A 144179-nucleotide genomic window follows, 5' to 3' on the forward strand; every position below is an offset into this window, starting at 1 on the left:
TCTTATAATTTTATCAAATTTTTACTAAATTTCTCACTTTTAATATTTAAAATTATTCCATATCTCAATTCCAACTTAAGTACCCTTATTTAGATTGAAAATAATATATCGAGAGTTTTCAGTAGAAAAAACACAACCGACCACAAGATCAAATTTATTTATTTATTTTAAAAAAAGAATTTAATCAACTATTTTTTTTATAAAAAAAAAAAGTCTCACAGAATTTAAACTAGATAAAGCTAGACATGGCAATGAAACCCGTACCCGTAGGTATCCGCTCAAATTCGTCCCAATTTTGACAGAGAATACCCGAGTTGATCGGGTACGGATTTGGGTTCGGGGAATACTCATTCCCGTACCCACCCTGATGATGAAATTATTAAAATTTTATTAATTACTTGTTAATTTTTACATAATTTAAGATTTTTTTCTTGATGATTTTTGTAGACAAATGCGCTCTAAATACAAGTAGTTAAAACTAAATTTGTAACAATCAATTTTTTTTAAAATCAGATTTTCAATATAATTTTTTTACAAATTTTTTTTTAAGGATCTAAGCCGGGGACGGGAATACCCGATACCCAATGGGTACGGGGACAAGGTAACAAATTTTAACTCGTCCGGTATCAAGGACAGGTACAAGTATATGTTGAAAGTCGGGGACTAAGGAGACAATACCTATCTCCGCCCCCTGCCCCGTTGTCATTAGGGGTGAAAATGAGCAAGTCAAGCCAAGCTTTACTAGGTTTGAGCTCGGCTTGAGTTGAATACGTAAGGCTTGAGCTTGGCTCATTACCTGTCATAGGCTTCTTTTAAAGGCTCGACTCGGCTTACAAAAAAAGTCTGACTTGGCCCACGAGCCTATTTAAAAGCTTGTTTAAAAACGACTTTAATTAATTAATTATTTTAAAACATAGTGAAATACTAACTAAAAAAAGAAACTTATAAAATTTCGTATAAGTAATGTACAAATCCAAAAATAATTGATAAGCAAAATCATATTGAATTCAAGTCGTTAAAACACAAAGTATATCAAAAGAAAATAAAAAGAGCATAATATTAAAAAATGTATGGATTAGAGATGATTTACACTAATATAGCCAAACAAAAATATTTAAATTGTGTGAAAATGTCTTTAAAAATGTGAAAACGAATATAGCCTCAAAAAGAGTTGTGCTTGATCCTCAAGAGAAAACAACGCTAGAGACTTAGCCGTCCATTAATCAGTAGAAAAAAAACTGTAGATTGAAGTCGAAACGAAATTGCAGAAAACGAATTTTATTCTACGAGAACAGTGTGCATGAACAGTAATAAAAACTGGAATTCTAAAATCCTAAAATTATTCTCCTCTCCGAAAAAAAACTCCCTAAACTAAAACCTTGGTGCTGTTATATAGGTCCTCAGCCCCAAAGCTTACAAATCTATTTTAAGTCCAAGCCCATAAACAAAATAAAATAAAACCTGGACAAGATAAGATAGGATTGGATGAAATAAAATCTGGACGAAATAAAATCTAGATGAAATAAAACTTGGATAAAATAAAATCTAGATGAAATAAAATCTGGATAAGATAAGATTTGATAAAATAAAATTATTATTGTTAGCCCGGCTTGTCAAGCTTAACAAGCTATTTTTATAGTTTGGACTTGGCCTTTTTTATCTAAAAAGACTTTTTAAAAAGTTTGAATTTGGCCTTTATAGTAAACAAGCTGAGTCGAGCCGTCTTACATAGGCCGAGCCAAAGGCTCTTGACAAGTTGCTCGGCTCATTTTCACCCCTAGTTGTCATGTCTAGATAAAGATAAAATGGAATTATAAGTATTTTTCTTAATCAATAAAATATATATATATATATATATATATATATATATATATATATATATCTTAAATATGAAAAAATCTATTGGATAAACCTTGCTTCCACTCGAGATAACACTTATTATACATAATATGAATAACATGAAAGTTACTAACAAATAAAGAACCCAAATAAATTTAAATAAAAACATATAATAATGTTCAAACTAATACAAAAGTTAACTTAAAAAAACAAAACTAACACAGAGATGTATTTTTTGCCTTTAGGACATAGGGTTGTATTGCTCACTGATTTAGGGATTGCAACGACCATACATTCCACTTGACATGCTGTGTCAGAGTACGTAATAAAGATTAATAATTAATTGAAGAAACAAAAAATTTTAAGAAATAAAATATTTTCATTTTTTTAAATGGTAACTCAATTTTTTTATATCATAAAACTAAAAAAATTTATTTTATTTTGAAAAATAAGTAGATGTATTGATTAATCAAAAAACTAATTAGCAATTTGATAAACGGATAAATAAATAAGTAATCAAAGTATAAGAATTTAAATCTTAAGATGTACTTTACTGTTTATTTAATCCATTTTTTCCTAGCTTCTCTCCTATATAATTCATTATTAACATCTGAATATATTTATCGCATTCTTTATATTTTCGGAGACTAAATTTTATATTTTTCATCTTTCAATGACACATTTGCCAGCAAAGTGAGAAGACGAAAAGTAAAAAAAAAAAAAACATTATGACAAATGTTACTGCCCACGTTGTTAATCATTTCAATGATAAATTTATCTCTTCGTGCCACGTAGGCTATTTTATTAACGGTAACGGACATAAGTTAAATGTCAGATATATTTATCACACTTTTTACACTTTCAGGAACTAAATTTTATATTTTTATCGGGTGATTATTTACACTTTTCTTTATTGTTTACTAGTGCAAAAAAGCATTGTGTGTGTTGGACTTGAAGTTACCTAGTTGAGTGATTGCAACTTAAAAAAAAATATAACTAGTTAGAAATTAAAATAAAATGTTACAGTGATTTATAATAATTAGATGATAAAAATGTTTAGAAAAAATATAACATATGATATTATTTTCTTTATAATAGTTACATACATAGATTCATAAATTGTTTTGTATAATTAAGATTAAGTGATTTACAAAGCCAATTAATAAAGCAAAACTATTTTTCATAAAATCATGAAACAGTTTTTAATTCTATTAATTTTTACGATAATTATTTTAAAAATATAATTTTTAATTAATTGATCATATAAAATTATAAACTCTTAAAATACATATTTAAATTAAGGTTTCAATACACTTTTTATATATGTAATATAGTATATTTTGATTTCCCTATCTAAAATTTAATTTTTTTTATTTTATTATTTGAAAAAAATTTATATTTGAATTTAATATTTAAGTAATGTAATACTTTATTAGTCTTTCATATCATCATTTCACAGACTAACTAAATTTAGGTACTAAATCAAACATAAAAAAAAGTAGTAAAATAAATAAAGTTTAATTAGTAAAATTAAAATAAATTATATTCTAAGTATGAAAATAGACGACGACTAGGATGGACCATTGGCAACTCCTATCAAGTAAATTTCCTTACCACCATTCACTGCCGTCAGAGACAATGTCTGGTGGTGGAGTTTCATTTTTTTTTCTTTTCTCACCACCTCCACCTACCAAGCCTTGAATCAAATTTGAAAAATAAAGCTAAGATCTAAAAACCAAAGCCTACAATTGAAAACTAAAGAGAAAAAAAAACAACAATGATGAGATTAAGGGAAGGGGATCATTGGTGTAAGGGTTGAGAGATGTGATTCTCTTTGACGAATCGTCTGTCACACAAATCTCCCATCGTCGACGGTGAGGCTCGCAGCTAAGTCATGCCTCTATAAGACCTTTTTCGGCGTCACCATCAACCACCATGGGTTTGAACAATGCTTTTCTTGGATATTGACCTACAGTGATTGCTCGTGTGGCTTGTGGACTAGATCTGGTGGTGCGATGGGTTTCTGGCATATCTTGAGGTGGCAATGCAGTGGTTTTGGTGGTCGCTAGTTGATGGTGATGGCTGGGTTTGGGTTGTGCGGTAGTCGATGATGGTCTTGCGCAGTGAAGTTGTGTGGGTGTGGGTGTTTGACGCAGTGCTTGTGGTTGGTGGTGTTGGGTGGCGGATCTGATGTAGGCTTGGCCGATGGTGGTGGTTGGTGGGTTGGTTGGGAGTGGCGGTATTTGGGGAAGGAAGTGGATGGGGGATAATCCAATATGGTAGATATAAGACACAACATAAAACTAAGATTGTGAATCTTAAGAAACTTTTTTTATTTTTTTTAAAATTTGTTTTATTTTTTTAATATAATTAGTTTTATTATTTGAAATATCTTTAAAAACGTATAGTTTCATAACTGATATATTTTAGTTTTTATAGTTTGAAAATAGTATTTATTTTAAAATAATTTAAACTTTTATTTAAATTTAATTTTTTATTTTAATTTTTTTTAGTCCTTATAATTTTATGAATTACAATTAACTATAAAAATATTAGCAACAAATTTGTAAGTAATTTATCGCAATATAGTTTGTAATAAAAAAAGTTGATATTTATAACTAATTTGTAGGTTATTATTTATTTATATTTTTTTAGCAAAAACTAAAAGGCAAGTTCTTAAAAGAGTTGATAATTTTTTTGGTAACTAATACTCAATGAGCATTTAAACATTTATAATATTTGTGTCAATATTATTAAGTTAACTACTTTATGGAAGTCAAAAAATAATTATATTGTGTCATATATTAGTTTATGTATGTCTAAATTTTAATATATATGGTTATGAATTTTAATGTATTATATTATTAAATACAATTAAAAATTAAAAAAATTGTGTCATAGTATATGTATGGTGTCGTTAGAGATCGCTGGTTTGTCATTGAATTTTTTTTCAATGTTTTGTTATATGGATGAAGATCAATGGATGTATAACAAAATAATGTCTGAAAAAGTTGATATGAATGAGGAAAATGAAGAGGAACCTGGTGAGAATGAAGAAAATGGAGAGGAATCCGGTGTGCATTAACATGTTGATTGTTCTGATGTCTTTAATATTTCTCAAGTGTTAATATGATTTTTTTGTTAAAGTAAGTAAATGAATGTCTCTTGAATACTAAACATGTATGGACTACAATATAAGTGTTTGTTACTCGTGATGATGTTTTGCATTATACTCGATCTATTGCATATGATATTGATTTTGTGGCGGTGATTATCAGGTCAGATACATACTAGAATTAGATGAAGGACCTCATTTTTTTAATTGGTTGTGAAAAGAGTGGAAAATATAGGGCTAGGAAGAAAGATTTAGTACGAACAGTTACTAGCAGTAGAAAATATGAGTGTCCTTTTAAGCTACAAGCGAAACCAATGGTGGAAGGTGAAGGATGGATGTTGAAGTTAATATGTGTGAGTCATAATCATGCATTAACTAAGTCATTAGTTAGACATCCATATATTGGTCGACTGACTAAGGATGAGAATATTATTATTGGTGATATGACGAAGTGAATGGTCAAACTAAGAAATATTCTCCTAACATTGAAGGAGCACAATGTCAACAATTATATAACAATCAAACAAGTATACAATGCAAGATATGTATATCGTTCTTTCATAAGAGACAGTAATACTGAAATGCAATAACTAATGAAACTTCTTGAACGGGATCAATATATTCATTGGCATAGATTGAAGGATGAAAATGTTGTACGTGATATATTTTGGAGTCATCCTGATATAGTCAAATTATCCAATGCTTGTAATTTGGTATTTCTCATAGATAGTACCTACAAAACAAACAAGTTTAGACTTTCGTTACTTGATATTGTTGGTGTGACACCAACATGGATGACATTTTCTACTGCTTTTGCCTATTTGGAGGGAGAACGTCTAAATAATGTTGTTTGAGCTCTTTCGAGGTATTTTTCTGAGACGTGATGCCCCCTAGAGTTATTGTTACCGATAAAGATCTAACATTGATGAATGCAGTGAAAATTGTTTTTCCCGAGTCTACCAATTTGTTGTGCCAGTTTCACATTGATAAGAATGTGAAGGCAAAATGTAAAACCCTTGTTTCTCACAAAAATGCATGGGATTATGTCATGAAAGTCTGGAAAAGTCTGGTGGATTGTCCTTCTGAGTAAGAGTTCGATGACTGCCTTATCAAGTTTGAAATTGTTTGCTCACCATGACTAATGTTTGTTGACTACGTGAAGTAAACATGGTTGATTCCCAAACAAGAAAGATTTGTTATAGCCTGGACGAATAAGGTGATGCATTTAGGAAACACAACAACTAATAGGTATGAAAATTGTAAATATATTTTGGTGTTAGGGTTTAGGGTCTAATGGATAAAAATAATTGTTTTTGTTTACTTTTTTGTGTATTTCAAATGCAGGGTTGAATCTACTGATTGGGTCTTAAAGAGACTACTGCAGAATAGTCTTGGAGGCCTATGTAGTGTTTGGGAAGTCATGAACAACATGATCACGCTACAACACACTGAAATTAAGACATCTTTTAAGATAAGTACACATGTGGTTGGACATGTTTTTAAAGTTACCTTATACAAGAAACTACTTGGCATGGTATCAAGGTATGCTTTAAACCAAATTGTTGCTGAGTTTGAGCGTGTAAGTTATGTTGGTATTGACAGTTCTCATTGTGGATGTGTAATGATAACTACTCATTGTTTTCCTTGTGCATATGAGTTAGATAGATCTGTTGTTGGTAGCATATCACTTGACGTAATCCATGTGTTTTGGCGAAGGCTAAGTTGTTCAGACCAAGGGTTATTTGAGCCCGAAGTCAGCATAAACGAAGAGATGGAAACCATATCCAAGCGGTTTAAAGAGCTTGATGTTTGTGGCAAAGTTACTCTAAAGAGTAAACTTCGGGAATTGCCTACCCTAATCTAAACTCTATGTGTGCTCTTCCAGAAAAGGTCAAAACAAAAGGTGCTAAAAAAAATGATGACCAAACATCAAAGATCAATAAAGCATGATCCGTCTTACTCGGAGTATGTTGATGCATTACATTCTGTGCAAAATAGCAATTCTTTAGTCAAATTTAATGCATCATCATCTGAATAACCAAAACCAAGAAGGAACATGCCAATGTTGGATCAATTTCATCCATGCATTCATGATTTCATTGAAAACATTGTCAATGTCAAACCTAATGGTAATTGTGGATATCGTGCAATTGTTGCCTTATTAAGTATGGGTGAAGATTCATGATCTTTAGTTTATGACCATTTGAGGAATTAAAGCGGTCGCTACTTGTTGATGGATTATCCATGGTATATAAGTTTTATGTTATGTTTTCATGGACTAATTTTTCCTTAAATAAATGTAATTAAAACTGTTACATGCATGTCACCATGGATAAATGGATGAATATAACCGACATGAGATATGTGATTGCATCAAGGTATAATGTCATCCTTGTTTCTCTTTCTCTCCAACAAAGCATAATGTTTTTTCCTCTTGGAAGTCAACCACCAAGAGATTGTTATGTACATCGCGTTATATGTATCGGTCATGTGTATGACAATCATTTTGTTCATATAAAATCATGATCATCCTGTTTGTGTAATTTATGTAATAAAATGTGTTTTGATAATTTGAATGTGTATGTCCCTATGTAATAGGTATTTCTAAGAGACGATTGTCTCTTACCGCCAACAACTTTGTTATGGTCTACACATTGTCATTACTAAGCAAAGCAGTGACCTACACCATATATTAATATAATGCAGTAGTATACAAATTTGATGAGGTTGACAACACACTTTGTTGATTTAGGGGAAGATTAAACATTTAGTTACTATTAAGCCAATATTTTTAATGTACATAGTTGTGGCATACTTATGGGGTTGTCATGTAATATGATAATTAACACATGTTTCATTGGACGTTCATATAATTATTTATTTTACTTAATTATCGATTGTGGAAATAATCGTATTAGGAAAAAAAAACAAAACATCAAATGGTATATTGTTTTTGTAACGTACAAGTTTACAAGGGTTTAGGGTATACGTATTATACAACTTATGTAGTATGCCAAATTTACAACTTATGGTATATGTACTACTTTGGGATCATGGTTTTATGTTTCAGTGTTTTTATTTAGGTTATTTGGTTAATTAAATTGGATTAGGGTTTAAGGTTTTAGTGTCGATGAATTATGTTTTTAGGGTTGAGGGATTAATTAATTTGGTTTAGGATTTAACATAATCTAGTTAGGTCAATAATTTAATATTCACATACTTATTAAGCAAAAATAAATATATGGCTTATCAAATAGCACTAAATAATAAACATTGTTCAATCATAGGGCATACATAATTCCTGTAAAACTTATAAAATCCTAACAATCTTCATGCGTTTGGAGTACGCCGCCTTCATCTCGACCAAACATATACATTCCCTTGAGCAGTCACACTCGTGGCGATCCTCAGGCACTCCTCGGTCATAGTGTATGCTTCAGTTTCAGTAGTAACTACCCTCATGTTGATCAAGCGTTCCTACCTTTTTGCTATTGCATGGTAAAGTCTCCTATGACACTGACAATAAGAAAAAAAGTAAACATTTAATGCATGACGCATAACATGACTAACAATGAGAATTCAAAATATATTATACCACTGCATGTTGAGGCATGTCTACATCAGTAGGTGCAGGTGGTTCTAGCATAGCCATTGTAGCGACCGACTACTGCGGAGCATCTGATTCAATAAGTGTATCATCGTGTACCATGGGTGGATGTTTAGGAGGATCCCCAGGCTGTGTTGGACTCATGAAGGGATGAGATAACATGTAGAATCATTCCATGTAGTATGTTGCACACTGCCTAGGAGCAACATAAATCTGACCCACTGATGCAAGGTATTCAGAGAAGTGTATCCATGCTAACTCATTGACAAGTGCACCAAATTGTCTTGTAGTAAAGTATTCTAAAGTCTGAGTGTCGAATCCAGAAGGACTTTGTTTGTACTTAGATTGATTCAAATCCAATTTACAAGCAAGAGATAAGGTATTTAAAATAGAAGATAAAGAGAAGTAAGAGATAAGATAAAGATTTAAAATAAAAGATAAGAGATCACAAGATAAAATAAATAAGAAATTTTAATGTAAAAGATAAGAAAAGTAAAAGATAAAAATGATGATACAAAGATAAATTTAGAATTTATGACATGTTGGGGCCTAACATGCCTAACTACCCTTGATGTAATATTAATGCGTTTCTCTATTTAATACTATTATAATTTCCACCAACATCTACTAAGATACTCAATCCTGATTCCTCACAATGAAGAACCTAATTTATCTATCCTCTCTCCCAAATCTCTTTGCAGAGATGATAAAATAGTAAATTGCATGAACTTTGAAGATGTATGCAGAGGCAAAACAAAGTTACTCTATCCCTAGCAATGAATTATTTAAATGTCATTTTCCAGTTCTTTAGAAATTATCATTTTCCAATGTATAACCCCTAAAACTAATGCATGGATGATCAGGCCATACAATAACAATAAAGCACAAGAAATAAATAATAAAAATTGGCATTGCATTAAATAGATAGTAAGGCAAAATTACATTCCAAGGGCATTTGACTGCTAAGCTCTCAATAATGGAGTTTTAGCCTCTCATTGTCATGAAAGTTTTACACTTTAGGGGCTAATGTGGATAAAAGAAGAGGGATGGATAGAGGAAGAGAAGGGGATAATGGATATAGATAGAGGGTTTCCCCTATTTGAGATACTCATGCTTAGGATGTATTCATTAGAGAGTTTTGAGTCTCGGTGTCTCGGTGTGTAGGGATTGATGTCTTTTTTCCTTTGCTCCCTTCTCCTTATAGGCCTAAGATAGCTTAATTTTCATGCAACCTCACACTTAGCGCGAGCTTTTACACTAAGCGTGCCTTTGGGCTTCTTCGTGGGTCATCTTTGCGCTAAGCCTGAACTGTCCGTTGAGCGAGGAGATGCGTTGGGCCTAGCTTGCGCGCTAAGTGAGCTGTATCAATCTTCAACTTTTTCTTCAAGTTTTTGCATCAATTTTACTCCAAAGCATTGAAATCTTATTCTTTTAACTTATGCTAATAAAAAACTACAAAGATATTAATTTCTTTATTATTTCATTAAAAACAACGGTAAAGTAAAGAAATTGCAATCATTCTTAGCCAAAATTAACTATCAAATTAACTCAAATTTCGGAGTTATCAATCCATCTATCGTCAATCTCTTCTATAGTTAAAAATGGGTCAGCAAAACATGGAGGAATGGTTTGCACATATCCAAATTGTCAAATAATTGTCTACAAAATAATGAAATCAACTCAAATTCTCTGAATGCACGGTGGTCACCATAAGAAATCCAACACACAACATCAGATGTCAATCTATCCAATTGCTTATAATACGTTGACACTGGTAATGCCTTCCCAGACTTCCAACAGCAAACACATGGTTTTCTCTCATGATAATCTTCATTAGCAATACAAAAAGCAACAGTAGGGAAATGATCGTAGATCCAACACTTCACATGTTTAAAAAACAAAAAAATCAAAACAATACTCAATATAAACTACAAAACTAATAATTAAATTTAAAATAAATTATAAATACATGTAAAAGTGTGATATATCTTGCAAGTTGTCTGACGGTTTCTTTGATGCGTCATTCAAATTCTCATACATATGGACCAACGCAGCCGCTCCCTATAAGTACCTTCCAGTTTAGCTGAGGTCACGAAATGTAAATCATGTAGATTTTGATGATGTCAAAAAGAATTTGCTTGATAATGAGTGTCATCATCAAAAAGGGGGAGAATGTGAATCATGCATGTTTTGATGATGTCGAAAAGAAATCACTTCATTGTCATCATCAAAAAGGGGGAGAATGTGAATGTATGTATACATGATTTTGATGATGCCAAAGAAGAATCAAACAAAGCTGCTACATTTGCTTCAAGATTAATACAAGATTACTTTAACAAACAAAGCCTTGATTCAAGATTTCTTCAAGATCAAGCCTTGCCTCAAAACAAAGGGTTGCAAAGTCATGTAAGGCTCTGGGAATCGATTACCAGGAAGTGTAATCGATTACCAGAAGAGAAGTTTGAGAAATAGCTGTTGAAAAGGGTTTTGAATTTGAATTTTGAACATGTAATCGATTACCAGCAATGAAACTCCTGAAATTCAAATTCAAAAGTCATGACCCTTCAAAATATAACTGTGTAATCGATTACCAGAAATCTGTAATCGATTACCAGTGAAGAAATTTAGAAAAAACTTTTTGAAAAGACACATCTTTTCAAACCATTTTGAAAAGGCACAAAGGGCCTATATATATGTGTGTGTCTGACTTCAAAAAAAAATGAGAGAGAGATTCCAAGAGAACTTCATTGCCAAATGTTCTCTCAACAACTCTTGGGCAAATACTTGCAAATCTATTAAGAGTTCATGGAACTTCATTGTATTATCTTTCTCTTAAAAGAGAGAATTATTCTTCTTCTTCTTCTCAATCAAAGAGATTGATTAAGGGACCGAGGGTCTCTTAAGTTGTAAGGATTCATGAATATAAGGGATGAGTTCTCCCTATGTGATTCAGACTTTGTAAAAGGCTTTTACAAAGAGATAGTGGAACTCCCAAGAGGGTTTCTTGGGGACTGGACATAGGCAACTAACTTTGCTAAACCAGTATAAAATTGTGTTTGCATTCTCTCTTCCCTTATCTCATTTATTTTATTGCAATCAATTTTTGTCTTGCATGTTTAAAGAGCATTATTAAATTTATTGTTGCTTCTTCTACATTCTGAGTCTATCTCATTTAGAAGGGGTTTAAAAGTTTGTTAGTGGGAAATTAATTCACCCATTCTTAAGATAACTGATGTCACATTTGTCTAACACGAAATGCATCCAAGAATACCACATGCACGTGTGTGACACTCTTGTTAGCAAAAAGTGTGCAACCTACTATATGCAAAAGATATGCTTGAGCTGCTACAATCCATTGCCATGCGTCACATTTGCTACGATAAATGTCTCGTAACCAAGATAATCGAACATATGCCTATGGCATTAAAATTTCTCATTTCTTTCTTCTTGTGAACTTACTTCAAGCAACTCAACTAACAAGTTCACGACTTGGTCTACATAAAGAGCATCAAAGGTATGAAAGACGCTTGTAATGGGAAGATGTAGCAACGATGCCACATCATCGAGGGTGATAATGACCTCTCCTACCAGAAGATGGAAACTACTAGTTTCCCTGTGCCACCTCTTTGCAAAAGTAGATATAAGTCCCGTGTCACTAGTGTCCAAGGAATATGCAATCAAAAGATTTAATCTTGCGGCAGGCACTATGCCTTCAATCTCTGGAGCAGACCTTCCAAATTTCTTTACCTTCCTTCCATGAGAGGACAACTTCAACTCAGAAGGTTCTTGAAAAAAATAATTTAAATCATTTCAACTTAAATAAAGAATAGTTATGAAAATATTATATAAATACTTCTCTATTCCAAACTGTGTTGTCATATGATAAACATATTTTGTCAAAACTGATGTATCGTGGGGCCGCCTGGATAACCTTGGGCTTTGGTAACTACATAATTAGTAATCGCCTCCTGATGCTACTCATGAACCTCACTAGCTGCATAATCCACATGCTCAACATCCCCAGCAACAGGTATAGTTGCCTATTGTCTATGCGTAAATATGGTCGTTGCTAAGGGGCTTCATTTGCATCACCACTAACTTTTGTTCGTAAGGCTCTTCCTATAACTCTACCTAAAGTCTGACGCAATCATCTGATTCTAATCATAATCTGCACATTTAAATAGTAATAACAATTAATGTTATCGTTCAAATAATAGTTGAGTTTCATAAACTAACTAATAAATTGACTAATAAATAAATTTAATTTAAAATATTGAATAAATCAGTATTTAATAATTCATAAATAAATATAACATATAATTAACTTTTTTTAATACTTTTATATATATTCATAAATCAATATAAATTTTTTTTTAAATATTAATAGACTTCACATCACTAATTCTAGTAAACTTAAATATATGATAAAAGTATAAGTATAATTTTGTTTTTTATTTCTAATAAATGAGTATTTCATTTTTTAACAAATTACTATTTGAATACTTTTAAATATTTATAAAAAAATGAAGAAATTTTAATTGTATACTTTCAAAGACTATTTATACAAATATTTAATACTATTAGTGTAATAATATTTATATGACTATATCAATAAAAAAACTATCATTTACAAATTTAGATTTTCTTGTTAAACTAATTTCTACAATATATACTTATAAAAATTTTGAATTAATGATATTTAAAAAAAATTATAAATAACTATTTCAAATATAATTAAATTTATTATATTTTAAAAATAAATAAATAACAAAAATATTTATACATTTATTTTTTAATAAACAAATTTCTTAAATTATTTGCGTATTAAATAAATAAATTATTAAAAACCAACTTCAAAAAACAAATATAATTAATTAAATAAAACTACATTAAAAATATACAATAATATTTATTTACAAATTAATAAATTTTAAAAAATAAATATATCAATTGAAAATTCATATAAATTATACGGATTTCGAATTCGTATAAACCAATACCAAATGTGTTCACTGTCAAAAGAAGAAGAGCGACGGAGACGATGGTGACGTTGACGAGAAGGACATTCACTGGCGACACTATGTGGATGGTGGGGCAAAGGATGACCTCTTGACGATGCAAGGAAGCACACCGCATAAACAAAGAAGAGGAATAGTAGCAGTAATGCGTGAGGGAGAGAAAGAGAGACTCCTTTTTAAACTTTCAAGTGAAAAACATTTTTGCCACTTCACTTGAAATATTAGATGCACTAATCATTTTGTTGAGTGCACAGACAAAATCCCATGAATACATCCCATGTATTCGTTAGGAAATTTTTTTTCACACCCTTTCTTTTTCTTTACTTTCATAAATTAAATATAGTTTTTTTTGTTAGTCTAATTGAAAAAAAAGGACGAAGATTCCGTGACCGTATGTCTTGATTAGAACATATTGTGATTAATAAACAAGTATAGTCAAGTACTTTTCCTCCAATGTTCAAGAGTGGCATACATATATTATAACGTCCAAAATAAGAAAAAGATTTGAGTGGAAAAAAAGAGTTTAATATATATACAATAAGGGTGTAAAATAGTTTTATAATATCATTTAATTATAAATTATTATTTTATTTTTAAAATTAATATATTTATTAAATATAATGAGTTATGATTAAATAAATGTGTAATTTTTTTTATAATATTAGTCGATAAATTTTTTTCTCAAGTAACAATGATAATAATAATATTAGTGGATAAATTAGATGGCCAACAAGCAGAATACAAGTGGAGGCATTGCCGTATTAGGTTTCTGATCAGTGTCGGTGTCAGGCAGGTGGTTGAATGGTTAATTGTTGGGTGGCCACGACCACCACATATGTGGCATCTTTTCTACTAACAACATATACAATTATGGTCCAACTCAATGCATCTTTCATTTTTCTTCCCATTATTGGCCCCCCATTCTCTTGTGTTGCATATTGACACGTACTGGGTTTTACATTCAATTCAACTCATTCATCATTGATGTTTGTTCTTAGAAGCCAAACTATCAAATTGGAAAATCCAAAATAAACCAAAAAGTTAAACACAGAACAACTGAGATTTTTAAATATTCTCAACTGAGGATGTATGGGAAAAAGACTTTGTTATGAAAAATAAAATACATTTCAATGATTTTTACGTCTTCAAAGTTAATCTCATATCTTTTGATTATAAAAATACCTTGTTTTAGAAAAAAAAATCCAAAATAAAATGCTACATAGATTAATTTGCTTTTTAACAACATTTTAAGATATTTTTTTAAAGAAAAGTAGTTATTCATCTAAAGGTAAACTGATACAAATAACAATTATTGAACACATTCAGGAAAAAAAAATTAACACAGCTTTTTGTTATTTATAAAAATACCAAATTCTAAGTATCACTTGTTAAATAAAAAGTAAAACCTACAAAATTTTATGCTTTTTAAATAAATTTTAGTTAATAACAAAGAATGAATGTTTTTAATAAATTTTGACCGATTACAGAAAAATATGTTCAAAGAATATTCTATTAGAATTTCTCAACGTGCAATAACACGCTATGTTTGCATAAATTTCTCAATTGACATTCAGACAATTCCCTTTCATTCAAAGAACAATCTCTTTATTCTACTCAATTTGATAAAAATTAACTCTCACAAAAGATACACATGATCTCGAATAAAAAAAAAAAAACTCTTTGCACATCATTTTCCTCCTTTCATTTCAATACATTTAAAGAAACAATTTAATTAAGTATTTCATCAATAAATTATAATAAATAAAAAATTACTTACAAAACTTTAAAAATAACTTATTTAGAATAAATCTCTTCATAAAGCTTATTAAAATGAACTTACAAACTTATAAAAATATTACAAACCGCTTTTATAAGTTAAAATAAACTCTACCAAGATTTTTATATATTTCAAGCCAAAAGAAAGTATAATTTGCAAAAGCATTTTCCCTTATTAAGGGGCCATGCTAAAGAGTCAATTTATATAATACTGGAAGCATAGAAGCAGTACCACATAAACAAACCCTATACAAGTTTGCTTTCATAATTGACTTAATCTGTCATGCGGCTGAGTGGTCGCCGTTTAGCATAAGATTTTGACAGAATCAACATCATCCAAACCTAATAAGGTAGGGTTAGTTACATAGATTCAATTCCATTTTGTGTTATACTCTTATATTCCAATTATATGTATGAAAAAGATTTACTTATGTGATTTTTACGCTTCAAACAAAAAAATAGTCTTCGAGTTAAAGAACATCCTTGGTGAAACCAAAAGAATATACTTAACAATCAAAATCAAATTTTAAAAAAGACCATTTTGACATAAAAAGAAGCAAAAAATAAATAAAAAAGCATCCCATTTTAATAATGTAAAATATAAATTAAACAAGACATACTCAGTGTATAGCAAAATAAAAAAGGGAAGACCGCCGGTTGACAAAAGAAATAAAATAAATAGAATAAAATCTAAAAAATGAAATTTAAAAATTTGAATATTTCAAACAAGTACAGCAGCTTGGGTCCCTTAATTAAGTGATCCAAAGTTCAAATCCGGATTGATCCTTGGAAATGAAATGAATCATGTTGGAAGAAAAAAATATTCACATTGTGTTGTGTAAGCTTAAGGTCTCCGATGAAAATTAGTCACATTTTTCAACTAATATAATGGTAAAAAAAATAAAATAAAAAAGGCTTAGAGGTTTGTATTGTTTAGTGATGACTGAATTTTATTGCCGACCACAGCTATTTACACACATACACTATATATACACATGGTGATGAGAGTTTGAAAGGCAAAACAAATGGATTCTACAATCCATGCTTCCAAATTAGGATCAAAATGCCCAAATATAGAATTTAAGGAGGTCTAAACCAGGTGGGCATTGTGAACAAACATAACATGCAAGCAAAAAGTATACCCCTCATGTGTGCTAAAGAGCACAGACAGAAAAAGGGAAAAACAAAATCCTCCACAAACTCAGACCATAAAAGGAAAAAGGTTAAAAACTTATAAAGGTGGCAGAACTCAGATGCATGAACATCAAAAACCCTCAAGAATATGTACACTACACTGTACATGAAACTCTCTCTTATTGCCATGCTCCCTTGTTTTTGCTTACTGAAAGCAAGGTGTGTCATCTTCAGGCATCAAGGGAGTCCTGCAAAGAGGGCATGTAATGTTCCAGTAGTCCAGCCACTTCTCTAAGCACACTTTGTGGAAGAGATGGCCGCACGATAAGCGGTTTATCTCCGATTCCGGTTCAAACTGAGTGAGGCATACAGAGCAGTCATGCTCAGGTTGTTTACAGCAGCACACACTGTCGAACCGAAGTGTTGGCGTCCGGCTTCTGAACTCTTCAATGTAACTCTCAGAGGGACTAAGATGGAATTCAAATGACTCAGGTGCGGTTAGCGAGGGATCCGGTGAAGAGGGTGAAGTGGAGGATGATGATGAAAGATGGATGCCAACAATGTGTAGGATTGTCCTAACAATGCCTTTGAATATTGAAATTGACAATACAGTGTTCACCAGAAGGACACATAATACTCCTTCAGATGGTGCTGGGAGACTTGAAAGGCCCATTTTGATCAATGCTGAGTCCTTTAGGATTACCAAAGTTACAGATAAAAATTTGTGTTGCAAGTTGTAACTTTTGAAGCTCAAAACTGAGCTAAGAAGACACAATGGATTGCCTTTGAATCAGGAAGAATCCACAAACATGGAAATGGGGAACCAAGAAAGCAGGATTGCTATGTCAAGTTGTCAACCTGATCAGAGAAGAGATACCGAGAATGGAAACTCTGTTGGTTTCTTCTTTAATATCTGACCTGTAAAGAAATTAAAGGAAAGATTAGAACATCAAAAACTCAACTAGAATTAAAGAGAATGATTGATGAATAAGATGGTGAACAATCAATAATAGTAGATTGAAAGAACAAACATACTAGGCTTAAATCTTGACTATATAGCTAATATAATATTTGATTTCACAAGTTTTTCATACCAAAAAAAAATCCATGTGAAACACACACACACACACACACATATAATTGTCTCTTTTCTCAAGGGAAAGACAAGCTACTCAGAAAAAATTGGGATAGATTCATCAACCCCATAATCATGATTTAGAAAAAAAAATCAAATCAATATGTGAACAGACAAGTTAAAATCCAAGGTAGCATGCGATTTGCTGCCAAAATTTCTCGATTGAAAGTTGAGGAAACATAATTAAATAACAAGCATTTGAGTGGTTTATTCATCATCATCAACGAGATCTAGCACATACCAAATCTTCAAGATGATATTTTTTTTTATCAAAATCAAAAAATATTTTTAACAAAAAAAAGGAAGAGGAAAAATAAAATTCAGAACTTTACATGTCCACAGAACACCACCCCAACCCCAACACACGATCTAGCAATTTTGAACATAAACACAAAATTCCTAGATGACCAAAAGAAGAAACCTGAAAACGAAGGCATTTTGATGAGACTTACGAAGTGGGGTTTGGAGATTACGGTTCTGGAATGATGGAAAATCGTAATTTGTTCTCTCTTTGCGTTATAGATAGGAGAAGAACCCCACCATCTCAGGGATTCATTATTGGCAACAATCCACAGTACCTTTAACCATGGTTACACCTTACCCTCTTTCCTCACAAGCATTCTTTAACCATGGTTAACATGTTTTTTGTTTTATCAAAATAAACTCATAATATAATGGTAAAATAGTTATGAAATAAATAAAAAAATGAGAAAGGGACATATAAGTCACAAGAACCGATTGATGCACTCATAATTTATGTTGGATAAATTAATCATCTTACCGGAGTTGAGGATAAAGTTCACTGAATATTAATTTTAAACCTGAAAGAATTGATAGTGTTCCATGCCATGTTTCCAATTTTGGATTTTTATACTTTATCCTTATTTACAGCCTGAATTTATGCTTACAGCACCATAATTTTTTATTGGTGACATTAACATACTGTACAATACATTATGAATCTTTTTATTTTTCTATCATCAAGCACATAAACTAGCTAGGAAAGAGTTTTTCTAGCTTAACTATGGTATCAAGCCTTAATATTGAATGCGTTGTTACATCAAATATTTGGATAAAAAAAATTATCGCTCATAAACCGAAATATTTTTAATAAGAAATGTGTTCTCTCTGTAAAAAAAAAAAAAAACTTTTTATTTTATTTTTTATAGATATTATTTTTTAGAGATATTTTTGTTTGAGATAACATCGAATATTAATGTAAATAAATACATTTTTAATAAAAAATTGAACCTTATTTATTATTTTTTTAAAATTAAACTTATTTTTAATTAATTTAGAACACTTTTAATTAATTCATGCGTTGAATGTTAACTTTAATCTTAATTTATTATATTAGGAGAGATTAGTCTTTTTTTAGACTTAATCCCATTTATCAATACATTATGAATGAATATATAATAAGAATTTTTTTTGGTTGTTTCTATGATTATGATAATCTTATAGCCATATGGTGACGTAGAATTACTTTTATTGAAATAATATTTTCGTGGCATTAAAGTTTCTCACATAACTTTTTATTTAAAAATTGAGTTTTAGCTTTTTCACTGGATATGTGAGTACAGTTTTTTTTTTAAAAAAAATATATTTTAAACTGGTACTTTAATATTAAAGAGTATTTAATATTCCTCGTTAAATATTTTATAATGTTACTCAGAAAATAATAAATATTTCTAAATTCCTAACGAGAGTATTTTACTCAGAAAATAATAAATATTCCTCCTTCATTTAATGTTTGTTACTTTTAATATACTTGTTTTTAATTTAGGACATTGCTTAGTAAAATAATGCTTTATAAAAAGAAAAACTTTCCTGTTTCCTTTTGTTTGTCCAAATATACTCTTTAGGTTAGTGTAATGCTGCATACAAAAATACCTATGAGAGAATTTGATGTCCCGTTTCACACAATGTATTGGATAGTTTTATAAAATAAGTTGTATTCCAACAAAAATTTCTAGCGTGATTAATCTATTTTCATGCAATAATTAAAATTGTTATTATTAAAAGTTAAAACATATTTTCGTATTTTTAAAATATATATGTAATTTCATTATTATTTAACATTTTCATATTTAAGAAATTACAATCTATTATTTATATTTAATTTTTCCTTCTGAAAATATTATTCACTCATTGAGATTTTTTCTATTTTATTTAATTTTAACTGCTCATTTAAATCCCTATAAAAAAATAGATATGTTTTTTCCTTATAATTTTAATTTATTAAAAATCATATTAAAATTAACTGTGTATATCTTATAACTTTAGTATTTTTAACTTGTATTTTAACATTTAATCTAATTTAAAAAGTATTTGTAAATCTAAACTGATATCAACTACAAAATACTTGCTGGTAATGCCAATGGATGTAGAGCCATAAAATAACACATAATGTTGTTAACTTTGAACCTAACACTATGGAAAAGTTAAAATAGGATCTACTTGATTTAATATATATATATATATATATTTCACAAATAATTATAAAGAATCCTATTTTCATTTCCTTCCCGGTTTTTAAATGTGTAAGAAAAAAAATACAACAAATCATGTTTTCATTAAAAGTGAAAAGTTAAAGTAACATTTTTTTAATATTTATAAATACAAAATTGGAAATGTCTTCTCAAATTAATCAGGCCCTAACAAATTGCATCAATGTAGTTTTAATGGTCGAGGAAGAAAAAAAGCTACCCAAACAAATCCATATATGGTTTGTGTATAACTTTTTTGATAAAAAAAAAATGAGGAGAAACATTTATCTCAGAATACGTTAGAGAAATAATACAGATTATAAAAATGATAACAAAAATTGAATGAAGTTGAAAAAAAAAACTCAAGAAACTTACACACAAAACATCTTTTACTCATCGATTTCTTATACACAATGCACAATGTTCTTCAGTAATAGGGTTTCTTTTTCTTAGAAGTGACTCACAATTACAATTGAAGTAAATATGCCATGCAATTGAAGTGTATCCATGGCAATCAAATCAAATAAAATACAAACAAAACTTTTATGGATACATGTCCAAAAATATAGAATGTTGTGTCATCAAAATAAATAGCAATAGCAGCATCCTATTCTATACATAAATAACCTTCAAATTTACAATTTGTCATACCTAAGGAACTGTTGGGTCATTACACCTCTAACTGCATTTATGTATATTCTGCACTATACATGGCAAAAGAGAGAGGGACAAAATATTCCTACAACAGTGTAGAAGATTGTCTAGAACTTATCAAATTGAGCCACTTATCATGCCATCATAGGCACACTTGTACATGTGACTCGGGATCAGTGAGGAGTTGACATAAAATATGACAAACTATGAGCAAGATCAAGGCCAAAGGGCTTAAAAAAGAATTTTGCATTAGATTAGTATTAAGAAGCAGGATTTTGCCAAGTTAAACAGAAGGGCAACCAAAATTCATGACACATTGCCTGAAGGGGGGCAGTTTGTGATGATGCTGTCATGTCGGCTGAAATTGCAACTGAGAATGTCCATTGCAGTGAAGGACACACAATCTTTGCTCCTGAGCTTTTACACTGTCAATTTCATTGGACAAGGGCCTGCTTACAACCTTCTTCCCCGTGAAGAAAATTTATGCCCCTGTCATAAAATCAGACAGCTTGTCATTGCATGGAGAAAGAATGCATCAAATTTCATCCATTTTTTCAGGTAAGAGTTACTTTTCTTTTGCAACTATAGAGTGATTCTTTCCTTTTTACAGAACATGGTTAAAAGTTGTACACTCAGTAGCTTCTGGTTTGGTTCAAAGGGTCATAGTCATAGACATCACCAGCTTTGACAAATCGGCCCTTCACACGCTTTCTGACATCAGCCCTAGCCTTGCGAGAGGCATATCTTACTTTCTTCTCGAACCTAATAAGATAACCACAATTGATGTTAAATCACAAACGGAGCAAATAAGTTTTAAAATTTAGAAATAAATCATATCCAATAAATAATTAGTAAGTAGTTATATTGCTCAGCAACAAAGATAGCAACCCAAACTAAAGAAACTTATGACAGGATATCCTTAATTGGAAGATCATATTGCGTTCAATGATAGCATATTATGCATTCATTCTATTCATTAATCTAACACCACATCAAGCGTGGCACATATATACACAAATGCACTAAAGTTGGAGCATGGAAACAACAACCGTTTGCATAACTAGTGGGATTTTATTGGTTGAAATCAGTTGGAAAGTCATCTTAATTATGGTCACCCCTAGCCCACCTTAGTTGCGGCCTATTTGCAAGCTTCCTTAATTGCAGCCTCAAGGGTGGTGGTTTAGTTCCACATCAACTATAGATATGGCTTAAAATAGTCACCTTACAAGCCGGTTTTGTGAGGTTGAATTAGGCCTCAACCTAAATTTTAAGATGGTATGAAAACTAATCCTAGATCCATTGTTGGGCCACCTACATTTGCATTGCTCCAGGCCAGTAGCCCTGGGCATGAGAAGGAGTGTTCAAAAGCCGCCTTAATTGTTTTTTTTAATCAGCAAATGTTACTTGGTAATTGTTAGTTTTTTGTTAGTGGGGGGAGTCGAAAGTCACCTTAATTGTGGTCACCCCTCGCCTGCCTTAGTTGCGACCTCTTTAAGAGCTGCCTTAATTGCAAATTTTCAACCTCAAGGGTGGTGGTTTAGTTCCACATCGACTAGAAATATGGCTTAAATAGAGCTTATAAAGCTTGGACAGTTCTCACCTCACAAGGCAGTTTTGTGGGGCTGAGTTAGGCTTATCAAGTTGGTCAATGAGATGATAAAATCAATGCTCTATGGTAATGAGTGTTAGGGGTATGAGGTGCCAACAAGAGCCAAAAAATAATGTGTACTACACAATGAGGATGTTCAGTTGGACGAGCGGAAATACAATAAAGGTTTAGGAACAAATGAAACTGAGAAAGTCAGACCATCACCTATTGAGGACAAGATGGTAAAACTTGGCTGAGGTAGTTTGGTCACCTGAGAGATGATCAATAGAGACAAGGACAGGTCCAGAAAACATCTAGGAGGGCAAAAGTGGATAAAACTTTATGCATAATTGTATTAGTGGCAGTGGGACACTGGGATACAAGGCCAAAGATTTTTTATAATCTATATAAAAAGCTACAATCTACATATACAACTTTAAAAAAATGAAAAATTGAGGATTCCCCTCCCTCTTTCAAGCTGTTCCTGTATAGAGGCTTCACCTAATAGGATAAGGCTTGGTTGCTATTATTGTTATAAGATTAATAGTCAAGTTAATAGTCCCTTGTTGAGACCAGAACAAAGATAGTGGATTGTGGCCGCCCACTATTTTCATGTCAACAAAGAAATAACATAATATGGAACCAACACCAATAGCTATATAAACAGAATCATCACAATTAACTTACTTCCGGGTCTTCTTTTTTTCCTTGTAGCGCATGACAGCATTGCTTCGGTTAGCAGAATGCAGAGAACTCTCAGGGCAAGGAGGACACCAGGGAGGTTCTCCCATGAGAAGCATTGAAGAAGCACCACAGTCTTGATAGTCACCAGCACTATCTTTGGTAACACCAGAAAAGGAAATGTTTGATTGAGATTGCCTTGCCGTAAAACAAACAATTGGTTCAGTTTTTGTACTCATCACTGAATCTGCAGATGCTGCATTGCTGCATGCTGGTTGGATAGGATTGACCAACCCAGCAGACGATCCCTAGAAAATAGAAAGAAAAGTTTAGATATGATGCAAAACCATTTAACTCAGATCCCACAAAAGAAAAGAAATTCCATTACTCAAACTTAAATGTATGTCCCATAAGTGGGAGAACAAAATATAAGTAAGCCTTCAAATAAATAGAAGAGATTTAAGGAATCGAAACACACTGATATATTCTACCCAAAAAAGAAGGACATTGGAGACAGTAAAGAGGAATCTCATGATAAATAATATCTCTGAAGATTTTATCTCTAACCGGGTCGAATGACATCATGTGATCCATGAAGCCGACCTCACCGTCTTCCTTCCACTTCAAATCATTAAGATAATAAAGCTTGGGCCTTCTCAACTAGGAAAGTATTAGATATAGCATTAAAAGAAATTTAGGTAGTGGGAAAATCCAGTTGGGATTGAGGTGTAGGCCATATATATAAACTGTTTCGTTCTATCATACAAATTAAGATATTCATTATCACCAGATCATCAGGGAGATAACAAGGGACACGAGGGAACAGGCTAAAAGATCATTGTAAAGTGGAAGATTTAATCACATTAAAATTCATAGATGCAAATCTCAACAACCAAAAACATGGCTCAGTTATATGAAATATAACAGATGATGCTCCAATAATAATAATAATAGAAAAATCAATCTTATCACAAGAAAGAATGGTGCAATTTGAGTACCTCAGCAGCAACAGCACCCTGACAATGGGAATCACCAGCACTAGCAGACATGTCCTTTGCCTCAAATAAGCTATTAATTCCACCATTTTCAAAAAGCTCTTCAGAGTGACTGAGAGCCATCCCAAAAAGTTCCTCATAGTTCTCAAGTTCTAGATCAACTTCATCCATGATGAAATCATCATATAGATCATCATCTTCACATATTCCAGAAGCTTTCTTCCCAGGACAGTACAACTGCAGATTCATCATGAGAGATTAACTTGGTAATTAGATGAAACAATAATATAGAAAGCTAATGATTGTGTAACTTATTTCACTAAAAAGATAAAAGTTGGCAGAATCATATATAATGGCCTTGTAGTTAACATGTAAGCTATAAGGATATTGTGTTTTTGCAAGCACATTGTTATGCCATTGCCATATACTGTCATCAAGTTGCATAGGTCAAAATGTTAAACTGATTAGGAGTAGTGAATAGAGAAAGTATACAAATACCCAACCCTTGTAGATAAGGTGCAATTATCCATGTAAATAAGCTACAAGGACAATATTCATATCCTTTGCAAACCACTCATCATTTCTTTTCACTTATCATCAAAACCCACGGACCAAAATTTGAGATAACAGTCAATACCTATGAAAGAGAGAACATCTTGGTACTTTGAAATGTGGAGCTGAATAAGACTGTAGATACAATTACAACAGTAGCCTAACCAAATTTATGTATCAGTTCCCCCAAGACCAAATAAAAACTTTTCCAACTAAATTGACTACTGTTACATGTGCTGAAGGTATCTAAAAGATAGAAAGTATTAAGCAAGGTTTTTTTGAGGAGTTCAAGCTACCAATAAACCATGAAAGGTGAAGGTTCTATGAAACCAAAATATAGTTTTGACCAAGAAACAACATACAGGCAGAATCAAAGCAAATCAATTTTGAATGCTGTAATAGTCATTTAGAAAATGAATTATAAATCAACCACAATATATAAAAATGAATTAGCCAAAAAAAAGCCAGTTGATGAGAAACTACTCAGGAATGGTTACCAGATAATTTTGCTATTAATGTCATGGCTTTTACAAATAAAGCATCTATATCAAAACCATATAATAATTGACAAAAAAAAACTCATTCCTTGCAAGCATGCAATTTCATAGACTGTTTCATTATTGTTAGAATGTCCATCTCCATCAAACCTAGTATGGTTATGATTGTCCAATAGTTTTGCCTGTGATGCATAGATAGGTTACATATAACAGATACGATACATATTTGTATCTGATATGGCCAGACTATTATTCTAAATATATATGATACAATATGTGTAAGATAAATTTCTAGACATGTATACAAATTCATAAAACATAATAAATATATAATTGCAATTCTGCAAATTCAAATTAGAACATAATTCTTGGACATTACAAAAAACAAAATAAAATTATAAATTATTGTTATCATAATAGGAATAGTATCAATCTCATTACTTTCTTAAAATTATCCATAAAGAGGACAATTTCTATTTTTGGTTTATCAAGGGACAATGCTTCTATTGTTTCATATGTAACTGTATTGGATTTTCACAACTTTTTTAAGGGTTTGATACTTCAAAGATACGTATCGGTAAAGTATCCAAGAGCATCGGATACGGATATGTGAAGCAAAACAAAGTACTCTGCTTCATAGGTTTTTGCTATTATTCTGCTGCTTCTATAAGGGGAAAAAACAAACCATCAAACAAATTTACACAGAATTCATTCCTTGCAACCTTGCAATTTTGTTCAGACTGCAGTTGCTAGAATGCCCATCAAACCCAGTATAGTTACAAATTTGGGACAAAAATGAAAACATGAGGCTATACCTTGGGCACACATTCATTGGCAGGTCCAGGCGGCTGGTCCAGAATACGAGGTTCTGAGCTTGACTCAGGTATTGAAGGTGTGCCAGCCCAAGATTTACCCTTGCTGGGTAGATCAGTCACTTCAGTTGAACCAGACACATTCTGCCCTTCTGGAGGAATGTTCTCATTAATGCTCATCAAACCTAGTTCCTGCTCACATGCTTCACCCAAAGAAGGGATGTCTAAGAAAAAGGACCATATTGAAGAAAATTCTGCCGCTGAAGGGCAGCCAGAGTAGCAATTGATTGATTGCCTCTTGTGCATCGAAGAAGACGGTGAGGTACCATGACCCAACCAATCACAGTTCTGACAAAGTGAAATTTTCTCTTCAACAGACCTCACAAATGCAGGTTGTGAATTGCATCTCTCGCATACAAGGGTTCTCGAATGACGCCTAGAAAGTGCATTGGCAGAATGAACATTTCGATCGCATGACAAACATAAGCACGCGGAATCAGAGCGGCAGTACACCAAGGACCTCTGGTCTCCACAAAAATCACATAAGTAACCCATCTTTAAACTGCCTCTTCTTTTATTCCTGAATCTAAATGAACAATTCCAAGTTATTAATTATGTCACCACAAACTACAAAAGAAGTTCCTTCTTATCTTAAGTTGTTGAAACTGAACCGAGCTTTGTCGTAGAACTTACAAGATGTTGGAGAATGTGATGAAGGAAGCTACAATTCAATTCAGTTCAGCAAACTCAGCTGAGGCAAAGAGATGATAAAAGTAAGCATTTTGATAAGAATTTATACCTACTTAGTAATATGAAGATTGAAGACCAGATAAAAGAGAAATGAAAAGGGAATTCTAATGCAAACTATGAACAATGTATAGATGTCATGCCATGAGCCCATGACTAGTAATTTATCGACATGGAATGAAACAGTATGAATTGAAAACATGCAGCCAAGATCAAACAGTGTAGATTAGAGAGCCAACTGAAAGAAGAAGAAAAAAAAGTAAAAAAAGTTAAACAAATTGTTTGACAACCAAACTCACAAAACTATGTCACAGCAAGAAGAAACTACACAAAACAGCACACTATTCTATCTAAAGAAGAATGATAAAAGATAAGTTTAAATTAAATTATAAATAATTATGACATCATTAGTTCATGACAATACTTTGAGAAGAATTTCACAAGGAAAATACGAGTTTAGATTTGGAAAATAAGAGTAAAAAAAATTAAACAACTGAATTATCATTTTTCAGGCAAAGGAACCAACCAGACATCTATTTTCTGTTTTAAAAAAAATGCATTTCCATCATAAAAGAATCGTAGTAGAAAATTCACTAAACAAAAATTTAACTCAAATTTAATACGAATTAATTGAGAAAAACAGATCAACTCTCAACAAACAAGAAAGTCAGAAACATCTCCAAACACATCATCACATAAACCCACAGAAGAGAACAAAAGATGAAGCAGATAAAACAACAACAAATCTAATCAAATCCAATTACCCCTTTATCAAAATTCTCAACTTTTCCTTATCTGAACCTCCCAGAAAAGTCTTCACCCCCAGAAAAACATGAACTTTCAAAAAGAAGGGAAAAAAAACACTTTTTTTAATATTAAAAAAACAAAAAAGAAGACATGTAGTATTTGTACGAAAGATACAGCAGGGAGGAGGGAGAAGAGAGATGAGCAGAAGGCAAGAAAATTACCATATGGCAAGAAAGACAGAGAGAGGACAAGATCGGTAAGGAAAAGGCCTCTGTTGCTTTTTTTCAGAAAAACAATATAGAAATGATATTTTTATGCAAACATTGAAAGCAAAGGAACCCTAGAGAGGTGGTGGTGGTGGAAGCTGGACTTTTCAAGAGAACAATCAGAGACCCTTTTGTGTTTTGTGTTGTGTGTGTGACTGTGTGTTTCTCTCTCTCCTCTGCTCTGTTCAGATAGATAGGAATAGGCAGATTTTAGATCAGATATGATGGTGAGGGTTGGTGTAGGTGTGAGTGTGAGAATAATGCAATATTGTAGGGAATGTGACATGAGCAATGGGAAGAAGGGAAAAAAGTGTTAGATTGATAATAAAAAGTGCAAAACAAAAGAGTAAAAAAACACTTGGTATGCAATGGCAAGTGGGGCCATGTCTTTTTCCCCTAGTGAAAGCAAAAGCTTACTAGGCCACACCACCTTTTTTTATTGGTCCACTCCATAAAAATAAACTGTTACTAAAATAATTATTTTTTCTTCTTATCAAAATATTAGTACATAGTAATCTATTTTAAAAGTCATAATTAATAGTTGTCAAGAAATTATAAGATCAATATTTCAATCCCAATATAATTTATTTCATATGAAAATTAGAATTCAAATTTTAAATTTCTAGACTAAAAAAATATCTCTTCAACCCATGTAAACTTTTACCACCAAAGTGACACTATTTTGCTGATATTTTGTTTGCAAAATAACATGAACTTTTCTCTCACCTACCTTTTGGGTGTGCTGGCATATTTTATTGTGTTAAATGCTAAAAAAGCATTATTAGTTGTCGTACAGAGGATGAACTTTTTGCTAAAAAGTGCGTCACATGTTGGGTGAGGTGGACAGATAAGTGGTTATTTTGTGACACTTTTTTCACAATCTGGTTCGCTTTTTCTGATGCCTTTCCACACTGAGCTTTTATGGGTTTCTGTGGATTTGTTTTGTGGGTGCCCTCCTTTCTATTTCGTATTCTTACATCAATGACCTGTTAATTATTGCAAATTTTAAAGATTTATAATTGTTATGCACATCATTAATTAATCATAAATTTTTTTCTATCTGGATAGGTTAAATATAATGCGCAACTGATTATAGATTTGTTGATACTTATTTTTTATTTTTACCGATAAAAAATATTTTTTTTCATTTCTTTATAAGTATTGGTATAAGAAGAAAAATATTTTTTTTTATTTTTTTAATATAATATTAATTACTCTTATTTATTTATGTCCTTAATAATAGTTTTTAGAATGTTGTCGTGTTATATTGTTTCCAATGAAAAAATCAAATCAACAAAATTGTCTTACTCTTTCCTGATTTGTACAAATAAACTTAAGAAAACACTTGTTATAAGACATATGGAATATGTTTAGGATAAATTTAAGAGTTTAATTAAGATAGGTGATTAATGCAAAACAATTATAATTTTAAATTAATTAACTATAAATAAAAGATTCTATTTAAATCATATTTTAAGTATGTTCATTAAGAAGTATATATATATGTTTCAATTAAATTTTTAATAGCTTTAAAATAATATTAAATAATTATGTGCAATAATATTTTTAGTTTTTTTATCAAAATTTAGATATTTTTTTAATTAGCATCTTAAAATAATTATTAACATATATTATTTTATTGAAAATATGTACATAAATTTGTGGGCGATATATTGATTTTCATATTCAACTGTGTAATTAAGTAAATTAACTCCTTTTTTTTTTACATAAAAGTAAACTTGGAATGGAGTGGACTATGGAAGTATAAGTATAATGCAAGGGCGCTAACAAAGTACTACTATGACGCAACTTCAATATTACTTCCAAATTATATTAAAGAAAATAATGGAGAAAAAGACATTATATTTGTTGTATTTATATTATTATTTTAAATTAAATTTATTTGGTAAAAATCAATACAAATTATTCGAAAAGTTTTTGACGCATTCTAATTAATGTGTATGATTATGAAACTATCAATCAAATATATCGCCATTAGGAAGCTCTCTCAACTATTGCCTTGTTTCTTAAAAAAAAAAAAAAAACTTTGTTTAATATTTGCATGAATAATTCAAACTAGCATCTAGCTAAAGGGACCAGTTTGTCGGTTCGGAAAAATATTAATCAAACAAAAGCTAAATTATTTTTTCTTTTTGTGAAAGAAAATTTAGGATAAAGAAATATCACCTAAGGCTAATCATGGTATATCTGAAACGGACCAACCCAACTTGAGTTGACCTAAAGACAACAACAATGGGGTTTGGTTGAGTTCGCAGATTTTTTAGGTTAAATTTTCATTAACTCGATTAAATTAAGTCAAGTATTGGGTTTAATAATCCCATATTGAATAATTTATAGATTTTTTAGGTTAAATTTTTTGTTTTTTTCTTATCTTTTTTCATTTCCTAATTATTTTAATAATAAACCTTACAACCCACATTGCCAACTAAAATTATTCCAAAATTAATCGGATTCAACTATTTTGATCATATTAGATAATTTAGATCTAAAAATTACTTGTGCTTGCCTCAACCTAATCAATGATCCCTTTAATAACACCTCAATTTAAAGTCTTTGAATTTAAAGATTACCTAAAACTTACATTTTCTTTGTATTGAAGGGGGGAATTTGAATTTAGAATTCGCTAGATGTGGATTTATCATTCTCTACTCAATCAGCGGCTTAAAATTAGCTAAATTAATTTAAAATAGGCTAACATATTAGTTTAATAATAAATATATCAAGTTCTTTGTTTTAATTAATTTTAAATTTACTTATCTTCTTAAACTTTATCCAATTCATAATATTTTTTAAACATGTTCAACTAGTTGACAAAAAAAAAATTAGGTCACCGAATTTTTAATCCAACCGAAAGTTGGTTAATCAATTATTAATCATGAAAACAAGTTGTATAGCTTGGAGATAATGTGAGCAAACTCTATACGTAGCTTAAGAAGTTGAATTTTACTTTTGAAAAAAATACCTAATACTTAACGTCGAGTAACTAGACACCCAAATAAAAATTAGCTTCACGCTTAAGAAATGAAGAAAAAAAAAGCTTTATAGCCCGTAAAGAAAAAGGAAAAAATACATCATAAAAATATAAAATTAAAAAGTCAATTCTAATATTTTATTGGCGAACTAAAAACATTTTACAATGATACTGAAAATTGATTTTTTATAATAAAAAAAAGTAAAATTAAGCAAATGATTTTTTAAAAATTATATTTTCCATATAAATCCTAATTTTCAACTCTGCTTTTAAGAGATTAACTTTTAAGGAATGGAAAGATACTTAATAGCCCGAAAAAAGAAAAAAGAAAAAGGTGCTTTATACGAATATGAAATAAAAGCAAAAATTAATCTTTTAATTTTTTTTCTTGCTGTACTAAGAACATTTTCTAGTGCCACTGACAGATTAATCTATACCAAAATGTAAAAAAAAAACAATGTGATTTTTTTAAAGGATAAATTGACGTGGTTTCTATACACGTATAAATCATAATTTTCAAACTATACATACAGTCAACATCGTTTTTTTCTTTTTTTGTCAAAAGTTGTAGTTTAACCTTTGAGAAGGGTATTAGTGTAGTACTACGAGCTGAACATTAACGCAGGGCACAGTCAACCATGAACTTGTTCTGATTGAAGCTGAAAATCACGTTTCTGCCCCAAATAAATGAATGAGCGGATTCAATAGTATTTATGATGTTTGACTACTTTCTAATCAAATTACTGTTATGTTTGGTGGATTTTTTTTTTTAAAAGATGCTTTCAAATTAAAATTCAATGTCAAATTTTTAAAAGGTGCCTTATAGTAAAACTTAGAAATAAAATAGAAATTATTTGGTCATTAATATTTTTTTTCAATTTAAAAGAAATGACTACACAAATTTTGAAAAAAAAAAAATGAAAGTGATCCCAACTTAATAAGGCCTAAGCTCCTAAGACACAAAATAAAATATGACTTTCATAGAATATTTCATTGTATTGATTGATAAAAAAGTATCAAAATGAATTACACATGCTCCTATTAGGAGATATCAATGGATTAAGCATATGCAACAAAAACTTCTTAGCTAACTAATCATATATTCTAATATGAGCTTAGCTTACAAACAATAAGGAAAAACACATGTAAAAAATATTTTTTTATTTTTTTTACACATATTAATCTAACAAAAAAAATACAAAAAATAGTCCACACAAATGAAGTTCATCTCTCTCTAGCACATTACTCGCACCTTTCATATGCCCTTAATCTCACTCACCAGCAACATGATTAAATGTTGTGGTTGAGACCATGGTGGATTCAATACGATGATGATAGGGGTTTAGGTGAGTCACAAAAACCCTCTAAATATTTCAACAAGTAGAATCAAGTTCCAATGACAAATTTAGGTGACCTCATGAAAAAGGACAAAATTCAAAGCCTCCAATGAGAATGTTCACAATGTAATTTAGTTTGATTTTTAGTTAAAAATCATCCAAGTCAAATGTAAAATTTATGTGCCGTTCATTTTGCATGTAATGTTAAATCCCAATTATACCAAACAAATCTTTTATTGTTTGGTTTCTTAATCTTTTTTAATTTATTTTTATATTACTGTCAAAATCAATTTTTATTTGATAAATAATCAAATAAATTGGCATAACTAATTAAGTCATTATCAACCCTTTAAAATCACATTTACATAATTGTAAGGAATAAAACAACAAAAACATAATTGTAAGGAATAAAACAACAAAAGTACAACTGATAAAATAAGTTACAAACCTCTTATAAAATTAAAAAAAAAAAAAACACACATTACAAACCAGTCATAAAATACCATTAGCATGCATACGTGAAAAGTGAAACTGTGAAAGTGTGTTGTAAAAAACATGCTGACCAAAAGTGCACTGAAAATTCTGCGCATGATTGGCTGACATACTAATAATCTAAGATTTTTTTCTTTAAAAAAGATGGTCTAAACTAAACTACAAGAGGGCCCAAACTGTTTTTCAAAATTTGACAAACATCACCTAACAGTCTGCAGCTGACTTAACTAGCAACATGCGTGAAAATTACACCTAAACCACCAGTTCTAGAAAATAATCATAATCAATAATCAATATATAGATCTATTCTATGTTAAATTAATGCACCAAAAGAGATCTATTATATAAGAGGAAATGATTATGCATTGATAGTTTAAATTTTTTTATATAATAATTTAATTGCAATTTATTATGTATGATAAATTTATTAATTTTAAAATAATTATTTTAAAGTAATTTATTGATGAAAGATTGTTTGATAATATAAAACTGCTTTATATTATTAGTACATAAATATTAATAAATTCATTATATAATAAAAGGTGTTGATAAATTAATATGCTTGGAGTGCATAAACATTAAATTTATTATATGATAACATACATTAAAACGTGTTATCGATAAATTAATATTCTTGGATTGCAAGGCTTGGAAATAAACCTACACAACAAGCCTAATAATAATTGTTGAATTCAACATGAATACATTGCCCATTTGAGTTTTCTCAATCACAGTGACACTACTACACTCTTGAGCTTGAGTCCTTAATTATTTGGGCAAATACTGATCCATTAGTTGGATCATATGTCTGATATAGAAGGGTATCTACAGGACATGCCCCACCCTACAAAAATCATTCGTCACATCACTCACTGTCCTTCACAAACAAAGCCTATCCCATTGCACTATCGCCACACAAAAGTAACTACAAATTAATATACCAACTAATTTAATTTCATGGATCATAATATCTATCTAGATCTTCATCTACAGAAAATTCTCTCTTTAGTAACTAAATATAACTGAATTTAAATATTTTTAAACAAAGTCTTAAGTTTAAATAAGGTGAACAAAAAAATATAATTAAAAAAAGAGACTTTAATAAAATGATTAGTCAATTTTTTAATAAAAATTAATCATTGATAGAATTGATAAATACTTTGTACGTAAAAGAAAATGAATCGGACTAACAAGAAGGATATAAATAACAAAAATGAATTGGGTAAACTAGAATGGCTTGAACCTATCTAATAAAATGTAGAATTTAAACTTTAAATTTTAAGTTCAAATTAAATATGAGTCTTTTTAGCAAAAATCTGTCAAAGTCCTAAAATATAACTTTTATAGGACCTGAGTTTCATTTTAAAAGTGTAAATTAAATTAAGACTTTTTCATCTGACCTTCTATAGTTAGTGACCCACGTCAAAATGACTTGAATTGAATCGAGTACCGGATTTTTGTTACCTCTATTGTAAGGGCTGTAATCACAAAATAAATATTAGGAACAAATGAGGAAATTTTAAAATTAGAAAAAAAAAATACCAAACAAATGCAGGAGGTTTACCGTCTAAAAAAATTGTCATATGAAGAGTCACTTTCACTTTCTAGCCTGTACTGAAGTCGATGAAAAATAAACCAAGCTGCACACTGCAAAACCAGTGCACACTTCTGTCCTTATCAATATCAGACAAAAATGAAAAGAAAATCATATTATTAAAAAATCTTAAAAATCAATAAAACTACGCTACACAGACAGATGTCAATGTCATCTTATATTTGTTTAGTTTTCATTATATAATTATAAATATAACACTAGTAATGGTACGTGTTTATTTATAAATTTGATCCATGTTTATGTTTATTTGAAATTTATTTAAAAATAAATAAATATTTTTTTTTAAAACTTCTTAAAAATTAGAAAAAACATATTTATCTATAACTATTAATAAAAACAATTACTCTATTTGGAGATATACATTTCTTATTTCTAAATTATCCTTCAATTTATATAACCATTTTCATTTTCTTCGTAAACTTTTAAAATATAATAGTTATTATTTCTCCTAATAAAAATTGATATCACTACTTTCTTCAACTGTTTTTCTTTAAAAATAAAGATAAAAGACATAAAATGTTTCTCTTTCAACTAGTTTAATATAAACTAAACCCAACATACTTATATGAGTATGTGCTATTTTCAAAAAGCTAAATTATACTTTTTTTTGGTCTGGTATCTTATTTTAAAGATTTATTTGGGTCTTTAATCTTTTAAATTTGAGTCAAGTTAATTCTTTCAAAACAATCATCATTTTTTATTTTGGGACAAATTTTTTAACCCCTTTTTTACTATTCAAGACGAAGTTTTAATATAGCATTTTAAAGAAATTTAGGTAGTGAAAATCCTGTTGGGATTGAGGTATAGGCCTTATATATAAATCGTTCTAACGTACAAATTAAGATATTCATTATCACCAGATCAGCAGGGTGATAACAATAAATACTACACACAAGTGAACAGGCTAAAGGATCATTGAAAAATGAAAAAAAATTAATCACATAAAAATTCAGAGATGCACAGCTCAACAACAAAAAACCATGGCTTTATTATATGGAATATAACAGATGATGCTCCAATAACAATAATAGAAAAAACAATCTAATCACAGGAAAGGATGGTGAGATTTGAGTTCCTCAGCGGCAACAGCACCCTGACATTGGGAATCACCATCACTAGCAGACAAGTCCTTTGTCTCAAATAAGCAATCAATTCCACCATTGTGAAAAAGCTCTTCAGAGTGATCCAGGGTGTGTTTGGTTGAGGGGGAGAGGAATGAAATAAAAAAAAAATTGTGTGGGTTTCATACCTCTTACACTCTACTTTAATTAAAAAAAAATTACTTTTATCTTTTTTATTTTCATCTTCTAAATCAAACACACCCTCACGATTAGAGCCATCCCAAAAAGTTCCTTGTAGTTCTCAAGTTCTAGTCCACTTCATCCATGATGAAGTCTTCACCATCATATGGATTATCCATCTTCACATATTCCAGAAACTTTATTTCCCAGGACAGAACAACTGCAGATTCATCATGAGAGACTAAGTAATTAGACGAGACAATAATAAAGAAAGCTAAAGATTGTGGAACTCATTTCAGTAAAAAGATAAAAGTTGGAAGAATCATATATATAATGGCCTTGTAGTTAACATGTAACAATCAATGTATGTAAGCTACAAGGCTATTGTACTTTTGCAAACACATCGATATGCCATTATCCATGTAAATAGGGCAATATTCTTATCCTTTGCAAACCACTCATCATTTCATTTCACTTATCATCAAACCCCATGGACCCAAATTTGAGATAACAGTCAACACCCATGAAAGAAGGAACATCTTGGTACTTTGAAATATGGAACTGAGTAAGACTGTAGTTAAAATTACAATAGTAGCCTAACCAAAAATATGTATAATACAGACTGGGACATTTTAATTTATTTTCATTTGTCATCAGCCCTAGAAAGTATCAAGCAAGGTCAGTTGTTCCTGCTTTGAGTTCAAGCTACCAATAAATCAGGAAAGCTGAAAGTTCTGTGAAACCAAAATACAGTTTTGACCAAGAGACAACATATAGGCAGAATGAAACCAAATCAGTTTCAAATGCATAATACCGTAATAGTCATTTACCAAATGACTTATAAATCAATCAAAAAATTTAAAAGTGATTTAGCCAAAAAACGCAGTTGAAGAGAAACTACTTAGGAATAGTCATGGCTTCTACAAATAAAACATCTATATCAAAACTATATAATAATTGACATAAAGAACTCATTCCTGGCAAGATGCAAATTCATTGACTGTTCCATTGTTAGAATGTCCATCACACCTAGTATGGTTACGATTTCCCAAAATTTATGGCCTATGATGCACAAATACATTACATGTATGAGATATGATACGTATCCAATACGGCCATTCAATTATCCAAAACATTTATATGATATGATAGTGCAAGATACATATCTAGATATGCATAAAAATTCATAAAACATAATAAACATATAATTGCAATTCTGCAAATTCAAATAAGCTGGTCTAGTCTTATTTTCAAAACATAGACTTACTCCAACTTACAAGTAATCTTTGCAAGAACAACATGGCCTAGCTGAGGCAGTGAAATCTGGTATCATCCTAGACAATTATCTTTCTTCCTTGTAACTTGATATCACCTTGATGCTTTTATGGTGGTCTGGACACATCCTTAAACTTTCCCATTCTCTTATTACTGATCTTTTCTTCTTATTCAACATCCTCAGTACCCAGATTTTATCAATTACATATCCTGCCCTCCTCAATTTAACCTTGAGATGTGCTAGTAGATTATAGATATCTGACTTTTCATGTGGGCGGTTTTCCACAATGAACTTATGAGTTATGCTCTACCCAGCTCATGGCAGTCGTTTTTTTCACTCCCTGTTTTCTCATTTTATCCCTAACTTTGTCAACATCTTTCCACCTACCAGCCAAAGCATATATGTTAGAAAGCAACACGTAATTGCCTGAATTATGTGGTTCAACCTTGAACAGTTTAGCTGCAGCAAGTTCCCCAAGTTCAACTTGTTTATGGATGCTGGTAGCATTTAAAAGAGATCCATAAATTCCAGCATGGGGCTCCATTGGCATGCTCTGAATCAATTTCACAGCTTCTTCTAATTTACCAACTCGACCTAGCATGTCAATCATACATGCATAGTGGTCTACATCAGGGACTTTGATTGATTCAAAAACTTTCCAACCCTCTTCCAATAATCCTGCATGACTGCATGCAGTTAACACACCGATATATGTTATGCGGTCTGGTCCAATACCATCTTCTTTCATTTTTGACATTAGCTTGATGCTTTCAGTTCCATGCCCATGGGCTGCTAGCCCGGAAATCAATGTGTTATAGGAAACTAAATCTTTGGTTGCCATTTCTTGAAATGTTATTCTAGCATCTTCCATACTCCCACATCTCAAGTACATGAAAATCAAAGAATTGTATCCTGAGATGCTAAGCTTGATGTGATTTTCATGGAGGATGCTGACAGCCCAATTGCCTAAACCTAGTCTTCCAAGGTGCCCACATGCAGAAAAAACACTCACCATAGTCACCTCATCTGGTTTTGAATCTTTACTAGAGATCATTTCCTTGAACAGCTGGATTGCCTTTAATGACTCGCCATTTTGAGCATAGCCAGCAATCATTGAATTCCAGGAGACAGTATTCCTTTCTGGCATCTTATTAAAAAGGTCTCTTGCCAAAGATAAATCACCTACTCTAGCATAAGCAGAAATCATGGCATTCCAAGTGACAGAATTCTTATACACACCCAATTGCTCAAAAATCTTCTGAGCTACCTCAAGGTTTCCGCACTTTGCATGCATATCAAGCAGAGCTGTCTTGACAAAATAATTTGAACGAAAGTTCATTCGGTCCAGCTTTCTGACAATTGACTCGGCAAGGCAAGGATCACCAAGAGACGAGCAAGATGACAGGACAGTTACCCATGTTGTTTCATCTGGTTCATTTCCAGAGCTTAGCATGTCATCGAACAATCTTACAGTCTCTTGTGCCGCTCCACTTTGAGCATATCCTGATAGCATTGCATTCCAAGATGCCACTCTTCTTTCTGGCATCTCATCAAAATACATCCTCGCAGTCTCCAAATTCCTCATCTTCGCATGTCCAGTAACCATGGTGGTCCAAGTAATAACATTCTTTTCCGACTCTCCCATCATGCAAAAAAGTCTAGTTGCTTCCTTTTCGTTCCCGCACTTCCAGTATCCAGAGATTATGACATTCCAATCTGCAGCAGTCCTATCAGGCATTTCATCAAATAGTTTCCTGGCAAGCTCAATACATCCATACTTGGCATAGATACCCATAATTGCATTTCGAACATGATGATCGTGACTATGTCCCAATTTCAGTAGATAAGCATGAAGTAACATGCCTGCCTTTCCAGCAGATTTTATCAAGACTGGGTAAAACGATGTATAAGGCTTAATGTCATTATAGTATTGCATATGTTTAAAGAGAGAAACTACTACTTGTGTGGTAGCACCAATTTGGGAGTAATATTTGAGCATGCAGGTGAAGACATGTACATTAGGATATGTCGCTGCACGAAAAATGTGGGAGGTGTAGTTTGAGGGTGCAAGGAGGTGCGTGCATTGGGTAAGGAGAAGTGCCACCCAGTGGTTGTGGTGGTGCTGGGAGTGGAGGACTAGTTGTGCATGGAGCTGCCTAAGATGATGGAGATTGGTTATTTTGCTTGCTATGTTTTTCTTGTTCAAAGGTGACATGATACACTATGCAATTGCAGATATAAGTTCTAAAATTCTGCTTTAGTCTTTTTATCAAGCAGCAGGTGGGCAGTATAAGTTCACAAATTCAAACACAATTCATTGCTAAAGATTGGTTTCTCATTTTCCAGCATACCTTGAGAGAGGGGAATTATGTAGCTGGTAGCTTGGCAAAGTGGGGATCATGTCAAGATCATTACTGTTTGGTTTTTGCTAGCTTCCTCGCATCTTCCATGCGATGCAGTAGGAACTGCTCACTATTTACTTCCTTGTTTTTTCAGTTAGTTTCTTTTTTTCCTTCTCTTTTCTTTGTATTTCTTTTAGTTTTTACTTTTCACCCAGTGGTCGTACCGAGATTTTAACCTATGAACTTAACATCCTTTAGTTATTTATTGTTTGAATAGTATTGGATTTGTTTCTCTAAGGAAAATAATTGAATTTGTTTGAGCCTTTGTAAAATATAATTTGTTAAAAAGAAAGATTTTCCTACAGATGAATAGTTAGTCAGATTCTTTACTAGAAATTAGTCTTGACAAAAATAAATACCTGAACAAATGTCATAATGACAAAAAAACATCAAAAAAGGAAATACAAATAATTATATTTTTTATTAGGTTGAAAGGAAAATAAAAAATAAAAAAATTACTTGTAAAAAGAAAAAGAAAAATACAAAATATCTTCCATTTCTTTTTTAATTTAGTTTTTTTCTTTATATTTTTCATGTGTAGCAAACAAAAGATTTGTAAATTTAAATTAATACATATGCATAGATTTTCCCAAACTAAAGAGATTCGTGAATTTAACCACATGAACTTAAAGTGACATGATATAACTTTTAACATGTTAGAAAATATCTTCAGACTAACTAATAAAAAAAACTTAAAATATTTTGTTCATAAAAATTATTTTCAAGTTATTATCTAAATTTTACTTTTTGTCTAATTGAAAAAAAAATATGTTTCAATATAAGATTTATCATTGATATGATTCTATTAAATGAGGAAGTAACATATATAGTGTGATATCATCAAACTTAATATCAATTAACCAAATTGAAACTATTTCATTATTTTTTTAAAAATTAATTATTATATTTTATTAACTAATAAAATTTTAAAAAAAAGCATGTTGGGATTTGAAAAACGTTCCCTCTTGGAAAAAAAGTGAGTTCATACAGTTGAATTAAAAAGTGGAGAGAAAGAGAAGCGTGATGTATCGATGATTGTGCAACCAAAAGAATAGTCGAGTTGAACAAATTGGATGCTGCCACGTCAAACTAAGGGGTAAGTTAAGAAAATGCTATCCATTTTCGAAGCACCATTCGGTTATAATATATTTTAGTTCACTTGGTACAGTTTCAAAGGTGCATCGTCACCAATGGCGGACGCGAACTTCGCCTTCTTCGTTCTCTTTCTCCTTCTCCCGTGAAGATCCCGATCAAGAACCGCCACGTGTTCATCACGGGCACGCACGTCTCCATTCTTGCGCGGTCGCCGGAGAAGCTGGAGGAGGCGCGCAACGCGATCCGCCTCTCCACGGGGATCGAGGTGGCGGCGGACGTGCGGGACTTCGAGACGGTGAAGCGCGCGGTGGACAATGCGGGCCCATCGATGTGCTGCTCCTGAACCACGGCGTGTTTCGTGGCGCTGGAGCTGGAGAAGATGGAATTAAAAAGAAAATAATAATAAATAATGAGCTAGTTTCAATTTAACTGAGACTATTTTTAAAGTAAATTATACATAAATTTAAAACGTCATATTTTTATAAACATATTTAAACCATAAAAAAATTACATTTGATATGTCAAAGTTATAATTATTAACTTCTGAAAATTACACTTCATATACGTAAGATTACATACGGAAATGTAAAATTAACTACATTATTTATCATTATGTAATGATTCAGCCTCAGATTTTGTATTTATAATTTTACAAAAGTTATATTTTAAATTATATATTCAATTACATTTTATAGTATTAGGATTAGAAGATTATCAAATTCAAGAATTTACTTAAACTCGTTAGAGTTCTATAGACTCGACTCGTGAACTCGTAAAAGTCTATTTCATATAAAAATAATAACAAAATATCTATAAATAACATACTAATTAAATATTTCAACAATATAGTAAAACAAAACAGTATATCATGAAGTTTAAAATATTTAAATAATGAAGTCTAGGAATAACACATAACTACTGGATAATAACTTGTAGAGGTTATAATAGTAGTATATAATTCTCATAGAGGGTTTGATGTTATTAGAGAACAAAAGTTTGATATTATTAAATGTGAGAATTTTGTATTTTAAAATAATATGCTAATTGCTAAATGAAGGTATGTTGAATGCTAAATAGACAGAAAATAATAAAAATGACTTACATTTTGGTCTAATTTTCTTAACTTGCTAACTAGTTGACTCGATGGTAAACTCGGTAGTCTAACGAGTTTACTTAGAGTTTATAAAATTTACCTAGAGTTTACTAAAAAAAATTTACTCAAAAAGAGTCCGCCAACTCGTATAGGAAAATAGACTCGTAAACTTGTAAGAATTACTGAGTTAACTCGATATTTGATAATCATAACTTATCATTAAATATTTTTAGTAATTACGATAATTAGGATTTTTAAGTCAATTACGAGAACAATATTTAATATTATGATTAATCATAATTAAAGCTTATCTTCTTTCCTAATTGTAATTAAATAATATTATTTTTTAGTAAATAGAAAAAATAAATCTTTTGACAAAAGTAGTAGGAAAGATAGATAAAAGTAGGTTGATTAGCCGTCTAACCAAGTATGATTATGATTAACTAACCTTCCATTTTTGTCCCCACCTGGTGGTAACAGTTGGAAGAAACTTTTGTAAAAAACATGGTTCAATAGAAAGGACATTCCTTCTGTCCCTTGTCTTTCGGGCACATCTTGTTTCTAGCCTCTAGATGGAGACTTTTTCTCCAAAGGAACAAAACAAAAACTCTCTCTTCCCTTTTTCTCTTTCTCTGCCCAAAAACTTTTCCTTACAATTAATGACAGCACCATCACCATTTCGGGTTCACATTGCTGTCAAATTAACCTCATTAACATCATCAGTCATAGCACCTACTTTCTCTTCCTTTTTTAATGTTTGATTTGATATATAGCGTTGAATCCTTAAACTAATATGCCATTGCTTCTCCAAAGGGTCATCCATAGTTCCATTCATATGCCCACATAACAATCCAAGGTGAGAGGACCACGTATGAAATCAGATACCAACATGAAAATTTTGCTTTCTTTCATTTGATGCCACAAAAGGGGGGGATAAAATTTGATTTCTTTTCGAAATTTGAGCGAACATGATGCAATTCCATCGTTCCCTAAGAGCACAACCAGTGCCAACACCTATTATACCTGAGAAGACCACAGAGGAGCCTTTGCCTAGCAAAGTTGCACAAAGCACCGTGACATGTTTCTACCAAGCCAATGTTGTGGGCTTTTGGCGGAATGTATCGATTTTGTGGTGCAAACATCTCATGAACCATTCCTTGCATGTCACAGTTGATAGTGTAGGAGGTGAGGTGCAATATAGCTGCAAGATTGACGTGAAGCCGTGGCACTTTTGGAGCAAAAAAGGGTACAAAACCTTTGAGGTTGATGGCAACCAGGTTGAGCTCTATTGGGATCTCCGGTCGGCTAAATTCGCCGGCTCCCCTGAGCCGAGCAGCGATTACTACGTGGCCTTAGTCTCTGATGAAGAGGTTGTGTTGTTGTTGGGAGACTACAAGAAGAAGGCTTACAAGAGAACAAAATCAAGACCTGCCCTTGTTGATGCCATGTTGTTGGTCAAGAAAGAAAACGTGTTCGCCAAGAAAAGTTTCTCTACGAAGGCACGGTTCGATGAGAAGAGAAAAGACAATGAGATTGTTGTGGACAGCTTAACTGGGGGTCCTAGTGACCCTGAGATGTGGATTAGCATAGATGGAATTGTGCTGATTCATGTCAAGAACTTGCAGTGGAAGTTTAGGGGGAACCAAACAGTGATGGTTAACAAGCAACCTGTGCAAGTGTTTTGGGATGTGCATGATTGGTTGTTTAGTGGATCAGGCTCAGGGCCTGGCCTTTTCATCTTCAAGCCAGGGCCTCCAGAAGCTGAGAGTGAGAAAGAAGGTAGTGCTGTGGAGGGTTGTGAGAGTGATGATGGCAGTGTTGGATATTTTTCAACTATGAATATTGCTACTTTTGAATTCTGCCTCGTTCTCTATGCCTACAAAATTGAGTAATAGAGAAGAAAGAGCAAGTGTATGATAGTTGAGGCCAAAGAGTAGCAAGATTGTAAAGTTAGTTGTATTTTTTTTTTTATGCTTGTGGATGTATTAATTCTATTGTGAAGCCAATGTTGCTTATGCAAAGTAATTGGTGGACCTGGTTGTTTGAAATCAGGATACAATGATTCATATTTGCAGGGAGATTCTTTTTGAAAAGAAAAAAAAAAAAAACTATTTTAATGCTATTCTATGGTTCATGAACTTTTTTCATTTTTGTGAGCCATTGACATAAGAGTTGATAGCAATGAATATCACAATTTTCAGCCGACCCAAGTATGTGTTAATGAACAATGGTTTCTAATGTTCTATTGTTCTCTGTCAAGAAGGATGTATGCAACAAGTGTAGTCGATTGGTGGCAATGTCATATCTGTCTTTCATTGCAAACATTATTAAACCAGCTGAACTCCACATACTTTCCAATTACCTTCTCTGCAATTTCATCACATACCGGATTTCATATGAGCATCATGCGGTTAAATTTGTCGAAATGAAGATATGTTTCTTTCATTTGATGATATGATCATTGTCAAATTACAGTAACAGCATCACTTTAGAGGGAAGAACAAACTATTTTCTGAATTTGAAAAATTTTGTAGTTTATGTGACAATTTGTTTTATACACCCTTTCTTTATGTAGAATGGTAGATATTGTCTTATGAATCACAACAGGCACCTTGATATCATATATTATCCAACATTAAAAATATGCCCTATAGCACTCAAATCATCACTCTCTCACACACACACAATTACCTACTAATCAAAGTTGTTCACAATAATAAACTTTTTACTGTCATTCAAAATTATCGTTAACAGAAAGCATCAATTGGAGAGTATTACCAGTTACAATTTCAAGCAGTGTTATTATTAAACCCAAAAATTGAAGAAATAGACAAGACAGAAAAGAGAGAATAACCAGAGAGAAAATTGGGTGTTGATTGTTCAAGCATGTTAAAAGAGGAAAGAATATATTTCTAGCTATGCTGGACCACAAAGGGAGAATGTAAGACAAGAGTGGAGAATGAAGTGACAAAAACACTAAAGAGGAGAGAGAGAGAGAGAGAGAGGCAAGCAAGAACCATGTGAGGAAAGGGACAGATATTTTTGGCTTGAAAAATTCAATTGAAAGCAGCAACAACGGACAAAGGTTGCAGTTTGGCACTTTGGTGAAAGCACTTAATAAAAACTTCAATTATGTTGCATGTTACCACACTTTGATTTTGGTACCATTTCTTGTTTTTCTTTTCCGGTGTTATATAACAGCAAGTGGGGACAAAGCAGGTATATGTGACAAAAACTTAGCCTACTAATAATTATGAGTATTATGTCCTTTACTTCTTTGATCAATGTCTGAGTTTTATTTACAAATAAAATTTATAAAACTGCCTTTACATAATCTCCATCCATATCTTTCTCAAATATGGTAGACTGGAGAACAGGATCCTATGCCACAACAAGAACTTCTAGCAGATTGTCAATAGGATTAAGAAAGTTTTCTTTTGTTCTGTTTTCTTTTTTTTTGAGTTTATCCAATTTAGCCTGTACTATTCTTCGTTTCAGCTACCTTTCCTCCCTTGTAGTCAGACTTCTGCATATAATATAAATTTCATTATACTATTTAAAACTATTTTCATCACTCAAAGACCTAATACAAATCAATAGAATTTACTGTATCACAAGGGCACCAAAACTACAATTATATTGCCGCCAATCTGGCATACACCAAAACTGATAAGGTGTTGACAATCTGAACAAACAATGAACAAAATTTTATGAACGAATATGATTAGGTACAGAGACAAATTTATAGCTGTCATCTTCTTCCATACCAAACGTATTCTTTTCTCTTTGAGGAAAGTTTGCAGAATGGTGAGAAGGAAGGGGAGCATGATCAGAATTGGCTTCATCTCTAAAACTTTTGCGGATGTCCCACAGAACCTCTGCACAATTCTTCATAGGCGGACGTGATTGTTTCGAAGGCGCAATGCATTGGAGAGCTAGCTTGAGAACCTGCTTTACTGCCTTGATGGAGGCTGAATTTCTTCTCAGCCTAGGGTCCATGGCAAATACAGCATCCCCTTGTTTCAGCATCTTCATTGCCTGCATACATGCAAATTATGTTTTTTAATGTTTAATCTATTCAACCATTCTGTGGAGTTTATCCTCTACCAGTTTCATTGCCATATCATTATCATTATATGATACAAGGGACAAAGTAAGCTATGCATTGGATTAATTTACTATCTGCATAACCATTTTTTCTCTCACATAATTAACCAAATCACTGAAGAGCCATGATGAAAGCTGACTCTATTTAGCAAGGAAAACTGTATGGATCTAATTTTGACACTTGATTCGGCAAAAAGGCTTATATATCATATCTTCCGTACAACTTTTCTTTTAGCAGAGAGAAACTGAATTTGACTTCTGTTGCAGGCAGATTTATTTTCTATATCTAGGAATTTATTCGCTGAACACATAAAATATAAGTTAAAAATGTTAATGGACCAATGTACATTGATTAGGTCAGTTATACTACTACTACATCTTACAAGGAACTAAATGTAAATCAGCCTGTGTATGGCCTTCCTTGAATTATGCAATATGTAAATGTTCATGCTTAGAAAAACTTGGACACCGCACAAAATTGACGAAGAGTTGGATCAATAAGAACAAAAAGATGCAGTATTATTCAGGAAAACCTAATCCCCAGTTTTGTACCAAGATGGTGACAGATTGGGCTCTCTTTCAACCCCTTTGCTTACCAATGAGATGCCTTTCCTACTATACATATTGAATATTTAATTCTTAACACTACTGAATTAACTAACAATAATCAGTTAGTTAGAATTCTGTTACAAACAGTTAAACTAAGTCGGGTTGTAATTCCCTACTTCTCCTATTTTTCCTCATAAACACTTTTAATTGGATGTCAAAAATTCACTTCATGCTTTCTGAATTTTGATTGAAATTTAGTTGAGTTTCACAAACAGCTGAAACAATTACAGCTTACTCTAAAGTGATGTGTTCATTTCCTGAGTTGAAATATGGGAGAATTAATATACATACCCATCTGATTGTCACTCTCTCATCAACTGGTCTCTTTGGTTCTATTGGATGTCGTCCTGTCATCATTTCAACAAGCAATACACCAAAGGAATAAACATCACTCTTTTCAGTGAGTTGGTATGTTCTAAGATACTCAGGATCCATGTATCCAGCTGTTCCTTTAACTTGAGTTGAAATATGAGTTGCATTAGGATCGTCAGACAACCGAGCAAAACCAAAATCTGCCACTTTGGCCTTTAGGTTCTCCGTGATTAGGATGTTCGATGCTTTGATGTCTCTATGGATAATTGGATTATCTGTCAATACAAGACTTAGTAAGGTTACTTGGAACAGATATTGAAAATACCCTCCCCTGAAAGTTCAATTAGATGCATCACAATTATGCAGAATTCAAATATGTTGCAACAGATTTGTTCCTTTCTAATTTAGTTTTATGGACATACCCGTGTACATATGAAGGTAAGTTATTGCATGAGCTACATCAATTGCTATGTCTAGACGCTCCCCGATTTCTAGTCCTTCTCCCCGAATACCTGCATTAATAATCCACTATTTTTAGGTCACCACTGCAATATATTATTAAGCAACTGCATCTGAGTATTGCATTGTTGGATAATATATACACTGCATGAATCTATTTTGGCACATCAAGAGCCTACACCCCACCCAACCACTTGAGCCAAGACCAGGCTATACACATGACTAACATATATATACACACAACATAATGTGAAGCTAAACATTCAGAAAAGTTTCAGATGAAAAGACTTGGAAGTCTTATGAATGTAAGAATACTAGAGAAAAGTTAGATCTTATGTTACTTAAATCTTCAGAGGGGGTAATTTCTAATCTGGGAACATATGAATGAAAGATTATATATGATTGATGCAAAGAGGTATTCCTAATTGAGTTGTGGATCCACACTGCATATCCTTTCCAGTTTAGTTGATCCAAGTGTTTCAGCTTCTTGAAATTGACTTGTTGATATTTCATTTTCTTCCTACAACTATCATCTCATATTCCTTGAGCTATGTAAAATTAGCTCTTGTTCCTAAACTTGGAAGATACCACATTGTGATCATACATTTCATTCAGCTGTGTATAAAATCAAAATAATTCACTTTTTCACATGATAGACTGACAAACCAGGACTTACCATCTAGATGTTCTCGAAGGTTACCATTACCAACATATTCAACAACAATAATCTTCTCATCTCCATGCTCCAAATATCCATACAACCTCACAAGATTCCGATGCTCAATTTGCGACAACGTGTATATTTCATTCTTGAACTCATGTAAGTGATTCTGAATCACAGCCTGCAAGAAAAATCACTACATTAGGCTCATGTCACACATAAATCCCCAATGCACAAAAGAAAAAACAAAGTCATAAAAGATGGCGATCTAGTAGCCTAGGCTTGCAAAAATTATAGTATCTGATGAATATGCCTCACTTTCACATCATCTTCAACACAAATTGAACAAGCTATAGAGAAGGGAAGCAGTCAAAAGATGAACTATACCTTCTTGGCACGCTTCACAGCGACAATAGATCCATCATTAAGCTTTCCCTTGTAGACAGTTCCAAAGCCACCTTGCCCAATTTCATTAACTGGAGAGAATTTTGCCGTTGACTTGTAAATTTCTTCAAAGGAGAAGTTGCCAATTCCAAGTTGTCCACTTGCAGTGCTGGATGATGCATAGGAGTAAGAAAACTTCCATTTTGATGAATTCTTGGTGGTACTCTCAGATGATAAATCAGTTGATGCTGCAAAGTATAACACATCTTACTCAGTTTCAGAAAATCTCATTACAAGAACACCACAAAAGCATTCACCACCTCATGCTGAAGTTACTTTGCATTTGCTACAAAAGTTTCCCATGATCTAAACCCCCCACTTTGCATAAAGGTTTGACCATGAGCCAAAAAAAAAAAAAATCATTTCAAATCACCCAAAAAAGCAAAAGATTTTTTTTTCCATCATACTTACATGATACCACCCCTCTAATTTTGGATGTATTCTTCCTGTCATCATTGCCAACAACATATGAGGCTGATTTTCTTTTGCCATAGATAATCAATGAAAAAACAGCTACACATTTCTTGGCAGCATACTTCAAAGATCTCAATGTCTTAGAATTGTGCCTCTTTGCATCATTGTTTGTTTCAACAAGTTGGAGATTAGCATTCTGTCTACTTTTGCTAGATTGATGCAAATTGGGGGGAGGTGTTTTCTTCATTTGGAGATGCCAAAGATATTCAAAGACCAGATCATTTCTTGTGTTTAAAATATAAAGGGGAAGGCTTCATATGCTTTCTGCTCATTTGTTGTTTTCTTGCCTTATAATTTATTTGTCTCAGACCATTTCTTCATTCACGTTTTGTATCAGTCCAATGAACATGAGTTGCCAGCAGTAGTAGTTTTGCCTTTTCAAGTTAACATTTGAAAAGTCAAAAGCCATACCAATATTCTAGCAATCAATCAACCCCGTCAAAGGATGAGCCCAAAGAAGAAAAAAAAACTAAGTCAATGAGTTTTTTGTTTTTCTTTTATCTTTTGTTTCATGTGATACCAGGTCAATACCTCACTTGAATTGGATAATAGCATCATGGCCGGCCTTAGCCCCTACTGGGATTTTTGGCCTATGGCAATGAGTCACATAGCTCTTTATTTTTCCAACTGTTTCAAGTTTTTGAGATTATGATTGTTTTTGACTTAATGAGTTAAATGTTTTTTCAAAAAAACATAGTTATAATTTCAATTAGACACACTAAATTTTTTTTGTCAATTTTTCCCTCAATACTCAATAGAATGAAAAAAGTTTTATATTAATACTTTTTTTCACCAAAAATATCTTTTAATAGATAGTTGAAGATTTTCGAAATGTAAATATCATCAGATTTTAAAACATTATAATCCTTTACCTATTTTTTTTGGATTTTTTTTAACATCAAAATAACTAATCCTTAGGCGTCAGGGAATCTTTGTAAGGAGGGTTGACCACCAAATAAAAAAAATGACATTTAAAATATTTAAATTTATCAATTTCACGAAGAAAATGAAAATTTGTTCTGAATCCTTAACCACTTGTGTCGACTCAGATTTGCGAGTTTGATCTATTTTTATTAATACCTATTTTGAAACATTTACTATTGTGTTTTTTTATTCATTAAAAGAAAAGCAATATTTGTTGATGTGTGCAATTAATCAAATTATAAACAAACGATGATTTCAACACTTCACGTTCAAGTCTTCTTATGGAAGAAAGACGTTTGAGTATTCCATCGAATTTGTAAAGTTTTAAACCACCTATTTCTATGCAATCCAGGTAGGATGAAAATGGATTAAATCAAAACTAAACTTATCTGAATAGGCTTAGGCTTCTTATGAGCATCACTGTTAATTTCATATTTATGGAATTAAAATAATTGAAGATTGGAAAGCTATTTAGATATTCATATATTACATGAAATATATAAACTTTAATGTAATATGAGTATCTAAATACTTATAAAACATAGTTAATTACACTCTATCTATAATTACATTCTAACACTTTATTGATTTTAACCAATAAGTTATTGAGTTAAATTTTATTAAATAAGGTCTCGAATTCAAATTTTATAAATAAAAATAATTTGATTGAGAAAAGAAACTTTACTAAAAATAATCAGATTTTTTTATAAAAAAAATAATAATTTGATTAAATACTCCACAGTTCACACCAAAAATGATTTTTTTATATGCCAAGGCGAACTTTGCAGTTGAAAACTCCCAAGACCATATCATATATCACTATAAATGTGTGGGTCAGTATCAGTTATTGTGTATGGCACCCAAGTCAAACTTGGAAATGAAGCTCAGGATCACAATTCATTGCGCATGTGCGTGTCAGTTATCGTGTATCACATCCAATAATCTTCAAGAAAAATTTAGAATATTCCTTTTCATACTACACGGTAAAAAATTGGATGAAAGTATATGATAATGATGTTAAGTGTTAACCATTACTTGAATCTTCACCAATACGGTAAGAAGAATATTTGGTTCAAATTTTATTTAGGGTGTCTTTTTTTTTCCTCCTTAAACGGCCCATAAAAGTAGAACAACCGAGTCCCTAACTTGTCACAGCAATGTTATTCAAAATCCAGTGGAAACAACCAATTGCTAAAAAAGACAGATTAAACATTTATTTTGAATATAATTTTACATGTTTGATTTCATATTATAAAAAAAATTAAATTAATTTTCAATTAAAATAACTTTAAATAACTTGTATATTGATTCAAAATTTTATATTTAAAATTGTAATATAAAAATAAATAATATTACTCCAAAATAAATTTTAAAGAAAACCAATTTTACTAGCATCCATCCAAATAGACATTTATTTCACTATAACCAAAACTGCCACAAAATGAGATGCCAAGAACGCTTAGCTTGAACTTCAACTTAATCCACAGTAGCCGAATTATCACATACAACGAAAATCCAAATAGAAAGTATTCAACACACGAAATTCATATAACCATTTGTCATTCACTAAATTTACTTCAAATTCACACTAACTAGGATGCAATTATTAGTAGAAATTAGAATAATAGAAGAAACTTGAGTAAGTCTTGCATTACCGAGCAGAAGATAATATACATAACCATTAAACAAAACACAAATTCCCAACAACATTTTAAAGCCCAGCGAAGAACAAATCCAGGCCCAGAAAAAGCCCAAGCCCTCAGCCTCCGAAACCGTAGAGGGTTCTTCCCTGCCTCTTGAGCGCGTAAACGACGTCCATGGCCGTGACGGTCTTTCTCCTAGCGTGCTCGGTGTAGGTGACGGCGTCGCGAATGACGTTCTCGAGGAAGATCTTGAGCACACCCCTGGTTTCCTCGTAGATCAAGCCGCTGATTCTTTTCACGCCGCCTCTTCTGGCTAGCCTCCGAATCGCGGGTTTCGTGATTCCCTGGATGTTGTCGCGGAGCACCTTGCGATGCCTCTTCGCTCCACCCTTTCCCAAACCCTTGCCTCCCTTTCCGCGACCAGACATTGTTGCTTCTTCTTCAGAGAAAATTTTGGGGAATTAGGGATTGTGATTTTGAGTTTGATGATGGGAATGGGGTATTTATTTCGAGCGGGAAAGACTGCGGGGTATGAATCGAGAGTAGGTTTGTTGCTTTCATCGTGGCCGTTCGGGGGGGGCGGGGGGGGGGGGGGGGTTGTTAATCGACGGCTTGTGTGCGCGATCCGTGGCGAGGTGTCTGGGGCGTTGTGGAACATTGATGGAAATGTTTCGACGGTTCGATTGGTTTTCCGAAAGAAGCCACGGATCGCGATTTTCTTTTGCCTAAGGACCCGTGCGTCGTGACTCGTGACCGCCAGCTTCTTTCCAAAAAGGGATAGAATTTCTTTTTCTCAAAACACAGATAGTTGCAAGAATATTATTATTGGTTTAAGAAAATTTTAGATATGTTCAGAATTAAATATAATTTTCTTGTTAAATCAATTATTATTTCTTATATAAATATAATTTTTTGGAAAAAAAAGGATAGAATTTTAATAGTACATGAATGAATTATCAACCAAGAAAATAATTACTTCCAAAACTTGAACCCAATCAAAGTAATTTTTTTTCATCTAGAGAGTGTTTGATTTAGAGGATAAAAATAAAAGAGAAATTTCTCTTGAGTATTATTATCTTCTCTCTATCAAACACACCATAAATATTGGTTGAGGTTATGAGTATGATAAAGTCCTCCAATATTTGAAAGGAAGTGGAAGAAGGGATTGTCATTTAGAAAGGAAGAAAAAAAGATTAATCATAACCAGAGTAAAATAAAATGTAATTGATCAATTTAGTGCATAACTAGAATTTTCAGCCATGGCAAACGAAGTATGTGAGGTGTTATGGATGAATATCATTCTAGATGACTTCAAGATAAAGTATGGTGACTCTATAAAACTGTACCCAAATAATGTATATTGAGAATTAAACTGCAAAGTAGTATAGATCGAAAAAAATAAGAGAAAAAAAATGTATTTATGAAAAAAAAATCTAAAAAAAACAGTTGAACAGCGGTCTTATAGACTATAGCCATAACCTACATTCCTTCAGGGTTCTAATTGCAGGTAAATATTTACGTTTATTTTCACTTAGAAATTGATTTTGTGCCTATGATTTAAGTGATTATTGTTTTGGGTGTAAATTTTCATACTAAATTTCACTAGTAATATGCTTTTCAAATAACAAATCCAAACATAAAATCAAGTTACGTGAAATCAAGTTAAAATAAACTCTTTTTTTTTATAAATGCTGGTCAAAATATAATTAAAAATAACCAATATAATGTAATATGATTAGTATCCCTTAAGCATGAAGTCATGCGTTTAATCTCTCTGACTTCAATATGAAAAAACATCTTTTGAGAGAAATCAATTCTTTAGATGAATCTTAATATCTTAGGAATTAATTTTTTTTTTTTTACGTTTCGAAAGATAGTTTGATTAAAATATATATATATATATATATATATATATATATATATATATATATATATATATAAGAATAAATTAGTATTCATTTACCAAGTTGTGAGAGCCTGAAATAATCATCGAGTGATAAATATTATCTTTTATCACATTTTTTTATTATTTTTGCACACTTTTAAATAATATTTTATAAATCAACTCAATAGGTTAAATTTCGAAATATGAACAATACATGTGCACATTTAATTTCTCACAATATATTCCACCCGTTTTCATTTCTTTTTTCCTCTTCGCGTTTTCTTTGTAAAAACCTATTATGATGAGCAACTTTTCAATGGTATGAAAATTTTAAAGTGTATAACTAAAAACAATGTTTTATTTTCCCATATTATTCTAAACAGTCGATTATTTTTAAGTACAAAACCAACAACAGCAAATAATTACATAACCATGATGTAATTTTACTATAAAAATATAATTATTTTAAAAATTCTAAATTAAATAAGTTATCTTAAAATCAATTTTCACCTAATATATATAAACATAAAATTGTTGTGAATAATTGATTTGATAACCTTCCTTAATCGTGCCTCAGTTTATAAACCTATCAGGGTTTTCATTATCCCCTAATGGACTAAACTGATTTTCTTTAATTAAGCCATATCAATTTTCTGTTGATATTCTAATTATGTCACTTATATTGAGCACATAAAAAATGTAAATAACTAATATAAATATTATAATGTAATATGTAGCCCACATTAATTAATTAATTAGGAATTATAAAATTCTTAACAAAAACTTATTTCATACAATCAATTATTAAAATAATTTTCCAACTAATCTAGACACGAACTCGTTGAAAAATAATAAAATTGCTTATTAAATTAAAATATTTAATAAAATTAGTTGTTAAGTACTTAAATAAAAAAATATATGTTGATATTATTTTTTAAATATTTTCTTTTATTTTACACATAAAAATATATTTTCAAGTTTTTTAGTTAATTTCAAATTTTTTAAGATAAAGTAATTTTGAAAAGGAAGTGGGGGGTTTGTCGTCAATTTAGAGCGGAAAGGAAGAATTCTATTAAAATATTCAGGATCGAAATAGAAAAATAAGTTATAATGTGAGTAGTGTCTAAAAATGTCAACCATAAACTAACAAGAAAAAAGATTATATATTAACAATGCAAAAATATGATAAGATTATTAATTTTTATATTTATTTTAAAAATTATATTAACAGGGAATGAAGACGGTGAAAATCTAAAACTGAAATATTTTTTTATTAAAAAAAACAAGCTTATAAACTAATCAAATAAACTATAAACTAAGTGAAAGAAGTGAAACTACCAAAAAGGGACAATAATTTTTATAAATTATCAAATAGGGATAAATTTTAAATTAATACTCACAAAGGTTAAGTCTTAGGATAGTCCATCACTTTTAAATACAAAGTCATAAATTAATTCATAATTTTTATTTTTGTATTTTACTAAAGTCATAAAAAAGTAATTTCTTATTTCTTTAATTATGACTTTGAAGTCGTAAATATTTTTAAAATTTTTTCATTAGAAGTCGTAAATGATTTATGGCTTTAAAATTGTATTTTTTATAAAAAATAATTAATTATTTAACAATTTCAAATTAATTTTAATTTTAATTTCTTATAAATGTTTTAAATATTTTTTACTGATATTAACAAATAATATTAACTTAAAATTTATTAAATAATATTAAATTATTTTTAAATTTTTTAGTTAATTTTTACATATATCATTAAGTAAATTAATAATTTTGTACAATATTATTAATTAATTTTATTTGATAAAATCATTTTAATATTAACAAAAAAAATAATTAAGTAATAAAAGTAATTGTTAAAATAAAAACAAAATAATAAATTAATATTAAATGAACAATACAAATTAAATACAAACATAAAATTAAAAAGTAAAAATAATATTAACCATTAACTTGTATACAACTAGTAACTAATCTTTCCACATTTCTTACTACATTTTAATATTTTTATTTAAATTTAAGTATATTATTTTCATTATTTTTATAATTTATAAAACAATTAATAATCCTTATCATTAGTAAAAAAATATTAAATAAAATAATATACAAAATATTAAATAAAACAACATACAAAAACATACAAAATATTAAATAAAACAATATACAAAAATAAAATAAAATATTTATGACTTGAAAGTCATAATTAAAAAAAGAAGTCATGATGGCTTTGTATTCAGAAGTCATAAGATATCTTACCACTTGTCCTTTTGTGGGTATTAATTTAAAATTTACCCACATTTGGTAATTTACAAAAATTGTTGCCCCTTTTGCTAGTTTTACCGAAATAGTTAGACAAACAGAAACAGTCTTACCCCTTAGGCATTTGAACAACAGGTCGTGCATATATTACGTAAAAATGCCATATCATACACTATCCATGATCAGCAAGGACAGAACAGAAAAGAAACCTTATTACTGTATAGTTTTTTCTCTCTCTTTTTTAAATACATTCTCGGAACCCAAGAAAACCTAAAAACTCCAAATGCATTATCTCAATGCATATGGGAAAGCAAAAAAACTATACATCAATAAATGATTTTACACTAGGTAGATGGTTAGTTTCTGTTTTACACTTCACAAGCATGACAGTTAGAACACATAGCCATCTCTGACATTCTTCAGCTATCTCCTTAACTCCTTTCATATACAAGAAATTGAACTGTACAGTACAGTATGTAGTTTCCAGCACTCTCAGACAACTGTTAAGAGAGTTTGAAACACATCTCATCAGCAATTTACAAATTAATAGGAGTCCAACATTTACTATAACAAAATTAGAAACACAAAAAGTAGTTTTAACATACGAAAGAATATTCTGTAAAACATAAACGTACATACAGAAATTAGAGAACATATCCACACACAGAGGATTTGTTTATTTTAAGTGAGCAAAACAAATCTTAACCATATATGTTTACATAGATGAAAAAAATTAAAAGTAACCTAAAAGGTCGCATCTGTTTATATTTTAATCTTGACCATTTATGTTATAGTTCAAATATTTGTTTCTCTAGCAATATAACACGATTTACTTAATATGCTCCATACATTTGGTTAGTGGTGTTTGCAAGACCACACACAAAACACCAAGGATAACAGTATCCACAAAAGCAAGACTAGTAAGCCAGGAAAAAGTTCTAAATATATTTGCAAGTTGAAAGGCATATACGTATATTTATGCTCACCAGGATCGTCAAAATTTACTCTTTCTCCAGTAGCGAATAGGCAATAGAAAATAGCAGCAAGGAAGTAAAGGAGCGATGTAAGCAACAGAAATCCTGGGAAGGAACCAACTAGCTCAACAAAAAGCCCAGCTCCAACTGTTCCAAATATAGCAGCCAATGTTCCAGCAGTATTTGATATTCCTAGAAAAAGAAATCAAGAGGTCTTCATTATAAGAGATCTTATTGTAAAGTACATAGACAAGTATTTTCTCAACTCCTAGCAGTTTTTACTTATATCTCACCCTATTTTTCCCATATATGCTAAAAGTCCATTGAATGTTAGATAGCACAAGAGAGCTTCTTCAATTAATTCCTACACTAGTTAAAGGAATTACCCAATTCTATATGGAAAAATAATAGCTACCAATTTACCTTTTACCACACATCACATATAAAGATAACATAATACAGGCTCCAAATGATTTCAAATGTATTTACAGATGACAATATGCTACTAATCTTATTAAATGCATTTTGGAACACCAAAACATGTAGAATCCCCACAAGATAAAAGCATACCATGTAAAACACCAGAATACTGCGGTGCAATCTCCTGTGATAACAAAGAAGATGAATATTATATTAGAGACAGAAGACTTCTAACAAAAAAAAAATGTTTTTACATGGCTAAAAATAGAAACCTGAAGGTTCACAAGAAAACCAGAGTGACTGAAGGATTTCAGGCCAAAAGCTAAAGTAAGCCAAGCAGAACCTATTGAGGGGTTTTTTGCTGTTGCTAAGCCAATGAGGCAGAGTCCAGGACCAATAAAACCAATGGACTGCAGTGAAAGTGAAGAATGCGTATTATACATTTAAACTAATATATAGTGAGAACAACCAAATCCAAACTGGGATGAGTGGAGAAAATAAAGATAACTACAAGAAGAAGACAATCAGAGCTTTTTCCCATTAAATGGGGTCAACTACATGAATCAAATGACACCATTGAGCACTATCCAAAACCAAAGACTTCAAAAATACATTATACATCAACAAGTGCTTTGATAGGACCCAGCAATAGGATAGAATAGAAAAATGTGAAATCTTACATGTCTCCTCTCTTTTCTAGTATATGCAATACAACATACCTGCATAATCTTACGAGTCAAAGTGACACTTGTACCACTTTGTATCATCATATCCGACCACAAGCCAGCAAAGTAACCCGTGACAGCCATCACAGCCCATGGAACTGCACTAAACCATGCCGCATGCCTGAGATCCACACGGTACACCTATAATGGAAAACCATTTATACATGGTTCTAAGTGTTGATTTCTAAATATTTTTATAATTTGACAATCACAACTAAATATGATAAATCTTACTGAGCTGAAGTATATGGGCATCCAAGAAAGAACAGTAAAAAAACCCTGTGAAATAAGAAAAAAAAGGGCAATAAATAAGAATTTGCATGAATGATAATAACAACAGTACAACACTGCATGATGTGGACTCCTGAGCCACATTTAAGGAACCTCTGTTATATTTTTCTTTTGGTGACTTGGATGGGAAGTGGGAACCGAAGGTGAGGATTACCTCATGCAATAAGATAAGTGAATCCAATTGGGGCAAAATAAATGACAATTTGCTATCAAATATGACAATTATCAGCTCCAATTAAGAACACCAGCAACATAAATCAAACAAATGCTGGAGTCTGAGGCCTTACCCAACTGTGCATGGAATTTGCAATGATTAGAGACCATGTTGGCCGCTTTGAAAGCAAGCGCCTGAAAGGAGGGATCACTTTAACTTTCTTGGGCTTAGCTGTCTCCACTGAAAAAGACTTGTGCCTTCTATTCGATATATACTCCAGCTCATATTTTGATATCTGAGGACTCCGATCAGGAGTGCTTGACGTTGCAGACAACCACACCAACACCCAAAGAAACCCAGACAATCCAAAAATCACAAAGGGACCAAATATACCACCTTGCGACATGAGAATGGGAGAAAGCGTGAGCCCTATTGCACATCCAAGCTGAAATCCAGCCATCGAGATTCCTACAGCCCTTGATCGTTCGGTTTGTGGAAACCATCTAAAGTGAAGAACCAAAACCAGTCATTATAAATATCAAGCCTATTTCGCTCCAGCAATTCCATAGTGATAATCAAAGCCCATCTCAAAAAAATAAAAACTCATAAGTCAAAACATAATAACATCTTAAAATGAAAATTTTTCAGAACATGAAACATAGAGGCTGTATTTGGTTTCACAGTGGCATATTCAAACTCATGGTTGCAAGGGTTAAACATGACTTTCAGCAATCTTAATATTTCAGCATTGGTTTTTTTGTTTCATGGAGGTGTATTCAAGAGAGTTAAGCTCACGTTTGGTTCAATGTATTGTTTGTGTAAAGCAATTTATACTAAGTTTTACTACAAACATGTTTTTTGAGATAAAAAAGTTTCCAAGCGTAAATCACTTTGCTTCAGACACATACACAATCTTAACCAAAATCAAGTTTACAAAGAGTCACCTTACCTGGCAACCATGTTATTCATGGAAGGAAGAGCAACTCCTTCAGCAATGCCAAGCAAAGCACGGACAGCAAGTAGAGCCAAGAGGGAGGTCTGAGAGGCCCAAGGGGTAAGAAAAGTAGCAAGTGACCACAAGGCCACTCCCCAAGCCATGACCACTTTGCCACCATAGTGATCCACCAATACCCCTCCAGCTATAGGGGAAACCAGATACCCCCACAGAAAAGACGACTGCACTACCACAAACCATACAACACCAAAATCAGAATAAATAACAATACATGCACTTGCACTGTAAAGGTTTTAAGCTGTGATCCAATTATAAACTCTCATATGGTAAGTTTGTTATCTTCTATTATAACTATTAAAAATTATGTTTAATGGTCATGCACAGAAATTGTTAAGTAGTTTTACAATGTCAACTAATTAGAAATCAAAGTAAGTATAATTTTTAAGATAGTTATTATAAAAGTCAACAAGCTTATCATAGGGTGATTTGTGATTGAATAAAAGTGTAAAACCACCTAATACAGTCGGGTGCATAACTTATTTTCTCTTAAAAATTACACCAAAAATGATTTCTGATTAGTTGAGAGTGTAATAACTTTTACAGAAAAACTGCATCTCGATTAAACTCACAAAATCCAACAGCTAAAAACAGGAATTTAGCAGAGTCAATTCATCAAACACTTGGTGTGCGAGAACCTGAACGATTCCGGCGAAGGCGCGGCTCCACCCGTTGGCGAGGGACAGCGGCACGATGGCCACCGACATGACGACGCGATCGGCGTTGCATAGAGCGAGAGCAAGAGCCAGCATGGCCACCACTTTGACTCTCTCGGAAGTGATGAACTCAGCAAAACTCGACGACTGTTGTTGCTGGCTCTCCTCGGGACCCGAATTGAAGTGAGCGTCGTTGGAGGAAACGCGGAGGCGGCGGGTAAGGGAGTGGACAGAGGCAGCTGAGCCATTCGAAAAAAATTTGAATTCCGCTCTCTTGAGATGAGGTTTGGGAGAGTGGAACGCCGCCGCCGCTCTGGCGCGGTGGTTTAGGGGTAGTGAGAGGGGTTTAGCGGCGAGAGTGACGGCGGAAGACAGCGTTGCCATGGCCGCGGACGGTGGAAGTTTGTTCTTATCAGTGACTAAAAAGAACGACGCGGCTTGGTTGGTGTGGTGGTTGACAATTACGCAAATCGCCTTGTCTTTTGCACATTGTTTTAGTGTAATTTTAAAGAAGAATCATATGAGTAGTAACGAGTACGTGGTTTTGATACTTGTTTTGTGATACTAAAGGCTATATTAAAATATAAATAGAAAAGGACTACACTGGCAATGTAAAATATCTTACATGGTTACTATGTAAGATTACGATTTAAGAGTAGGATTAAATTTAGTTCTAAAATGTTTAAATTTGTAAAAATGGATAGAATAGAGGAAGTGAGATGAAACAATAAGAGTATTAGTTATCATTATTTAAAGTATTTGAAATGCCGTGTTGAAAATGATCTCCATCACCATATTAGTTATATGAAAAAATAGTAATATGAATGGAGTAATGATTTGTAGATAACTCTCTGTATTAAAGATTCTACAACATAATATATTACTCCATCACTAACTAATATTTAATGTTAGTGATGTTAAACTCTAATATCCTGACATTTGATTTAGTTTCATATTTAATTTCGAATATTGAGTTATGATTATAAGTAAAATTTAATTTTTAATATCACAAAATTATAAATATTATTGTTTAATATATTATATTTAAAATTGAAATAATATAATTTAACTATTACTTATTGAACCACCATTAAACTTTGAACTACTACTAGTTTAATTCAATAATGATCGATTCAATTTTAAAAATCTTTCTATAATTATTATTGATTCAATCCAAGAATAGTTTGAACCAACTAGTTCAAAGAACGATCTAATTTTAAAAATTATGAACACAAATATAAGGTAAACATCAAATAGCTGCTGTGATGCTATTCTCACTTTTTTGGTTATTCTTATTTGCCATGATGAAATCAAACTGCAAAACATGGCAGTTGCCAAGGGAAAATATGTTGAAACTTGATGTCTCAGTTAGCAATGAAGACTGATAGTATATGAGAAGAAATGGAATAATGGTCACACAAACTGAATAAACCAAGCAGGATTTTTTTGCACATGCTTCAAATTATGCTCTCAATTAGAACTTCATCTAATTAACGAGTAATGACACATACCCAAGTCAGTTTCCCAAAAAAACCTTCATTTATTTACATATATATTTCATACACATCTTATCTACCATATCGAATTACATTTTGCTGTTATGTCTACCAAATAGTGAATGACGACCTTCCGCTATCAATTCTCCAGTTGCTTTGTTTTTAAGAAGAACAATAGTCCCAGAATAACCTCCTTTCCTTCCTAACAACCTAGAAGTAATTTCTAGTTCATCCTGCACCATAATATCAATATGTCCATAAGGTATAACACAAATACATTTAAAATACGTAAAGAGAGTAGGAAAGTTGGGTAGTTATTTGTAGTGCAAAGAACCCAGTTGTTAAATGTTAATGAAATCTGAAGCAAAAGTCTTATAATAAGAAGTGGTTGGAATCATGGAATGGCAAGTGAACGGATACATACAATAAACATGTTGCCTAGCATTACTAAGTCTGAACCTTAACAAAAGGACAATTCCTTTTTTTTTTTTTTTCTTTTTTTAAATCCTCAGCGTAATCTAAGTCGAGTCAGGTGAACCCATTTAAGAGGACAAAGCTATTCTGGCGACAATTTTTTTTTCGTTCACAAAAGTCGAACCCAAGATATAACTCAAGGCGAACCAGCTATTTGTCACTTAGACCAACAGGCATTGATGAAAAGAACACTTTTTACAATCTTATTTCAGATAAGGGACATTCTAATAATGGAACAGGGTCAATCTTAAGTCTCATTTTTTATCTGTTCAGTTTTCACACATGTTTTGAATGGTTGAGACTGCATTTTGAACTGTAGAGCAACCGAGTCCATCTAAGAACAGTTTGGCAGAAATTAATTGGACAGTTGGATAGCATATCTATCTATAAAATGCAATACGCAATCTAATAAATCTTAATGTGGTCTAAAGTTTATTATGAATTCATAAACTTCCCTGATGCTATTCACTATAGTAACTAACTAGCCTACTAATGTTGGACTGGGTAGATATGAGGTCATTATCAATTACCATCCCCCTATATACAACAGACAAAAATTAATGATGTGAAAGTAGGGTTTGATGCACAACATCAATCATCAATTTCAACCTTATCCTCTCACTTAGCAAAATAGGCATTAATTAAGATGTTATTGTTAGTACAGTATATGGTAATAACTTACGCCAACTCTCACAGATGAGAGAAAAGAAATAGACATGTCAACGGAAACATTCATGGGGAGACCCTCTTCATGGATGACAGCACCTCCAACCTCGTCCACCAGATTCGCAATTGCTCCACTCGCCAACTTCCCACTCCTGTCCTGTAACAACACAAAGAACATTCAATTTCACTTCAATTACTAAGATTATTAGTGCATGTTTAATTTGGAGTCGGAAATGTTGTTGCACGCACATGTTTCAATACAAATCTGAGGGATAAAAATAAAAGATTTTGATCGGTTAGTAAAATTACTTTAGCCTTAGATAATCAAACATGCACTAATAATTGAAGTAAAGTGATATGAAATGAAAGATACAGCGAGGCGCGAGGGGACTTTGAAAGTGCAGGAGACGAGACCGGGTTGGACTCGGTCAACTCGGATGCCAGAGAGGATGAAGTGTTCGTAGAAGGAGGAGTTATCGCCGGCTCTGAGGGAAGGAACAGAGTTGAGTCGTGACATAGCGACCGATTCTTGCTGCGTTAGTCTCAGCATCTCTCTCACCTTCTCCATCCTCTTTGTCTTGCCTTTTTCCAACCCACCAAGACGAAGACGATCTATAGGGGTTGCTTGTTGCTGGTTGCTATCTGGATCGTGAGTTCACTTGAGCCTAATGGGCTTTTACATTGTTTAACTTCTTGAGTGTTGCTAGGTGCAGCCATCATTATTGTTGGTGCACCCAATATTTTTTGAAAATGGTAAAATTGTTCCTGTTAATTTCTTCCCTTACGAATCAAATTGATCCGTAAGTTGATTTTTAAGACTTACAGATCAAGTTGATCCGTAAAAAACTTACAGATCAACTTGATCCGTAAGTTTTAAAAATCAACTTACGAATCAACTTGATCCGTAAAAGATTTACAGATCAACTTGATCCATAAGTCTTAAAAATCAACTTACGAATCAACTTGATCCGTAAAAGACTTACGGATCAAGTTAATCTGTAAGTCTTAAAAATTAACTTATGAATCAACTTGATCCGTAAGGGATATTTTTGTCTTTTTGTGGTTAGTACTAGGTGCACCAGCAATAATGCTGGGTGCACCTAGCAGCAGTCTAACTTCTCTCACCAAATTTGCATAAAGGCCATTCATATTTACACCTCTCAATTTTACTAGTATATCTCCTTATATATATATATATATATATATATATATATATATATATATATATATATATATATATTACCATAAACTGTTTTTTTTTTCTTCAAAATGTTGAAAAATTTGCGTTTATAAAAATTTTACATTTGGAATGTAGTTTCTCTGGAAGTGGTAAAAATTTAGCACATTACAAAAAGTATTTTCTGGAAGTCAATTTTCAAAAATAAAATAAAATGGGCACCGATTGCCTTTAAGCATTTTCTTTTTTGGGTATTTGCTAAGCGTTGATATACTCGTTTTCTTGTTCAGTTCAGAAGGAAAACTATCAAAAAATGAAATTATAAGTCTAGAAGTCATAGAAATACAAATTCCATGGATGTCTTGACATTCCAATTACAACAAAGATCTTTCAAGTAAAATAATCACTAAAATCGTATATTATCTGCTGGTAAAATTGCTTATCCTATTAAGAAGTAAATATTTCTGACAAAATCAAGCACTCAAGTTCTCTGCACGATGGGGTCCATGGGGACAAATCATATTTTTAAAATTAATAATATTTATTATCATATAGATGAAAATAAAATATCAAAACTTCACCCAAAAAAATATAATATAGGGTATAATATGTTTTGTGCTCTAAATTTTTTGAAGTTCGATTTTAGTTTCTTTTAAAAAAATCATCCGTTTTTGTCCCTCAACTTTAAGATGCAGCAATTTTAATCCTTAACGCATTATATAAGCCACTCTTTATTCCTTTATAAAACATTACCTAATTTATTTTTGAGGGGTAAAAGCGTTGGCATTTCAAAATTGTGATAAGGATAAAAATATATTTTATCCTCTAAAAGAGAAATGAAGTACCCAACCGAGTAAGTATAGAAGAAACAAAATATACGAAAGAAACTAATCAATAAAAGACAAAAAATGATGACAAGTAAAAGAAATAAGGAATTGGGGACCAATTACATAGATAAGAACAAATGTATTTTTATGTTTTCCGCAAAATTAAGGAGTACAAATGCATCTCCTAAGTTGTACCTAGGTCCGCCACCACCAAATCATGGTTTCTCATGATTTCATTTCTATGGTTTCAAAATCCTTTTACAAGGTTTTTAGAATAAATATTTTCACACAAGCATTCGCATTATACTTCTTATATATACAACTTACTCTTCATCACCTGTCTCCCACCAAGCTCCGGTATTATTTTGATCTACTTTTCTCCTCAATATACACAATTAATTGAAAACGAAAATATACTCCTATATCATAGTGAACGAAATTTTCTTCACTTGTTATCCAATATTTTTTTGGAAGTCACTCAAAGTGTGTTTTTCTCGAGTGTTTGTCCATTCTTATAAGATTTAATTATTTATTTCATCTTTTATCATTTTATGATTTGTATTTTTTTAGTTCTTATAGTTTGAAAGTGATTTTTTTAGTGTATATATTTACATTTTATTTTCTTTTATTTCATATGATTTACATTTTAATTTTAGTTTATGTAATTTGAAATTAATTTTTTTAGTTTTTATAATTTGTATTTTAATTTTCTTTTAGTCCCTATAGTTTGAAAGTAATTTTTTTAGTCTCTATACTTTATATTTTAATTTTTTTTAGTCCTTATTATTATGAGTAATATTATCAATTACAATTAATTACAAAAATATTAGCAAGTAATTCGTAACTAATTTATCGCAAAATAATTTGTAATAAGAAAATAATTAATAATTTATAACTAATTTGTAACTAATTATTTTTATATATTTTTTTAATAAGGACTAAAAGGTAATTAAAATACAATAGAGACTAAAAAATCACTTTTAAACTATATAAACTAAAAGAGAATTAAAAATTTAAAATATAAAAATTAAAAAAACCATTTTCAAACTATAAAGACTAAAAAAATATGAAAAATGAAACTATATGAATCAAATCAATAATTTAATTTTATTATCTTCTTATAATAAGAATTCAACAACTTGGGAATGATCTCTCACATTTATTGATCATATATAAATATTGCATAATCCAGGAATATGATCTTTATCTAAGAAAAAAAAAACAGATAAATTTTAAATTGAAAATCTTAAATCTTAGCACATTCGTTAGTAATTCCATCATGGATACAATTATTTTATTATTTTAGCTACAAGATTCTTATCCAATTTATATCTTTGTATTATTATTATTATGATCATGATATTGAAAATATAAAAAATTTAATAAACAGTCAAAAGGTAGTTAATAAAATAAATTTATATTTTTTAACCAAATATTCATTACCAAAACCCGATTAATAAGAAATATATATAAAAAAATATATGCTTACAGTATTTTTTATAGAAAAAAACATTAAAGAACTTCATCTCTCTAGATAATTTTACTTGACTTAGTCTAAATTAAATTACTTGATATTAAAAATTTACAGTAATATTTATTTAAAATTTCCCTAGATATGTTTTCTCTAGATAAATTTACTTAACTTAGTCTAAATTACTTCATATTCAAAACTAGATATTAAAATAAAATTAGGCTTCGACTAAAATATCTAGTTTTACTGAGACAAAGTCCTACAACTCAAAAATCCTTTTTGTGATACTACTACACTTAAAATTACAAAAAATGATACGTTTTTTACAGGAACTCAGCAAAAGCAAGGCATACCTGAAACTCGGTTGCAGCTCTTGTTAAGGGTGAGTGGAGTTTTCTCACCTGGTGTTCTTACAACATTACTTTAATGGAGGCTGCAGGGTACATAAAAGGGGAAATTAAAATTTCGGGTTACCCAAAAGCGCAACGAACATTTCTCAGGATATGTTGAACAAAATCATATACATTCTCCTCAAGTAGCAATTGAGGAGTCTCTATTTTCTCTGCTCTGTTGATAAGCCAGAACTACCTAGCATACCAACCAAAGCATGCCTCAAAGTATCAAGCTCAACTAAGAACACCAGCAACATAAATTTTAATTTTCCCCTTCTATGTACCCTCCTAGCCTGTTTTCCTGCCAGCCAGTACGTCCAATTCCCCCACCTTTGGCATATCAACAAAATAATTGACATTATGGAATGTCATTGTCAGTTGTTCAAATGGAAGAATCATTTTATTTGGCAGTTTTCTAAATGTTAAATACCATTGGGTGGGTTACTTTTTATTAGCATTGGAAACATATTACAATATGGCATGGTAATTTTCACTGATGTTTAATGAATCTTCTACCTATTTGATGGGATGAAAATTGTGTCCTACCTATCAGTTTAATGAATTTTCTACCTATTTGATGGGATGAAAATTGTATCCTACCTAACAATTAATAAAGTAAAATGATTTTCTTTTATCAAATTAGTCTAATAAAAAATAAATAATCAAAAGGAGAAAAAATTGTGTCTAATATATTTATCTATTACAAGCCTTTTTTTAAGCCTTAGTCTAACTTATTTAAAAATTTGGTCTGACTTGAACGTTTGTTTACATAATCTTTTCTATATAAGAGTCTATAAATAAGCATATAGGCTTAACTAAATCAGTGAACCTAAATAGGCTAAGGAGCCTAAATAAGCCTATATATAATGTTACATATTATTGATTTATTATATAAATAAACCCGTCTCTCAAGTCTAATAGTTTTTTTAAAGCCTAAAGTCCAACCTTTTTAGTTAAAAAGACTTTTTAAAAAGCCTAAGTCTATTCTTTATAATAAACAGGTCAGGTCCTTCGAGGGTTAGATCATAGGTCCCCGATGAATCGTCTAACTTATTTTCAGCCCTACTTACAGCACAATATATTTATGAGTTAAATATATATATTTTTAATCTCTATAAAATTGATAAATTTTATTTTTGGTGTCTAATTTTTTTTTTCTTTCTAAATTTTAGATTCATTGATTTTTTTGTTATTTATAAAATGAGTAAATTTTGATTTTGATATCTATAGAATATTTTTTTTTATTTTATTGTCATTCCTTAAAAATCTAAAATCATTATTTTTAGTCCTTAATATTCATTTTTTGTCCTTGATTAGAGATCACAAGTGTCTTCGAACTCACTGAGTTATAAACTAATCTCGCTTGTAATTTGCGTCTGTCGCTAACTAAGAGAATTTTGCACACTTTACATTCATTTTTAGCAAATATATCCTAGTTGTAGAAGTCTATACATCACATATAGGATTTTGTCTAACACATGAACTTATTTTAGTTGCTTCTAACTTATTTTCATAAGCTAGTTCAAGTAGCTTACAAAATAAGGTCTCTTATAAGAAATTAATTTTTTTTTTCATTTTTATTCTCACTAATATATTTGAGATAGTTTTTTTTACCTTTTTAATCAAATAATTAATTATATCCTTTTATATTAAACACTTTTGATTCAACCAACTAGCTTATAAGTTTCCAAATTTTCATCTAGTTTATAAGTTTTAGTTGACTTATTAATTTCAACTACCGTACAAACTAGTTTTACCAATTTACTTCATGGCGAGAAATAATCAATTAAGGGGTGTTACCATGATTTTATAATATATATAATTCATTGTTGTTTGTTATCCAGACACACTATCTTAGAACCTGATTTAAAGTTAAAGGTATCAAATTGTATTTATCTCGTTTGCTCCTTTGAGAAAGTTCATCATGAAAACACCTGTTGGAGAGTATAGATTTCTCAATGGCTCTTTTGATTTTGACATGTTTAGATGTTTTCGACATCTAGTGGAGAGTCTAAAAGTAAAGGTCAAATAAAATTGCATAGGTAAATTTAACTCAGAAACAACTTTCATTAAGTTATATAGTTTTATACATGTGATAATGACAATTAGAGTTGGAAAAATGGTTTGTGCCGAATTGGATCCAAATAAATGTGCCTAAAAGTAATTAGATCAGTTTGGCTTGACTCGATGGACCAAATAGGGCCAGGTCGAACTTTAGAAGGTTGGAATTCAATCAAGCTTATGTTGGTTCATTATTATTTTCATTTGTATTTTTATTTAAATTTCTATAAATTTAAGAAAAAAAATTGAAATAAGTCAATTTAGTTTGGTCCGATGAGCTACATTGCTGCAAAAAGTAGAACTATGGAAAAATTTGGGTCGACCAACCCATTTCACTTTTCACACTTATCCTGATGAGCTGAACAATGCCATATCGAATAACTTGTTTTGCTAGTTTTATATCATCAATTAATTATAAATCATTGTTCTTATGATTGTTAAGGTATTTATTATAAAAATGTTCAAATTTAACATTATTGTTTGTGATTGAATGATCTTGCATACATATTTTCTCTAATTAAATTAATAATTAATGATATAGACAGAACTCAAATAACATTTCTCAAATTATAAACAACTAAACATATATAATCCCCCTACTTCTAAAAAAAACATATATAATCCCCACAATCCGTTAGAAACACGCCCTGCATATATAACTCCAAGAAGCCATGAAATCTATTAATTTCCTTTCCAAATACAACCTAAAAATGCACTTTCGTGGGTTGATCTCACTCCCTCTGCCCTAAGCCCTCTGCAGTGCACATAACGTAGCCCATCACCATCAAAAAAAGTAAATCCAAATTTACAGTCATCATCGCAAATATATAGGTTAGCTAATACTACTATGTTCTTTTTTTGGTATAAATACTACTATGCTCTTAAGCTAAACTAATCTTAAACTTCACAATAACTTTTGGAGTTATATATGTTAGCTAATAACTCCATTTGAAGAAACCATACACGAAATCCATTCCCACAAGGCCAAAATTTTGATTCATATAATATATTTTTTTTATCAAAATAATTAAGCAATAAGGCAAGAATTAATTGGAACTAATAGAAGATAGGGGGATTATATATGTTTAATTGTTTATAATTTGTGTACACTTGGTTGCGTTTTCTGTCCTAATGAAACAAAAAATTCTTGGCACACTTTCATCTCTACTAAAAAAGTCAAGCAAATATGGAAACACGTTGGCCTTTGAGAGTTGATAGAAAATGGCATAATCGATGTTGGAAGCTTTAAGGAACTCGCTTTTAACATCTTGCAGCAGCCCCAACCAGATTTGAGGAAGCCAATTTGCTATAACAATGTGGTGTATCTGTAATACACGCAATGAGAAGCTTTGGGGATCAGACAGAGATCGAAGTCACACTCCATATCAATTTCTGCTGCAATACAATCAAATCCCTCTACACCAACTTAGTTAACAGAAGGTGATTTGTATGATTTTGTTTTAAATTTTGAAAACTGTGAGTAAAATATTTGAAACTAAAGATTATAAAAACCGAGATTTAGTTTTTTATTTTTAAAATTAAAAACTGAACAACGTACGCTATTAACAATTTAGTACTAGTACATGCGTAGCTTAACTTTGCGATGAAGTTATCATTACCACAAGCAATCATAGTAGGTTTAAAATTTTGAATGAATGACCGAATTATGAAGATTCAAACATGAATGTGTAATTAATAAGTTGTGGTTGTGTAATTAATAAGATTGATTTCTTGACGTGTTACTTTATGTAACTTGAATGTGTGGCCTTTATTGATACTCATAAAGTTGGAACAGCAGTTACCAGCTCAATTGATAGGACTTGGAAATGAATAATGAGAGTAATAATTTTAATTTCTATAAATGTTCTTTGTTCCGTTTCTTGTTTTAATTTCTTATTCTTTTCCTTAAGTTGCATTTAGGGGCCACCTAAGGTCCTATCAAAAGGACTCCTGCCTAATTTATATAGTCATGGTTTGTTTTAAAACTGGATCTTAATTTTAAATGATGTAAAAGATTATTTAGATTATAATCTATAGAAGAGGCGTTTAACAGTAAGAAAATTGGGGGTTTAAGGTTTAAGGAGGTGTTGGACATGGCATGGTAGTACTAGTAGAAGCAACTAGGAAGCACTGAAGCAGTTGATGATGGTAAATAAATGATTATGATTATTCCGTACTCTCTCTCTCTCTCTCTCTCTGCATACTTATGCCGTGTCTCCCACTCCACTATTAACAAACATGTCATTGCTCACACTGCCACCACACTCATACACATGAATCCTAGTCATGAATTCCAATTTTAAACCCCATTGCCTCTCCGCCTGCCACCGCCACCCCTCCGTCCCCGTCACCGGCTTCTGCGCCCTCTGCCTCCGCGAACGCCTTGCTGGCTTCCCCTCCGACGACCACCCTCCCCCGCCAGACCTCCGCCGCTCCAAGTCCTGCTCCCGCCCTGCCACCTCCGACCCCGCTCCCTCCCCCCGCCGCCGCTCCTGCGCCGTCCGCCCCCGCAGCACCCTCTCCGATCTCTTCACCCGCGACGACACCAGGAAAACCAAACGCTCTCACAAACCGAACTCTGAAGTTAGGGTTTGTGACGACGACGACGACGACGACGACGATGCCGACGAGGAAACCAAGACGGTGAAGGAGTTCATAGATCTCGAAATACTGCAGCGCAGCAAGAGGAACGCCGCGAGGGATTCCAGAACCTTCTGGAACGCAGCCACCGAGAAGTTCAAGAAGTGGAAATGGAAGCACCGGTCAAAGAAAAACGGTGATGCTGACAATAATGATGATAATAATAGTGATAATGCAAACAGAAATGCAGAGAAGCGAAGAGCTAGGAGATTGAGAGACACTCAATCGGAGATTGGAGAATGCAATTTGGGGAGAAGATCTTGCGATACCGATCCGAGGTTTTCGATTGATGTTGGAAGAATCTCGTTCGATTGCCCTAGAGCTTCCTGGGATGGATGTTTGATTGGAAAATCGTGTTCCAGGCTTTCCCCAATGGTTTCACTCGACGAAGATTCCAATTCCAATACTAGTAACAATATCAGTGCTGGTGTGGATTTGGAAAGGTCTGGAGATGGTAGACAGAGTTTTGGTTTTGATAGATCAAACTCACGTAGGAGACGGTCGATTGCGGAGCTTGATGAGTTGAAATCGATGTCAAATGCAAATGCAAATGCAAATGTGAATGCGAATGCGAAGGTGTCTCCAAAGGTATCTCCAGCCACCTTTTATGGTGCCAAGTTGTTGATTACTGAGAAGGAGTTAATGGATAGTTATGTGAGATCTTCGAGTGATGTTGTTGAACCTGATTGTGTGGTGGAATCTGATTCCAAGGGCGTTGCTGATGTGGCCACTAGGCAAAAGGGTTCGAAGAAGTTGCAGAAATGGCGCGGCATCTGGAACAAGTTGGGATTAGTACAGAGAACCGAGAGAAAGGAGGATAGGATGGGGGAAGAGAAGGGTGATTCTGGGGTTGAGGTTGAGGTTGAGAAGCCTCTTGCAGAGTCTTTGGAGAGGCTGAGGAGGGTGGTTAATGTGCAAGCAAGTGAGCCTGTTGGCCAGAAGCTTATGCGTAGCTATAGCGTTAGCTGTAGAAGCCCATGTAGAACCGATGGTTTCACAGAAGAGTCTGAGAGCAAAGGGAGTGCTTTGAATGTGAGACAGGAGTTTATGTTTCAGAGGAACCGGAGTGTTAGGTATTCACCCAATAATCCCGACACTGGCTTGTTGAGGTTCTATTTGACGCCCACAAAGAGCTATAAGAGAAGCAAGGCCGGAAGGAGTAGTGTTAAGGATTTGCATTCAGCAGCCAGAAGTGGCTTGTGAAACTGTATTAGCTGTTGAAACTTGAATGTATGTCTGTTTATAAAAACATATATAATGTAATTTTTGTTGTTCACGATATGAAGTACATCACACTGATTAGATTACGGTTGCAATTTGTCTAATGATGCTGGTAGCAGAAATAAAGTATTGTTTCCATGATGCTGTTGAGATGGTAATTTTCTGATTGCAGTGATTCTAGGAGCAACCCTTGATTTTGCTAGAATTTACTGCAAGGATATGCCATCTGTTATTTAATGATTTATATTTTGTTGATGAAATGCCTATGAACTGTCAATTTGCTACCTCAAGTGCTGCAGTGGCATTTCATGGTGTATCTCTCCAAATGCAGCATGAAAGGTTCATCGAAATTTTCATGCTTTATTCACATTTTACAGAGTAAGCTTCAGCTTCCAAATTCTGGTTCAGCTATGCTGTTGGTTATATCGATGCATGAACTTCAAATTGTGAAGTGTATACATTCCTCAATTATTGAGTACCTGAACCTTCGTCTCTTTTAGGAGTATCCACATATACTTAAAGGCATTTATGCTTTTATTTCTTTTATAATTTTCTTGGCTTTAAAAAAAGGTTAAGGTTCCTGATGTAACTGAGATATGGTATGAGAATTTCTGGGTATGTAATTGGTACAGGAACAACATTGAAGGACAGGGTGTTATAACTGAAATTGCTTTAATCGAAAACAGAATTTTGAATATCCTTTTTCCCACCTTATGACAGACCCAAAACTTTTGGGCAGTGGGGCAAGTGTAGTAAAGATAAGTGGATTTTAAATTCTCTTTAGAATTTTCTCACTCATCCGGATGAGAGGGGGAAAAGTTTGAAACCTAATGGGGGCAAAAATGACCTCCCTGCTATGGTAATGGAATGGGGACATGAACTCCCATTGTCAACCACTTAGAATCTAGGATTTGTCCCAGCCAATGAGTCAACTTGCTTTTTATTTTTTCCTTGCCAAGGATCACAGCAAAGTATATATTCCATATGAGAAAATTCTGTTAGTGGAAACATCTACTGCATGATGGGGATAACTTGGCTAACTTGGTTAACTTTCCAAAAGAACACTGCAAATCCTTCCATTTATAATACTTTATGCTTAGTTGTAGAGATTTTAAAGGTTCTCTATAAGCAAAATATTCTGTTTCTTGGTTAAAGCCTTTCAAAGTCAAGAATCACTGCATAAAAAAAGAGTCAAGAATCACTGACATCAAGATTCATGGACTGTTACCATTGGGCTTGTTTTTTTTTTATTGGTAAATGTTAATTATTAATTTGTTTGTTTTTGTTAATGGAGGATTCGAACCCATGATTTATCCCTTTTTTTTCCCCTTCACCACCAAACCAACCTTATATCTCCATTGCACTTCCTTTGTATTTTGGCAGTTATACGGGGGCTTTCAGGCAATAGGCATTACTAGGCAAGGGAAGAATGATTTTATGTTTAAAGCTCGTCAATAGTCATTACTCATGTAGTTGTGGTTAATTGTTTGTTTAGCAAGAGCTCGAGAAAAATTCAATGTCCGTGTTTCATTGTCTGTAACAGAGAAATGCATATTGCCACTTTATCATCCTTTGCGTGTGTTTTTTCAAACCTAAAATTTATTATGGTCCTGCTTTCTGTTGGCACCTTGATTACTTTTCTTTTGTATTTATCCCTCGGGTCCAATGTTGAAAGATTGGTTAGCAAATGCTGTCTGTTTACTCTATTTTTGTGCTTTATTTCTTTGGTTAAGCATCTGTTTGTCATTGAATTTATATGCTGCTAGGATTTTGGAAATATGACAAGGCAGCTAGCTCACTGGTCATTCTGAATTTTCCTGTATCTAACTATGCGAACCAAGCCCATAATTCATATGTATTTGAGACCAAGAAAATGTGTTTCACTCTATTGTTGCTGTAAAAAAAAAGTTATATTATTTACCTAATTTTATATAATACAATTTTTTAAATTTTTTTATCAGATCACTCTTTTTTTTATAGTCGTTAAAAGATTTGTACAATCAGCAGTAAAAAAAAAAAGATTTGTACAATCTTGCTATCTCAAAAATAATTTGTCTAAAGTTAACACAGGATATTTGTAATTGACCTTTGATTTTGAAATAGTTCCTTTTTGACTTCTCCTCTGTATTTTCCTCTGATAGCCGTAGGTTTTGCTGATGAATGGAATCAATAATGCATCAGATGTTGACCATGAAGAGAAAATACTTGTAACTGTTATTATCGTTGGTAAATTGAAATTCTGACTGCTTTCCATAAAGCGCTTAACTTTTCGCTAGTCTTCCAATGATGTTGTCATATTGTGGCCTTAGCATACCATTGTGAATTAGACAAGAAATCTAACTTATGATGAAACTGCTTCGGAACAAAAAGCACAACCTTTGACTTGCAAGATATAAATCTCATTTCCATGATGTTTTTAACTGAAGTACGTGTAAATTCATATTTTTTGGGACAAATTTATACAATATTATTTTTCTCAATGTTATTAAATTAATAGATGTTAGAATGATGGAAGAAGATTCACTTAGTACTTGTTTAGAAAAGATATATATTTTATTTTGGATAAATAATTTTCTCTATAAATAAAAAAAAAGCAAATCCAAATTAACAGTCATCATCGCAAAGTATTTCCACATCATGGTTAATTGGCGAAAAAGGAATAATATGATAAGAGGTGTACATGCTGATGGAGTTTGGAAAGAGGAACCTTTGGAGGTAAAAGAGGAAGTGTGGAAGTTCTTCAAATAGAGATTTAATGAAGACCATTGGGATAGACCAAATCTTGACGGTGTTGCTTTTGAAAAAATATCAAGTGATGATAATGATATGCTTCTTGGGAGTTTTGGGAAAGAGGAAATTGTGGAGGCTATTTGGGATTGTAGGAGCTCAAAAAGTCTCAATCCCGATGGTTATAATTTTAAATTCAAAAAGGAGTTTTGGACCTTGATGAAGGAAGATGTGATCAATTTTTTTTGATGAATTTCATACAACCGTATCGTTCACTAGAGGTATCAATGTGTCTTTTATTGCACTTATTCCAAAGGTTGGGGACCCTCAAGGGTGGAGATTATAGGCCTATATCTTTGGTGGGATGCTAATACAAGATTGTGGCAAAAATTCTAGCAAAAAAGGCTTCAAAAGGTGTTTCATAGAGTCATCGATGAAAGACAAAGTGCATTTTTGGGTGGGAGAAACCTCTTGCATAGTGCATTGATAGCCAATGAAGTTGTGGAAGATGCTAGGAAAAATAGAAAGAAATACTTTTACTCTTTAGGGTGCATTACAAAAAGGGGTATGATTTGGTTTGTTGGAATTTTTTGATGTACATGATGAATAGATTGGGTTTTCATGAATCTTTGGTTGTCTTTCATCTACCTCGATTTCAATTCTTGTAAATAGAAGCCCGCCTAGAGAATTTAAGCCTCAAAAGGGCTTAAGAAAAGGTGACCCCCTTGCACATTTTCTCTTCAATATTGTGGCGGAAGACCTTAGTGTTTTGATAAGGGAAGCTTCCTTGAAGAGTCTTTCCAAGGGATATTTGGTGGGAAAATTAGGTGTTGAGGTGAATTTGCTCCAATATGCGGACAACACAATATTTGTGGGTGAGCAACTCTTGATAACGTGGTAATCATCAAATCAATTTTGAGGTGTTTTGAATTAGTCTCCGATTTAAAAGTTAATTTTCACAAGAGTAGTTTTGGGGGCTTGGGATTGGATCAGGTGGTGTTGGAGAGATATGCATCATATTTGAATTGAAGAAACTTGTCATTCCCATTCGTCTACTTGGGAATCCCGATTGGTGTTAATCCAAGGAAGAAGGTGATGTGGGATCCTATCATTGCAAAGTTCAAGAAGAAACTTGTCTCTTGGAAGCATAAACATCTCTCTTTTGTTAGAAGAATTTTTTTGATACTAACTTCTTTACCCCTTTTCTTCTTTTCTTTTTTTAAGGTTCCGATAGGTGTAGCTAATATTGTGAGGGGCTAGCAAAGGAAATTTTTATGGGGGTATGAGGAGGGGAGAGAGAAAATATCTTGGGTGAGTTGGAAGACAACTTGTGCTCCTAAAAATCATGGTGGTTTGGGGGTGAAGGATATTGCTATGTTCAATGAGGCACTTCTAACAAAATGGAAGTGGAACCTTTTTCATGATAGGGGGTCTTTATGGGTGAGAGTTTTAGAATCCAATTATGAGGGGAATATTAGTTTGAGTGGAGAAAAGTTGAAGTCATATGAATCTTTTTGGTGGAGAGATTTCAAGCTAGTATGTGGTGGGAGGAGTGATGGGTGGTTTGACAATATATTGGAATGGAGAATAGAGAGTGGTAGAAACACTAGATTTTGAGGAGATTGTTGGGTGGGAGGTGAGTGTCTTCAAAATAAATTTCCTAGATTATTCCTCAATTCGAAGTAAAAAGGAGAATTAGTGAGAGATATGGGTAGTTGGAGTCTTGAGGGGTGGAGATTGGAGTTTAAGTGGAGAAAAGAGTGGTTTGATTGGGAGTTGAGTGTGGTGGAAGAGTTTCTCAATGTATTGACAAATGTCAATATTGCTAATCAAGGGGAAGATCATTGGCTAGAAGATTCATCTTCAATGTACTCGATCAAATCCGTATATATGGCTTTGTATGACTTGAGAGTTGGTTCTAATGAGATTGACATTTTCAAAAGTCTTTGGCAAATTAAAATCCCTCATAAGGTAGCCTTCCTTCTTTGGAGGGTTTTTTATGATGGGATTCCAACTAAAAGTAGAAGAGGTATTATTATTGATAGAGGAGACACCATATGTATCTCTTGTAGTGAGATGCCGGAAGATATGACACATTTATTGTTCTCACGTAGAGTTATTCATTTAATATGAAAAACGTGGTTCAAAATTTTCAGTATCAACTCAGCTCTACCTAAGTCGGCTCGCGAGCATTTCTGACAATGTGCTCATGGTTTACAGGGTAATTGGTGGCAAACGGGTTGGAGTGCAATTGTGTGGGCCATTTGGCAGAAAAGAAATGCAATGCTTTTTGAATGAAGAAACTTTGAGGTTGAACAACTTTGGTAGAGAATTATGTTTGCGATGTGGTCTTGGATGAAGGAATATTGTAAAGACTTCAATTGTTCGTTTGTGCACTAGCAAGTGAACCCAACTGTGTGCTTGATGTCTCCATAATCTTACGCTTGGTTTCGCTAATTATGATGGGGTTAGTTTCATAGCATATAGTTGGTGCAGTGGAGATAGAATTCGTATCATCCATTTTGCAGCATTATTTTTGGCAGAATCGAAATGTATTCTTAAGTTTTCTGTGAGAGCTTGGACCTCATCATGCACTCAATAGCACAAATTTATCTAAACTAGTCCAATAGCTGGTTGCACTCCAAGTCCTGGATTTTGGAAAGACGAAAATAAGAAAGCCCAGACTAGCCTAACGCAACAAGTGAAATTGCTGGGGCAAATACTCAAAGTCACATACACAAACTCATCAACAAAGAGTAACAGACTGATGAGTCTTTTTCCCTCTCCCATGATTTATTGAAATTACAATGTCTAAACAAAGAAAAAAATGCAAACTCAATATTTACTACCACCAATAGTTTTGACTTTTGAGTACTCATTTCACTCACTCATTCCACATCAAAGCCCTTCTACTGAATCTCAGCAGTGACCTCACTCCTCATCCTCATTCACAGTTTCTGAGCCTCCTGCCCAAACTTCTTGTCCTTGAGCTCCTTCTTGTAGTCACTCTTATCCTTATCATCCTCAAACACCCCTTTGGGACCAATGGTTGTTCCAATCATCCCACCTCTGGCAATGAACTCCTGCATTGCATTGCCTCTTCGTCGTCCGGGTAAGGAAACTGCTGCCGCTTGTACAAATGAGCCAGCTCCAGCTCTTCCTTTGGCTTTGGCTTTGGCTTCAGTGTCCACCAACCCAGTGGTGACGTCTCGTTGTACACCCACACTGCCCCGATCACTGCATAGGTGCAAAGCAAAGCCTTTCCAATTTGCTTCTAGAAGTAGTAGTTCTCCTTCCCCAACCCTATTTTCTTCAGGAAATCTCGGGTATGTTGTAGACCTGCGTTGGAACAAAAATGGGTGCACAAAATTTTATCAAAGAAACAAGATTTTTGTCGGAAACATTTCATCAAACACCTTGTGTGCAAGGCTGGATACTACGAAAAATGACCAATATGGTATTGAAATGGTTTAACACGGAGGTTGTGAAGATATTTATAGTTATTTCAATTTATGGGTTGTGAGAAAGTATGGTACCTGTTTTGGGTTGCGACTCCTGAAAGCGCTTACGAGGCATTGTGCAAGTGAGGCTTTGATCATTCGATGAACATCGAAATATGGAATGATAGTGGCGATGACGTGGTTTAGTAGTGTGGGGGCAAGCCTGGATAGTTCTTGAGTATGAATAGGCCCATTAGGACCAAAACTTACATGGACCATATGTGTTTCCCCATTTATTTCCTCCAATTTATTTTGGATCTCATAGTTATAGACTTATAGTATAAGTGATAACTAATGATTTTTTTTAAAAAAATAAAGAAAATTAAAAAAGTATGTTACTTTCATGAAATTTAAAAACATAGATCGGACATAAAAAAATAATTGAAAAATCATATTTAATTGAGGGAGAACAAAATTAGATTTTTTATTTAAAAATAAAATAAGCATCACACATGCACATTTTTTTTTCTTTTTTTTTTCTTTTTCTTAAGATTGGTTTGATAAGGATCAAACTCATATCCCAACGATGTGAGTTTCAATCTTATTATCAATGTGAGAATTTTATCTTTCAATGTATAATTTATAAATATTTTTGTCAATGTTCTTAAGACCTGTCTTAGTCCTGATAAGTCTTGAAACTCAACTCATCTAAACTTTATTCGAAAATCTTTTTTTGATGTAAATAATATAATAAAATTTGAATCTAAAACCTTGTTCAAACTATTGAAATTGTCTCATCATTTGGCCAATAAAAAAACATATGGTTATGATTTTTTTTATTATTAAAAAATATTTATTTGTTAGTTTTATATTCGAACATGTCACCTCTCTTTTTTCTACTCTCTTCACCCTTTTAAATTGTCAGATAAGGGGACTGATAATTATTCTTTTAGCTGTGTTACACTCCCATCAAGTAACAAACATTGTGGATAATTCGGTTTATGATAAATTTATTCCTAAAAGCAATAACTGTAAACGTATTTTGAAAGCAATCCAAATAACTCACTTTTCAGCTAAGCACATACTCTAACACGAACATTATATATGACACAAACATGGACACTTTGACACAACTAATGTCTAAAATATAGGACACGGAAACATCCTAAACACACACAAGGGAGAGGCTCTAATAAATGAAATGTGTGTAACATACAACAATATTTAAATTGATGGTATATTCATCTTTTGAAACAACATTTTATGTTTTTTCAAGTGTTTGAGTTGTGTAAAGATATCCACAAGTGTTGAAGCAAAAAAAAATCATTTTTAAATTGAAAACTTAATAAAAAGTGAAGAACAAGTGTCAGTGTTGGAACAGGACACATTTTGAATAAAAAAGGTGTCCGTGCTTCATAGCTATTTAGTGAAGATTTCCAACCGGTTTTTTATATGTATACAACTTTGACACCAGAAGGAACACAACAAAGTTCAGCACACTTAACACTGTCAACAGCAAGAAGAAATAATCAAGGTGACCATAGTTTAGTTTGTCAGGTAACCATCCAGGACTTCCATTCCTAGCAGTGATCTTAGTCACAATTGTAATGAGTAAAGAGCTCAAGTAGGACCCAAATGCAACAGTGAGGAGTTGGAGAGCAGAACATGTGCTTCTCATGGCATCAGGTGCTTGCTCATAGAAGAACTCTAATTGACCAATGAATGTGAACACTTCAGCACAACCTATGATAAAATATGGTGGAATCTGCAAAAATAGTGACATGGGGACCTGGTTAAGGTCATAGTAGTTGTGCCTTCTCACCATTTTAAGTCTAATATTCTCCAAGATTACCGAATACACCATAGCAAATATGGATATGAAAAGGCCAGTGCCCATTCTTTGGAGCTGAGTTAGGCCATTTTCGCGGCCAGTGAACTTTCTTGCTACCGGCACAATGATCCTGTCATACACTAGCACCCAAAAGATGACACTGATGGTATCAAAGACAGAAAGAGTAGCTGGTGAGATGTGTAACTTCTTGTTGCTGCCCAAACGGTTGTCCATGGTGTCCCCTTGCAGTATAAAGTAGCTTCCCATTTGACTATAAACAGTAGAAAATATGATGCCAGTGGCCCAAATAGGAAGCAATCTTATAATGGCTTTCAGCTCTTCCACTTGAGTCACAGTACAAAGTCTCCATGGGTTTATTGGGTCCTTCACATTGTCTGAATCTCTTATAACTGCTGCTTTATCAAAGAAGCTGTTACACACAAGTGACAAGAGGTAAATGTGGATAAAGCAACAGGGCAATGCCTCTTTTTTTTTTTTTTTTTTATTTGTCTTTTGTGCCTCAAAAAATAGGTTGTGATCTATAGGTTAAAAGAAAAACTAGATAACAAACGTGGTGTGGTATGTTGGTAGATGGTTATGTTGTTGAAGCATGAGGCCAGAAATTCGATCCTCAAGTGTGTGTGTATGGAATAACATATGCTGGGAGAGATCAATTCCTTAAATGGATGTTAGTACTTTAAAAAATTAGTTTTTGACTCTCGGCCAAAGGATATCCAAAAAGAAAGAAAACTAGACGAACATTTTATGGTTTGCAAGAATTTTGAGAGTAATGATTATAAATTTATAAAATTGTCATAATTTGATAGGATAGCATGTTAAAAGGCATAATGAGTTTTGGCTTAAATTACTACCTTCCTATGCTTAAAAATCTAGGGCAGCATCAAAACTACTTCTAGTTTTGATCACTTCTCAAATATTATTGGATAAAGTTTTACGATGGATATTACTGAATAACTTGGACTAAGGGCATGTTACTATGTTAGTACTTGGTAGCATTTTTCAATTAGAGGAGTAATTAGTAAACATAAAGAAATTTGTTTCTATGGTTTACCTTAATCCATTTGTATGTTCAAGCTTGCGACTTCCTTGGATAGCTGACTCTGAGTCTTGTTCTATCTCATAAAATGCAGACCTATCATCATTAGTTACTTGAACCTTACTCTTTCTTATGGATGCCACTATAACCTGACACATGCGAGTGAGGGGGCTACCACCGGGCTTCTGAATCCGATACAGCCTCGTACCGGATAAGAAGCTCACCACAGCAATTGCCATGGCCACTGCTGGAATGCCAAATCCCCACCCCCAACTTACAGTAGTTTGTACCCACACCAACAAAGAAGCAGCAACAAGACCACCAATATTTATTGACAAGTAGAACCAGTTGAAGAAAGAGCTCTTGTGCTCCTTCTCAGCTTCATCAGCATCATCAAATTGGTCTGCACCAAATGATGAGACACAAGGCTTGATCCCACCAGTGCCAAGAGCTATTAGGTAAAGTGCCACAAAGCACATTGCACTCTGTGCCTCAGTAGCATGGCAATTACCTTGATCATCACAACTTGGTTTTATGCCAGGAACTGATGCAGACAGTGTCAAGAGTGTCATTCCCTATGAAGCAAAAGAAAAAAAAAAATTCAGATATACAGATTTTGCACATGAATTGTGACTATTGATCTTCTATATGACTATATGCAATTTGGTTAATTACTCTCAAATTTTATATAAGCCAAGTATATAGATGGTTTGATCACTTGACGTAATTGTCTAATTTTCATTTGATTTGATTTTGATTTTATTGATTCTCTCATCCTCTCTTCTCTTGGACTCTACCATGTTTTCTAACAGTAATCAAGTAAAAATTGAAGAGAATATACTCACAATAACATAAACTATGGAAAAATAAAGGATGGTACGATATCTTCCAAGATAGGCATCAGCCACAAATGCTCCAATCAATGGAGTGATGTAGCATGTTCCACCCCAATTTGCATTATTCTTGGATGCAGTAGGACCAGACTGGTTTAGTTTAGTATTGAAATAAGTCACAAGATTTGTGCTCATCCCATAGTATGCCAATCTCTCAGAACATTCATTTCCTGCAAATTTGTCTAATTAGTTTCTTAACCCACAAAACATTAATTGTTGAGGATAGAGATACATACAAAATGTTTACCTAAAATAAAGGGGCAGGCTCTCCAGGTTCCAGTTTCATTTTTGTTAGCACGATTTCCTCGGTAATCTACTGTTCCGTCTTTTGTGTAAACATCTTCCTCGGTCATTGTAACTCAGTTCAGGGATTCACTCGCAAACAATCAAGCTAGGAATTGAAAAATAAAAGAATCAATGAAATAAAACTTGGCCATTGTTTAAAGGACAAAAACAAAACATAGATACGGTTTCATAAGTGGTGTTGGTAAAATCAGAATTGGATTTTCACCTTAATAATACACGTTGACATTTAATGAAATTCTTTATCATCATGTAGATTGAAAACAACACCTATAGTACTGTATCTAAATTTTGTTCTTGTTTTCTGGTGATGCATAAATAGTGACTTAATTAGAACATACAGCTCTTACCTTGTGTAAAATCGTATAGTTTGTATGGTTTATTCACCACAGCTTGAGATGGAGGTGTCACCTAAAGGCAAAGCACTGTGCATGGCAGATTTAAGATGAAAACTAAGAGTGAGAGAAAAAAGTTATATAGTGTTTTAGTGTGAGACTAGGATGACGTTTTGTTCAAAGCATTGTCTCTGGTTCATTTACACAAACTAGAGGTCAAATCCAACCATTACAAAGCTGCTTCTGCTTACCATATTATATATATAGTGAATCAAAGTTTGCCCCCAAAAACTAAATAGCACAATAATATACTAAAATAGTATTTGATCATTTGTAAACTGTAACGTGTTCATTTACGTGACGTTGGGTTTATCATTGCTTGAAAAGGGACAATAGGAAGCAAACATTTTCTTGTTTTGTAACCAATGTAAACATTCAAGTGACAACTAATAATGAATTACTTGTTTGGCTACACATCAAAATTAATTTCTCCACGTTCCAACCAAAGGTCGGTCTATAGTTTTTTTTTTTTAAGACAACAAAAGGTCTATTGTTAAGATTAATTTAATCATACATTTAACGGTTTAAAATAAATGGTAAAATAAGAAAGTTTTAAAGAGGTTGTCTTCCGCAAGAAGCAACAACTTTTGTTGAGTAAGACATATGAATGAGTCAGGTAGGCAAATTAATTTGGAAACTAAAGATTAGATTCTTTTGATTTAAATTATAAAGGTAAAGGAAAAACTTTGAATTATTATATTTTTTCAGTTTTTTTCCTCGTTCATTATTTTTTCACTAAAATTTCGAATTTTTCTACCGCTGCAACCTAAAAATTTTAGTTATACTTTTACCTAGCTCATTAGTTTTTATTCAAAATATGATACTATAGTTGCATAGTAAACATAATAAGGCACTTGGTAATGGTTTGGACACTATAGATAGGATGTAAGAACGAATGAAAATGAAACAATAGGACACTATAGATATATATGCTTAAATTTGTTTTGAGTCTAACGAAATTAGTTAATTTTATTTTGAATTTTTAATAATTTTTTTCCGTTGAGTTTCTAATAAAATAATTTTTTTGTTCTTATTATTTTGTTGAAGTAAAATAAAATTACTTAACAGACCTTTGATTTATGTTGATGTAAAATAATATGGAATGGTTTTTAAGTCCAAATAAAAAAATGGTGGATGCTAACCTTCTAATTTTTGAGTGGGTGTATATTAACTATCCTTTTAGAGTCCTTATAATATTTTGTTATTTTGTATTAATCTCTTTTAAAAATATATAATATGAATGCAAAACAAAATTAATTAATTTATGAGCAACAAAAATGTATACAAGTCATGGAGATATAGTATAGCAAAAAAAAAAAAGAAGTCTTGGAGTTGGAGATATTTTGGTGTATTTGTGTGGTCGGTTTACTGACTTTGGTGGATAATAGATTGGGAATGCAACTCAGGATCAATTTTCATGGCCCAGTTAACGTTGGTTTTACTTTTAGTGGGGAGGTAAAGTAACAAATTATCAAGAGGTTCAGAAATGGGGAGAAGCATATGCTAACGGAATTGTGATGGAGATTGCTTATAATAAGGCTTAATCGTTTTTAGGTTTTAGCTATCTACTGTTAGTTTGTATGCTGGTTCAACTTGTAGCATTGGTTAGCACTTAGCATTAGCATGAGGATATATCTTAAGGGAACATCTTATAGGAGAGAAGAATAATTAAATTTAAATCATATAATTATATATGGAGAATTAAAATTTAATGACAAAAATTCATATGATATTTTAAATAATCACATGACATTAAATTTAACCGCTCATATTTAATTATACGATTTAGATTTAACCATTTCATATCTTTTACATATATAATTTGTCCTATATGATATGTTGAATCCAATGTAATTTTCTGTTATGTCTAATCTGGTACTACTTGTATCTGATTTTGATTTTTTAATGATATTTCGTTATTTTAGCCTTTAAAAAATCACAGTATACAGCAACTAAACCAAAGCTCCCAGCCTTAGCATTTCTAGCCTTAGCATTACACGGCAATAATAACAACATATAAATTTGAAAATAAAATAAAAAATATTTGGATTGAAAATTCAGGTCCTAGTTAAACAAAAAACAAGTTTGAAGTTAAATTAATTACTGTTGATTTAGATTAGTTTGATACAGGATAAATCGTTTAATAATAATGAACATTGAACATCTACAAATGCATGTGTCGATTTTGTTCCTCTCGAGGTAGATGAAATACACTTGAGAGGATAAAATGCAATAAACTTAATAATTATTAATTAGAAAACAATTGTTGACATTATAAATAATTTTAATTTTTGTTATATGAAAAAAAAAATTATATATTAATGATGTAATACAGTTTTATACTGATAATATATAAATATTAAAATCTTGTTATATATATATATATATATATATATATATATATATATATATTATTTTATCACAATTTTTAACTATTGATTGTTTAATAGTACAATTTATTTTCTAAAGTGTTCTTTATAAAAGAGAATATGATAGATAATTCAAATATTGTGAATGAAAATAAATGTGGGCCCAAGTAAGAATGTGTAACAATTTTAATATTAAAGTTTTGTAGGATAGGAGGAAGTCATGTAAGAGTCTTGTAAGATTTAATTGATAGTGAGTCACATACAATCTTCACAAGAGCCTTACACATATAGCATTCAAGTAACATTGAGACACAACCCTCGTATATAAAAGTTATTCACGAGATAATTTCAACATGGTATTAAGCTCTTTAATACTAAATATTTTAGAACATTTTGACATGAATTACGTGAGGAGGGAAACATGGATTCTCTGTTTTAGGTGCAAGAAATATTGTGATAACTGATAAGCATAATTTTGTCTAGGTGCTTTGATAAAGTTAGTGATATCAGAATCAGACAAGGGAAATGAGGAAGTAATTAAACTCATCATGAATACTTTTTCCACCCTGAAGACGTGCAGCATATGGTTCGCCCATGGACTAGTGAAAAGTATGAATCTATGGGGGATTTTTTTTCCTTGTCGGGTACCTTTGGGGTCTCAAATTTTTTTAAAAAATATTAATTTTAAATTCTAATACAAATAAATTTTTAAAAAAACTTAAAAAATCTCATTAATATAATATTCAAACTCAAATAATCATTATATTGTTAAACTTAAATGAACAAACAACATACACAATAAATTTAATTTAAAATAATACAAACATAATATTTTATAACAATACAAATAGTTCTGTACAAATATTTTTTTTATCATATTTTCAACCTTTAATATTTTTTATAATTATGTATGCGTTAAATAATTAAATATATTAAAAATAAAAAACTAGCATTTAATATTTAAAATATAAAATAACAATTAATATCAAGATAATTATGAAATTTTCTGAATGACTTGTGTGATCATTGTCCCTACCGTGTCCACGGGGAATATTGGAGAATATTTATCCTTATCTTCGTCTTCACCGAAAAAAATTCATGTATGTGGGATCAGACATAGGATAGTCCGGGATCCGGATCCAAATTGACACTCCTACACCGTTTCGTCCTATTTTACTCTTTCTCCCATGTTTCTTCTCTCCCACACCGTCGCCGCCACCACCATCTCCGATCTTTTCCCTTTCTTCACCAACAACAGAAACACAACCAGAAAACAAAAACGAGAGGAAAAAAAATCAAATTGTGATTCCCCTTAATCGAAGATGTAGAAACCTAGCAATTGATTGGACTTGGGAGTTGGCAGCAACGACGACTGTGGCGGCGGCATTTACAGTCCCTGTAGTGTTGTTGCAGTTCCCAAGCGACAAACGGTGGGGCGTTGGCGTCGGGAATCAACGATGGTGAGGCATCGAGGAAGGCCTTGAAAGAGAATTCAACCACTCGTTCCCAAATAATTATACTTCTATCACTGATTCACGAAATCTCAAACGCCAAGCATATAGAAACACACTCACTCGTTGCCAAATGATTATTTGCTCTCTGCATAGATCTTATTCATGATAAATTTAACAGTAACATAATTGTGAGAGAGAAATCATGAAAGGAATGTTCTCAATATGTATATCTTATTGAATGGAAAGCATCAAGCTATTAAATAGTCATACATTGCAGAGCAAAACAGAAAAATGCGATAAATAAGGAATTACTGCTAGTAGGCTCCTAACTGACAATACCTATTCAAAAGGAAATGAATCCCTAATAAAGTGGGATTTTATTAGACTTATTCCTAACAATTCCTCCCTTAAACTAAATTCTTTAATACAAAGAAGTTAGTTCACATCGTTCTTTGCACATACTCCAAGCATTGTGCGCAGCTTCAAAAAGACATCCTTCTTGAGAGGCTTTGTCATCACATTAACAATTTGTTCTGAAGTTTTACAGTGAATCAGTTATATCTTTCCAGCCTGTACAAGTTCTCAAAGAAAGTGAAAACGAACATCTATATGCTTGCTACGTCCATGCATTATTGGGTTTCTTGATAGTTTGATGGCAGAACTACTATCGCACTGAATAGTTATGAACTCTTGCTCAGTTTAATCAAGTGTCAAACCTCTTTAGCCAAATATGTTGACAGGAACATGATGTTGCTGCGATGAATTCTGTCTCTGTGGTTGACAAACTTACAATTGGTTGTTTCTTAGAACACCATGATATAGCTGCAGATCCAAAAAGGAAGACATTTCCAGTTGTACTTTTTTTATCATCCACATCCCGAGCATAGTCACTATCACTATATGCTATGAGTTTATCACTTCCTCCCTTCTTGTAAAAAATTCCAAAACTCAGTAGTTCCTTGTATATACCCCAGTACCCTCTTTGCTAGGTGTAGATGGAGCTGAGTGGGATGCTCCAGATACCTGTTTAAAAGACTTACAACAAACATCAAATCTGGACGAGTCGAAGTGAGATACGTAAGACAACTCACCATTTGCATGAAGCACATTTTATCAACATGTTTTCTTCCCTCATCCTTACAAATCTTAAAACCAGGAACAATTGGAGTTTGAACTGAGTTGTTCTGATTCATCCCAAACCGTTGTAACATCTCCTCAGCTTACTTTTTTTGACAGATAAAGATTCCACCTGATTTATGCAAGACTTCAAGACCCAAAAAATACTTCATTTTACCAAGATCAGTCATGTCAAACTCAAACATCATCGAGTTCTTAAACTCAGTAAACATTGACTAGTCATTTCTTGTAAACAGAAGATCGTCAACATATAAGCTTACAATGAGAATGCTGCCCCTTTTGTTTTGTTTAACAAAAAGAGTATGCTCATATTCACATTTTTTGAAACCTTCCTTAACAAAATATGCTTCAATGCGGTTGTACCAAGCATGTGGAGCCTGTTTAAGCCCATAAAGAGCTTTCTTTAATTTATACACCTTTTCTTCATTCCCCTTCTGCACATAACCACAAGGTTGCTCAACAAAGACATCTTCAGCTAATTCTCCATGTAAAAAGGTAGACTTCACATCTAGTTGATGTATAGCCCACCCTCTTTCTACTGTGAACGCAATTACCAACCATACAATCTCCATACGAGCTACTGGAGCAAAAACTTCTGTGTAATCTACACCATACTGCTGAGCATATCCTTTCACTACCAGCCTTGCTTTAACCTTGTCAACTTCTCCCTTTTCATTGAGTTTAGTCTTGTAAACCTACTTTACTCCAACTACTTTAGCTCCTTTTGGCCGATCAATTAATTCCCAGATGCCATTTTTCCCAATTGCCGCAATCTCTGCATCCATGGCATTTCTCCATTTTCAATCTTCACAACTTCTTCAAAATTGAGCGGGTCGGCACCAGCAGTATACAAGGTAAAGAATGCTGAGTAAAATGATATCTCTGCATCCATGGCATTTCTCCAATTTTCAATTTGCACAACTTCTTCAAAATTTAGCGGGTCGACACCAACAGTATACAAGGCAAAGAATGCTAAGTAAAATGCAGCCTCTTCTTCTGACAACCCTTCACCGAACACATAGTCTCTTAGCCAAGCTGGTTGCTTTCTACTCCTCCCTTTGACAAGAACTTCAGAAGTTTATTGATTAGTGACAAGAGACTCCTCCGGTTGTGCATCAACAACATCTTCTTCTATAGGAGATTCTTTGGAAACAACCTTTTCATCATTTTCCCATTCTAGCTCGCATATATCAGTTGACTCATGTTGTTTGTCCCATTCTCATTCTTCATTTTCTTCAAAAACCACATCTCTGCTTACTATAATCCTTTATGAGATAGGATCATAAAGCCTGTATGCCTTTGATTCTTCGTTGATTCCGAGTAAAACACACCTCAAGCTTTTCTTATCTAGTTTAGATCTCAAATTATCAAGTACGTGAGCATAAGAAACACAACCAAAAACATTGAAATGTTGGACTGATGGCTTAATTCCGCTCCAGACTTCTTCGAGTGTTGTGTCCTTCACCGCTAGCATTGGACTGCGGTTTAATACGTGCACAACCCAATTTACTGCTTTTAGCCATAAAGTTTTAGGCACTTTCTTTTCAGATAGCATGCTGCGAACCAAATTCATGATTATTCGATTCTTCCGTCTGCAACACCATTTTGTTGTGGTGAATATGCAGCTGTTAATTGTCTTTGCACTCCATGTGCATTGCAAAAGTTGTTGAATTCTTGAGATGTAAATTCTCCACCACGATCTGTGCGCAGCCCCTTGAGTGACATATTTGTTGCTTTCTCAACATGTAACTTGAAGCTTTTGAAAATAGTAAAAGCCTCTGATTTTTCTGCCAAAAAATAAACCCAAGTTTTGCGGCTGAAATAATCAATAAAGGTAAGCAAATACCTTTTCTTGTTATTTGAGGTTAGCTTAATTGGTCCGCAAATGTCTGCATGAACAAGCTGCAAAATCTGTGAAGCTCTCCAAGAACTTTTCATGGGAAATGAATCTCGATGTTGTTTTCCCACCAGACAATCTTTGCACAGCTTAGAGGGTGGCTTAAGTAGTGGTAAACCTTCCACCATTCCTTTTTGTTGCAAAGTCTATAAGCCTTTAAAACTTAAGTGTCCAAACCTGCAATGCCACAGTTGTGCTACATCTTCCATAACTGTGTTAAAACAAGTGGGTGCTACAGGAAAAGAGATGGCATGCAAGATAAACATCCGATTCGATGACATATTAGATTTCATAATCAAACCTTTGTTTGGATGATATATTTTGCATTGTCCTTGTTGAAATAAAATGCTCAGCCCCTTCTCTTGCAATTGTCCCAGACTCAGTAAATTGTTCTTCAATTCCGGAACATAAAAAACCCCCGAGATAATGCTGATAACTCCATTTACATCAAGTCTGATGTTGCCTTTTCCATTAACCACCATGTTCGAATTATTTCCCAGCTTCATTGAATTTGAAAAATTCTCATCAAGCTCAGAAAAATATTCCTTTTTTCCACACATATGATTACTGCACCCAGAGTCAAGAAACCACACATATGTCTTTTGCTGCTTCTTTTCTTCAATATAAGCCATTAATAACATGTGTTCTTCACTTTCTGCCTGACTTTCTGTAAAATTTGACACCCATTTCTTACATTCCCATTGAAAGTGCCCGAGCTTGTGACAATTATAGCATTCCACGGTTGCTTTATCAACATTTTGTCTACTTTGTCCACAACCTCTACCTCCAAAATTCCAACACCCTCTTCCGCGTCTAGTAGGACTAGCATATTGGCTACCATGAGCCACCTTCAGAGCATGTTCTTCATGGATAGTATTACTCATGCGTTGTTCATGCACAAGCAAACTTCTCTGCAGCTCATCAATTGACAGCATACTTGTTTCCTTGGATTCTTCAATTGAACAAACAACATAATTGAACTTTGGTGTCATTGACCTTAAAACCTTTTCCACCACAACAATGTCTTTCACATCTTCACCATTGGCTTTCATCTTGTTACTGATGACAAGAACACGAGCAAGGTACTCATTCACTGATTCTCCTTCCTTCATGTGAGCGGTTTCAAACTCCTTTCGCAAAGCCTGGAGATGAGCATGCTTGACTCGGTTTGTTCCTTCATATTTTTGCTTCATGGAGTACCAAATACTCTTTGATGTATCTTTTTTAATTATAGTTTCCAAAATTGAACGATCTAAAGCCTGAAACAGATAGTTCTTAGCTTTAAGATCTTTCAATTTCTGCTCTTCATAAGTTTTCTTTTGTGCCTCGAACATAATGACACCTTTTGCTGTTGCAGAAACTCCATTTTCCACCACAACCCAATACTCCTTTGAGCGAGGAAAATTCTCCATAATCATTTTCCAATGACTATAGTGACCATCAAATCGTGGCATTGCTGGTTGAACAAAAGCACCCTCCGTAGCCATTGTCGTTGCCTAAATCCGAGAAGATTGCCGCTTCTACAGAGCCCCTTGCGAGGCTCTGATACCAAATGATAAATTTAACAATAACGTAACTGTGTGTGTGAGAGAGAGATCTTGAAAGGAATGTTCTCAATGTGTATATCTTATTGAATGGAAAGCATCAGGCTATTGAATAGCCATACATCGCAGAGCAAAACAGAAAGATAGCAAACTAGAAAAATGCGATAAATAAGAAATTACTGCTAGTAGACTCCTAATTGATAAGACCTATTCTAAAGGAAATGAATCCCTAATAAAGTGGAATTTTATTAGACTTATTCCTAACAATTCAAACATCTTCATTTCAAGTCTGACAATATCGATGATTGCGCCAACGACCTCTGCCACTAGGGTTCCTTTCTTAGCGTAGTCATGGTTGTATATCTATCTTTTTTAATGAAGGGTTAAAATGGTCTATTCATAAAGTATTTCATTTTAGTATATTTTTTAACCAAATAAATATCCAATTACTATTTTATAATCTGCACCGTTCAATTGTTTCATTTTATATCCAACGGTGAGAGACGAGGGTAAAATGAACTTTTTGACTTACAAAAAATAATAGTCCACGGTGAACCATCTATTGGCAATTTTTTTACGGTGGATCAGTGTACTATGTGGTCCACCGGTGGGGAAGGCTTTACTGGCCGTTGCATTTATTTTTTTAAAAATTGAGCGGTTCAGATTGTCTTAAATATGAAATGAATAGGGAATATGCACAAATGTTGAACAGTACAAGCGAATTCTTCCGAAATCAGTGTAGAATAGATTTGAAATCATTTATCATTTATTAAAATTGTGGGTTGTTAGTCCCTTATCGGGTATTTATTTATCTATAATCTATCTATAACAATTAACAATTAAAAAAAAGTCAATTATAAAAACCGTTGAATCTTTTTTATTTTCAAAATTCAATAATTAATAATTATCTATAATCTATAACCATTACAATTAAAAAACATCAAATTTAAAAATTATTGGTTGTTAGTCCTTTTATTTTCAAAATTTAACATTTCACAATTATAAACCGTTAATTTTAAAAACCGTCGAATCTTTTTTATTTTCAAAATTTAACAATTAATAATGAAAAATATAAATGAAGGAATTGCATCAATAGAAATCACATATCAAAAGGAGAATAAGACAAATGACAAGCAAATAACAACTTTTCAACATTAACTCAACTTAGAAGTCAGAAATGTATAACATATTGATATATTGATGTGAAGTTCAAATGTGTTTTCAGCCTAAAGTATATGGATCAGACACACGCGCCATATAGACCTTAGGAAAATAAAGTAGAAATCAAGTAGTATTAAAGGTTTGTCATAATTTGTTTTTCGAGTTATCTTTTTTACCTATTTGTCATGACATATTTTATATTATATTCTTCAACTATCTGAAAAAAAATTACTCTTGAATGGTTATTGACTACTATTGTCTTAAAAATATAATTTAATGAGTAATATAACTTATTAAAAAAATATTTAACAAATCTTTGTGGATAACATATAAATGGTAGTAAAAAGAAGTGTAGATACAAAGAAGTAAAAATATAAAAAAAAAATGACGTACGAAACACAAAAAGAAAAACAAAATAAAGGAAAAATGCAAAAAAGAAAAAAAAAACGAAAAAGTAAGAACGGAAAGAAAAAGAACTAAAGGAAAAAAGTAAAACACGAAAAGGAATTAAAAACGTAAAAGAATTTTATTAGGCTTAACCATTATAATAAACTGTTCTGAACTTTTTAAACAGTACTTTTTTATCCTATTTACATGGTTCCCGGGTGCATTTGAGGCAGTGGTCCACCGTAGAATCATCTTTTATTAGAATTTAAAATTTAAAGTGAAAATATTTTCTTTTCAAATATGTCACCTCAAACACAAACAGGAGGCTACTAACTTTATTTTTAACAATGTTATTAATTTAATATATAATTAATTATAGTAAAAGAAAGAAAAATTAGGAAACACTATATCTAAATACTATGTGAGTTTAAATTTTATATATTATTGGTATAAAATATTTTTAAATAGGAATTTATCTTTTTACATATTATATTAACAAATAAGACTATATAATAAATAATTAAATTATATTAAATATTGGTGTAAAAGTATTTTTAATTTCAGGGCATATAAATTAACGCATGATATATTTAATGAAGAATATCATCGATATAAAAAATTCAACAATCCATCTATTTTACCAATAATCGACATATTTAGCTTAGAGCAAAATGAAAAGTTAATAATAATAGTATAAAAATTTAGTCATCTTATTTTAGTTTTTCTTTACAATACATTTATTATCGTGACAATTGCTTGAATAAAAAGTTGTTTTATTTGTTTGGTGTGTTCTCATCAAAATGATCCTCCAAAAAACACTTGTCATAACAATATTTGTAATAAATTAGATTAGCGTTTGTTTGTTTGCTCTATCAGTTGCCTTAAGAAAGCTGCAAGTACAATATAAATAGCTTTATGCCATAACATTCTACAAATCACCCATTTTTTAAAAGAAGTGGAAGAAAGGCATAGATAAGAAGGGAAGATAAAAATGAGTTTTTCATGGAGTATGACCACATTAGCTTTGCTACTATTGCTAGCTTCATATGTCAAAGTTCAAGCTAACCTTTTTGATATAAGAAAATATGGTGTAGTACCTAATTTAGACATAACCATGGTAAGATCAAATCAAGTTTTAACAATTGAAAAACATTTTTTTTATATGTAAATCCCATAATTAAAAAAGTTATAAGATGAATTTTTGTCTTGATTTTTCTAATTTTTTGTTTGGCTTGTTCTTCAGGCTTTGCAAAAAGCTTGGACACATGCATGTGCATCAATGACTACAAGCAAAATTGTGATTCCTAACGGTAAATACAAGTTGAGACAAATAGACTTTATGGGACCTTGCAAGGCTCCTATTGAGGTCCAGGTTAATGGGTTAATTAAAACTCCAAGAAATCTATTTCACATTAATGGACAAGAACAATGAGTTAGATTTGGATATATTAATTTCTTAACCTTATCCGGTAATGGAACTTTTCATGGTCGAGGAAAAATGGCTTGGAAACAAAATAATTGTTCAGCAAATTACAAGAATTGCAAGAAACTTGCCATGGTAAATATAATCAAGTATTTACTTAATATATATTGAAATTAGTATGTACTAATGCATTTTCATTACATTTCCTAACAATTAACTATTATGTACTTTTGGTAATATTTTTTGCAGAATTTTGGTTTTGGCTTTGTCAATAATTTAATAATTATGGACATAACTTTAAAGGATAGCAAATATTTTCATGTGAATATTTTTGGGTGCAAGAACATTACATTTACAAACTTCAGAGTTAGCTCAACTACATATAATCCCAATACTGATAGAATTCACATTGGAAAATTAACTCAAGTGAAGATTACTAACTCACAAATTGGCACTGGCGATGATTGCATATCACTGGGTGATGGGAGCAAAGAAGTAACTATCCTAAATGTAACATGTGGGCCTGAACATGGTATTAGTGTTGGAAGCTTAGAAAAATATTCAAATGAAGATTCTGTAGAGGATCTTATTGTCAAGAATTGTACACTAAAAAACACAAACAATGGTCTAAGGATCAAAACTTGGCCTAGTACCCTAATAACTTCTCTTGCATCTGATTAACATTTTGAAGATATCATAATGATTAATGTCAGCAACCCTATAATTATAAATCAAGAGTACTCCCATGGAATCAATGCTCAAAACAGGTATATAACCAAATGTCACTTTTCAACATAGGTAGCCATGAGAATGTAAGAAAAAATAATAAATGTTAATCATATAATTATATATAAATGGTCATGATTGATTTTACTTAAATATAATCTTGACTATTTATTTACAGTTATGTAAATAGACATATGCACACATATCACTTAGATAAATAATTGATTAATTTACTTCTAACTTTTTTATTTATTTATGGTTTCAATGTTTAGAGTCCATCAAAAATAAAGATAAGCAAAGTCACTTTCAAAAATATTAGAGGAACTTCAGCAACTCAAGAAAGGATAACTCTTATTTGTAGCAGTGGTGTTCCATGTGAAACTGTGGAGCTCAGTGACATAAATCTAAGATTTAATGATATCATTTTAGCAACTGCGAAATGTGCAAATGTCAAGCCTAATTTTGAAGGGAAAGCACCAATATGTGCAACTTAGATAGATGCAAGCTATTCTTTATTTAGCCTACCATATTTAATTTGAGTAAATTAAACACTCAAATTTGTCCCCTAAAAATTTAATGGCAAACATGATACTCCTCAAAAAATATAAAAATTTGACCTTAATTCTTACAAGTACAAATTACAAATGTCGATTATGTTAATCTTTTTTAAGGACTACAAGTCTCATGATCATAGACTAATACAATCAATATTTATGATTTTTAAGAATTAATGTAAGATTTTGTATTATTGTGTTTAAATTTCTCAAGGACAAATTTTGGGTTTCATTCCCTTAATTGCCTAGGATGGATTGTTATGCCTTTGTAATTAATCATCGTAGTTACTTTTTTTTTCTCTTTGCTCGATTAATGGTAAAGAAATTTCACTCCTTCGTTTAGAACTACCATGTAACTTTGTACCAAAAGAAAAGAATTACCGTGTAACTTGTTACGTACATTGAATTTAAACTGATGATTACATGTTCATAACATGAATTTCCTTGTTATTATTTTCTTTTCTCACCCTTTTTTCCAAAATGATGCCCATTTTTTCTTTACATTAAATAATTTTAAAAATTGATTTGAAAGAGAAAAGAAGGAAATGAATTTTTTGGTGACATAATTTTGAGAATAATTTGTATATGGAAGAAGAGTTTGATGAAGGAAGAAGCTCTATTAGGTACCATACACGATTTGCTATTATTTTCTTTTATCTCCCTTTTTCTTAAATGATCCCCATTTTTTCTGGGCCTATGTAATAGTTATCATAATGGATCTGAGCTCAATTTGTAAAAGTGAACTAAAGACGCGTATAAAATGTATAATTGAACCATAGTCAAATTTTGATTGTTGTTAAATGTAAAATAGGAATTTAGGGTTGTTAAGCTTGCTAGATAGCATACAATCTATCTGTAATAATAATTTTGTAAATTCATTCAGATGTTTAAGGTTTCGGAGTACATGTGTCAAATGCATAGAATTTCGGTTGCCACATGTCATAAAATGGTACTTCATAAATATTTGATTCAGTTACATTAATGAGTTTTATATAGATAAATTTGAATTTAAAATTCAAAATTCATTATTTCTGCGCATGCAAATATTTATGAGACTAGAGGAAATTTAATTTAGCATAAATTGTTGAGAAAGTATAAAAATGTATTATATAAACGTATCAGGTTTTATTTTCTATTCATTATACAAGATTTTGATTTTTTTTTCCTCTAAAAACATTCCCTTTTCCTTGCTTCTCTATAAATTAAAAAATATGGATGGATGAAGAATTAGGAGAATAGAATAAATATGGACAAACAATCGTATTCTCTTTTCTTTGCTTCTAGTTTTTTCATCCAAAAGTTGTATTGGAACAAATTTCTTCTAATTCTTCTTCTTCCCTGATACTCTTTTTTTTTTTTTTTCTCTCTCTCTCATTTATAAAGGTTTTACATTTTACTCCAAAGAAATCATTTGTGTGATTCATTCACCCAAAAATATATTTTTTAGCCTTACTTCTACATCTTTTTCTATTTTTTGCTTATTAATTTTACTCCTATAATAGTATGGTGACATCTTCTGTCACAACAAGTTTCAACAACTGATTCAAAAGTTTCAACAATATTCACATAAAAATAAACATGATCATTTTTTATAAATAATTTTTTTTACTTAATTTTACTAATATTATTAAAATTTATAGACCTTTTCTTATAATAAGCATTAAAGGAAATAATTTAGAAGCTTACATATTAATAAAAATATATTTATATCAACAAAAGTTAATATTACATATCAATTAAAATAATAATAAAATACTAATTATCCATGTATTACACATAAATAATCAATTTGTGACGGTTATATCATCGGAGGACTATAATGAATCTAGGTATTTGAAGTATATATAGTACCAGTCAAATTAAGAATAAAAAAATACGTCACAATAAACCATCTAGCTTGTATTGTGAAAACATTCTTTATAATTGAGAAGAATATTCACGCTTGTGTACTCATACGTGGATTTTTTTTGGATGAATACAAAAAATATTATGTCATACATTACATTTATAAACCTAATTAACAAACTATAAATTTATGTTTATAAAATACGTCAACAATTGTATTACATAGTACATACTTTTTTTAATTACTAAAAGATAAAAGACTAAAATTAATTATAACAAAAAAGTTAAAAGATCAAGCTGGAAAAAATATATATTAATTTTGGCTATAATGCATTTGAGCATTTGCTCATTTTTGTAAAAATTGAAATGAAGATACATCTAAAATGTATAAATTTAACGTCAAGTGATTTTGGCTGTTGCTAAATATAAATTAAAATCAGAATTTAGGGTTGTTAAGCTTGCTAACTGGCAGAATATCAATAAATTATGAGGGTGAAAAGAATATTTTTAAGATTTTACTTTACAACATCACTATAATCCAACAAGTATTGTGTAGACATGCACCATAGTCTAGAAGGATCAAGAATAAAGAAGATATATACACTTATGTACACACGAAACATTATGTCATACATTACATATTACAACTTTTCAAAAAACAGAAAAAGAAAAAAAGAAAGGCCTTACGTGTGTGATCCTAACCAACTATAAATTTTGGGTGTAAAAAATACATCAACGTACTATTGTACTAAATATAATTCTTATTTGAAATCAATTACATGCACCAAGATACATGTGACTCATTTAATTTAACCAAATTATACAATTTACTACCACTACAGGAGAAAGAGCTTTCCAGGATGATTTTTATATATATTCATAAACAGTTTCAAATCGTTTTAGAAAAATTATTATTTTAAAACAGTTTTTAACTAAACACTATCTTAAAATACTATCATTTGAAGATGGTTTTTATATCATGACCCGGCCCGTTGATGTACACATCATTTGAAAACGGCTTTTATAAAACTATTTTCATTTAGAAATATCCTATTTACAAAATTGTTTTGGGAGAATCAATGTCAAAAAAATGTGTCATATTGAATTTCATTTTAAAATTGGTATAAATTGACACAGAAGAATGATGCTTTGTAATTAAGGTAGAAATGGCGGCAGGGAGTTAGAAAAATTGTGCACAAATTCGAATTCAATTAATAAATTGAAAGAACAGTGGTCAGCATGAAATGAACACAAGTTGTTTAATGAGATGAACTGCTACCAACTCCAATCTTTGGCTTTCGGGAAAGAAACTTCTCATTTTTATCTAATTAATTACAATATTCTCCCATTGCCAGCAATTCCTGAAAACCATTCTTCACCAATAAATTTTTGTTGGGCTACCATTAACATCCCAAGCATTAACAGTCACTAGTATTTTAGTTATGCACATGATAAATATTTATTGAAATACAACTAAAATCTATAATAAATAAATATAAAAGTTATATTATAATTAAAACTTTTAACTATAATAAATAATTCATAATGTGATACTAGGTTATTTTAATTATTGATAATTTTTTAAAATAATAAAACCAAATTTAGAAATAATGATAAAAATAATAGATTGAAAATATAAGGGTTCAAGAAAAATCTCTAAAAACATTGTCATTGTAGAAAAATTCTTCAAAAAACACTCTTATTTAATATAGTTATTCTAATAATATATATGTTAAGGGATAAAAGTTTTTTTCCTTTAGCCTTATATTTTTTTCTGAAAGAATCATTTATATTTATATTATTCTTTTAAAAAATGTCATTTTATTATAAAAATTAATGGGTGTCTGTTCAAATTTTGTTTCAACGCAAAGAAAAAGGAATTAAAATAAAACTTGTTTGAAATAAAAGTGGTTTGGAAGGTGTGCCTAACGGGGATTTATTTTGACGAAAACAATTCAACAGATATAATATAAAAACAACTATTTATGCGCCCTTTAGATGACAATTTCAATTTTTCAGGATAATTCATTTCTTAGATTAGAATGATGCCAAGGTCTGCCTAACATCTGGAATCCGAATGTCAAAATAGAAAAATGTCAAAATACATTATGACTATGTTTGAATGAACTTTTTATAAACACTTAAAAAAATTAAAATAAACTTAGTTAATTTAATTTCTAATTTAAGCTGAAATCAACTTATGTAATTAACTTTTATATATAAAACGTCTTTTCATTTAACTCTTCAAAAATTTAACATGTATAAATTGATTTTAATTTATGCAAAAGTTTAATGTATTTTTTTCTTATTATTTTTTAGAAGTGTTTATGAAAAAAAATTATCCAAACAAAACGTAATGGAGAGAAATTTAACTTTACACTTATATTATATAATTCATGTCACTCAACTTAATAATTAATATTATCAATTGATTCAAGAATCAAGAAGACTAATTAAGGGTTCATTTGAAAGAGCATAATTATAGTTCATTTAGACTTATCTTATAATATAAGTACTTGTATAATTTATAAGTATTTGAGAGAGCTTATGAACATAACTTATGACATACCCATAAATTATTTTCAATTTACTTCAATAATTTTTCTAGTACAATTTATAGAGACAGCTTACAACTCATATGTAAGAAAACATTTTAACCTTGTTTCATCTTCCGTTCTAAGAACAACTTATACACAAAGTGCTTACATAAGTAATACTTAGTCCTTATTTAAATTATTTTATCCAAATTTGGTCTAAATAAATGGATTTTACCCATTGGAAGAGAAGCAAATTAACTACAACTGAATTTGCATTCCGTACATCAATGATTAATTTTCAACAAGTGGAACCTCTTTGTTTCAAATTAATTTTCTAACAACCAAACCAAAAACTCGAATGACAAACAAAAGGTACAATTGTTTTATACTTAAACAGTTTCCTAATTCGTTGTGGCTTATGTGTCATCACCTTGACTTCATCAGGTAATTAAAAAACCGTGTATATCCATTCCACCAATTGGCATATGTTAGCTGAGAATCGTTATACTTCACCCAATATGGTTAGACCAAACCCAGTATCTTGATGTGACCACCTAGTCCATCGCAAAGAAGAAAATAAATAAATAAATCACCCTTAAACTCAAACTATGATTCTTAGCTTCAAAAGATATCTTAGTTGATGGATAACTGGCTACTTTATGTGATACACAAGAAAAATAATAGAACTTTCTGGCCATCTTTAATTTTTGTCTTTTGGGTGTAGACAGTTCACATTATTATTTTATTGTACTTATTATGTCTTAAGTATTTCTTCAACCAACTTATTAAAATGACATTACAACAGAGAATACCTCTTTATAAGGTTGCCCCCTCCTACTTGGTTTGCATTGTGCATTCTACAATTAATACAAAGTATAGATTGCTAGCTATATATCAAAGAAAAAGCTTGCTTTGTGTGGAGGCTGCAGAGAAAATTCAAGGTGGTGTTCATGGCCATGATGTGGATTAGAGTCATACTTATACTAGCGGCTTGCATGCTTCCCCTTTCAGTGGAAGCCATGGTTCGCCACTACAAGTTCAACGTAGGTGCCTTGCATTACATTACTTTCTCAGTTTTATTAGCATGCCATGCTATAGCTTTATAGAATCAAGTTTGAGAGATATAAGAAAAAAAATGACATGAATTGAAACCGCATATGAATCAATGATGTAACTGTTTGCTTAGAAATGCATGTTTATATCCTCTCACTCGACTATAGTAGCACTTGCTTTCTTGAAAAATATGCACGCATATGAGAAGTTTAAATTTTGAAGTAGGATTAGTGTATTGATATATATATGTTGCAATAGGTAATAGCATAAGTTCATTATTTTTTGCACGCTCTTGCTCAGAGTGCACCAATATTGAGGATGTAATTAAAAATCTACAATATTTCAACTATAACTAAGAATGCTTTTGTACGAAATGATCTTATCTAAAACTATTCATCACTAAAGAGCCTAAGTCTAGTGTAGCTAGAGCATATGCTATTTAATTATATATAAATCAAAAAACAAGCCATGTATGAAAGCGTAAGCCTCCATAAAGATATATATATATATATATAGGTAATGCTTGTTCTTTCCTATCACTGTGTCACTTATAATTTTAATCAGTACTGGAGACACCTTAATAATCTTCTTCACGAATATATATACAAGTGATAGATATAGTCAAGCATATTGACCTTCTGTAAACGTTTAATTAGCTAGGTAGGATGCATTCAATTGAATAGACTAATCCACTGAGAACTGAGAAGAATTAGGTAGAATGCATTCCAAATGTTCAATCAGGCAGGGCTAGAACCTATATTAAAATATACAACCCTGCATATCTTTATCAAACAGCAAAGTGAAAGAGGCATATATATTGTTGAGCAATGCAAGGCACTCAATGTTTGGTAGATGTTCCAGAGAACATGCAGTTACACTTTATTGTTCTTCTTTTTGGTTCATAGTCCTGCATGGTGGCTATTAATTGGTTTATGTTCTGTACAGGTGGTGGTGAAGAATGTCACAAGATTGTGTTCAACAAAGCCCATAGTAACCGTAAATGGAAAGTTCCCGGGCCCCACCATCTATGCTAGGGAAGATGACACTGTTTTGGTGAAGGTGGTTAACCATGTCAAATACAATGTTAGCATCCACTGGTGGGTGTACAAGAATAGAATTAATATATACTCCAACCTTGATTGATATTTTAACTATTTTTTTTGGATTTAAAGTTTTTTTCCTTATAATTTAGTTTTTTTTTCATTTTGTCCTTGTAAATTTTTTTTCATTTCATTTTAGTTATTGTAAAATGTATTTGTTTTGTTTTTTGTTTTAAAACGCTTTAGATAATTTTTTTTACTGTTTGAAATATTTTTTTACCGTTTAGACAATGCTATCTAAAACGCTTTAAAGACGAAAAATAAATCAAACATATTTTATAAGAAATAAAATGAAAAAAATAAAATAAAATTTACAATAAAAAAAATATATTTAATTTTTTTTTACTAATTTCTTTTTTAATTTAATGATGAATTAAAATTTGAATAGGCATGGAGTGAGACAATTGAGGACGGGTTGGGCCGATGGGCCTGCTTACATAACCCAATGCCCAATTCAACCGGGCCAGGCCTTTGTGTACAACTTCACCCTCACAGGACAGAGAGGGACACTTTGGTGGCATGCACATATCCTTTGGCTTAGGTCAACTGTGCATGGTGCCTTGGTCATTTTGCCTAAGCTTGGAGTTCCTTACCCTTTTCCCAAACCCCACACTGAAAAAGTCATCATATTGAGTGGGTTTCCCTACCTTTTTCTTTATATTTTTTTTTTGTTTCCAAATATTTCATTTTATAGATACTCTAGTCATGAATTAGAGAAGAGAAATATACCAATATGGTAAATTGTTTCCTTATGAAACTGCAATATATAATGAAATAAGATAGAATCACATAATTAATGCAATTCATAAACTTTACTATTACAAAACTTCAATTTGGTTCAGGTGAATGGTGGAAATCTGATACTGAGGCTGTAATAAATGAAGCTTTGAAATCTGGGTTGGCTCCAAATGTCTCTGATGCTCACACAATCAATGGTCATCCAGGATCCGTTCAAAATTGTGCATCACAAGGTAAAAATACTCATGAACTTAGTCCAACTAAGATGGAAAACAAATTCAGTTAGACTTTGTTTGGTTTTCATTTCATTTTCCCTACAACTACAAAAAAAATGTCAAAGTTTTTGATATTCTTGTTTTTGTTTAAGATATTTTTACACTAAGATGCAGTCACAAACTGTTAAATATTTTAACAATAACTACTGTTAAGTTATAACTACCATAATTTCTGATAAGCTGATAATGTAAAGTTTAACAGTGTATAATATTTAAAGATAAGACACTAAATAAAATAAAGATGAGAACATTTTCACTATAGAGGCTGAATAATAAATTTCACTATGCAGGGGGATACGAACTTCAAGTTCAACCTGGAAACACCTACTTACTAAGAATAATCAACGCTGCACTGAATGAAGAGTTGTTCTTTAAAATTGCTGGCCACCAACTCACAGTTGTTGAGGTTGATGCTGTCTACACAAAACCTTTCAAAACTGACACCATAGTTATAGCACCAGGCCAAACCACAAGTGTGCTTCTAAAAGCCAACCGTGCCGCTGGCAAATACTTAGTAGCAGCCACTCCTTTCATGGATTCTCCTATTGCAGTGGACAATGTGACTGCCACTGCCACATTGCACTACACTGGCTCACTAGGTTCCACCATCACAACCCTCACTTCATTGCCTCCCAAAAATGCCACACCAGTTGCTACAAACTTCACTGACTCACTCAGAAGCCTAAACTCCAAAAAGTACCCTGCTAGAGTGCCTCAAAAGGTTGACCATTCCTTGTTCTTCACTATCAGCCTTGGAGTCAACCCTTGCCCCACTTGTGTCAATGGTAGCAAAGTGGTTGCAGCTATCAACAATGTGACCTTTGTGATGCCTAAAGTTTCTCTCCTCCAAGCACATTTCTTCAACATAAGTGGAGTTTTCATTGATGATTTTCCTGGGAAGCCTCCAGTGGTTTATGACTTCACAGGGACACAACAGCCTACAAATTTGAGGACTAATAGAGGGACAAGGGTTTATAGACTTGCCTATAACTCCACTGTTCAATTAGTCTTGCAAGATACTGGGATGATAACACCTGAGAATCATCCTCTTCACCTTCATGGATTCAACTTCTTTGTGGTTGGTAGGGGACAAGGGAACTTCAACCCCAAAAAGGACACCAAAAAGTTTAATCTTGTGGATCCTGTGGAGAGAAACACAGTTGGTGTTCCATCTGGGGGATGGACTGCTATCAGATTCAGAGCTGATAATCCAGGTGAAGATTTCAATCTAATACGTGTTTGGATTAAAGTTTGCAAACTTTAGTTTGCCTTAAACTTAAGTTTGCAAACTCAGTTTGTAAGAGTATCTCAGGTCTTGCTTTTTCAAAACTCAGTTTCAGGATAAAATTTTACTCTCAAACGTACTTTTGAAACCGTCTCAACAATGGAAATCCAAACATCTCCTCAATTAATTGTGTTCGAAGAAACTATGAGGCTACAATATTTATAGTAAGATTAAAGGATTTGCATGTCTTGTCACATTTTTTTTCTTATATGTTATTATTTTATTTTTTTTGTTAGGTGTTTGGTTTATGCATTGCCATTTGGAAATTCATACAACATGGGGATTGAAGATGGCATTTGTGGTGGACAATGGTAAAGGACCAAATGAGTCTCTACTACCACCTCCAAGTGATCTTCCCAAGTGTTGAGAAGAGGACTAATACACAATCTTCGCTTAAAGAGGAAGAGGGGCAAACATGTAAAGAAAATATAATTTCCAAAGGGAGTGTGTACCATCAAGGCTAATAACAAGATTTTCTTGTAGCAAATAAAAAAGGATAAGCTGCTAATAGGGAAAATAAGACCAATTAACATGTCTTCACTTTCTATGTTTTTTCCCTGTCATTTTTTGCATTATTTGTACTTCTCATCTCTCTCCTTGAAAGATAGTTTTGGCTTCATGTAATTATATATACAGTGTGAATCAAAATTTACAGGATTTTCAGAATGCCTTGCTTTACGTACTTGCATCAGAAGTTCTGTTAACTTGTTTATTTGTACAATTGTACTACAAAGTCTCAGCACTGATTATGCAATATAATTGAAGTGCATGAAAATTGATTTTTCATATATAAGATCAAAAGTATATATGGTTCCATGGGATTAAGATAAACTTAGATTAACTGTTAATTTTAAATTGGTATGCTCTTTACCCTGTGTAGCAGTTCTGTGGTTTTTCTTTTTCCCCTTTTCTGGAACTTTAGCTGGTTATGTCTCACTATTGGAAAAATTATGGTGATATCACAAAGAAGATAAACGACTGTCATCTTTCATTAGTCATATAAAGTGATAACTAGATGTTAACCTGCGCATTGCGCGGTTTATAATTAAAGTTACAATGATATTATATCTTAATTATTCCCAAACAGATGTTAAGATTAAAAAATATATATAATGTCAACTTGTAGAATTTTATAAGTTGAAGACATAATATTTTATATTTATTGATATATTTCAATGGGAAACATTTAAAACAATGGTTTAGAAAATAAATCAAATGCACGTACTTTGTGGTAGTGAAATGGCAAGAGCAGGTCAGCATATGTTGTAAATCCTCATGATATTATGCTTTTCTACTTTGTTTGTAAAGGCAATAAGGAGAAATTTGGCAATCTGCTATAGATTTATTTGACTAATGTGACATAATTTAAATGAAATATAGTTATACTCTCTGTCATCACATTAAAAACAAAACTTACATGTCTATGATGAGTAAAAGAGTAAAAGGTTGTAAGTTGTATAATTTTGCCAATTATATTTTTAAAAACAGGAAGAATATTAATGGAAAGAAAAAAAAATAGATACAAAAAGGAACAACAAAATAAATGATGGAACGAAGATAGATTTTAAACTTGATATTAAGTAATATTTTTGTACCTTTTGTGAACAATGTTAAACATTTTTATTAAAAAATTATCTAATTCATTTATCGAAATCTTTTATTAAATTTAAATTGAGAGAGATGTTAGCAAATTAATTCTAATCAAGTAATCATCTCATCTTAATCTTATCAACGAGTGGCGGACCTACATTGGACTGAGGGTGTGCATTTGCACCCCTCATTTTTTAAAATTCATTAAATTTGTAAATAAAGTCTTATATTTTTATATTTTATTTTATTTATATTTATATAATTGAACCCACTGATTTTATTTTTTATAATTTATACCCACTGACTCGAAGTCTTGGATCCGCCACTGCTATCAACCACAAGAACCAAGTGATATATTAATTTCTTTATTTTAATCGCAATTAATAATTATTTATTTATTTATTGAAATTAGAAGAGAGCAAAGCGAATTGCCATGTGTTCAACCACCATGTTAAACCCTAATTAACAGGATTAACACTGGCAGTTTGTAATTTTTGTTGAGTCTCCAACCCCCCATCCCTTTTTAAATTTCTTGTTGTATATAGATCCCGCACACTTTGATCTTATTTTCTTGTTTTCAGTAAAAATGATTGAACTTGTCAGTTTGAGTGTAGTGTGTGCCCTTTAATTTCTAGGCTGTTTTGATAACTTTGTCGGAACTTTGCCTCTCCCATAGGGAGTTTTCCATTGTTTTAACGTGGCTATGTATAATCTTCTTCATCATATGGAAGTCATGGATCCAACTTGTAAAATAAAAAGTGAAATATTGAAAACTTTTGCTTTCTCTATCGTTGCATATAAAAAACAGCATTAATTGATGATCTTTACAATGAATATGCCTAGTCTATATATACCACTCTAGGTTTAATTTGTTGCACCCATAAAAGCGATATAAAAGAAATTAAGGGAGAGATATTATTACAAATAAAACTATTGCTTTTGATCTAATTTAAGTATTTGACCAAAATATCAAAATATGAAATTTCCTTCCTCAAATACAAACAGTTGATGCCACCGAGTGACAAGTACTAACTATGCAGTATCATTTCCAAACCTTACTCATCGATCTCCAAATTGTAAAACAACAGAATCTTATAATGACAAGTTTGCTAGAAAATAAGCGTAAACAACAGAATCTTAAAATGAATGTTTGCATGCTTAAATTTGTACCAAAAGAAAATGTGCTTAAATATTTCCATTAGCAGCAATCCACGTTGTGAAATTTAAGTAATCTCATTGAAAGTGATAATTAATCTTCGTCAAAGATCATAAATACAAATAAAATAAATATTCTTCTCTCTCCCAACAGTAGAATTAATGTGAACACAAATGCATCCGCTAAATTTAAAAAATATGTATTATTACCTCACTTTGATTTAAAATATATATAATCACGTTATTTGTTCCACAACAGTTTAAAATAAAAAATTAAGAGGTTATATATATATATATATATATATATATATATATATATATATATATATATATATATATATATATATTTGGTCATTATTTCCAATTATTTGATAATAAAAATACTTTTAAGAAAAAATAAGCATTATTGAGTTGGTGGTGCGTTGTTCACAGGAGTTAGGCGTCGACGTCTTATGCGTAGTAGTATATGGATCCTTCTTGGCTGGATTTGCATACTTGCACGGTTGCACATGAGTATTCTCTAATTGGACTTTTCTAAGAAATAGTGTTTACTTTTAAAAATATAATTTATTCAATATACATTTAGAGTAATTTAAGTTTATAAAACATTTTAGTTCAAATAAAAACAACATTATTTAATGCGTTTAAATTAATACTCTATATTATAACTAGATAAAAATTTGTTTTTATTTCTTTATTTGAAAGAATTTTTAAAGTGTATATTTATTTATTTTTATCAAAAAGTGTTTATTTGATAATTACTATTACTATCTGATTTCTAGAAATAACCTAATATAGACCCAATTGCATTTCTGACTCTTCTTTTTGACTTTAACTCGGGAATCTTTCCATTTATGGAAACGATTTAGTGGCGACTTATGAAAAAAACCATATGCTCATTTATTTATAATCAATTTAAGTTGCTTTTCAAACTAGTATATTATATTTTTCTTTTAATTTATGCAGATGGAGTCACTTTCTTTCCCAACAACTGCCCATGCCCAGTCCCTACGGGACCTCTAAGAGACGTACATGTGCTGATACAGATGCAATAAATTAGTATAATTAAAATAAAAAAGGCAAATAATGCTACTTTTATATATATATATATATATATATATATAAGAGCTACATATCATATTATGTTTTTTTAAAATTGATTTGGTTATTATTACATTGGCATGTGTATTCCTGGCTTCTTATTTATAAGGAAAAATTATTCATATTTTAAAAAATAATAATTAACATTTAATTGTGTCAATTCTGATTAATTTTTTTATAAATTACTCATCATTACAATTTCATATCAAACATAAATTCTTTGTTAAATAAAATATATTTTTAAGATAATTTCATCAAATCAAATAAAAATAATTGATATTTATTTATATTTAAGAAAAAAACATTAAACTTTTTCACATGTAAAAAAGAAAAGGAGTATTTGCTACTAACGATTCTAAAACACACTTTCGAATTAGGATTCTTAAGAGGGAGACATCATCATATTAAAACTAAGATTAAAGATAAAAATGAGAATTAGAAAAATTACAAAATTTACACTTAGTTAACCAGGTATTAAGTGCATTTGTAACATCTCATTTTTTCCTAAAATAAATTAAAAAAGGTTTTATTTAAAAATAAATAGAGTTTTAGAAAAATAATGAAAATTTTATAATTAAATATATAAAGAGAAATATTTTTATTAATTAAAATAATGATTTTAAAGTAAATAAAATAAATATATATTCTTAGAAAATAAAAATAATATTTTATTTATTGATTTGATAGAGAGCAAAATAAAGTTATTGTTTATAAAATAATAAAAAATATAGTAAATAATAGATTGAGAGTACCTTATCTATAAATAAAGACATATTAGGTTAATTTTTACATTCCCTACATGTCTTTGCACTCTCTGTTCCTCTCAAATCCATTTTTCCTTCTCCCTTTTTCAAAATCCTCTCTTTTTCTTACATACATCTAATTTGTGCTAGTAAAACTATAATCCTGAACTCGTTAACTATTCGATTGTCGTGAAATTTGAACACTATGTTCAGAACTCATTTTTGCATATCCTCACTGTTGAGATTTACAAAATAGTGTCCATGGAGAGAGAAACGTCCCTCGAATTATAACTTTCTTTTTCCCGTATACACCAAAATCTGTTTAAGTAAAATTAAAATCTTAGTTTCATTAACCGTTGGATTATCGTGAAATTTGAACACCAGGTTTAAAACTCAATCTCGCACACCTCCATCGTTGAGATTTACAAAATAATGTCCTTGGAGATAGAAACATCTCTTGAACAAAGACAATGAAATGAAGATTTCGATCTCTTCTCCTTTTCTCTAATGCTTGGAAATCCTAGTAGAGCAACCAGAGGAAAAGCTTGAGGAATCTTAGACAACCACTAGAGATTCCTCTATCGCTGCCAAACTAGACACGTGAGCTCGCTTAGACGTAAGGGATGAGTTTATCGCAATTGAGGTTAGAATGAACATGTGTAGGATCCTTATAAAATTAAATTGGGATTTATTTTCAGATGTTTATTGAATTATAATTTTTTCTTTACGATTATAAATATGATATTGTTGTGTTTGACGGACCAATTGATGTCCTGATGCGAATTGGTTGATAAAATTGAGTACTCTTGATGTTTTTCTATTTTTGACCTATTATTTTGATTCATTGATTTTGATAAAATTGTGTGAAGTTGTCTGAGGGGTTTTACTCCCCATGTTGTGAGAAACATTTTTGTATAAATTGTTTATACTTTGGATAAGATTTGCTAGATTTGCATGATAAATTGTTATATTGAGATTATGAAATTGTGATTTAAATTGTGAATAAGTGACAAATTGAATCTGTGATGAATGGTGAGATACATGTGTATTGAAATGTTGTGTGTATTGAGTTATGAGTTATGAACTCTACAATTATACAATTGTAAGACCTTTTAAGGGTGACGAGTATTGTGATAAGATCCATTGTGGAAACCCAACGAGTTGAATCACTTTGAGGCGCAACGAGTTAGAATGATTTTGAAAATAATTGAGTAGTTCTATATATGGCATAGTTCATAGGTAAAGTGTATATGATTCATGAGGTGTGATACACATGTTACTTTGGGATTATATCATTGTGATTGAGATCGAGTGTATGTGACAAATTGAGTATGTATTGACTTGTAATATATATGTGCATTGAGATGTTGTGTGCATTTAGTTGTGGGCTATGAATCGTACAATCACACGACTATAAGACCCTTTAAGGGCAATGAGTTAATGCGCAACGAATATTATGATGGGAACCACTATAGGGATCACATTACATATAGGATTGATTCTTAGTATATTTGTTGCATAACACTCGTGTATTGGTCAATATTAATTGATTGAGTGATATTGTGTTTTGATCCTTGAGTACATGAATGATGTAAAAATGAATGAGATGTGTTGTGTTGAGATGTGATGTTATGCAACAAGTGGTGGAATGACATGAGATATGTGAGCTATGTTTAAGTAAGTTGTATTTCATTTATATTAGTTTAAAATGTGATAATTCACTCCCGTGTGTTATTTATTTTTGGATCCTATGATGATTTCAAACTTTGTGTTCGTAGGAGCATATGACTAGATGGATTGCTTTAAGGAACCTTGTGCTGAGGGACGTTGGAACACAATGCTCTGATAGGATGTGACATTGAGACATGATTTTTATTTAATTGCGTGATGTGTTGAGCCGAAAATATTTCTAATAGATTTTATTTGATAATAGTGAAGTGAGTGCAAACATTTTATCCATGTGAACTCTTTTTTGTTCATAGAATAAAATCTCATTTTGTGTAATTCCATATTTTCATATATTTTGTCAAAGGCATCAGTATGAGCATATGCAAAAATTTGTGAGGCCACCTTGGATTAAATCTATATTTAACAACTGATATAACAAATTTACATAAACTAGTTATAATAAAAGTAAATTATGATATTGGGTAAAACCTTCAACTGAATAACAATTTTAAAAAATTAAATATAGTTAGATTTAGATTAGAAGTCTATATCATATATATATATATATATATATATATATATATATATATATATATATATATATATATATATATGGAACTTATAAGATTTTACATTAAAATAAAATTATATTACACATTATTTACATGCATTAAATTTAAATAATACATAGTTTTCAGCTATATAATCATATGGTATTTGTTTATATTTTCCATATTTAAAAAATAGCATTAATGATCAACTTTATGAATAACTTTAGTCTGTTAATTACATTAATATCAAATTTCTACTGCATAAAATTTATTAGATGATATAACAAATAACAAAATATAAAGTACGAGGTAGAGAAATGTAGTTTAGATTGACAAAAATATAGAAAAAAAAATTCGGTGGAGACAAAATCAATAAAATAATTGTATTAATTTCTTATTATTTCTAAAAAATATAGGAAAAATATTATGGAACTCGCTTGAACTTGTCTCGCATCTCATGAAAATAATACGAGAAAAAGAGAAGAAATCTTATTTAAATTGAAAAAATTACACACTTATTACATTAATTAGATACCAAAATTACATATTAAAGAAAATACAAGAATTAAAATTATATTTAAGCCTATATTATTTTAATTTTTCATGATAAAAAATATTATTTTAATTTGTTCATTTTGTATCTTTTTCGTAGATAATCTTAATATTAATTGTGAGCATTCAATCTTACCAATTGTATATGATATTTATCAGTCATTCAAACCCTCTTACTAAATAGTTACGTCAAACCCGTTGTTAAATTGTAGTCAAAGTCTCTTAGATTAAACAAATGACGACGTGTCACCATTTTGTCAGGTAACTTCAACAAAGGTTCACCTTAAGATTAATTAATTAAGAATAAAATTAAGCCTACTTATCATCAATTCAAGGGTTTTGATTGTTTATGAATTAACAAATAAAATACTCCCACATTACCAGATGATAGTGCAGCGTTCTTTTGCAGCCTTTGATAATTTTTATTTTTTGAAAATTATAAATATCATATAGGTTAAATTCATCTGCACGATTTCATTTTTTTTTATAGAATTTTTAATCAGCTCTTTGAATTTTTTTTTAGTTTGATCCATATTTTTTCCAATTGTGTCCTCAAGTCTAATTGTTGTTATAGAAAATTAATTACACATACCTACATACAGTAAACTAATGCTATAAAATGAATACAAGTTTAGGAGCCTAATTAAAAGAAAAAAGTTTCAGGACTTAATTGAAAATTTTATAAAAGTAGAGAGATCGCAAAATAATTAAACCTATTTTACATTTCAATGTTAAATATATTTAATTTTTATTTAATATTTTTATAAAATAACAAGTAGATAAATATGAAAATTTATAAGAGAATACAGTATTATTTCTGGATGTTTAGCCAAAATTAAATGGATAGAAAAACCTTTTTTTTTTTTTTTATATAGCTCACCTGGTTACTGTTAAGGAAGGTCATTGGTTGGTTGGCACAACGGTGGTAAGAGCCAACTAAAAAAAGACACGTGTGACAATCAGAAAGGGTGGGACCCAGGTCCTAGAGATCCTAAAAATACTGCAATTATTTGGAAAGACACCCAATAAGAAAAGGACGTGAATAATGCTGTAACCGTATGTGGGACCCACTGCATCAACTTGCTGTTCTGTGTCATCTACCACCCATAAATCTCAACCGTTGTTTTGGCGGCTACCTCGGGCTTCACCAAAATCTCCTTTAATACTTTTTTTTAGAATAACAAAAAAATTTAACTTAATTGATTTAACAGGAATTATTATGATTCTCTTTACACATGTTTTTTTATATTTAGGGATAAAAACAAAATTCTTGTTAATATTATGTGTTTATATGCAAAAAAATTATATATTAATGTATTATTTTTCATTTTTATATATAAGACCTAATTATCTAATTTATTAATATTAAGGAAAATTGTTAATTTAGTTGATAATAATAAATTTATCTTAAATTTATAATTTTTTTTCTAAAATTATCATTGTCATTAATATTTTTCTCTCTTTTAATGATTTGTTAATATATTCTCCTCTTTTAATGAAAAGTATTTCTAATATAAAAATAATTAATGTAAAAAATATTATAATTCTTTTTTGGATAAAAATATTATAAACTGAGTCTTATAAAATGAAATAAATATTATTTTAAACTTAGAGTCTTATAAATAAAAACAAAGGGAATATAAATTTACTTACAATTAAGTGTTATACCATTAAGATTCATTTCTAAAAAAGAAAACCAATATATTCTTACTAACCAAGTAAGAAAGCACTTCAAATTAACTTTGTTACAACATCTATAATGCATATTTGCTTATATGAGTTATTTATCATAATTTTATAGATCTTATAATTTTATATAGATTTAAGTATTTTAAATAAAAATTCACTATAATGCTAAGATTGTTAAAGTGAATACTTAAATTAATTTTGTGTGTTCTATAATGCTTGAAAATATATTATTTATGGTATAATATTTTTAAGCAACAATGCTTATATAAGGAAAAAAAAAACTTAAACAACATTGCTTAAAGTTAAGCAATTCATGTAAGCATCCCCGTTAGAAATGTTCTTATGGCATAATATATATATATATATATATATATATATATATATAATACTTCATTTGGTCTCGATTATACATAAAAATATATATTTCATATTTATTAAGAAAATTAATTAATTTCATTAAATTGTATCATTTTTAATTAAAAAAATGAATACTTTTCCTAAATTTTCCATCATTAGAATATGATATCAAATATAAAAAAAGTCTTTGACCTTATTAAATGAAGAATACTCTGGAGAGGATCTCATAAGATGACATAGGTAACTCAGATTTACTTATATTCGAAATAAAAAAACAAGAGACTTCGGTTATTTATATTGGAGAGACAATATATATGTATAATGTGATTTGAAAATTTGATGATAAAAGCATAGTTCACAGACATAAATGTTATACTAAGATCTCTAACCTGTCATGTTACAAACTAGAAAACGAAACACGGATCATTAAATCAAAATATATCTTAGTCATTTGGTTGTTTCAAGTTCCCACTCTTGTAAATGGTGTATTAGACCAAAATTGAAAAAATGTGAAGTAAGGGACCAAACACATGTCTATACATAGACATTCTACCATCAAGCATGCATTTAATAGCATTTAATTATTACAATAAATTAATATTATTTACAACAATAATACGATTCTATTGTATTAATTATAATTTATTTTAATAATATTATAAACCATCCTGTAGTTATTTAAATTTCTGAAATTTCACTGCTTAGTTAGACATAATGTCTAAATTAATTTTATTAAAATATTTGGTTAAAAAATCTCAACTCAGCGATTAACAAGTTATGGACTTATGGCCGAGTGCCCTAGTCTAGTCCTATTCCTTTCCTAGTTCAAAAAATAGCCAATTAAAATATCAAGTCAAGTTTAGACCAATTGTATCTGTTCTAATTCATAGTAGTATCATCAAATTTAAAATAATGGTCAAAGTAACATTACATTAATGAAAAATATAATATTTTTTTATCGAGTGAAAAATATTTTATTTAATACATTAAATAAATTATTCTTATTTAATAGTACCTTTTGTGTTACAGTATTAAAAAAAAACTTCTATGTTAGCAAGTGCTCGTATAAGAAAATTTATTAACACTTGTCTCAGTCTAAATGTGGTTAAAAGCTTGACACTTACATGAAATTTAAGTCTGTCATATTTCTTTCTTTTCTTTTTACTTATTCATTTGTGAAGAAGATTATGCTTTTATTTATCAATGTGTTTATTCATAAATTTAAAATAATACTTAATTACTACTACTATCCTTTTAACCTCGTCCTTACTTTTACAAAATTCATAAATAGAAAAATAAGTTAAAAATTTCAAATTAATTTTAAAAACAAATTAAACAGTTGGCTTAATATGTTTGGACGCTAGTATAAGAAATTAAGAATTGTTGTGTGCTGAATATCATTGACTAGTGCGTAGCAGGTGGCTATTCCATCATTTATGATGAGCTGCCAATCCTCATTTCTTGTCGCAATTCCAACCAATAGAATAAAAGAAAAATTCAAAATGTTCAAAATTAATGAATATATAAACAATTACAATTTGCAAGTCTATGAAGTAAGTAATTTATTAATTATTTATTTTCCTGAAAAATGCACAGAACCGATAGTGTCCATTATCCAGTAAGAGAGACCTTTCTTGCTAAAGTTGCAGACGTAGTCCCCAAAATCACATTATATCCAATCACAGCTCAACAACACCAACTTCATCACTTTTTTTCAGGTGGTTCCTCTCTTTGTTAAAAAAAAAAAGAATTTATTAGCAATTTGTTTAAATTCATTTCTTGAAGCATGGTCACTTGCTTTTCAGCTTGCACTTAGCTGCTCTTTCCTATAATTATTAATTTTTTGTGCTGAATTGGTTTGTTTATTATTATTTCTTCTCTTTTCCTTGTTACACAAACAAGGAAAAAGGGAGAAAGAACAGTTTTTTTTTTAATTTTTGAATAAGTCTTTCTCTACCCTCAGTTGCTCTCATAAACTCTTGACTCTTTCTTCTGTTTCCTAATTCGGTTAACACTTATCAGTTATCACATTCCTTGTGTTTGGCTTCTCTTGCTTTCCCTATTTTATTTTTCTTCTCACTAAAAGTTCCATTTTTTTTTTTTTATATAATTTCTGGGGTTATTATTGCTTTCTGTGATTCTGTCTCAGTTCCTGTTTGGTATCTTAGAGGGAAATTCATTGGGTTTGCAGGGTTTTATCTTGTTAAATTTAGACCAATTGGATAACAGATAATAATCTTCATTCAACATCAATTTCAAGCATTCTCTGATTTTTTATTTTTTTTATCAAGTGGCTCTTTTTCTAGATTCTGATTCCCTTCAAAATGCTTCTGGATTTATCCTTAGACTTGGTATTGTGGTAAAACCTTTCACTTCTGTTATCATTTTCTCTCTTCTGCCTTATCTTCCTCAGTTTCCACTCATCAAGTTTCAATCTTCCTTTGAATAAGCCCAAATTTGATTGTATGAACCAGTAGCTTTTTGCTTGTACAAAATTGAATTGATGAAGTGGGAAAGTATAACCCTCTCTTCTCCTACACCTTGCACTCCAAACTCCAACACCAATTGGTTGGTGATGGAGGATAATAATAGCAGGAGCACAAAATGGACCTCTGAAGAGAACAAGCTCTTTGAAAATGCTCTTGCAGTGCATGATAAGGACACCCCGGATCGGTGGCACAGAGTGGCTGAGATGATTCCTGGAAAGACAGTGGTTGATGTGATAAGGCAGTACAAGGAGTTGGAAGTAGATGTTAGCAATATAGAAGCTGGGTTGATTCCAGTTCCTGGCTATAGTAGCACTGCTACCTCACCCTTCACCTTAGATTGGGTGAACACTCCTGGCTATGATGGGTTTAAAGGATGTGGAAAGAGATCTTCCTCAGTGAGACCGATTGAGCATGAAAGGAAGAAAGGAGTGCCTTGGACTGAAGACGAACATAAGTAAATTTTTTACCTTTTGCGTTTGTTTTGATACATGTTATTTTTATTTGGTAACTTCACATATAGATTTTAATATATGATATAATGATCAACTGGGAATGCATATCTGTTTGAAAGCATGGTGATTGTGTGAAAAGCTAGAATTGGTGGATGGAGTTTAAAGTTAATTAAAGCTAGAGGTGTAGGGACAAGAATTCTGTGTAGATATTAAAGGGTTGGATTTTTTATTTTTTCAAATGATAGCTAGGTCTTTTGGGTGAGTTTGTTAGTTATAAAAAAATTGTGTTCTTTACTTCTAGATTTGGAGTTTGAACTTCCCTTTGATGTTCCCTGCAGATTGTTTCTATTGGGTCTGAAGAAGTATGGGAAAGGTGATTGGAGAAATATATCTCGCAATTTTGTTATTACAAGAACTCCAACACAGGTTGCTAGTCATGCTCAGAAGTACTTCATAAGGCAGCTTTCAGGAGGCAAAGACAAGAGGAGGGCTAGCATACATGACATAACAACAGTGAATCTCACAGAAACCATAACAACTTCTTCAGAAGACACCAATGGATCCTCTTCACCACATGTGCTCTCACAGCAACAACAGCCAAATTCTACTCCTACTACACCAAGAACTCGTTTTCAGTGGAGTAATCAGTCTAACACAGGAGTAGCTATGACTCTCAACCCTGCTCATGAAAGAGTCTTCATGTCTCATTATGGTGCTAACTCCTTTGGGGTTAAAATTGAGGGACAGAATCTTCATGAGTCTTCTTACTTGCGACCTCAGACACAGAACATGGTTTTCCAAATGCAACAGTCCTCTCAACACTAGTTCCATGCATTATCACTTGTTGTAGTGAATTATTAATGGGCAGAAGTAGAACCAGAATCTTCTGTCCATTTCAATAAGTACAGTGCTTGAGTTGAGCTTTTTCCCCAAGTTCTTATGTGAATACCCTAGATTGTTGGTTAGTTATTATGAACTTGAAGGAAGGTACATACATTTGTTTCTTCAACAAATAAGAACTTCCTGAAAGGAGTGGCAGGCAACCAAGTCCCCAACGTTGGTTTTGGTTGGTTTTTCTATGTTGTCTAAGAATAATGGATTTCAAGCCCCGTGTATAATTAATGAAATGTTTCAACTTAGAGGCAAAGAGGCACTTCAAATAGTATGGGAAAAAAAAGAGGCACTTCAAATTTGATAACTAGTTAAGCATATTTGTATGTGGAGTATACTCTTCCTGCTATTGAATTCAAAGCAAAATATTATTTGAGAAATACATAATGGGATACCTTGGCAATGGTTAGTTAGGTAAGACTAATGTGTATGGTGATATTGTGAATTGAGCTTGATTCCTGCATAATATCCTCTCAGATGAACTTTAACTGTCTTTAAGTATCTTAGGTCCCATGGAGAGTCAAAGATCCTTATTATTGTGATTAAAAATAAAAATAAATGATAATATGCATCAAGAATTTAACAACCCCTGAGCCCCTACGCAACAATAAAGTGATTCCATGACAAGGGTAAATTAAAGTTTATGTATGCCAACAAGTTACTAAAAATAAATATCTTTGGAGCATGATTCACTTTGTGTAACTTTTTGAACTGCGTGGAGATCCTGTGATTTTCTCTAACAGAAAAGGAGTTAACTAATGAGATTTGTAACAAAAATTAAGTAATAGAACCCACTATTAATATGATGAGACAAAAGTAGTTCAATTTGACATTAAGTTCATAACTGCACCCAAAAGATTGTTTCAATTGAAACCCAAAGAGTATCCTATGTGACTCAATTAGAAGTGAAGATCTCTGTTCCTTTTCCCCATTTTTCGTATTTTTTTTTTACTAAGATGGATCTAAATTTATAATTATGGCCTGGATTCCACTCAAATTTAGGTATTAGAGAATTGAGTGACCTACTTTCTTTTCACGTACCAGGGCGGTGTCCTATTCCTTTGTTAATTCTTGGAATCCTTCTTAAGAATCCCACAAGAAGAGGAAGATTCTTTACAGGTCGATTATTAATTTTTTAATTAGAATAATTTATTGTACTAAGATGGATACAAGAGTGATTAGACGAGCAATATATTCTTAACAAAGCGGATTTGGTCATGTAGGGTAGTAGTAATACTGTGTACACATAATCCAAACAAGCATCATAGTCTTTGTGATTCTATATGTACGGACACTAGCCATTAAACAAAATTTAACTGTTATCTAAGAATGTGTTTGATTTAAAAGAGAAAAATAAAAGATTTTTTTGAATTAAAATAATAGTAAAAAGTGTGAGTCTCACAAATAAAGCACAAGTTTTTTTTTGGTATATTATTTTTCTTCTTATACACAACTTAAATATTTGTCCAAATTGTTGATCTCATCTATGAAGGCAACCTACTGCTTTTTTATTTTGCCAAAATAAATCTTTACCTTTTCTTAATCACATCTCATCACGGATTTATTTTTTATATACTACATGGGTAGGTTTTGGGATTCTATGTTGGTAAGAAAATTCATTGACCACATGTTGAATTTCTTTCAAAAGAAGAAAGAAGAATGTATATTCAATTTATATGGTTACTAAGAGAAATAAACCTCTTTCTCTTTTCATAATGGACTTTTTCGAACATAATAATAATATATTCAATTTATTGAACTATCTTCTTATTGATGTATTGCTTTCATTGAGTTCGGATTTCAATCACAATCTAATTTTCTTATTTCTAATGAACTTTTTTAATACTTTTAGGTTTCTTTTGAAATGGAATGACTGTGTTTGGTTCTTGTAATTTTGGAGAGAGTAAAGTTATAATTCATTTATCAGTTAAAAAATTCGATTCTTTTTGACAAAAAATATTATTTCTCACCTATTTCTCTTAAGCCAAACAACACAACATATAATTTTATTTATACTTTATTTTTCCTTTTTCAAATTATCTCTCTTGTGTTTCTATCTATCATATTTCTCTCTTCTAAACTAAACGCACCCATAAATATCTTAATTGCATCATGAAAAATCTTACACAAAAATATTTTAATTGAGTGCGTCTTTAAATAAATTTTATTTCGGAAAATTTAAAACTCATACGTTTAAAATAAACTGTTTTTTCAGAGATAAAATAAAATAAACTCTGTTCTAGAGTTCAACAACATATATTAATGTCGTGGTCAAATTCTGATCGTGCATGATTAAACTTGTGAAAATGGAAGCATTCTAACAATTAATTATTGCATGTGTTATTCATTCTTGCTCTCCAATCATTTTCTGTCTCATTCACTTGCACAATGACGCGCCCACAATATTTCTTTGGACGGAGAATCTTAAAGCCAATTAAGTGCATAATTGATACACAAAAAGCAGCACTAATTGAAATAAACCTATTGTGCACACTTGATTAAAGATGCCAATCATCACTGGTCGTAACTTTCTTCTTCTACAAGTTTATTTTGACCACATAAGTGCCACTTTTACAAACCTTGTACCATTAAGAATATCATGCATACGCCAAAACATGCGTTCTTATTATTTTGGACCAAATCTTCAATACTTTTCAAGGAGATACTTAATTATACATGCTTAAATATTTCGTGAACGTAATGCAAAGTCATGCAAGTAATGACTCTATATATGGACAAGCTTGTCGAGTTCAAAAGATAGGTGCGTAAAACAAAACGACAAAATAGAGCCACGTAATTTTTTTCTTAAGGGAATGACTGAATAATGTACATTTTAGTGTTTCAGCATATATAGATATTAAGTCTATTAGGATGGGAGGAGTGAACTTATAGAAATGACATAAATTGTCTTCAATATTTTCAATTTCGAAGAACTAATAAATATCATCCACGAATTCTAGCATGTTATTTTATTCTTTGTTTTACAGTTGCTTATGATACACCACATGCGTATATGATCAATTAACCGTGTTTTTTAACAGAAAACGTACCATTTTGGGAAGGTTAATTTCATTTTGTTTTGTCTAACTTTATGTTCAAAAAGATAATTCTGAAGTTATTGAGAATTTTGGGATGATTTTCCCTTTCGCTATCCCTGCAATTTGAAACGCCTAATAAAACAATCATCAAGTCACATTTTTCCTGTGAAGTGAAGAATGCATGACGGTGTAAGCCTAATGGGCCAGCATGATATTTGACGAGACAAGCCACCAACTTTTCTAAAAGGAAGTGTTTTTTTTTTCTTTTTTTGCCAGTGGTATTAAAATGAAGGTGAGCATTTCTTTATCAACATAATTTATTTTATATTTAAGAATCAATTAAGATTCAAATTACTTAATTAAAAAATATAAGTTGCTATCACTATCGATATCGATTGTTATTGGTTTGCCACTTTAATCTTACCTTCTATTAAACACATGCACAGGCTGATTACAACCCAATTGCTGTCGGAAAAATATTATTTTATAATTTAATTTTTAAAGATAAAATATATTTTTCTGAATTAGTTTTTCGTAACTATGCATTATCTTTTTTTCTTAGGCTTAAATTCCATTATAAGTTTTGAAAAAATATGGAAATTAATATCTCTATTTTAAATTAAATCGATCAAAATTATGGATTTTTAAAAGTATAGGAACTAAAATTACAAGTATTTTTCTTATTTCTTATGTTTTTGTTCCTACCTTCTAGGAATTTTACTTTACTGGGTCAAATATTTTTCATATACGTTAGAAAGAAGCCTTTTTGCACGTTGGGGAGGTTTAGTTTCACTCTTTTTTTTTGTTGGAAGCTTTGGGATGTTGCGGCTGTTTGTTGCCTATATATTAGCTTCCTGCTGATCAATAAAATATATACAGCATACATTCAAAGTGAGACAGTACAGTAAAAACAGAAACTAGTTTTGCCTATCTTTCAAAGGAAATAAAATCCAACTCATAAAATTCTGTTGCTGAAATAAAACAATTTGGAGCATTGGTAACGCTATGAAAATGAAATATATAAAAATCAAATTAAGTACTCAATACATGATAATATGAACTTTGTGAATTTTCTTTAAATTTTCTAAGAGGAAGAGGTAAATCATAACAATTTTTTGATAAATGAATACTTTTATTTTATTTTATTTTATTTGTGAATTGTGATAACGAATCAGTTAGAGAGAACAATTTTTCAGTTTCTAGAACTTTTTCTTCAAGCTTCATCACTTCTTTAAATCGAATTTGTCTTTGACTCTCCTTCATTAGATTCAAGTGAATCAGGATTGTCCCTTAAATTGCCTCCGATGAGTCAAAATTGAAACCAAACTTTGCAACCAATGCTTAAGTCCTTTGCAAATGGAATTATTAATCACAAATCACGTCTAAAGGCTGCGAGAAAAGTGTGTATTCTCTAGGGTTCCTTTACTGGCCCATAATCTAATATTGTACTATATAGAGGGGCTTAAGTAGCACAATGACTGATAGCGGGTGCATCATATCAAAGATTTCTCACCAATGTATGGGAATAGACCGTAATACTTCCAAGGTCCCATAATAATGGCAGGAAAAAATTGTCTCAAATAATTATTATTTTAATTTTTTTAATGTAATATCAATTATTTTTTTCTACTTATATTCCTTATAATATTAATGATATAAACAACTAAAAATTAATTAATGATAAGATTAATGGTGTAAAATTACTATTTTCTTTTATTTATTTGAGTTTTTCTTAATCTGTGTAAAACAATTTAGGATGACAATTATAACGAGTATTGGACAAGAAATAGAAACGGTAAAGGACATGTCCTCTCAGCAACATTATAAGATCTGCTAGGTCAGTCAAGAAGCTTGAAAATATTCAATACATACATTCAATTATGGCCATCCTCAAAGTTCATTAGTTAGTGTAAATGTCATGGACATACAAATTTCAAATAGGGTAACTGACAGTATCATACATGCATGAATGGTACATGGTAGGATAAAAGATTAGTGCCAAGGGATTGTTCACAAACTCCAGATATTGAATCTATGAACAACTTTTTGGATATTCATGTACTTAGTCATGCAAATTCTCCTTATCATATGTTAGTCCATAGCCAAGAGGGAATAAGGGCTCACATGAACTAACTCCAACTGGTTGATCAAGCTGTTCAACTCTTCTGAACCAAGTCATTGGTAGTTGACCTTTGAAGTCATGATCTCCAAATATGACATCTGTGATTCCCTGTGCTTCAGTACCTGGCAACCATGCAGCAACAAGAGCATCTATCTTTTCCAATAGGCACTGTTCTAAGAGCAAAGGTCTTCCAGATATAAGAATCACAAGTGTTGGGATTTTATCAGCAACCAAGTCTATGATTCCAGCTCCATTAAATGGGATTACAAGCTCTGAATTGTCACCCCCACACTCGGCGTAGGGACCTTCTCCGACCACAACTACGGCAAAGGAAACTTCGCTACATTCTATGATGTCTGTTGATGGACACTGCTCATAAATAACTTCTGTTTCATTTCCCACAGCTTCCTTAACAGCATCCAAGATAGTTGTGCCTGAAATTGCAGTAATATAAGGGACCGAGCAACCATCCACAGCCCCAATAATATGACAAAAGAAAAAGCAATTGTATAAAATAAGGAAAATTTCTAAGTAATGGGGTAGAGAATTTATTTCAATAGCATATAACAAAACATGAACTCTTCCAAAATCCGATTGATGAATGAATGAACCTATAGTGTTGGAAAGGAAACAAATACTGGCTTACCGATTGTGATCCGGCCACTAGATCCATACTTGGTACCTGTCCATCCTCCACATTGATACCCAATATCATCAGCATGAGTTCCAGCAACAAGGATTCTCTTAGCATTCCTGTTCAATGGAAGAAAGGGTTTACTAGGATCCTTCCCATTTTTCAACAGAACCAAGGACTTTCGAACCGCTTCATGTGCCAGATCTCTATGTAGCTGTGGGAACAATTATATGGTAAAGCATTGGTTGCACATAAATAACCAGATGATAAAAAAGTATAAAAACTTTGACATTTTGGCAAACAATTTTTATTTTACTTTAAAAAGGAGAAATAGTGATACAAATTCTGATTAATTAGGATTTTTTTTTCTCATGTACAACAGTCTAAGTTGCAACATTTTTGTTTGAGTGATGCTATCCAAGAAGTGGTCTTAATTACTTAAAAAAGAGAATATCACATGCTCTTTGAAATTTGGATACCCCCGTGGCCCCATATTTATATTTGCTTAGAAACAAGGAAGTCTGTTCATGTATACCAAAAAAAGAAAAAGAAAAGGGGAGGTCTGTTCATTTCTTTAGTTCCTAAATTTCTTTCGCACTGTAAGGAAACTATAAAAAGGAAGAAATTCTATGGATGTTTTTTAATAACAAATTTGTTTTTAAAAAGTAATTATGAACTCATTTTGGTTGTCACATGATAGGCACTTTAGTTTAGTATGCAAAACACAAAATAAAGCCAACTAATGGTCATATTCATATATCATATGTATTAATCAAATTATTGTTGAGACACCAAGATGATGGTGAAACTAATTCAGTTTGATCAGACTTGGATGCATGTTAAAATATTCAAACAAGATTATGTGAATGTAGCCTAAAATACTTGAAATAGAAATTCCCTGATAGCTGAATTTTGCATACCTTGCCACCAACTACATCTAGCAAAGATCTGTCAGTTAAAGGAAACTCAAAAAGTTCAGCAGCAAACTTCACTCTCAAAATGCGCTCAACGGCATCATCAATTCTTGCTATTGGTATTTCCCCTGATTGAACTAGAGACATCAACTCTTCAACAAATATTTCATATCTAAAAGGAACCATCACCTGCATATTTTATTGAATATATAAATGAATATAAAATGAAACCAAGCAATCTATGCTATTTTTTTTATAGGAATTAAAGATCTGTACCATGTCAATTCCAGCATTAATGGCAGTGGAGATGCAATGACGATAATCTGACCCATAAGGTTGGCATAATTCATCAATTCCCTCCCAGTCAGAAATCACAAATCCCTACAGTGGAGAAAATGTCTATACACAATGCTTTATTTGATTTCACAAATCAAAGAAAATGCAAAACAGCTTCAATCATGCTCTGTAGTATCTTATTACACTTCACCCTGAATTATGAAATACAAGTGAAGCTCTCCTCTCTTGAACAAAGACAAAAATATGTAAATGATATAGTATGTATTCTCCTCATATATGACAGAAAATATACCAGAAAATAATAAATGAACATCACTTGCAAGGCAATTTCATTGTTTACAAGGCAAGTTTTAGAAAAAAAGAAATCTACCTTGAAGCCTAGCTTTTCTTTCAAAATTTCATTAAGCAGAAAATGGTGACCATGGAGTTTGTTTCCATTCCAGCTGGAATATGAGACCATGATGGTAGAAACTCCCTTAGCTATGCAGTCCACGTAAGGGGCCATGTGGATCCTCTCCAAATCTTCATATGATAGTATGGTATTACCCTCATTTACACCTTTCTCTGTACCTCCATCTCCAACAAAATGCTTGGCACAGGCAACAACATTGTTCCTGGAGTACCAATTAAATTTATGAAAGTGATATTGATGAAGATATACAGATGCTAACTTAGTACCGAATTTTGAATATGATAGTTAGCCTTTCTATTCACAGAAACAAACAATAGGTGAGCATACAAACTTTAAAGTATGTGACATATTTAATAGTTTGAAATCACCAGTATATCAAATTTTACAGTAGAACTGAGGATGTTAGCATAGAATGTAAAATACATCTTGGAGCAAAATCCTGTTTCTCACCCAAAATAATAAGGGGAGTCAGTGTGAATAAGTTCAAGAGGCACTCACAAGGGTGTTTTTTTTTACTAAAGTGAATTCAGAATCTAGGTAGAATGATCTACAAAAGAAATAAAAAAATGATAACAGAAGGAAAAAAAAAAAGTGTGGTCCTCCTGCAGGCAACTCTGCTAAGTTGTTATTATATGGCAGTAAACATTTCACAATGTAATATTTTAAACATATCTTATTTTCAATGGAAGTTATACTGGTGGCTTCTGTCTACCTCCCAGCCACAAATGGGTAGCCCCTTGGGTGTCTTTCTGGAGGATTGCCCTGCAAGCCTAAAACAAAAGAAGTCATCTCTCTGACTATTTCAGTGTTTTCGCTGTAACTCTCATAGCATCTTCCCCATCTGGGATCTTTGCATACCTATACATTCACCTATTCAAGTGAGTTGCACATTTCATCTATTTTCTAAGAAGAAAATTTTAGGAGCATAAATTAAAAAAAAAAGAGACACAACATGTATATCTTAATTAGCCAGGAAGTATTTAAGCAATAAAATGTAAGTCTCATCTGTATGCTTTTGTAGAAAGAAGAAACATTAGAGAGAGAACCCTTTTTTGCGAATGTGTTAGTGAGTATCAGTTTGTATATACCTCTATTATTAATTATATTGTATATATAAAAGTAAAGAGATGGTGTAGTACAGCGCAAAATAAGAATATGGCTTTAGGACCATGTTAAGAAGATGTTAGTTAAGCTTGTGAAAGTGATTTATGATCCCTCTTGTAAGATATTTTTAGCTTATTTGAAAATGCTTATCAAAATAAGCAAAAAAGAGCTTATAGGAGGGCCATCAGCTACTTTTACAAGCTTAACAACAAATAAGCTTATTGAGTTAAGCGTTTATGATATAGGCTCTTTGGTGATAAGCTCTTTTTAAATAAGTGTTTCATCAAGTTGTTTATCCAAATGCGCCCATATATACAAAATTCAAGGATTAAGCTGCAATAACATTATAAAAGTAAGGGCCAATACAACGAAGTTAAGTAGACCAAAATTTAAATTGAATTACATTACTCCCCAAACCCTACTAGGCGGGAGCCTCACCTTGTGATCACATGTTGAAGGATTTGGTCCTTACTTATAGACGTGAATGTATAATCTGTTCACCTATAATAAATTTTTCAATTTTTGTACTAAAACATTATATTTCTAGCATTCTCTTGAGTCATGTGGTATTGCCTCTATTACACAAGATATAGTAAAAAGTACCAAGCCTTGCTGACCAATGTCAAAATTCTATTAATTGAATGAAATGACTTTTAGCCATTAATGAATTCTGATATGTTTTTTGTTCAATATACATTGAGTACTGTTGTGTTGTCACATACTAGCATTACATTACATTACTTGCATAAATGATCCGCATAGCAAATCAGCTGATAAGGTTATTAGCCAGGTCATGGAAAATGAATTTGAACATCTTTTTATTTGAGTTCCATTTGATCCAGACTGAAATTCAAGTGACTATCTACAAGAAGGTATTAATATTCCAGTTTACAAAATGATGCCTCCACAACTTTCACAGTAGCAATCAAATGAAAAATCTACCACAGAAATTTGATGTTCTGAGTTTCTTTATTTCTTTAGCAAATTAAATTGTGTTGTTTCCTTTCAAGTGAGATTGATCAATTATGCACAACTTAGATGCAAATAAGTGTTAATTGTAAGGGAAATGCCACATAGCAAAACACAGACACAGCTGTAGTTAATGTTAATTTATCAGCTTAACTAGTTCAGAAGTTGGTTATGATGCCTTACTGCCACACAAGGAGCAAAAGTATAGTGAATTCCACTTGCTCTGAGTTCAAGTGATGTTGCAGCTCCAATTCTTTGAACTAAATCTTGATCCCTATAAGTACACCATGAATGAAAAATCAAAGCTTGTTTAAGATAAAAGCAAAAGTTGTTTGTCAAAACAAACACAATTTACTTGAGCATAAGGAGCTATCCCTGGTCAAATCAGGAGGTGACTTTTCCATAAAAATCAAGAACATAAGAACTTGAAATTATTTGGTCTTGAACATCTTTTGCTATGACAAAAGGTCTGGATCTGGACAGTTTCATATAAATAGCAAAAATGCACATAACACCTCAAGTTTCAACTCTGGGCAACATTGAAACGTCTCTATAACTACTTGTTCATGATTATATTTTGAAGATTTTTGTTTCAAGAAGGAATCTTTTCTCATGCAAATCCTTAAGTTGGTCTGCCAAAAATGAACATGTCACTATATTGGTCCTTTGAAAGTTGTTGTCACCAAATTATTTACTTAAAAATCTAAAAAGCATCTACTTTTATAGGAACTGTTATGTATGTTTGAAAGAGAAAATAGAAGATCAATTTGAGACTTTACTCTTTTTCTAGCAAATAAAAGTCAATTGGAAAATTCATGGCAGGGGTGAACAGCTAAAATCTCAAAGACGCAAGTCAAATCACAACAAAGTGACCCCGCAAGAAAAAAGTAAAACAAAATGCACACCAACCTGGTAGCTCCTAGGCCAACATTGTGAGGAAATATAGTAGCACCATAGACACTATTATTACCATGAATAGCATCAACCCCATAAATGATTGGTATGGCTAACCGAGACTCAAGTGCCAACTTCTGAAACCCATCCACCATATCAGCCGAATCAGATGACAGTACCTTCTCAAAACGTCCATTGTGTGGAGCACTGAACACACTCCCTTCATTCAAACCAAAAAACACACATAGCCTACCAGAATGAAAGTACTAAATAAAAAGCAAATGAATAGGCTTCAACTAATCAAAACACATTCAACTAATAAAAGCACAACAAATTTTATAAATACCAATGGAGAAGTGTTTGATGGCAGAAGGGGTAGCAACTGAGCGTTCAATTTGTGTCATTTGACCAATCTTTTCATTCAAAGTCATAAGAGAAAGAAGGTGTTTCACACGTGCTTCAATGGATTCCTGAGGATTCATGTAGAGACAATCCATGTATTGTAAATGCAATGTACCTCTCAAACTGCTTCTCTCCTCTGTCATGCAGATTTGACGCCCAAATGGAACCCTATACAAACTAACTTTACTACCTTCAAGACTTCAAGTCAACCAGAGCTTTCTCAGCATTAATTTTTTTAATATGTGAATTTATTCCCTTTCACTTTTTTAGTATCAATAATAATTAATGAGTTAAATATTGTTTTCTGAAAAATAGATTATTTTTATTTTATTATCTAAAATTCATTTTTCTCATCTATGTATCCGACATTTATCTATGTTTCACTTGAACACCTGTCATCGTTTAATCACCAACACATATTACATAATTTTTTATTATTTAAAAAATTCAATTCTCCCCTAACCGCTACGGCACCCGCCGGCCTCCAAGTCCGCCGTCGAGGGCCTGCCGGCGTCACGGGCCATGATTCCTCCACGCCCCCCACGCTGAAGCACTCAGCCACGCTCCTCTCCTCTGGCGACGGCTCACGACCGCCTTGGTCGCTGTGGAGGTCCTGATGGACCGCCTTCAGGAGACCAACAACGCCGCCGTGGTCCTGAAGTGCCTGATTGCCGTCCACCACGGTAGCTTCATCCTCCAGGACCAGCTCTCCGTGTACCCCTCCGCAGGCGGCAGAAACTACCTCAACCTCTCCAACTTCCGACACAACACCGACCCCACATCATGGGAACTCTCGTCCTGGGTCCGATCGTTCGCGCAGCACATCGAGCAGCTCCTATGCACTTCCAGGATCCTGGGATTCTTCCTCAGAACATCGACCGACAGCGAAGACAGGGTGTCGGAGTTTGACTCTGAGTATTGCTAGGTGCACCCAGCATTTTTTTAAAATACCAAAACTGCCCTTGCACTTTTTTCGCATTTGTGATGGATGTGTGAAGGTGGTCCGTAAATTGTGCGGATCAAGTTGATCCGTAAAAGCCTTACAGATCAACTTGCTCTATAAGTCTTTTACGGAAAAATACGGATCAACTTGATCCATAAAAGTCTTACGGATAAACTTGATCCGTAAAAGGCTTACGGATTAAGTTGATCAGTAAAAGGCTTACGAATCAATCAAGTTGATCCATAAAGCTTCTATGGATTAAGTTGATTCGTAAAAGGCTTACGGATCAACTTAAATGGCTTACAGATTAAGAGTATTTTCATCATTTCACCTTAAATGCTAGATGCACCAGCAATAATGCTGGATGTATCAACAATAATGCTGGGTGCACCTAGTAACACCCTTGACTCCTTGGTGGCTCTGATCCAACGGATTTGCAAGAGGCTCGAGCCCAACAACAGGTTAGTGGAGGTGATTGTGAACCTGGCGCTTGAGGATTGGGATGTTGTGCAAGTTGAGGTGCACGTGAGGGAGTGACTGATGTGTTAGTAATTAAATCTTGATAACATCACACTATCAGAATCACACTATGTACTAACATGAAACATAACAAAATATTGGATACTTAGATAAAAATAAATAAATTTTAAATAATAAACTAAAAATGATATATTTTTTAGATAAAAATATATATTTTAAGTCATAATTAATAAATAATTATCTAAAATTCCACTAAGTTCAGGCTAGTGTAAGAAGATTTGAGTAAGTTGCATGAAGTATTGAGTTATGATCTTGATAGAATTGTACACCAAAATTGTAGAGGAGGAGGAACTCTGGAAGAGTAAGCAGCATCCAACATAAATCACATGAATCAATCACTCCTAAGTAAAAAAGAGATGTTTTATTTAAAGGTTAAATTCCTCTTCTTAGTTTCTAAAATCCATAATTTTGATATTGCTAGATTTTGATTCTCATGTTAGATTATTAATAAATAATTTTAATTAATTGAATTATTAAGTTAATTATAAATCAATCAAAACCATTAATTATTAAAAAATTAAATAAAAAATAATTAATCATAATTTTTCACAACATTATGTTTTTCCTCTTCTTTTCAAACGCTTCTTCTACTTTTACTATTGCACACAATTCCACCGACAAGAACGTCATATTAAGGTTAATAATCTTTTATTAAAAAAATTTAATGATTAATAATTTTTATTTAATTTATAATTAATTTAATATCTCTACTGATCATAAATATTAATTAATAATCTATCAGAAAACTAAAATTACAAATTTATAAAATTAGGGAACCAAATATTACAATTAAAAATCAAAAGAATAAAAAATATGGATTTAAAAAATTAAGAGGATTAAAATTATAATTAAGTCTTTTATTTTTAAACATCAACAGTTTACGGTAAAAGAAATATTTCAATGAAAATTTGGTTTAGCATACAATATAGTAGTATTAAACAATGTAAGAACAAAAAAAGAAGTTAAAGGATTAAACATTTTTTTTATACATAAGGATATAACATTTTTGGTAAAGCATATCTTCTATTTCTTTATTGAAAAATTTGAAATTAATTCTATCATAAACAATAGTTAAGATATGAAATAATATTATACTTAATTGGAATATAATTTAATTAATTGAACATGATACATTAATTTTATAAACTGTTTGACATTATTTTCAATTTCTAATATATCTGCCGGAAACATATAATTTTAGTCCTCTCAACTATCTTGGATCCCTCTCAATTTTGAACCTAAAATATAGAGCTAAAGAAAAAAAAATATATTTCCTCCCTTCATCAATGCTTAAATGCTTAAATATGTTTTAAGTTCTTAATAAATAATCAATTTTTTAATTTTAGGTCCTAATCAGTTTTTAGCCAAGAAAGAAATGAATAAACCTTCGGAGACAGACAGAATGATGATGGCAATTTGAGTTTTGATATATAACATGGGGTATAAGAGATACAAGGGACCTTCTATGTGTCTTACTTTGTACATTGTGTACATAATAGCGTATGTGCAGTGTGACTAATATAATAATATTATGAACATCTACGGAACCATGGACCGCATCCATGCACTAAAAAGTAAAAATTGGTTAGTCTATATGCAGTTCTATGTTAATCTTCTCATTATGGCAAGTTCAAACTCCATATCAATAACTAATGGAGCTTCACTTTCTTTAGTCAAACCAATTTTTCAGGTGTGCAAGACCAATAACACTTGCCAAGGTGCACCATTTCAGAATCCTCTACCAGGCCCTCATTTGCTTCTTTTTCAAGTAATCATTGGTTCAGTGACCCTTGGTTGGCAAGTCCTCATTGCCATCACCACAACTTGCTTGTTCAACAAATTATGTTGACTATCATGTTGGAAAATCCTACTTCTTTTGAGGTACCAATTGGTTTATATGGCTTTGGTGCACCAACATACTCAAGTTGGAGTCCTTTCTTCAGGATATTTCATGTGTGCTATCTGATCAGTTTCTCCTGCAGGTTCAGACATAGCCATAGTTTCGTTCTCGTTCAATTCCTGGTCAGTGGCTTCATTCTTGTTTATCTTGTCACATTCTCCTTCTTTGTCTTCAGAATTGGTCGCCTGAGTGGTAATTGGAAGTGGAGAGTCTTCAGAGGCACCACCTTTATCCAAGTTTTCCTTCTCCATATGATCTTCAACCACCTGCTTTGATTCACTGTGCAAATAATTCACTTCTTCTGAACTATGCTTTGGCTTGTCTGTTTCTCTCAACTTGTCACTATCTTCTATGGATAAGCATGATGAGACTATGGCTTCATTCTCATTCAAGTCACTGCGATTTCTTTCAAAATCTTCATCAGAACTTGTGTCTGTGGTTGCCTCTTGTCTCACTGATGCTTGAGAATTTTCTTCATCCTCTTCCTCTCCTGGACTTTCTAAGGATGATTCTAGTATTAGAGAAATCAACGGCACCTGTTCAGTTTCACAAGAAAGAGTTACACTGTATGTGTACTGACTAATATACTAAAATATATAAAGTTCAAAGGTTCAAATTTTACATTGCCATCAAATCTTTCTCTTGATTCCTCACTTATATCCACTGAAGCCATCATCTCTGCTTGTCTACGGGGTTCTTTTGAAGCATCTGGTATAATTAGGGGAGCAAGTTTGTATCCAATGTACTCATCATTCTTGAACTTATTTTCATCTTCCTTGTTAAAAATCTCTGCATCATTCATCTTGCTAGACATATTTGATTCTTGAATGGAATTCTCCAGTGGACAAGTCTGTTCCTAATCAATGTCACAAATAGCATGCTAGTTAATACTTGAAGCTCTCCAATTTAAAGGAAAACCAAGTTACATGCATGTTCAAATGATGATTTGATTTGTTTATGTGCAAAATATATAAACGTTTAAAAGATTTGAGGTAAAACAATCATATAAAACCTTGACTTTATGGCCTGATGAAATTGTACCAAAGCTTTTAGGCACAACACCACCATGTCCCCCCACTTATATTAAAGCTGTGATATGTCAATGACTAATAATTTTTTAAATAGATGAAAAGGAAATAACAAATTTCTACAACCCACACCTGAGGATGACTCAAGTCACTGTAATGTGATTCAACATTTGGATCATCCATGGAAGGCGGAATATTTTGAGGGATGGAGTCAGGTGGACCTTCACCATTTAATGTTTCTTGTGACACATCCTGCATGTTAGATTGCAGAACATCTTGGTGCGTCTCTTGATTGAAAGCTGAAGAGGGAACTTGGTCAGCTATGGTCTTCTGTGTTATTGACAATACAGGCCTTGGTGAGGATGATGAACTTGAGTTGATTGAGACTTCATCAGTTACTTCTGGTTGCATAACTGAATCTGATGCACCAGGTTCTTCATTTCCTCTTGGGTTATGTGTGTTATCTTGCTCAGAGGCTGCTGAGTTTTTCCAATCATTGATAACTTGTTCCTTACTTGAATTCTCTGTGAGGTCGAACCATTCCTGTTAAACAACATTTTTTTTTAAAAATGAGTCAAATGACAAGCAAAAAAAGGAACTCTTGCCCCACTTATTACTTATCATGGAAGTTTGCAAGTCAAATAAGTAATATATGTTCATTGTTTGGAACAACCAATATCAATGATTTTTTTATCAGCAAATGTTAATTGTTTGAATGTTAGTTTTTGTTAGAAAAGGGAATCGAACCAATATAATTGATTACCAAATTCACTCACCCCTGGTTTTTTTGAATGCCTATCATGAGGTAAATGACTATCACGTGTATCCATCAACCGCATCAATCGCTTCCAACGCGCTGACACAACCGATGAATGAGAATTTTGGGGTGCACCAAAATCTTTCATATTACCAAAGATGTTATTATTATTATGCTCACTGTTCATTGCATAAGTTGGAGTATCATCAGGCATGTCAGATCTTGAGGACATAGAGCTCACATCAGCTGCATTTTCTTCATCTATGTTTTGCATAGAAAGGGGTGAAGAAATGTCCCTCCAGCTGTTTAATTCTGAAATATCTTGCTCGCTTACTCTACGTACTTCTCTCAAATGGAGTGATGCTCCCCACATATCTTCACTGCCAGAAGTAACATCTTTGTCAATGTCTCCATCATATATCATGGATTCTCCATCTGTAGTGTTCTCATGGTTCTCATCAACTGTCAGTGTTGGTGAACCAACTTCAGAAACCTCCACATGTATGTCAGAAGCTAAGGAGCGTGAAGGGGTGTGACTGATTCGGCAACCAGTGAAGGACATAGTTTCCTTGTTAGGTGAAAGAGATTCATACAGAGAATCATTTATTTTAGTAGCACTATTTCTTGATATTGGTAAATTGAGGTCCTCCTCTTGAGGCTTAGGAACTCTTGCATGGTATGACATGGACTTTGTTGCTTGAGCATTGTCCACTTCCTTACCTGTGTTGCCAGCCATTTTGTCATTTTTGCATTTACCATTCTCTTCATGTGTTTTTTCCTCTACTTCACTTGATGGAATAGAAGTTTGTAATTCTCTTTCACTGGCTTCTTTGGATAATAATAATTGTTCAAGCTTGTCATGATTTCCTCTACCTGCATGAATGAGCAAGATACATTCGATTTCATCATCAAGTTTTACTTCAATTTCCTCTTGTGTTGCTTTTTCCATTAACTCAAAAAGGAGAGAAAAGAAGAAGAAGAAGAAAAAGGATATTGAGGAGAGAAGAGAAAGTGATTATCAATATTCAATATTACCTTGAAGCCTTCTGACTCTTGGGTGTGCCAACCTGTGCCCTCTTGCTTCAAGGTCTTCTTGTCTAGGTTCTATTAACAAACCTTTCAATTCTTGATCAAAATTGTCCCCAGTGAGAACGGGTTTCTCCTCAAAAGGATCATAGGGAATATCAAATGGGCTTCTCAAAGCAGTTGGGGCAGAACCAGGCATTTTTATGCCATCAAACTCCCTTGGAGAATCAAAAGGGTTGAGTCTTGAAACAAATAGTGGAGCTATTTGGCTTGGAGTAACTGATTTCATATCAATTAGACCTTTCTCAATCTGCAACTTCAATTGTTTCATTGCTCTTCTTCTAGCTATAAGACTCTCCAACCTTTTGTGTCTCTCCAACTCACATGTCCCTAGAACCATTTTATTTTTCTGTTCATCCTCTGTCAATTCACCTTTGTTGCCACCCTCTTGAGCTTTTTTCTCATCCTCTTTGATTTCTGTATTTTTCTTTAGACCATCAAAACTAGCACCATGAGCCTCCAGGTCCAGCATTGAAGGTTCAGCAAACAAAACTTTCTTTATAGGAGCCTCCAAAGAACCAATCTCTTCCTTGTAAAATTTAGTCCTTCCATTCTCTTTGTTGTTTTTTGTGAATTCATTGCAGAACACCGACGATAAATCCTTGGCTTTTATTTCTAAACCACCATACACATCCAATTTCTTCCCAGTGAAGTTTCTTCTTCTACTTGTTGCATTGTGTGATGGACACTTATAAAGCAAACCACGCCTCTCGTTCCTGAGCAACTCTGGTAAAAATTTTGGTTCATTGCTTTTCTCCTCATTGTTGACACTTTTAATGAGGTTTTGCTCAGAACTCCAAAAGATTCTAACAAAAATGGCAGTGCACACGAAAAATGGGGACAAGAAGACCAACAAGTTGTAAATAAAAGAAAGAAATATGTACAAAATGAAGAAGACTAACAAAGCACCCGAAACAAATGGATGCCTTTGCATGGAAGTGTAGCTAATCTCAAATGAAACATGAAGAACTCTTAATAAACGAAGTAGAATGTCCCTTGCCTTCAAACCCTTTTTTGTTTCCATCAAAGTAGGTTCCATTCTCAAACTATAATGCTTTTCAAGGTTTTAGTTATTGCATGCATGCATTTGTCACAACCCCACAATGGAAAACTCATACAAGGGACATTTTAGCCATTACCACTTCAAAACAAGTCATTGTTTTTATAATCATCATAGTAATAATCAAATGGGGGTTGACTTGTATATGTTACAAACCCCCCCTTGAAGAAAAAATTAAAGAAAATGTAAATGTAACTCTGGTGTTCTAGCTGAACAAGGTTAAAGATCAATGATGGGGAATGGAAATATTGATGTGATTTTTTCACTTTCAGTCCATAGAAATCATCCAGAAAATCGAAAAACTAAAGAAAGATAACAGACAGAAAATAGGTAAAATGGCTCATAAATTATGGTCAGCAGTGAAAAGTTATTTGATATACACCCTAACAAATGGTCAGCCGTTGAAAGTATAACAATTTTTCTTTTTTTTTCTTTTTAAGGATATTTTTCCTTTGGTTGAGAATTTTATAGGACCCTCTAATTTAGGAGTTTTAGTGTGGGTGTTTCTTATCCATTTGGATAACCGCAAAAAAGGGACAGAAGGAATAAAATTTACGACGAAACAGTTTCAGTGCATAGTGTGGTAGTCTTCAACTGCATATAGTGTAGTAATGCACAATACACTCTTAACATAGTAATGAAGTACTTATAAAATTACGATAAATTAATAGAGAATTTAATATTTCTTAAAGAGATAACATTTCTTAAAGAGAGTTTGATGGAATGAGGAGAGACGAGTTCCTGATAAAGAGAAGCAAAATTAAAGGCAGCAAGGAGTAACTGAGTTTCGGAAACTTGAAAAAGTGAGTTTTTGGAATGTAAAAAAAGGAGAAAAATAGTTGAATTCTAGAATTACCTTTGGGATACTTTTATCTAAATTTTCAAATACATAAATTTTTGTACTTATTTCCTTAATTTTATTAGAAACATTAATAACAATAAAATATAAAGGTTACTCATACAGTATATAGGTTAAAATATTGGAACATATAAGGATTTTATAAACAAAATTAAAAATGAGAAAGACTGTTTTTTTGTTGAATAAATGAGAGACTGTGATAAAAAAAAACTATAAAAAATGTCAACGAGAATTTTCAGAACATTAACTAAAAAATTAAAATTAAATAATTTTTTTTCTTAAAAAAACATTTAAGGAAGTAAATAACATAACATTTACTGTTTTAAAGTATTACTTATATTTTTTAATGAAAAATATTTATTAATTCATTACTTAATATTCTTAAAACATTACTACAATATCTTTTTTTTAAAAAAAAAATATTTTTTTCGTTGTTAAAGTATTTTTATTTTTCAAAGCATTATTTATTGATAAAACTTTATTAAGAATGAAAAATAAAATAAACATTTGTTACAAAGATAAAAATATAAAAAAAACGCCAGATTGAAAAAAAGAAATTAAGCCTAAAAAACATGACTATCATTTTACACTGATGATTATTTTGTGGCCCTCACCACCAAATCCGAATCTTGTGTTGCCGAATAGCACACGTCAACGCCACATAATCTTCCTCTGGTTCTCGCCTACTTAATCTTACCCTACACGTGCCAGTCTCACAACCCATCAAAACATACTCCCTGCACCTCCCCGCACGGAATCCCTCCCCCACACACAACCATCACCACAAACTAACCAGACAATAAAATCATCCGAAACCGAAACCAATTTTTAATTTTTTTAAAAAAAACCAACACAGCAATCTGGACCGTTGAGATCTTCAACCCATCCTCAATCCAACGGCCACCACGTCCTGTCGGATCACCTTGTCTCTTTCCCACTCCCTCTTCCTTCTCCCGCTACTCATCATCATCATCAGAACCCAGAAAATATTATATTATCTACACACCCATATAAATTAATGCACGAAAACACGAACAAGATATTCAAAGTTTCGATTTTCACGTCGCGGGTATCTCTATTTCTCTCTCCACCATGTCGGCGTTGGAGTATCTCTACCTCTCTCCATTAACGTACAACAAAATCTACCTCAATTCGCATGCCTGGCGCAGACCCTCGCCGCTGCTGCGGCAAAACGCGTGTCGTTTCGTTCCCAATTCGGCGGTGGTTAGGGTTCCGGGGGGTGTATGGAGGGATACTTCCGGGAGGGTGGATTTGTGGAGGCTGAGGAGGGTCCAAGGCGGCAGCGGCGCCACCAGGGCGAGCAGCGGCCAGGAGGGGGATTCCGGCGAGAAGAGCGGCGAGGGTCAGGGGGTCACCGATAAGGGCTCGACCGGGTCCGGTTCGAACCGGAGGAGGGAGAAGCAAGATAAAGGGTGGTGGTGGTTCGGTTCGAAGAGTGGGAAGTGGCGGTGGCAACCCATTGTTCAAGCTCAAGAGGTTGGGGTGTTGCTTTTGCAATTAGGGATTGTTGTTTTCGTGATGCGGTTGCTGAGGCCCGGGATTCCCTTACCTGGCTCCGAACCGAGGGCTGCGACGTCGTTTGTGAGTGTGCCTTATAGCGAGTTCTTGAGTAAGATTAATGGGGATCAGGTGCAGAAGGTGGAGGTTGATGGGGTCCACATCATGTTCAAGTTGAAATCTGACGTGGAGACTTCTGAAGTTGCTGCTTCTGCTTCTGCTGCTACTTCTTCTTTGGAGTCAGAGTCGTTGGTTAAGAGTGTTGCTCCCACCAAGAAGATTGTTTACACTACCACTAGGCCTAGTGATATAAGGACGCCTTATGAGAAGATGCTGGAAAATGAGGTGGAGTTTGGGTCCCCGGATAAGAGGTCTGGTGGATTCTTCAACTCTGCTTTGGTGAGTATTTAGAATGTGGTTTCCACTTTCCACACTTAGAATGCTTCTAGATCCATTTTATTGTACTTTTTTTAAGAGTTGAATTGTCATTTGCTGACACCATAACTGTCAACCGATAAGACATTATGATTGGTATGACTTTCAAGCTAATTATTATTATTATAAAAGTCAACTAATTTACCACACGTGGTGATGTGTGACTAGATGACAGGGTAAAACTGTTTTACAAGGTCAATACAATTTGGTAAACTACAATAATTAGATATAAGTTGTAGCCTTTTGTGGTGTTTATTAACGGACTAATGGATAGTGATCAAATTCGGTGTAACTTATCCGTGACTAGTATAGTTGATAAAATTATCAAGCTCAAGAAAATATAATTTACATGGTTTATTTCTAACTAGAAACTATAGATTCTGTAGCATGAGAATTTGAAATGATAGCTTTTTAAGAACTGATTACTTCAAGCGATTAATAGAAGATAATCTTTATATTAGCTTCATGAGGTAAATCTTCTTAGAGTATAACAAAAGACTTTCACACTTGTTAAATATGGCATGTTTTAGATTATAATGTATCAGTAGTTAAGACATTCAATTTCCCATTTCATTCATTATAAATTTGCTTGTTTATCGTGGTTGACACAATATATCATGTAACATGCTGTTGACTTCATTCTCATATTTGCAGATAGCCTTGTTTTATTGTGCTCTGCTTGCCGGGCTTCTCCATCGATTCCCTGTTAGTTTTTCTCAGGTGAGTTTGATTTCCTTCCCCCTCTCAATTTCAATTTTCTTAGGCCTTCTTATCCAACTGCTTATGTTGTCTACACATTTTAAAACAGTGTTTTTTGAGAAATTGAATGCTATGTGCAGCATACTGCTGGTCAAATTAGGAATCGTAAATCAGGAACTTCTGCTGGCACAAAGTCATCTGAACAAGGTGAATCAATCACATTCGCTGATGTCGCTGGTGTTGACGAGGCTAAGGAGGAGCTGGAAGAGATTGTGGTAGGCTGGACTTTCTTCAGCTCATATTCAGCACTTACAACCTTTAGGGCATATACAAGGCTTTCTATTTATGACAGGCCTTTTATTTTCATTTTGAATTTTTTTTTTATATATAGACAGGTAGTTTTTAATGCTGATGTTCACTTGCCAGGAATTTCTTCGCAATCCAGACAGATATGTACGACTAGGAGCTCGGCCTCCCCGAGGTGTTCTCTTGGTGAGTCATAGCCAGAGATATCTGATAAGTAATACACAATGGTCTTATGATCCCATGATGAAAGCACATGGTGGTCGGCCAGCAAATACTTTGTAGTTGAGGATATTTGCTTGGAGAAGGGACCAAATATGAGAAATGTCTTTTGGGAATATTTTTGGCTAAAATCCAGCAAAGTTTTCTACTTATTACATGATCTATGCTTTCTGTTATTTTCATAATCATTACCTTGCAAAAGATGAGATCACTATTGTCTTTGATTGAACTGGTGGTTCTAGGAATTAATTCTTCAATAATTTTCACTTACTCATCGTATGTGGATTATTTATAGCCAAGTTACTTTTTCATATTATTATTGTTTTAATTTGAAACGTAGGTAGTAAATATCCACTGTTTTATCTTACAGGTGGGTCTTCCTGGGACAGGTAAGACTTTACTGGCAAAGGCTGTGGCAGGGGAAGCTGATGTGCCATTTATAAGTTGTTCTGCTAGTGAGTTTGTAGAGTTATATGTTGGTATGGGTGCTTCCCGTGTGAGAGATCTCTTTGCAAGGGCAAAGAAAGAAGCACCATCCATAATATTTATTGATGAGGTAAGAATGTGTATTCTTTTATTATGTAAGATGTTTGATTTAATATTGACTATTCAACCAAGTAAACTTTCCTTTGATATGCAGATAGATGCTGTGGCTAAAAGTCGTGATGGTAAATTTCGCATTGTCAGCAATGATGAACGGGAACAAACCTTGAACCAGCTGCTCACTGTTAGCATTTTTCCATGTTCATTTTCTTGGTATTTTATTTTGGGGGGACTGGGGGAGGGGGGGTTGTGTCACAATGAGTCTAACGTCTTAAAACTGCATTGCAGGAGATGGATGGTTTTGACAGCAGTTCTGCTGTCATTGTTCTTGGAGCAACTAATCGTGCAGATGTCTTAGACCCTGCACTCCGAAGACCAGGGAGATTTGATCGAGTTGTTATGGTCTGGATTCTATATTAAATGCATTGTCTCCTTTGGTTTTTGTACTTATTTCAAAAAGACCTTGACTTTGCATATTCTTAGCAAAAATTTCTCATTTTCTATTTAGGTGGAAACACCTGATAGGATTGGAAGAGAAGCTATCCTTAAAGTTCATGTTTCCAAGAAAGAACTTCCTTTAGCTAAGGATGTTGACCTTGGCAACATTGCTTGTATGACCACTGGTTTCACTGGGTAATTATTCTGTTTCCTCCATACTTCTTTTTATCCTTTAAATATTGAGAAGAATGAAATTTGATCTGACACATGGTACACATCATTGAAGAGCGGATCTTGCAAACCTAGTAAATGAAGCTGCATTATTGGCGGGAAGACAAAACAAAATTGTTGTGGAGAAAAATGATTTCATTCAAGCTGTTGAAAGATCAATAGCAGTAAGTTACAGTGTCTCTTGAAATGCCGGTGGATGCACATTTTCACTTTCTAGCTGCAGTCTGGCTGGATTTTGATGCGTCAATCACAAATGTTAAATTGAAAATTTTAGTTTTGTAAATTTGAGTGTAGTTTATTTATTCTTGGATAAAATGGACCAAGTTACTTGTTTCAGGGAATAGAAAAGAAGACTGCCAAGTTGAAAGGAAGTGAGAAGGCTGTAGTTGCACGGCATGAAGCTGGTCATGCTGTAGTAGGTACTGCAGTTGCAAACCTTCTTCCTGGACAGCCACGTGTTGAGGTAAACCATGGAGAATGCTCTATTCTTGGCCTTTTAAATATGTCAATGCCATTGCAGATATGCAGATGATGCTTGTACCACATACTTGCCTGCTTGAATTTTTGGAATTGTCACACTATTGAAACTATAATTATTCTCAAATACTCTGATTGATGATTTCTAGTTCATACAGGGGTTATCAGATTCCTAGTTTAATGACTTGTGACCTAAATTTGCTTAATTTCAGTTTTTTATTATAGGTGTGGATTTTGGGAAATCTTATTTTAAAATTCATTTATCTTGTTTTATGGTGGGAAATTAAAGAAAAGTATAAATCTGTTATGTGTGATATTCAGCAATCATAAAACAAGTGATAAATCAAATGTTCTGTTTCATTTTGTAAATACACTAGTGTTTTATGGGTGTGCCTCTTGGCACTCCCATTAGTCCCACTGCTCTAGGAAAAAATTATCCTCAAAATACTCTTCATTGAATACTTGTTCCTCATTTCTTGTCTAACTAGAAATTCTTATATTTATGTTGATTCCTTATTATTAAAAATAATGATTTGTTAATTTAAAAACCGTTTTAATGTTTTTAATGTGGATATTCAGAAATCATAAAACAAGTGATAAATCAAATGTTCTGTTTCATTTTGTAAATACACTAGTGTTTTATGGGTGTGCCTCTTGGCACTCCCATTAGTCCCACTGCTCTAAGAAAAAATTATCCTCAAAATACTCTTCATTGAATACTTGTTCCTCATGTCTAACTAGTAATTCTTATATTTATGTTGATTCCTTATTATTGAAAATAATGATTTGTTAATTTAAAAACCGTTTTAATGTGTTTAAACTCCTAATTACCCTCACTTATGTGATATTTCTTCTCTCTTCATTTTTGTTTTATTACTTTTACTATATAAGACACTAAATTCAGGTTCTCAATAACAAAAACTGAAGAATAAAATATATTCATTCATGAAGGATAAGTTGAAGTCTCCCTCCACAAGATTTCTTTAAAGAATATACTTATTGCATACACTTTTGAAGTGTGGTTCTATTGGTAGATGACAAAATTAAAATTGCATTAAAAAACTTCGTACCCCATTGCCCAGAGGCTCTTCGCTATGCGAAGGTATGGGGGAGGGATATTGTACGCAGCCTTACCCTTGCATATGCAAAGAGGCTGTTTCCGGATTCGAACCCATGACCAACAAGTCACCAAGGCACAACTTTACTGCTGCCCCAAGGCACAAAATTAAAATTGCATTAATTTGAAGTTTTAATAAAGAAAAGTTGGAAAATCATACTGGTTAGGTAATTGGATTTTTAGTTATCTAGACAAGCAAACTATTGATAACATGATCAACAATTGTACTTACTAGTGGAATGGACCTAATCTGCCCTCATTTTCTTTTGAAATGAATATTTGCAAAGTATCTCTGGAATTGGAGCCTACTTGTGTATTGAAAATCATTAAGTTTCTTATTTGTTTATTAAGAAAATCTATAAGGATATTCATGCCTTACTCTCTTGGTATGTTATCAGAAACTAAGCATATTGCCTAGGTCAGGAGGGGCTTTGGGATTTACTTACACTCCTCCAACAAATGAGGACAGATACTTGCTTTTCATTGATGAGTTGCGTGGCCGCCTGGTTACCCTACTTGGAGGACGTGCTGCCGAAGAAGTTGTTTATTCTGGTCGAGTGTCAACAGGTGCACTTGATTTTTTATTCTTTTTTGCTCAGCAAAAGGCAAATGTATTGATAGGTGTATAAGGGATACCCAACCATATACACAAGTATGGAATAAAGAAAATGAAACTTATACATCTTCTACAGGTGCACTTGATGACATACGGCGAGCAACTGATATGGCATACAAAGCTATAGCTGAATATGGTCTTAATCAGACAATAGGCCCTGTGTCAATTTCCACCCTTTCTAATGGTGGAATAGACGAGTCTGGTGGATCAGCTCCTTGGGGAAGGGATCAGGTCCTCTATTTCATTATCTTATTTCTTCTTCCTATTCAATATTTTACTGTATGCTGATTTTAATCTGAACACAACAGGGACACCTTGTTGATCTAGTTCAAAGAGAGGTGAAAGCATTGCTGCAGTCTGCACTGGAAGTATCACTTTCTATTGTGCGGGCAAATCCTACTGTTTTGGAGGGTCTTGGTGCTCATTTAGAAGGTAACTGTACGTGCTGTATTTTTATATTTGGTGATTGGTGGAATGTTTGCGTTGATTGCCAAAAAATTAATAATGAATACTTAAATTTTTTTTAAAACTTTATTAAATGGTTAGTGTCTATGTTTAGGGATAAGGCTTAACTATAAAATAGAAGGTCTTATATGTAGTATATCATACTTGTATACTGTTTTATGCCACCAATTGAAATTGCATCATGGGTGAATTAGATTTCAGATTTTGGTTTTGAACTTTTACACAAGTCTGAATGTTGCACTTAAATATAATATAATGATCATGGGAAGGGATAGGTCAAATGGGGATTCTCAGCATCTTGTGCTTCTGCCAACTATGTATAGACTATAGAATATAGATACAAATGACTTTGAACCATTGTGTTTTTGCTAAGCCATGGTGTTCTAATAGTGCTTATTCTTCAGAAAAAGAGAAAGTAGAGGGTGAAGAGCTACAGAAGTGGTTAAGATTGGTAGTTGCACCAGCAGAGCTTGCAATCTTCATAGACGGCAAGCAAGGGTCTCTCCTCCCATTGCAGACAGGTTCCTAAACAGTTGAGGGTCGTCTATTTATGCTGCCAATGTTGAGTGAAACTTAAGGTATGATTTTGACGTTGGTGGGCTAAAGCCAGTGCAGATATATCTCAAACTGAATTAGCTCACCCTTACAACCTTGTATATTCCTGTAAGGTGGATTTTGGCATCATTTTTAACACGTAGCCAGCCTCTTATTTAACTCAAAATTCACTCATCCAAAGCCACGGGAGAAAGAAAGATAAAGAAAAATACATAGTAGTGCCTCTCACCAACTACATATATATACTGGTAATCGAATTTGTTGTATATTGGCTATTATTTCAGTCATGATGTGGCTGTTTGCAAATGTAATTTGGTATATAGTTGTATACATTAACGATTCTGTGAAATGTACACGGCTCTGCTATATGTTACACCAAAATGTCTTATCCAAATTGTAAGTAACCTGATTAGTAATGAAGTTAGTTTACAAATTCTCCCCATCAAACAAAGCATGGCCATTCAACAACTGTATTTTTGTAGTCAGAGTAAAAAAAAATGGAATGGGAGCTACTGTGTTAGAACAGAAAAAACTTAAGAAATGACCACGTATTTTTGTTGAATGTGCACCATCATCTTTGGCTTCTTTCAGAAC

General features: G+C 32.1%; 15 protein-coding genes and 3 pseudogenes across 25 annotated transcripts in view; 7 read left to right on the forward strand and 11 right to left on the reverse strand.

The window, feature by feature from the left end:
* Positions 1-16278: 16278 nt before the first annotated feature.
* On the reverse strand, positions 16279-18222 carry LOC100786803 (E3 ubiquitin-protein ligase RHA1B-like). Of its 3 annotated transcripts, none has more exons than NM_001253326.2 (2): positions 18077-18222; positions 16279-17407 (listed from the first exon to the last, which is right to left on the reverse strand). In NM_001253326.2, the coding sequence occupies exon 2, from the start codon at positions 17160-17162 to the stop codon at positions 16695-16697; it is 468 nt and encodes a 155-aa protein (NP_001240255.1). In that variant the 5' UTR covers positions 17163-17407; positions 18077-18222; the 3' UTR covers positions 16279-16694. The 3 variants fall into 3 exon arrangements, with proteins under 3 accessions (NP_001240255.1, XP_006574405.1, XP_006574406.1); XM_006574342.4 differs by having other exon boundaries at positions 16285-17407; positions 18046-18165; XM_006574343.4 differs by having other exon boundaries at positions 16285-17407; positions 17957-18077.
* Positions 18223-20642: 2420 nt separating this feature from the next.
* LOC100787695 (zinc finger protein CONSTANS-LIKE 9) lies at positions 20643-27953 on the reverse strand. Of its 4 annotated transcripts, none has more exons than XM_014769158.3 (7): positions 27608-27952; positions 26586-26643; positions 25896-26478; positions 24035-24268; positions 23043-23344; positions 21398-21529; positions 20643-21256 (listed from the first exon to the last, which is right to left on the reverse strand). In XM_014769158.3, exons 3-6 carry the CDS (start codon positions 26445-26447, stop codon positions 21400-21402), a joined length of 1218 nt encoding a protein of 405 aa, XP_014624644.1. In that variant the 5' UTR covers positions 26448-26478; positions 26586-26643; positions 27608-27952; the 3' UTR covers positions 20643-21256; positions 21398-21399. The 4 variants fall into 4 exon arrangements, with proteins under 4 accessions (XP_014624644.1, XP_014624640.1, XP_006575398.1 ...); XM_014769154.3 differs by having other exon boundaries at positions 21368-21529; XM_006575335.4 differs by having other exon boundaries at positions 20643-21529; positions 25896-26472; positions 27608-27953.
* Positions 27954-35057: 7104 nt separating this feature from the next.
* LOC100795962 (pentatricopeptide repeat-containing protein At1g14470) lies at positions 35058-39467 on the reverse strand. Of its 2 annotated transcripts, none has more exons than XM_006575338.4 (2): positions 36607-39467; positions 35058-35549 (listed from the first exon to the last, which is right to left on the reverse strand). In XM_006575338.4, exon 1 carries the CDS (start codon positions 38818-38820, stop codon positions 36898-36900), a length of 1923 nt encoding a protein of 640 aa, XP_006575401.1. In that variant the 5' UTR covers positions 38821-39467; the 3' UTR covers positions 35058-35549; positions 36607-36897. The 2 variants fall into 2 exon arrangements, with proteins under 2 accessions (XP_006575401.1, XP_014624649.1); XM_014769163.3 differs by having other exon boundaries at positions 36597-39467.
* Positions 39468-41887: 2420 nt separating this feature from the next.
* LOC100796483 (uncharacterized) lies at positions 41888-43246 on the forward strand. Its single transcript, XM_003518248.5, has one exon. The coding sequence runs from the start codon at positions 42164-42166 to the stop codon at positions 43085-43087; it is 924 nt and encodes a 307-aa protein (XP_003518296.1). The 5' UTR covers positions 41888-42163; the 3' UTR covers positions 43088-43246.
* Positions 43247-44728: 1482 nt separating this feature from the next.
* Positions 44729-48677, reverse strand: LOC100788236 (calmodulin-binding receptor-like cytoplasmic kinase 1). The gene is made up of 6 exons (XM_003519193.5): positions 48199-48677; positions 47731-47975; positions 47359-47524; positions 46646-46735; positions 46203-46498; positions 44729-45233 (listed from the first exon to the last, which is right to left on the reverse strand). The coding sequence occupies exons 1-6, from the start codon at positions 48446-48448 to the stop codon at positions 44904-44906; spliced, it is 1377 nt and encodes a 458-aa protein (XP_003519241.1). The 5' UTR covers positions 48449-48677; the 3' UTR covers positions 44729-44903.
* Positions 48678-50728: 2051 nt separating this feature from the next.
* Positions 50729-51587, reverse strand: LOC100788767 (histone H4). The gene has a single exon (XM_014769170.3). It carries the CDS (start codon positions 51254-51256, stop codon positions 50945-50947), a length of 312 nt encoding a protein of 103 aa, XP_014624656.1. The 5' UTR covers positions 51257-51587; the 3' UTR covers positions 50729-50944.
* A 3517-nt stretch (positions 51588-55104) lies between these two features.
* Positions 55105-59885, reverse strand: LOC100789297 (probable anion transporter 4, chloroplastic). Its single transcript, XM_003519194.5, has 9 exons — positions 59196-59885; positions 58495-58721; positions 57679-58048; positions 57335-57379; positions 57095-57241; positions 56648-56785; positions 56526-56559; positions 55968-56147; positions 55105-55481 (listed from the first exon to the last, which is right to left on the reverse strand). Exons 1-9 carry the CDS (start codon positions 59595-59597, stop codon positions 55474-55476), a joined length of 1551 nt encoding a protein of 516 aa, XP_003519242.1. The 5' UTR covers positions 59598-59885; the 3' UTR covers positions 55105-55473.
* An 852-nt stretch (positions 59886-60737) lies between these two features.
* Positions 60738-62465, reverse strand: LOC100305814 (uncharacterized). Its single transcript, NM_001250140.2, is given in 3 exon segments — positions 60738-60942; positions 61866-62006; positions 62223-62465. Coding segments are annotated over 3 exon segments (480 nt in total). The 5' UTR covers positions 62418-62465; the 3' UTR covers positions 60738-60798.
* A 7700-nt stretch (positions 62466-70165) lies between these two features.
* On the forward strand, positions 70166-71742 carry LOC100789822 (uncharacterized). The gene has a single exon (NM_001253049.2). It carries the CDS (start codon positions 70790-70792, stop codon positions 71618-71620), a length of 831 nt encoding a protein of 276 aa, NP_001239978.1. The 5' UTR covers positions 70166-70789; the 3' UTR covers positions 71621-71742.
* A 5231-nt stretch (positions 71743-76973) lies between these two features.
* Positions 76974-78095, reverse strand: LOC100790357 (uncharacterized; annotated as a pseudogene).
* Positions 78096-79112: 1017 nt separating this feature from the next.
* LOC100797555 (protein NRT1/ PTR FAMILY 8.1) lies at positions 79113-82488 on the reverse strand. The gene is made up of 5 exons (XM_003518250.5): positions 82240-82488; positions 81834-81977; positions 81539-81756; positions 80709-81268; positions 79113-80066 (listed from the first exon to the last, which is right to left on the reverse strand). Exons 2-5 carry the CDS (start codon positions 81937-81939, stop codon positions 79229-79231), a joined length of 1722 nt encoding a protein of 573 aa, XP_003518298.1. The 5' UTR covers positions 81940-81977; positions 82240-82488; the 3' UTR covers positions 79113-79228.
* A 10754-nt stretch (positions 82489-93242) lies between these two features.
* LOC100798617 (polygalacturonase-like) lies at positions 93243-94876 on the forward strand (annotated as a pseudogene).
* Positions 94877-100166: 5290 nt separating this feature from the next.
* On the forward strand, positions 100167-104435 carry LOC100799138 (laccase-4). The gene is made up of 6 exons (XM_003518252.5): positions 100167-100361; positions 101317-101468; positions 101860-102104; positions 102314-102442; positions 102775-103698; positions 104006-104435. Exons 1-6 carry the CDS (start codon positions 100269-100271, stop codon positions 104134-104136), a joined length of 1674 nt encoding a protein of 557 aa, XP_003518300.1. The 5' UTR covers positions 100167-100268; the 3' UTR covers positions 104137-104435.
* A 10295-nt stretch (positions 104436-114730) lies between these two features.
* LOC778067 (transcription factor DIVARICATA) lies at positions 114731-117389 on the forward strand. The gene is made up of 2 exons (XM_003519196.5): positions 114731-116118; positions 116455-117389. Exons 1-2 carry the CDS (start codon positions 115679-115681, stop codon positions 116939-116941), a joined length of 927 nt encoding a protein of 308 aa, XP_003519244.1. The 5' UTR covers positions 114731-115678; the 3' UTR covers positions 116942-117389.
* A 4505-nt stretch (positions 117390-121894) lies between these two features.
* LOC100799660 (beta-glucosidase BoGH3B) lies at positions 121895-129395 on the reverse strand. Of its 3 annotated transcripts, none has more exons than XM_006575339.4 (9): positions 127738-129395; positions 127407-127611; positions 126681-126771; positions 125137-125282; positions 124383-124626; positions 123992-124096; positions 123722-123904; positions 122814-123015; positions 121895-122601 (listed from the first exon to the last, which is right to left on the reverse strand). In XM_006575339.4, the coding sequence occupies exons 1-9, from the start codon at positions 127934-127936 to the stop codon at positions 122108-122110; spliced, it is 1869 nt and encodes a 622-aa protein (XP_006575402.1). In that variant the 5' UTR covers positions 127937-129395; the 3' UTR covers positions 121895-122107. The 3 variants fall into 3 exon arrangements, with proteins under 3 accessions (XP_006575402.1, XP_040864295.1, XP_025982052.1); XM_041008361.1 differs by having other exon boundaries at positions 127407-127640; XM_026126267.2 differs by lacking the exon at positions 121895-122601 and having other exon boundaries at positions 122814-122920.
* Positions 128150-128720, forward strand: LOC102668448 (putative clathrin assembly protein At4g40080; annotated as a pseudogene).
* Positions 129396-131196: 1801 nt separating the features above from the next.
* LOC102668576 (uncharacterized) lies at positions 131197-135086 on the reverse strand. Its single transcript, XM_041013329.1, has 5 exons — positions 134078-135086; positions 132981-133972; positions 132337-132747; positions 131799-132032; positions 131197-131712 (listed from the first exon to the last, which is right to left on the reverse strand). Exons 1-5 carry the CDS (start codon positions 135084-135086, stop codon positions 131197-131199), a joined length of 3162 nt encoding a protein of 1053 aa, XP_040869263.1.
* Positions 135087-136888: 1802 nt separating this feature from the next.
* Positions 136889-144179, forward strand: part of LOC100800195 (ATP-dependent zinc metalloprotease FTSH 9, chloroplastic) — a 9242-nt gene continuing 1951 nt past the window's right edge. The window contains exons 1-15 of one of the 3 annotated variants that reach the window (XM_006575340.4): positions 136890-137883; positions 138574-138639; positions 138759-138893; positions 139045-139110; positions 139514-139699; positions 139784-139870; positions 139975-140088; positions 140195-140319; positions 140411-140519; positions 140693-140818; positions 142348-142516; positions 142642-142796; positions 142874-142997; positions 143435-143608; positions 143699-143966. In XM_006575340.4, the coding sequence (XP_006575403.1) occupies positions 137059-137883; positions 138574-138639; positions 138759-138893; positions 139045-139110; positions 139514-139699; positions 139784-139870; positions 139975-140088; positions 140195-140319; positions 140411-140519; positions 140693-140818; positions 142348-142516; positions 142642-142796; positions 142874-142997; positions 143435-143559 (2412 nt within the window). In that variant the 5' untranslated portion in view covers positions 136890-137058 and the 3' untranslated portion in view covers positions 143560-143608; positions 143699-143966. Of the gene's footprint in view, positions 137884-138573; positions 138640-138758; positions 138894-139044; positions 139111-139513; positions 139700-139783; positions 139871-139974; positions 140089-140194; positions 140320-140410; positions 140520-140692; positions 140819-142347; positions 142517-142641; positions 142797-142873; positions 142998-143434; positions 143967-144179 lie in introns of those variants that run through there. The other 2 variants (XM_041008366.1, XM_014769196.3) reach the window with 2 other exon arrangements.

The sequence above is a fragment of the Glycine max genome, chromosome 2, assembly GCF_000004515.6.
Source record: "Glycine max cultivar Williams 82 chromosome 2, Glycine_max_v4.0, whole genome shotgun sequence".
Classification (NCBI taxonomy): Eukaryota; Viridiplantae; Streptophyta; class Magnoliopsida; order Fabales; family Fabaceae; genus Glycine; species Glycine max.

Coding starts and splice junctions, on each gene's coding strand:
- LOC100786803 (NM_001253326.2), bottom strand. CDS start 17,162: ATGGGCCTTTCAAGTCTCCCAGCACCATCTGAAGGAGTATTATGTGTC.
- LOC100787695 (XM_006575335.4), bottom strand. CDS start 26,447: ATGGGTTACTTATGTGATTTTTGTGGAGACCAGAGGTCCTTGGTGTAC. Junction 23,345..24,034: donor AGGGTGCTGTTGCTGCTGAG/GTACTCAAATTG, acceptor TCTATTTTCTAG/GGATCGTCTGCTGGGTTGGT. Junction 21,530..23,042: donor GAAAAAAAGAAGACCCGGAA/GTAAGTTAATTG, acceptor TTATCTTATTAG/GTTCGAGAAGAAAGTAAGAT.
- LOC100795962 (XM_006575338.4), bottom strand. CDS start 38,820: ATGTCACCTTTGAACAAGAAAAACATAGCAAGCAAAATAACCAATCTC.
- LOC100796483 (XM_003518248.5), top strand. CDS start 42,164: ATGATGCAATTCCATCGTTCCCTAAGAGCACAACCAGTGCCAACACCT.
- LOC100788236 (XM_003519193.5), bottom strand. CDS start 48,448: ATGAAGAAAACACCTCCCCCCAATTTGCATCAATCTAGCAAAAGTAGA. Junction 47,525..47,730: donor CTGTGAAGCGTGCCAAGAAG/GTATAGTTCATC, acceptor TTTTTCTTGCAG/GCTGTGATTCAGAATCACTT. Junction 45,234..46,202: donor AGAGAGTGACAATCAGATGG/GTATGTATATTA, acceptor GCATGTATGCAG/GCAATGAAGATGCTGAAACA.
- LOC100788767 (XM_014769170.3), bottom strand. CDS start 51,256: ATGTCTGGTCGCGGAAAGGGAGGCAAGGGTTTGGGAAAGGGTGGAGCG.
- LOC100789297 (XM_003519194.5), bottom strand. CDS start 59,597: ATGGCAACGCTGTCTTCCGCCGTCACTCTCGCCGCTAAACCCCTCTCA. Junction 58,722..59,195: donor CCTTCGCCGGAATCGTTCAG/GTTCTCGCACAC, acceptor GTGGTAGTGCAG/TCGTCTTTTCTGTGGGGGTA. Junction 56,786..57,094: donor TGACTCGTAAGATTATGCAG/GTATGTTGTATT, acceptor CTTTCACTGCAG/TCCATTGGTTTTATTGGTCC.
- LOC100789822 (NM_001253049.2), top strand. CDS start 70,790: ATGGTTTCACTCGACGAAGATTCCAATTCCAATACTAGTAACAATATC.
- LOC100797555 (XM_003518250.5), bottom strand. CDS start 81,939: ATGACCGAGGAAGATGTTTACACAAAAGACGGAACAGTAGATTACCGA. Junction 81,757..81,833: donor AGCCTGCCCCTTTATTTTAG/GTAAACATTTTG, acceptor ACAAATTTGCAG/GAAATGAATGTTCTGAGAGA. Junction 81,269..81,538: donor TTTCCATAGTTTATGTTATT/GTGAGTATATTC, acceptor TTTGCTTCATAG/GGAATGACACTCTTGACACT.
- LOC100799138 (XM_003518252.5), top strand. CDS start 100,269: ATGGCCATGATGTGGATTAGAGTCATACTTATACTAGCGGCTTGCATG. Junction 101,469..101,859: donor TACAATGTTAGCATCCACTG/GTGGGTGTACAA, acceptor AAATTTGAATAG/GCATGGAGTGAGACAATTGA. Junction 102,105..102,313: donor TGAAAAAGTCATCATATTGA/GTGGGTTTCCCT, acceptor AATTTGGTTCAG/GTGAATGGTGGAAATCTGAT.
- LOC778067 (XM_003519196.5), top strand. CDS start 115,679: ATGAAGTGGGAAAGTATAACCCTCTCTTCTCCTACACCTTGCACTCCA. Junction 116,119..116,454: donor TGGACTGAAGACGAACATAA/GTAAATTTTTTA, acceptor TGTTCCCTGCAG/ATTGTTTCTATTGGGTCTGA.
- LOC100799660 (XM_006575339.4), bottom strand. CDS start 127,936: ATGACAGAGGAGAGAAGCAGTTTGAGAGGTACATTGCATTTACAATAC. Junction 124,097..124,382: donor AAGAAAAGCTAGGCTTCAAG/GTAGATTTCTTT, acceptor TCTCCACTGTAG/GGATTTGTGATTTCTGACTG. Junction 122,602..122,813: donor TAGTGGCCGGATCACAATCG/GTAAGCCAGTAT, acceptor CTGCAATTTCAG/GCACAACTATCTTGGATGCT.
- LOC102668576 (XM_041013329.1), bottom strand. CDS start 135,086: ATGGAACCTACTTTGATGGAAACAAAAAAGGGTTTGAAGGCAAGGGAC. Junction 132,748..132,980: donor GGCATTCAAAAAAACCAGGG/GTGAGTGAATTT, acceptor GTTGTTTAACAG/GAATGGTTCGACCTCACAGA. Junction 131,713..131,798: donor GAGAAAGATTTGATGGCAAT/GTAAAATTTGAA, acceptor GAAACTGAACAG/GTGCCGTTGATTTCTCTAAT.